This window comes from Moschus berezovskii, chromosome 21 (genome assembly GCF_049115385.1).
Source record: "Moschus berezovskii isolate FMDL1 chromosome 21, NW_MosBer_1.0, whole genome shotgun sequence".
In the NCBI taxonomy this organism is placed as follows: Eukaryota; Metazoa; Chordata; class Mammalia; order Artiodactyla; family Moschidae; genus Moschus; species Moschus berezovskii.
The window spans coordinates 13,420,825-13,559,263 of NC_142480.1; the positions used below are offsets into that span (position 1 = coordinate 13,420,825).

General features: G+C 44.9%; 1 protein-coding gene across 2 annotated transcripts; it reads left to right on the forward strand.

Annotated features, from left to right (window-relative positions):
• The first annotated feature begins 20,571 nt into the window (after positions 1 to 20,571).
• FBLN5 (fibulin 5) lies at positions 20,572 to 117,579 on the forward strand. Of its 2 annotated transcripts, none has more exons than XM_055418396.2 (11): positions 20,572 to 21,023; positions 24,871 to 24,925; positions 27,302 to 27,353; positions 31,521 to 31,775; positions 81,370 to 81,492; positions 85,481 to 85,597; positions 89,610 to 89,729; positions 97,749 to 97,871; positions 98,936 to 99,062; positions 103,079 to 103,274; positions 112,450 to 117,579. In XM_055418396.2, exons 1-11 carry the CDS (start codon positions 21,007 to 21,009, stop codon positions 112,609 to 112,611), a joined length of 1,347 nt encoding a protein of 448 aa, XP_055274371.1. In that variant the 5' UTR covers positions 20,572 to 21,006; the 3' UTR covers positions 112,612 to 117,579. The 2 variants fall into 2 exon arrangements, with proteins under 2 accessions (XP_055274371.1, XP_055274370.1); XM_055418395.2 differs by lacking the exon at positions 20,572 to 21,023 and adding an exon at positions 21,221 to 21,550.
• Positions 117,580 to 138,439: the final 20,860 nt, after the last annotated feature.

The window sequence follows — 138,439 nt, forward strand, 5'->3', positions numbered from 1 at the left end:
ACTTTTCTGAATTAAGTTGTGTCAGAGACGAACCATCTGCTCAAGGAATCTTCTTAGTAATCATATAGTGATGAAGCATATAATTCTGATGTTAGCAGTTGGACATTGCTAATGCTAATTTTATTGCAGTACTTTAACTACAGTAATTTTACTGTTTATTCTTCTAGAAACTTACTAAAATTTGTGGTTGAATTTTACCATCGCTGCCACAGTTTTCCACAACATTCCTAATGGTTTTCAACTGCTTTATTGTAGTAGAAAATTCGTCCAGCCATTGGATTTGATTTTAGTATAATACTGTATTTCATGGTTAATTTTTAGTTTAAACATGGGGGGAAAGGATTGACTTTCTTAAAACCATCCAATTAAATATTAAATATCCCCCTCAAATAAAGCCTTAGTTTATTTTAATCTTTTAATGGACAGTTGAAAGGAGGGAAAAGTCAAAATACTTTTCCAGTCAGTAGATGAGAAACAAAACAACAATGCTTCAGGAACAAGGGAGAAATAATTATTGATAAAGCATTATTATGTATCATACTTAGGGCATATTAATTTTATTTTTAAGGCTAATGAAGTTTTTCATATATCAAAGTATTTAAAACATCTTCTGTTAATAAAAATTAATCTTTAGTTTTGTAAACATCGAGTATAACATTTATATATTCCTATGGAAAAAAAACTTTCATGGAAAAAATAATGGTACTTTTAATGATCTGACATTTGTGATTATTTGCCAGTCTTTACTTTCTAACTTATTAAGGTTTCTCTAGTTAAAACTGATAAGTTGTCTTTTGACTTTTAGGGAAATATCCTGTGGAATATTTACAGTCCAACCTTAATACTGGGTTGTATTTTATGGAACTAAAGTCAGTGCATTTCTGAATTTCTCAGGAGCACTGCAAGGCAGAAAAACTAGTCCAAATAAAAATGATATATGTAAACTGGCAATGTCTTCATCCACAATAAAAAAAAACTTTTTTAGCAAACAGCTGCTGACTTTTTCTTTAGAAGGGGGAGAAATGACTTACACATGTTGTTTATAGCAGCAGTTGATGAACTACTGAAGCTAATATCTTCAAGTGTTCACCGGATGTCTGCTAATAGAATGGTGTTTGAGCTTTGGAAATATTAACTATGAACAGTTTAATAGATGCTCAAGGTTATGTGTGCAAAGAGGATCTGAGAGGTTTTAGCCAGGCCTTTTTTTCCCAGAGGTGATAGTATGCAACAGTGGGCTCTTGGTTTTTCTGCAAAATAATCAGCTATGTACTCAGTTTTTCTTAGATGTGGAACTTGTTTTTTTGGTTCGTTTGGTTTTTTGGCCGCACTTTGTAACATGCAGGATCCTAGTTCCTTGACCAGGGATTGAACCCCTTCCCCTTCTATTGGCAGCTCGGAGTCTTAACCATTAGACCACCAGGGAAGTCCCAGAACTTGTATATTTTTAACTATTCATGTGGTAGGATTGGAAGGAACCTGAGTTTTAAAGTTGAGAGATGGATTGCAGTACAGATTTTGAACCTTTCTGTGTGACCTTTAACAAAATACTTTCACTGTGTAACTGGTTTTTCTTGTCTCTAAAATAATGCCCACCTATTAAACTTAAGGGGCTATAAGGATCAAACGATCTGTTCGTTGATTTCTTGTTGTTCAGTCACCAAGTCATGTCTTGCAGCACACCAGGTTCCTGTGTCCTTCAGTGTCTGTCAGAGTTTACTCAAACTCATGCCCATTGAGTCAGTCAGTCAATAATTGAGTTATCTAACGAACTCATCCCCTGCCTCCCCCTCCTCCTCTTGCCTTCAGTCTTTCCCAACATCAGAGTCTATTCCAATGAGTCGACTCTTGGCATCAGGTGGCCGAAGTAGTGGAGGTTCAGCAATAGCCCTTCCAATGCATACTCTGGGTTGATTTCCTTTAGGATTGACTGGTTTGATCTCTTTGCAGTCCAAGGAACTCTCAAGAGTCTTCTCCAGCACCACAATTTGAAAGCATGAATTCTTTGGAGCTCAGCCATCTTTATGGTCCAACTCTCGCATCTGTACATGAGTACTGAAAAAAACCATACCTTTGACTATACAGATCTTTGTTGGCAAAGTGATGTCTGTGCTTTTCAATACGATGCCTAGGTTTTGTCATAGCTTTTCTTCCAAGGAGCAGGCATCTTAATTTCATGGCTTCAGTTACCATCCACTGTGATTTTGGAGCCCAAGAAAAGAAAATACATCACTGCTTCCACTTTTTCCCTTTCTATTTACCATGAAGTGACAGGACCAGATGCTATGATCTGAGTTTTTTTTTTTTTTTTAATGTTGAGTTTCAAGCCAACTTTTTCAGTCCCCTCTTTCACCCTCATCAAGAGGTTCTTTAGTTCCTCTTCACTCTCTGCCATTAGGGTGGTATCATCTGCATATCTGAAGTTGTTGATATTTCTCCCAGTAATCTTGATTCCAGCTTGTGATTCATCCAGCCCGGCATTTTGCGTGATGCACTGTGCATATAAGTTGAGGGTGGAATATACAGCCTTGTCGTACTCCTTTCCCAGTTGGGAACGAGTCATTCTGTGCCTCGTTCTACCTGTTGCTTCTTGACCTGCGTACAAATTTCTCAGGAGACAGGTAAGGTGGTCTGGTACTCCCATCTCTTTAAAACTTTTCCAGTTTATTGTGACCCATACACTAAAGTCAAAGGCTTTAGTGTAGTCAATGAAGCAGACATAGATGTTTTTCTGGAATTCCCTTGCTTTTTCTCTGATCCGACGGATGTTCACAATTTGATTTCTGGCTCCTCTGCCTCTTTGAAACCCAGCTTGTACACCTGGAAGTTCTCCCTTCATTTACTGCTGAAGCCTAGTTTGAAGGATTTTGAGCATAACCTTGCTAGCATGTGAAATGAGCCCAATTGTATGGTAGTTTGAATATTCTTTGGTATTGCCCTTCTCTGGGATTGGAATGAAAACTGACCTTTTCCAGTCCTATGGCCATTGCTGAGTTTTCCAAATTTGCTGGCATATTGAGTGCAGTACTTTCACAGCATCATCTTTTTAGGATGTGAAATAGCTGAGCTGGAATTCCATCACCTCCACTAGTTTTCGTAGTGATGCTTCCTAAGGCCCACTTGACTTCACACTCTAGGATGTCTGGCTCTAGGTGAGTGACCACGCCATCATGGTTGCTTGGGTCATTAAGACTTTTTGTGTAGTTCTGTGTATTCCTGCCACCTCTTTTTAATCTCTTCTGCTTCTGTTACATCCTTACCATTTGTTTTTTATCCTGCCCATCCTTGCATGAAATGTTCCCTTGGCATCTCCCATTGAAGAGATCTCTAGTCTTTCCCGTTCTATTGTTTTCCTCTATTTCTTTGCATTGTTCATTTAAGAAGGGTTTCTTATTTCCCCTTGCTATTCTTTGGAAGTTGGCATTCAGTTTGGTATCTTTCCCTTTCTTCCTTGCCTTTCAGCTCTCTTCTCTTCTCAGCTATTTGTCAGGCCTCCTTAGACAACCACTTTGCCTTCTTGCATTTCTTTTTCTTTGGAATGGTGAGGTCACCGCCTCCTGTAAAGTTACAAGTCTCTGTCTGTAGTTCTTCAGGCACTCTGTCTACCAGATCTAATCCCTTGAATCTGTTTGTCACCTCTACTGTATAATCATCAGGGATTTGATTTAGATCATACCTGAATGGCCTAGTGGTTTTCCCTACTTTCTTCAATTTAAGTCTGAATTTTGCAATAAGGAGCTCATGATCTGAGCCACAATCAACTCCAGGTCTTGTTTTTGCTGACTCGATAGAACTTCTTCATCTTTGGCTACAAAGAATATAATCAGTCTAATCTCGGTATTGACCGTCTGGTGATGTGAATGTGTAGAGTCGTGTTGTTGGAAGAGGGTGTTTGTTGTGACCAGTGGGTTCTCTTGACAAAACTCTGTTAGACTTTGCCCTGGTTCATTTTATACTCCCAAGGCCGATCTTGCCTGTTACTCCAGGTATCTTGACTTCCCACTTTTGTATTCCAATCCCCTGTGATGAAAAGGACATCTTTTTTTGGTGTTAGTTCTAGAAGGTCTCGTAGGTCTTCATAGAACCGGTCAACTTCAGCTTCTTCAGCATCCGTGGTTGGTGCATAGACTTGGATTACTATGATGTTGAGTGGTTTGCCTTGGAAACAGAGATGCTATGTTTCACAAAATTACAGTACTTTAACAGCTTCATCTTTTAAGATTTTAAATAGCTCAGCAGGAATTCCGTCACCTCCACTAGCTTTGTTCATAGTAATGCTTCCTAAGGCCCACTTGACTTCACAATCCAGGATGTTCATTCATAATATTTGTTAAATGAATAAATGTACCACTAGTGGAAATGCCTACTAAAGTCTGTATTTCTACACAGATGTTAGAAGTTGTGATAATCACTGCCAAAAGGTGGATAAGAATGTCAGGGATGGGGTGTTAACTAAATCCAAGTGTTGTTTCTAGAAGGTAAGGAGAGGTGAAAAGCATGAAGTGCTTGTTGCTCTGGTGGGATACGTTGTAAGAAGACTCTTAGATTTAGGAACTGGCTCAGGAAGTTGTTGGTTTTGACTTAGAGAAGTGATGGTGGAATGGTGGGAACAAAAGCCATGTTAAATAGGTTGAGTATGTGCTGAGCAAGTGATGGTGTTTATAGGCAAATCTTCTGAGAAATCAGGTTAGGAAAGGGGATAATGGGAGAGCAAAGTAGGGTGGAGGGAGTTGTTAGCTGGGAGATTTGAACATCTGTCAGTGCTTTTGGGAAGGACACATAGATAAAAAACAGTTCTTGCCCAAACCCATTCTATTGGAATACCAATTATTACTAACTTGAACCTTGTTTTCCTATCCTTGGGATTTAGGCCATGTGAATATATATCATATATCTGAGAGTTTTATGGCATGTTATTATTATGATTTAATACATCCAGTAAATTATCAGTCCATTATAATTACAACAATATTTGTTTTGGAGATAGAGAAAAATTCAAGAATGTTCATAAATGCATCCCCCTTAAGGCAAATATTTGAACCCTTAGTTGGTTTTCTGCCTTGGCTATTGCTGTGTATCTGCCTTTTAGCCCTTCTTGGGTTGAGAAATTAATACTTTGCACTATAATGATATATTGACTGTGATCATTTTCAGCTGTGACTTTTTTTTTTTTTTTACAAGCGTACTCTCCTTTTCACCTCTGATATTCTTAGACTTCAGTGAACTGTTTTGACCCTCAAGAATTAACTCTCAGTGATTGAAAATACTTGTGAACTTAATGTAACTTAAGAGTTTGGTGAAGTTGTTTTCTAGATATACTTGGACTGTTAAAATGTAAGACACATTATTTTATTTTGTAAATTGTGAGGCATTTTAAATGTTGAAGGACATTATATTGTGAGAAGGTTCCCTCCAGCAATGGTCAATCAGTCTCAAGCCCTCTGAACCCATGGGTAAATGGATATGGATTTAAAGGGCATTCATGTCCCAGAGGAAGGATCATCCCAGGTGTTTCAGGGAAGTATGATTTCATTTAAAGAAAAGAGTTGGGGGACTTCCTAGGTGGTCCACTGGCTAAGACTCCATATTCCCAATGCAGGGGGCCCGGGTTTGATCCCTGGTCAGGGAACTAAGTCCCACGTGCCACAACCAGGAGTTTGTATGCTCCAACTAAAAGAGATCCCATATGCCAAACTAAAGGATCTCACTGGTGCAGCCAGATGCAAAGTAAATATTAAAAAGGAAAGAAAAAAGTTGGAAAGACAGTAACAAATTTGCTCAGGTTTCCTATGCAGCTCCTTCCGTTTAGCTGTATTTAAAGAACCACCATGTCATCTAGGAGTTAACACATTAATCCCTTTATAAAAGGATTTTCGGGCACACTCTGTGAATAAAAAGGGGATAGTGGTGATAAAGTTACAAGTTGCAGACTAATGAGGTAATTTTTTATTTTTGAAAACTCATATGGAATGTATAGTCTTTGAAAAATGTTGGAAGCATTTCAAAGTCATTTCTCTAAGGCATTTGCAGGGCTTCATGCAAATTTACTACTAGAATAGTCTGGATAGAGGCATTCAAACCGTGTTGTTCCCTTTAGGACTGCACTTGCCAACTGTAGCTCCTGTGTTGAAAAATATTGATGATGGTAAACATCAATTCTCCACAGAATTGCTACTTGAAGAAATTAATACTTCCATTTTTAGAAGTCTTTTCCCTTTTGGTGTTTTCCCTTCAGACATTAGTTTCACATGGTGAAAAGTAATTTTACCCCTGCTGTCATCCTTTAATCTGTATCTGTGTATGTGTGAAATATTCTAAACATTTAAGAAGAGGCAACAAGGATATTAGGAGGGACCTTTGGGCAGGGCAGTGTGAAGATGTCAGCAAATCCTCCCTACAAAAACTAAAATGGTCAAAAACAACCATCTGGGGGCTCTGGTAATCGACCAATGGCAGACAAGAAATTGAAAAATATTGATATTTGAAAAACCTCTAGAGCTACAGGTTAAGAACCACTGACACCTGTAGCTTTCCTGCCTGCAGCTTCCCCACTCACCAGACCTCCCAGTGTCTCTAGTACCAATCAGCTATGGAAACCAGTGGCCCAAGGGGGTGAACTCAATGACGGGGTCCGGGGGTGGGGGTGGAGGCTGCAAAAACACATGACTTTGTCACTCACCAGTGGTGAACTGGGAAGGAAACATGGTGAAAACCCAGTGTTGCTGGCCTGAGGTTTCCCTTTACATAGGGCAAAGTGGCCCCCCAGTAGGAATTTAATGGGGAGTCCCTGGAACTGAGGAAGCCATGGAAGGGCCCTGGCTGATGGGAACCAAGAGAGTCTGGTGGGAAGGGAAGCCTTAAGCCATCGTGCGACTGGCCTTTGAGAGTTTCTCTATCCACACGCAGATTCACTGCAATGGACAGAAACAATTCGGGCTCAAGGAGTTTAACGAGCACAGCCTCTACTGACCACTAAGCCATGCGGGAGCACCCTCTGGGAAGCCAGAGTAAAAAAGATGAAAATAGCAGTGCTTTTTCTGGGTGCCGTGCTCTGTGGCATGTGGGATCTTAGTTCCCCAATCAAGGATTGAACCCTTGCCCCCTACATTGGGAGCACAGTCTTAAGCACTGGATCACCAGGGAAGCTCCCCCAAAAGATGAAAATAATATAAAAACAGCAGAGCCATCAGCAGTTGCACTCTCTCCTGAGGGACACAGATTTCTCAGCTTAAATCCAATCCAAGCTTTTAAAAGTCAGAAAAATATCAGAATCATTAGCGCTACAAGTACAATCTAAATTGTCCAGATTTCAGCCAAAAATGAGGAGTGACGCAAAGAAGAAAGTGTGACCCATACACAGGAAAAAAGCAGGAGAAATTGCGTGGGTCTAAGTGTTGAATTTAGCCAACAAAAACTTCAAAGCAGTGATTTGTAAATGCAAAAATTAAAGGAACGTGTGTTTAGAGGATACAGAATAAATACTTGCATACTTATTACCCAGCTTTATCAAATCTTAACATTATGCCATATTTTCTAAAGAATTTAAAGACTTTTCATTAACATTTTGGACGTAGACACAAAAGTAGAGACAGAAGCATAATGAGCCTGTTAACATAATGAACATCACCAGCTTCAGTTCAGTTCAGTTCAGTTCAGTCGCTCAGTCGTGTCTGACTCTTTGCGACCCCATGAATCACAGCACGCCAGGCCTCCCTATCCATCACCAACTCCCGGAGTTCACTCAAACTCATGTCCACAGAGTCGGTGATGCCATCCAGCCATCTCATCCTCTGTTGTCCCCGTCTCCTCCCACCCCCAATCCCTCCCAGCATCAGAGTCTTTTCCAGTGAGTCAACTTGTCGCATGAGGTGGCCAAAGTATTGGAGTTTCAGCTTTAGCATAAGTCCTTCCAATGAACACCCAGGATTGATCTCCTTTAGAATGGACTGGTTGGATCTCCTTGCAGTCCAAGAGACTCTCAAGGGTCTTCTCCAGCACCACAGTTCAAAAGCATCAATTCTTCGGCGATCAGCTTTCTTCACAGTCCAACTCTCACATCCATACATGACCACGGGAAAAACCATAGCCTTGACTAGACGGACCTTTGTTGGCAAAGTAATGTCTCTGCTTTTTAATATACTATCAAGGTTGGTCATAACTTTCCTTCCAAGGAGTAAGCATCTTTTAATTTCATGGCTGCAATCAGCATCTGCAGTGATTTTGGAGCCCAAAAAAATAAAGTCAGACACTGTTTCCACTGTTTTTCCATCTATTTCCCATGAAGTGATGATCCCATGAAGATCACCAGCTTCAATGAATATCAACAGAAGATTGACTTTCAACTCTCATTTCACTTTCTCCCCTTTTTTAGTTCGAAAGCATTTTCACACACCATGTCTTAAAACTGTAATAACTAAAGAGCTAGTCTTGCTCCATTTAGTAGAACAACAGAGATGGTCAAATAATGTATGCCTCTCCTGTTCCAGAATTCTCTGGGAGCGTTGTTAAAATCTGACATCCCATCTGCATCCATAGAGAAGTTTCCACAGTCTCTCCTACTTTTGTTGTTAAAAGTCCATTCTTATGATATATGATAGTTGTATACATTATTTTATTTAGCAATTAAAAGCTGACAGCATAATAATATTCTCTCTAAATTTGTGAAGGGGTGGATTTTACTGGTCTGGTAAATTCAAGAATCTGAGGGTCACTTGTTTTGTGTAGACCATAAATAGGAAGTGAGATAATTTGGACATCATTCTATTATAAAGTTATATTTAAAATATTAAGTTTGCCCCATACCTCAATCCATTATGTGTCGGGAAGCAAACAGGCCAAGAGGAAACGGAGATGACAAATTAGCAGGATGCTATTAGCTATATTTTTCGTGCATTGCTCTGGTGGGGCCCCATGGCAAAGAGTGTGCTTACCTAAAATCTTTTCGTAAAGATCTCATATTTTATACTTGGTTATATGTTAAAACCACAATCAGTTAAAACAATCCATGAGAAAAGTCCAAGTATTTTCACAATTCGCTGAATTTCCTGAGAATTCCAAGTATGTGCAAAAAATCCTGACATCCTCAAAAAGTTGGTTACATTAAAGTACACATGAGACCACACGTATCAGGAGAAGAAATCTTGGAGCAAAAGTTCAGAAACCTGTGTTCCAGTCCCTATTCTGCCTCTAATGATATGAACTTGGGTAAAATTGGATCAATTCATCTCTCTGGGCCTTAGTTTTCACATTTTTAAAATTAGGGCGTTACAGTAAACTAGTTATAAGCTTCAGGACTTGGTCAACTCCTCGAGGCAGTGTTCTTTTGTAACATTCTCAAGACTGGTGGGGGTCAGTATTTGCACTGTTGACCAATCAGTGCCTCATGGGAAAGAGAAAGAGGGAGAGAGAAGGAGAGAAAGAACTAACCTTTTCTGAGGGCCTACTGTGCCTCGGCATCTGCTAGGTGCTTTATGAACACTATCTCCTTTACAATACCGTGATATATTTTTGCTCCCTGACCCTTTTTTTTCACTGCCCTGTGAGGCATGTGGGATCTGAGTTCATGACCAGGGAATCACCCGTGCCCCCTGCTTTGGAAGTATTGGATCTTAACCACTGGACCCATTTTACAGCTGACAACTTGAAGCTCAGCAAGGTTAAAAACTTTAGCTTAGAGTCCTGTATTTGTCCAGCTTCTCCAGAGAAACAGAACCAATACTTTTAAAGGTCATGGTATGTTTAACATAAGCATGACAAGGAGGGCAGAAACCATGAAGGATGAGATGAAGTCATCTAAATACTTAAAAATGCACAACGTGTTTCCAAAAATATAAAGAAGATTAAAAGGCAAAAGACAAACTGAGGAAAATGTTTGCACTACAAATGCCAATGGAGAAATATCTTCACTATGGAATGAAGATGGGAAAATAGAGAAACTGAGCATTAAACTGATGTGCCTAATGGTTTCTAGCAGAGGTTGCTATTGTTGTTCAGTTGTTAAGGCAGGTCTGACTCTTTGTGACCCCATGGACTCCAGCATGCCAGCCTTCCCTGTCTTCCACTATCTCCCAGAATTTGCTCAAATTCATGTCCATTGAATCAATAATGCTATCTAACCATCTCATCCTCTGCCACTCCTTTCTCCGTTTGCCTTCCATCTTTCCTAGCATCAGGGTCTCTTCCAATGAGTTGGCTCCTCACTTCAGGTGGCCAAAGGATTGGAGCTTCAGCTTCAGCATCAGTCCTTCCAATGAGTATTTGGAGTTGATTTAGGATTGACTGGTTTGATCTCGTTGCAGTCCAAGGGACTTTCAAAAGTCTTCTTCAGCACCACAGTTTGAAAACATCAGTTCTTCAGTGCTCAGCCTTCTTTATGGTTCTTCTCTCACATCCATACATGTCTACTGGAAAAACCATAGCTTTACCTAAATGGACCTTTGTTGGCAAAGTGATGTCTTTGCTTTTTAATACTCTGTCTGAAAAAAGTGAAAGTGTTAGTCGCCCAGTCATGTCCGACCCTGCGACTCATGGACTGTAACCTATCAGGCTTCTCTGTCGGAATTTTCCAGGCAAGAGTACTGGAGTGGGTAGCCATTCCTTTCTCCAGGGGATCTTCCTGACCCAGGGATCGAACCTGGGTCTCCTGCATTGTAGGCTCTCTAGGTTTGTCATAGCTCTCCTTTCAAGAAGCAGAGGTTGCTGCTTGTCCTCTAATATCCATTCTCTGCTTTCACAGTAAGAGAACTCCAAATTTTTAGGTAAGTAGCCCTGGTGGCTCAGAGGTTAAAGCGTCTGCCTCCAATGCGGGAGACCCGGGTTCGATCCCTGGGTCAGGAAGATCCCCTGGAGAAGGAAACGGTAACCCACTCCAGTATTCTTGCCTGGAGAATCCCATGGACGGAGAAGCCTGGTAAGCTACAGTCCACGGGTCGCATAGAGTCGGACACGACTGAGCGACGGAACGGAACAGCTTGTGATCTTTCAGAACATCGACTACCTCTCAAGTGTCCCTCCCCCTGACGTGTGACTATCAATTTCTGTCCTGCTTCCTGGATTGTGGGTGTGGTTGTAATGTGTCATATTGGACGAGGTAGAGGAATGTCTAGAGAGTGCCAAGCAATAAGATGAAAGGAACTTGAATCTCTGGTGCCTTAAAGATAGAGCTGCCATACTAGTTAGGCCTAGACTACCAACCTACAGAGCATAATATGAGAACATGTGCCATTTTACCAGCAAACACAATATTGAGCTATTTCTATTCAGAACAAAAGAAACCATAAACCACCACCCTTCAAAGTGAAGTGAAGTGAAAGTTGTTCAGTCATGTCCGACTCTTTGCGACCCCATGGACTATATAGTCCATGGAATTTTCCAGGCCAGAATGCTGAAGTGGGTAGCCGTTTCACCCAAAAAAAAAACCACCACTAGGGTGAAATCATTTTGATTTTTTATTAGTTCATGGGAGCAAACTAATACATGTCTGATAAGACAGAAGATGTGTCCAATAAGTCAGGAGTAGAAACGGACTGCGAGAAATACTCCATAAGGAGTTGAACATTTGGGTCTGCAGAGCAAGAGACAAGTCAGGGAGGTGAGAGATATTTAAGAGTTGTGTGTAAAATGCTGACAGTTGATGAGACTTATGTCCTATAATAGCTATGAGACCAGTGATCCCAGGACAAGAGGGTAGTGCCAAAGAGTAGAGAGGCTGGATCTAACTTTGTGGAACTCTGCCTATCAGGGAGGAGGAGATAAAAGGGGCTATGTCTGGAGAAAGTGTAGTCAGGGTCACATCAGGAAAACGAGGGTAACTTAGAGTCATGGACACAAGAGAAAAGATGGGTCATTGATGGTCAAACACTTCAAAGTGAGACAGGAAAGGGGCACATCCTGTAAAAGAATGACATAGCCCAAGGACATGACATGAACTGTTTAAAGCCAACTAGGGCTTCCCTGGTGGCTCAGAGGTTAAAGCGTCTGCCTCCAATGCGGGAGACCCGGGTTCGATCCCTGGGTCGGGAAGATCCCCTGGAGAAGGAAATGGTAACCCACTCCAGTATTCTTGCTTGGAGAATCCCATGGACGGAGAAGCCTGGTAGGCTACAGTCCACGGGGTCGCAAAGAGTCGGACACGACTGAGCAACAGAACAGAACAGAACAGGTCCAAGATGGCGGGCGAGTTGCCTTTCACTAGAGCGTGAGCCTCAGTATACGCTCACTGTAACCCGTCAGCATGCTCAATGACACACCCACAGGCACTCAGACTGTAGAGGTCAAAAAGGTCACTCCCATGAACTGATAAAATTCCTGGAACTCCCCACCCCATCACCCCAAGCAGCTGGAATACTCATCCCACTCATTAGTTCAGTTCAGTCGCTCAGTCATGTCCGACTCTTTGCGACCCCATGAATCACAGCACGCCAGGCCTCCCTGTCCATCACCAACTCCTGGGGTGGCCACTGCTGAGTTTTCCAAATTTGCTGGCATATTGAGTGCAGCACTTTCACAGCATCATCTTTCAGGTTTTGAAATAGCTCCACTGGAATTCCATCACCTCCACTAGCTTTGTTCGTAGTGATGCTCTCTAAGGCCCACTTGACTTCACATTCCAAGATGTCTGGTTCCAGGTGAGTGATCATGCCATCGTGATTATCTTCGTCGTGAAGATCTTTTTTGTACAGTTCTTCTGTGTATTCTTGCCACCTTTTCTTAATATCTTTGCATGAGATGTTCCCTTGATATCTCTAATTTTCTTGAAAAGATCTCTTGTTTTTCCTATTCTGTTGTTTTCCTCTATTTCTTTGCATTGATCGCTGAGGAAGGCTTTCTTATCTCTCCTTGCCATCTTTGGAACTCTGCATTCAGATGCTTATATCTTTCCTTTTCTCCTTTGCTTTTTGCTTCTCTTCTTTTCACAGCTATTTGTAAGGCCTCCTCAGACAGCCATTTTGCTTTTTTGCATTTCTTTTCCATGGGGATGGTCTTGGTCCCTGTCTCCTGTACAATGTCACGAACCTCCGTCCAGAGTTCATCAGGCACTCTATCTATCAGATCTAGTCCCTTAAATCTATTTCTCACTTCCACTGTATAATCATAAGGGATTATATTTAGGTCATATCTGTGAAGAAAGCTGATTGCCAAAGAATTGATGCTTTTGAACTGTGGTGCTGGAGAAGACTCTTGAGAGTACCTTGGACTGCAGGGAGATCCAACCAGTCCATTCTAAAGGATATCAACCCTGGGTGTTCATTGGAAGGACTGACGCTAAAGCTGAAACTCCAATACTTTGGCCACCTCATGCGACGAGTTGATTCACTGGAAAAGATTCTGATGCTGGGAGGGATTGAGGGTGGGAGGAGACGGGGAGGACAGAGAATGAGATGGCTGGATGGCATCACCGACTCAATGGACATGAGTTTGAGTGAACTCCGGGTGTTGGTGATGGACAGGGAGGCCTGGCGTGCTGTGATTCATGGGGTCACAGAGAGTCGGACACGACTGAGCAACTGAACAGAACTGAACTGAACTGAACAGTCTAGTGGTTTGCCCTACTTTCTTCAATTTCAGTCTGAATTTGGCAATAAGGAGTTCATGATCTGAGCCACAGTCAGCTCCTGGTCTTGTTTTTGCTAACTGTATAGAGCTTCTCCATCTTTGGCTGCAAAGAATATAATCAATCTGATTTCGGTGTTGACCATCTGGTGATGTCCATGTGTAGAGTCTTCTCTTGTGTTGTTGGAAGAGGGTGTTTGCTATGACCAGTGCGTTCTCTTGGCAAAACTCTATTAGCCTTTGCCCTGCTTCATTCCGTGCTCCAAGGCCAAATTTGCCTGTTACTCCAGGTGTTTCTTGACTTCCTACTTTTGCATTCCAGTCCCCTATAATGAAAAGAACATCTTTTTTGGGTGTTAGTTCTAAAAGGTCTTGTAGGTCTTCATAGAACCGTTCAACTTCGGCTTCCTCAGCGTTACTGGTTGGGGCATAGACTTGGATTACTGTAATATTGAATGGTTTGCCTTGGAAATGAACAGAAATCATTCTGTCGTTTTTAAGGTTGCATCCAAGTACTGCATTTCGGACTCTTTTGTTGACCATGATGGCTACTCCATTTCTTCTAAGGGATTCCTGCCCACAGTAGTAGATATAATGGTCATCTGAGTTAAATTCACCCATTCCAGTCCATTTTAATTCACTGATTCCTAGAATGTCTATGTTCACTCTTGCCATCTCCTGTTTGACCACTTCCAATTTGCCTTGATTCATGGACCTAACATTCCAGGTTCCTATGCAATATTGCTCTTTACAGCATCGGACCTTGCTTCTATCACCAGTCACATCCACAACTGGGTATTTGTTTCGCTTTGGCTCCATCCCTTCGTTCTTTCTGGATTTATTTCTCCACTGATCTCCAGTAGCATACTGGGCACCTACCGACCTGGGGAATTCCTCATTCAGTATCCTATCATTTTGCCTTTTGATACTGTTCATGGGGTTCTCAAGGCAAGTATACTGAAGTGGTTTGCCATTCCCTTCTCCAGTGGACCACATTCTGTCAGACCTCTCCTCCATGACCCGTCCGTCTTGGGTGGCCCCACATGGCATGGCTTAGTTTCATTGAGTTAGACGGGCTGTGGTCCATATGGTCAGATCAACTAGTTTTTTGTGATTATGATTTCAGAGTGTCTGCCCTCTAATGCCCCTTCCCAATACCTACTGTCTTATTTGGGTTTCTCTTACCTTGATCGTGGAATATCTCTTCACAGCTGCTCCAGCAAAGTGCAGCCGCTGTACCTTACCTTGGACAAGGGGTATCTCCTCAAGGCCGCCCCTCCTGACCTTGAATGTGGAGTAGCTCCTCTCGGCCCTCCTGTGCCCGCGCAGCCACCGCCTTATTACCCATCCCTATAAAACCTGATCATCCCATCCCCTGGTGCTATCCGTACCCTCTGAGATGCCCCACACTCTGTTTATGGAGTGTGTTTCCTCCCTGAGTAGACCTTCTTTTGCTTTACTGTGGCTCTTTCTTGAACTCTTTCCTTCAAGAAGCCAAGAACCTGCACTTGGTGGCAGTCCCAGGGACTCCGACGTAACCTGGGAAGTGACCATTCTCTCATGGCCCATTCTCTTTCCTGCAACAAAAGAGACAAAGGAATCATTAGAACGGAGTAAAGGTCATTGCTTTGGCTGTGAGATCACTAGGAAACTTAGCACCACTTGGGAGAACTGGTGGGACATGGTGAGATTTCAGAGGGTTAAGTCGGGACTAGCTGGTGAGGAGGTGACTGAGAAGTCTGCTGGAGGGAGGAGGAGAGCGGAAGCCACTGGGGAATCAGGACAGCAACTTTCCACCTCCCCAGGGTAGGAGGACCTGTGAAGTGGAGCTGCTGCCCAATACCATTCTTCAATACTGGCTGTCATTTTAGTTTTCGTGTTGTTTGGGGCCAAGTTTGGACAATATGAGAAGCAAAAGACTATATTGGTGCTAAGAATATAGAAACAGATGGTAATGATAGAAGAGTCCAGGGAGTTCCGGGGTGTTCCTGAGGAGCTAGGGCGAAGGGTAGGAACCAGCCGTATAAGAGCAAAGTCAGGGGAAGCAAGTCTTGGTGAGCTGGAGGCAATGTTGGTTCTAGAGCCATCTGGCTCGATTTTGGCTTGAATCTGGACTCTTTATTGTCTGTGTGGCTCTGATCTCTCTGGGCTTGTTTTTCCTTCTGCAAAAAGAGTTTTCCTATTTGACAGAGTTATTGTTGGGGTCAAAGGAGAGGGTGTGTGGAGAGCCCAGCACAACTGTGGACATTTAATATTGCCCCCTTCCCCATTTTGAATTTGTTCTTAGGAAGACATTGCAATGTAATTATTTTTTGACAGTCAAAAAATAAACAATTTAGTATTAATCATCAACATTTATCATTGAATGTCTAATTTTGTGAATCCTCCGCCACCAATTTGAAGCATTATCTTTAAACAAACATTTTTTTGATGTGGACTATTTTTAAAGTCTATATTGAATTTGTTACAATATATTGTTTCTGTTTTACATTTTGTGGCCATGAAGCATGTGGGATCTTATCTCCCTGACCAGGGATCAAACCTGCACCCCCTGCATTGAAAGGTGAAGTCTTAACCACTGGACTGCCAGGAAAGTCCTAAAGTATTATCTTTAAAAAAAAAAAGTCCATCTGTCCTCCAACCCATGGCCTTGTGAACAAATTGAGCCCCACTGGAGCCAGGAAAGTTCCATTCAGCAGGTGATGACCATTTACATTTATACTACAGTTTGCATGTTGTATGTTGTTCTATAGTTGTGATGTATTTGGTTCTGATGGTGGGAGGTGGGGCCGAGGTTCGGATCTTTATTTTGCAATGAAAAACCAAAAACAAAGAACTCAGGAAAGGAAGTTCTGAGAAACCAACCACGATCACTTGGCGGTTCATGCTCAACAAATCTCATTTTCTTTTTTAAAATCGAATTGCTAAATCAGGAAATGTGATTTTTTTTTTTTAAAGTGCATTTTGATGTTGGCAGGACATCTGACAAAGTCTCTCACCCAGCCTCTGTGGCCAGGTTGCAGAAATGTAAGCTGAGTGAGATGAGTTGGTGACACCCCAAATTAGACAATCAGCAGTGGCCCCAAAATGTTGACAAAATAAGTGGATCTGTGCCAACCTGGACTGAAGGCTTCACTCCAGCACCTGTCCCAGTAAATTTTTTATTGATAATTCTGATAAAGTCACGATGGTCAAGATCAACATATCTGTAGTTGTTAAAGGTGAGAGTGATACTTAATACTGTAGACAGGAGAAGTCATCTTGAAAAAAGATCCTGAACAATGGATGAAAATTTAATAGAGATACTTGCAGAGCCTGTCTTCCTTAAAAAAAATAGCAAATCAAGTCTGGGATGGAGGAGACGGTGTTGAACAGTCTGTGGACTGCAGGTGGTTTCACTGGTGCAAGTTCAGTGCAAACCAAGAGGCGATGCAGCCCAGGAAGGAGACAGACTCAGCTGCTGCAGGGTCGTGTGACATGGGGCAGGGGTTGGTGGGGAGGGTGTTGTTCAGCCTGGGGAAGATGATACCAGTAGGGGCAAGGGGTGGAACTGTTTTCACAACAAGCAAGTTGGTTACATAGAAGAGGGAATAGCCCATGGCTGCAGAGGGGAGAATTATTAACAGAATCCATGGAAGATAGTAACCCACTGCTGTTGCTCAGTCCCTCGACTCTTTGCAACCCTGAACGGCAGCATGCCAGGCTTCCCTGTCCTTCACTGTCTCCTAGTTTGCTCAAACCCATGTCCATTGAGTCGCCATCCAACCATCTTGTCCTCTTTAACCCCCTTTTCTCCCTGCCCTCAGTCTTTCCCAGCATCAGGGTCTTTTCCAGATTTGGATTCAATGCAAGACAGAACTTTCTAGCAATTTGACCTGCTCAGTAGTGAGTGGGGCTCTTTCACCCATGGAAGTGGATAATTCACTAGTTATTAACGATATTTTGGAGAGCAGTATGTATGGGCGGGAATTTAGATACAGTGACCATCACGAGGGTAAAGGGCTTCCCTTGTCACTTAGTCCATAAAGAATCTGCCTGTAGTAAAGGAGACCCAGGTTCGATCCCTGGGTTGGGAAGATCACCTGGAGAAGGAAATGGCAACCCACTCCAGTATTCTTGCTTAGAAAATCCCATGGACAGAGCAGCCTGGTGGGCTGCAGCCCATGGGGTCACAAACAGTAGGGCACAATTGAGTGACTAACACTTTCTTTCATTCCCACAGCCACCCTGAGACATAAATAATATCTCCATTTTACAGATGAGGAAACCGAGATGCTTAGAGATTAAGTGACTTGTCCAAGGTCACCCATCAGATAATCGGCAAAAATCAAGACTCAGACTTTTATTGGAATGCTTATTCTCTCCCCTCTTCCAATCCTACAGTTTTAAGGCGGGAACGATCTCTGGTCCAAGATGGATCTCTGGGCAGTTTTGCCTTCAAGACTCCTTTTGCTCATGTAGAAAGCGGTCATATTGATTTCCTCTCTCTCCTTATCCTTCAGAAGGGTTGACAATATAACTGAGGTAATGAACTAAGTCATTTAAACCTCTTTCTACCCCACCAAAGAGCTCTACACAAATACCATATACTATTAAATTAGCCTCATATTTTAAATAGGTACAAAATATGGTACATGGTACACAATTCAAATTATAGCAAAAGGTGAGCAGGAAAGGACTAATTCTTCTCTTATATCTCCTTCCCAGCTGGCTACACAATTTCCTTCCTAGGAGATAAAAAATGCTAACAGTTCTTCCTATATCCTTCCAGAGTAATCTTTTCTATACATATACAAGCAAGAACTTGTGTATATACATTTTTCTCAAATGGTGACATGCTTTACACACAGTTCTACAATGTATTGATATACTTATTAATATATTAGTTTGATCTATGTGAAATTACTGATATTCTTCCATTTTGATCTACAAAATTTATTGGAAACCTTTTTAGTTTTTAGTCCATAAGGAACTGTTTCAGTCTTTTTCTTTTTTAAAATAAAGTGCAACATACATAAGACTTCACAAATCATTTCTTCTTTTCTTTTTTAAATATTAATGAACTTTACAAATCAAAGATTTCACAAATCTTAAGTGTACCCACTCCGGTGGAGCCAGCATCTAGACGACTAATTAGAATATTACCAGCAAGGAGTAAAGTTCCCTTGTGCCTGCTCCCAGTTACTACCTCATTTTGAATTCCATGTTAAAGTTGTCATCCAGTCTATGCTCTTATATGTCCACTTTTTTTCTATTTTTTCTATTGGTTGCACATTATTTAACCCTACTGATACCTGATTGATTGATGATATGTCTCTTTATACTTTTTGCTATTCCAAGCAATGGGAGCAATGGATAACCTTGTAAATATATTTTAAAAATACTTTACTATGGGAAATGTCCAACACATATAAAGTAAATAGAATAGTATAATGGACACTCAGCTTCAACAACTATCAACACGTTGCCTTTCTTGTCAAATGTATTTTCATGAGGAGGACTCCATTTATCAAACAAAAAACAAAAAGCCCTTTAAAAAGGCTAAAAATGCAGCCTTTGGAGTCTCAGTGGTGTCAATAGCTGTGTTATCTTGGGGAAGTAAACTAACCTCTCTTAACCCCCTCCAGTACATTGGAGATAACAGTTCCTCTGCACAGACTTATAAGGAGAAAAAAGGACCTCATCAGTGCGTTCTCAGCTGGAGGTAGGGCTGTGTTGAGGGGCCCAAGGGAAGATGCAGGTGGGGAAGGAGGGGCTTGGACTACTACCAACCCATTTTCATCTTTTAAAGAATAGACACTGGGACTTCCCTGGTGGTCCAGTGGTTGAGACTCCATGCTGCCAGCGCGGGGGATTCAAATTCTATCCCTGATTGGGAAACTAAGATCCCACATGCCATGTGGTGCAGCCAAAAGAAAGAAAAGAAAAGAATAGGGTCTTTAGTAAAATCTCATTTGATAAAAAAAGAATCTAATGCTTAAAAAGGAACTCCCAGGTGGCACAGTGGGTAAAGAACCCGCCTGCCAATGCAGGAGATGTAAGACGTGCGGTTCGATCCCTGGGTCGTGAAGATCCCCTGGAGGAAGAAATGGCAACCCGCTCCAGTATTCTTGCCTGGGAAATATGGACAGAGGAGCCTGGCCAGTTACCGTCTATGGGGTCGAAAAAGAGGTGGACACAGCTGAGGGCACAGACACACAGACAATGCTTAAAAAACAAAGGAAAGGAAAGAAAAAGAGAGAGTGTGAAGCCACCAATGTAACAAATGTAAAGGACTCAGAGTAGTGCTTTTATTATTATTATTAGCCATCATCCTGCTCTACCCTGACTTTCTCCTCAAGTCACCTGGTTACTTGTTAAGATCACTTTCAAGCCAAGGGACACCTTTTTTCAATTAAAAATGTTTTCCCAGATTTGTTGAGATGTGATGGACAGACAACACTGTGTACCTTTAAGGTGTACAGATCATTGATTTGGTACAGGGACAAATTTTGATTCAATCAAGAACAGGGCCCTGAGAATCCCAGGATGAGGCCAGGCCTGAGCGTGTCCTCTCCGAGGTCTGCATTGCACAAGCTGACGTCTGGAGTTAGTGTCAGCCAGTTTCCATCCTCCTCTCTCCCACTCCCTCAAGCTCCCCACCCCTTCTTCTGGAAAATCGTGGAGTCTCCCGCGGCTTACCCCAAGCCTCTGCTTCCTTGGGTCTGGTTTCCCAATAAATCAAAAGACTCTAGTCCCTGTCGCTGTTTGTCACGAGTTCGAGTGAGTCCTCTCCCAGGGTGGGAGTCTCTTTCCCGGGTGTCCCAACGCCTCGGCGAAGGGCTGATGCTCTGGATCCCCGCCCCCGCCTCGGCCCACGACTGCCCAGCCCCGGGACCTCCTCCCCGGGGGGGACCAAAGGGTCAGCGGGCCCGCCCACCCCCCGCACCCCACCCTCCTGCACTTGCCCGCCAATCGCCTCCGTAGAGATGCTGGGAGCCCGGGCGAGGGCGACTGCTCCGCCGGGAAAGGGCTCTCCTCCCAGCGCTGAGCACTTGGTCCTGGCAGACGCCCCAAGATTGTTGTGAGGAGTCTAGCCAGTTGGTGAGCGCTGTAATCTGAACCAGCTGTGTCCAGACTGAGGCCCCATTTGCATTGTTTAACATACTTAGAAAATGAAGTGTTCATTTTTAACATTCCTCCTCCAATTGGTTTAATGCTGAATTACTGAAGAGGGCTAAGCAAAACCAGGTGCTTTCTCTGTAGGCTCTCCAGTGGCTCGGAGGACCCAGGCTCTCTCCCCTTGTTCCTCTCCACGCCTCGGCTCGGCCCCCCCTGGAATAAAAGTCTCGGCGAGCCCCACAGGCCCAGAGGAGGCCGAAGTTCAGGAACCGCTCCTCCGGGGGTCCCGCGGGCGCTGAGAGCTCTTCCTCTTTTTCCCCCACCAGCTGCTCCTCCTGCCCACGCATCTTGGACATGCCAGGATTCAAAAGGTACGTTCTCTGCTCCGGACTTTTTTTTTTTTTCCTCCAGGGTCTGGAAACGTTACTCAAAACCCGATGGGTGGAAAATGGCTATGGCCGTGATTCAGGCTGTGTCAGGATATTGGAAAAGGCATTAGCTAGTGATGCAATGATATTGTTAATTATAAAAAGCTGCGCCTCTGTAATTTCCATCTTGAAGTCTTCTTTTGGGAGTGGGTATTTTATAAGACAGTTTCAGAAGCCAGCATCCGACAGAGGACGGCAAAAATCTCAGAGCTTGGTTTTCCTCTTTCTTTTTCGAAAGGGCCGCAGATTTGTGTGCCGTTTTTTTAATTTAAAAAATTTTTTTCTTAATTTGAGAGATCAGTTACTATTTCTCTAGCAATTATTTTGCTGCATTGGCTGTTGGACCAGCGAACAAGCTCGCTGCACCTCCCAGGGCTGGATTTGCTCTATGTCTGTGTGGGATTCACAAAGGGCATGCGACCCAGAAGTCTCGAGCCAATGAAAAGTGGGGACTGCAGACAGAAACGCATGTAAGCAAACATTTTGATATTCTTTAAGGAAATTGCAGTTCCAGTCAAGTGATCCTTCAACCTTGAAGAACTTTATCTAGATTACATCTGCAGTTTTTATCCAGGGAACTCTTGAGAACGCAACTGCTTTAGACAGATTGTATGTGTGTGTGTGTGTGCTGAAAACGGAGCTGTAATCCTGTCATCCTGGATGGGGAATCAGAGCTTCTCTGACAGACAGTCCTGAGATTTGAGATTCAGTTGGTCCCTCTTGGCTTTCCTCCCAGTTGAGAATGGAACACAAAATAGGTGGACCCACCTGTTTTAGAAAGTCCTGGGGACCAGTTATGAGCATCAGAGGATCCCCAGGGTTCCTGTAATTAATTTATCTTGGAGTTTTCTGGAGTTTTTCATGACAAACGTAACTGTTTGTGACACTGTCAGAGCAGGGATGCTTGGATGTTATTTCGTTTTTGGAAAACTGTCTCAATTAGTCTGGAGCTTACTTGGCCTCCAGGCCCCAGATGGGGCTTTTCCAGGAGGCTGGGCTTGAGGAGGGATCTCTCAGGGGAGACCTGTCCTGGGACTGCCCTCTGGTCAAAGGGAACAGGGGAGTCAGGGGTAGGGGAGACATGGGGTTAGCATGCCTTTTCCCCTAGGTCTTGAAGTCCACTATGTTCAGTCAGCCTGTTCTGTCTCCAACAAAAACGAGACAGGGTTTTATAACCAACCGAAAGGAAACTTCATGTGAAGAAACAGGAAAACATTGAAATTCATAATATACAGCCTGGAAAATAAATTTGTTATTGTTCTTTCATTCCTTCCAGATATAAATCTGGCCTTTGCAAATATCAAAAAGCCCTGGGATTTGGCTCTGTACTTTATAAGGTCCAGCGTTCTAGAACCTGTCTCATGCAGGCGCTCCGATGAAATGAGAACTTGTGGACTCTTAGGGTCATTATTCTTCAGATCGAGGATTAGATGAAGGGAGTGGGCTTGCCTCTCCTAGCACCATATCAGGGTCCTGTTTCCTCTGAACCTCACCTTAATTCTGGGGCTCTCCAGGTAGCCCAGTGTTACTGGTTCCTGTGAACCTTGTGTCATGGGTTGTATGAGCTTTGTAGTCTTTTGAACTCTCTTTTTCTAAAGGGAGGGATTGTAAAGTGAAGATGTACATTCATAGTAACAGGTCACTATATTCAAGCAGGTCCCAGGTCTACTGCTTTACTGAAGAAGTCTTTGAGGTCACCTCCTCCAGGAAGTCTTCCCTGACCTTCTCTAGCCCCAGCCTGGCTCTTCTGGTGCTCATTGAGTATTTCTACTCATACCCTAACCACAGTGTCTAGACGTTATTGGTTCAGGTGGCCCCTCAACCCGCTCTCCAGAGCAGCGTCTGTGTCATAGTTTTGTAGTTTTTCTGCCTGCAAGTAGTAGTTGTTCAGATAAACCCTCTATTGAACTCAGTAATAATAGCACCAAATAAAGCTCTATATTTGCATAGATTATTTTAAAAACCATTTTAATGATTTTTAAGTGTCCAGTTCAATAGTGTTAAGTACATTCACATTGTTGTGCAATCTCCAGAACTCTTTCCATCTTGCAAAACTGAAATTCTATACCCACAGACAACAACTCCCTAATCCTTCCTCCCTCCAGCCCCTGACGCCCACCATTCTGCTTTCTGTCTGTGATTTTGATTGCTCTTGGTCCCTCATATAAATGGAATCAAACAGTGTTTGTCTTTCTGTGATTGGCTTGTTTCACCTAGCATAAGATCCTTGAGATTCATCCATATTGCAGCACTTGTCAGGATTTCTTTCCTTTTTAAGGCTGATAGTATTCCATTTGTGTATGTAACACATTGTTTATTCATCTGGTGATGGGCACTTGGGTTGCTTCCACCTTTTGGCTATTGTGAATGATGCTGCTGTGAACATGAATGTACAAAAGTCTCTTTGAGATTCTGTTTTCAGTTCTTTTGTGCGTATGCCCAGACGTTGGATTGCTGGACCATATAGTGTTCCATTTTTAATTTTTTGAGGAACCTCTTGACTGCTTTCCATAGTGGGTGCATCAGCATACCTTCCCAGCAACAGCGCACAAGTGCTCTAGTTTCTCCACGGCCTTACTAGCTCCAAGCTTTTCTGGTTATAGCCACCTGATGGATATAAAGGGGATACACAGTTTCTTGGCACCTCCTTCTAAGTGTCCACTGTGTTGCTTTTTCTTGAGGCTGCCTGGGTCCCCACGTCCTGTCCTCCATCTGGGTCTGTGTGAGGTGCACTCTGGGGGCATGTGTGTGCCCTGTGACACCTCCATTATGTGGAACTCATATGCTTCAAGTTTGTACTTTCATCATCTGGGGGCACAACAGCTCCTTCACGCTGTAGTCATTTCAGAGTGAAGATGTTCAAAACTCACGCAAGCCCATTTGGGTCAGGCATGAAGGTCAAGCAGTGGTGAATACATGATTAATACCATAGTGGTGGGTGTTAGATTTGTTCTTTGAAGCAGTAAAACTGTTTATTTTTGAAGTGAAGTGAGAGTCACTCAGTTGTGTCCAACTCTTTGTGACCCCATGGACTATATAGTCCATGGAATTCTCCAGGTCAGAATACTGGAGTGAGTAGCCTTTCCCTTCTCCAGGGGATCTTCCCAACCCAGGGATCGAACCCAGGTCTTCCTCATTGCAGGTGGATTCTTGACCAGCTGAGCCACAAGGGAAGCCCAAGAATACTGGAGTGGGTAGCCTGTTCCTTCTCCAGCAGATCTTCCTGACCCAGGTATCAACCTGGTGTCTCCTGCATTGCAGGCGAATTCTTTACCAACTGAGCTATCAGGGAAGCCCTGTTGTTTTTTTTTTTTTTAATGCCACCTGAAGTCATACACCGTGGCAAACAAACCAAAAAGCCAAGATCCTAGTGTATAGCACAGGGAGCTATATTCATTATCTGGTGAAAAACTATAATTGAAAAGAATATGAAAAAGAACATATATATGTATAATTGAATCACTTTGCTATACAGCAGAAATTAGCACAATGTTGTAAATCAGTCATGTCATTAAAATTTTTTTCAATTATTAAAAAAATGCCACCTAACACATTATGTTGTGTTGATATGTTTATATGAAACCAGTGGAAGGGGCGCAGTTCTCTTCAGGATGGTTGGGACATCTAGCATGTCCCCGGCTATTCTGGAGCACGCTCCTCACCCTCCAAACACAAGCACGAGGTGAAGTCACCATTGTAAACACACAGACAGCACAAGATGCATATATAACCCGAGACCTGGGTGCTGGAAGTGTCTCAGGCATTTACGTCAACTTCTTACTTCCCACAGGATACTCACCGTGACCATTCTGGCTCTCTGTCTTCCAAGTCCTGGGAATGCACAGGTAAGATTTTTATTTTGCTACGTGTCTTGAAGTATGTTAAAAAAAAAAAACAGGCTGAGGGTGTCCAGCCATGCATTTTAGAATCCTAGGATCGTGTCGTTTACCTGAACCGAGCTCTTCATTGTACAGAGGTTAAGGCTGGGGCTCAGAGAAGCTGAGACTTGCCCCAGCTGGTGCAGTTTATAAGTGGCAGGGCTGGGACCTTGGTGTCCTGATTTGCCACCCAAGGCTCTTATAATCAGATCATGCTGCCTCATTTGTGTCCGTTGGGGGGTCTTGAGTTATTGTAAGTGCTAAAACTCAAGCATGTTCTAGTGTTTCTGGGCAGTGGTGTCTCTGTCTTCTGCCCATGTTGCCCGTGTGTGTGTGTGTGTCCTTCCTGGAGGAGGTGGGCAGAGGAAGAGTGACTCAGCTCCCAACCAGTGAAGACCCGGCTCTGGCCCAGACCCCTGGGAAGAGTGTGAAGGGGGATCCTAAGCTCCTGGGGGGGCTGTGTGGAGAAGCCTTCAGCTTCCCTGACTTTACAAAGTGATGTTTGTGTCAGCCCTTGAGAAATGTGGGCAGATCCCTCCTAAGGATCTCAGGGCAGCCTTTCTGCATCTCCAGCTCAGAAATGAGAGAAGCCCCACCTCTGAGCAGGGCTGAGGGGCCACGTAGTCAAGTGGAAATGTACATGCATGCACATGAACATATAGAAGACAGGACAAAGTCACCAACACAGCCCCTCCAACTGTTGGCTACAGCTGTGTACACCAGAGCCCTGAAATGGGACCGACCAAACTCTCACTGAGTAGACGGATGCTCTCCCAAACTTTCAGGGTCTAGGAAGGAGATCTTAGAATTTCAATTCACATTTGTTTTGATCACATCCTTTAAATGTTTTTTCCCTTCATATTAAGAATTTTGAAATAGATTTCATTGGTGGTGGAAAGAATCTTGAGAAAAGTAGCAAAGATTTAATTTTTTGATGTGGGTCATTTTTTTTAAGTCTTTATTGGATTTGTTATAGTATTGTTTCTGTTTTATGTTTCATTTTTTCGGCCACAAGGCATATGGGCACTTGACTCCCTGACCAGGAAATAAACCCACACCGTCTGCCTTGGAAGGCAAAGCCCCAACCACTGGACCACCAGGGAAGTCCCACCAAAGACTTTTAGGCCTTGGGAAGGCCTTGGCCTTCTCCAGTATAGCTCTGTGGTGACAGTTGACATCTAGATCCAGAGAGGGCCGTGTTTATAATATAGTGTTTATTGCATTATAGGCACTTTAGGCACATTAACAATTTAGTCCTTACAACCACTCAGATGTAAGTACTATCATCCCCATTTTACAGATGAGAAAACGGAGGCATAGAAAAGTTATGCAGTGAGTAGGGGCTGGAGTGAGACTTGGAAGCCAGTCAGTAGACTTGAACCCACACCTGCACTTAGCGAATGAGGGTTGAGACTTAACCACATCTCCTGGTTTTCTGAACTTTATGGCACAGCCTCCTGGCTCATTCATTCCATTTCTTTTGCCCCAAGGCCCTAAGACACCTGAACCCGCTCCCAGGGATGCAACTGAATCTGTCATCTCCACATATCAAGGAAGCTCAGGGACGTTTAACTCCCCCCAAACCGTAGGGAAGGCCAGGGAAGAAGCCTTCATAGGCAAAACCACACCTCCTTGACTTATTCCTGTAACATGTCAGCTCTAGAGGGTGATTGTTGAGCCCATGAGATTTTTCTAAATTCATGAAGTTGTAACTCAAGTTGTATGTGAAGCCTGTAACCCTCAGGGGCTGTTGAGACCTGGCTATCTCTGGAAGCATCTTTCTGTAATTGTCTTCCTGAGGTTAAAATGGAAGAATTTCCCCAATTCTGTTCCTCTTAGAAAACTGACCACATCACTGTGTAGATTTATTTTATACACAGACCCTGTAATCAGGTACAAGATTTCAGAGGGGCCAAAGAACTCATGCTGGGCACTGGAAAGGAGTTAAGTAGCCCCCAAAGAAAGAGAGTAGTTGCCCTTAAAGAAATAATATTCTGTCCCAGGAAGGGGTGAGTACAGGGCAAGGCTCGCTGGGCACATCAGATGTGATTAGTATTGCTCTTCATAACTAGAGCAGGAAAAAGCCCCAGTGACCATTCGCTAAAAATGGGCATTTAGACACAATGATGTAGGAGCTTAAAAAGTTATGCTCGGTGTAAAATGATTATAAAAAGAAATACCTAAAAAGGGACAAAAAGGGGCTATAACACAGATGTTGGTATTACAAATGCCTTGTTTCTTTACCCATTTCCTGTACTTTCTGTGATGCAGTTAGAATACTTCTATAGTAAAAAAAAAAAAAGTAAGTAAAATGACCTCTCCTTTTTCTCTTCCTTCCTGCAGCAACAATGTACTAATGGCTTTGACCTGGACCGCTCGTCAGGACAGTGTTTAGGTATGAGGCCCTGAAGGTCCTTCGCTGGGTGGGGGTGCAGTCGCAGCTCCATCGCAGGGCCGTTTCTCTCTCAGCTTTTGTTCTGTATTGTCAAGTCTGTATCCGCCTTGCCCACAGAAATGGGCAAAAACAGTGCCACGGAATGGTTGAAATCAATGATACTCTTCCATTGGTTGCCTTCTTTGTGCCCAGCACTGGGTAAGCCCTGTGCGACAGGGCAAAGATGAAGAATTGATTGCCATCCTCAAGGAGCTCCCCATTTGTGTCAATTTCCCAGGACTGCCTTAACAAATTGCCAGAAACTTAGGGGCTTACACGATACAACTATATGATCTTACAGATGTACAGGTCAAAAGCCTGATGGGGGGTTCTACCGGGCCAACATTGAGGTGTTGGCAGGGCCTTGTTCCTTTCTGGAGACTTGAGGGAAGAATCCATTTTCTTGCTCATGCATGGTGCTGGCAGAATTCAGTTTCTTTTTTCTTTTATTTTGATTGCGATACAATTGACATACGATAGTGTCCAAGTTTGTACAGTGTGTTGACTCGATACACTTATGTATTCCAGTGTGATGACCATCATAGCTTAGAGCCCACACCTCCCTCCTGTCACATAATTACCATTTTTGTGTGTGTGTGTGGTGAGAACATTCAGGATTTATTTTCAGCGTTTTTCAGGTATACAGTATGGTGTTGTTCATAATACTCACAATACTGTGCATTAATTCCTTAGAACTTATCTTCTAACTGGAAGTTTGTACCATTTACATCTCCTCATTTCTCCCACCCCCAAGCCCCTGATGACAACCATTCTAGTCTCTGTTTCTGTAAGTTTGGCTTTTCTGGATTCTACATATAAGTGATATCTTGTTGCATTTGTCTTTCTCTGCCTAAATTCATGTAGCATAATACCCTCAAGGAGAAGGCAATGGCAAGCCACTCCAGTACTATTGCCTAGAAAATCCCATGGATGGAGGAGCCTGGTGGGCTGCAGTCCGTGGGGTCGCTAAGGGTCAGACACGACTGAGCGACTTCACTTTCACTTTTCACTTTCTACTTTCACACATTGGAGAAGGAAATGGCAACCCACTCCAGTGTTCTTGCCTGGAGAATCCCAGGGACGGGGGAGCCTGGTGGGCTTCCGTCTATGGGGCACACAGAGTCGGACACGACTGAAGTGACTTAGCAGCAGCAGCAGCAATACCCTCAAAGTCCATCCATGTTGTTGCAAATGGCAGCTTTCCCTTCTTCCTCATGACTGAATAATATTCATATGATTATTATTAATATTCTATCATTCATATGATGATAATATTAATTGATAATAATAATATCACATCTATCTGTTATGAACTTTATCCACTGATGTGCATTTTGGGTGCTTCCATAATTTGGCTATCCTGAATAAATGCTTCAATCAACATAGCAGTACAGATATTTCTTTAAGATTCTATTTTCATTTCCTTTGGATATATACCCAAAATTGGAATTGCTGGATTGTATGGTATTTCTAGTTCTAATTTTTGGAGGGGCCTCCACACTGTGTTCCATAGTGGCTGCACTGATTTACATTCCACAGAATTCAGTTTCTTGCGGTTGTAGGACTGATGGCCCTGTTTCCTTGCTGGCTGTCAGCTGAAGGCCTTTCTCAGTTTCTAGAGGCCACCTTCTTCCTTGGCTCTTCCTTGGTCTCCCACCTTCTGAGCCAACAAGTTAAGTCCCTCACATGTTTCTAATCACATCTTTTTCTGTTGCCTCATCTCGCCAACCAATTCTTCTGCCTCTTCTTCCACTTTTAAGGATTTGTATGATTTCCCTGGGCCCACCCAGATAATCCCAGATAATCCTCTCATCTCAAGGTCTTCTGATTAGCTTTAAATCCATTCTGTGAGTGCATACATGCTCAGTCACTCAGTTGTGTCTGACTCCTTGGAATTGCAGCTCTGTGGACTGTAGCCCTCCGGGCTCCTCTATCCATGGAATTTTCCAGGCACGAATACTGGAGTGGATTGCCATTTCCTCCTCCAGGGGATCCTTACGACCCGGGGATTGAACCCACATCTTCTGCATCTCCTGCATTAATAGGCAGATTCTTTTACCATTGAGGCACCTGGGAAATCTTTAAATTCACTCCATCCATGCCTGATTCCTCTTTGTCCTGTAACCTAATGTAGTCACCGGTTCCAAGTGAGTGAGTGAAAGTCGCTCAGTTGTGTCTGACTTTTTGTGACCCCATGGACTATACAGTCCATGGAATTCTCTAGACCAGAATACTGGAGTGGGTAGCCTTTCCCTTCTCCAGGGGATCTTCCCAACCCGGAGATCAAACCCAGGTCTCCCGCATTGCGGGCAGATTCTTTACCAGCTGAGCCAGCAGCAGGGAAGCAGATTCCAAGGAGGACAATTTAGGGCTCTTCTCCTAGCACGCCATCTAGTGGGGGTGGTAGACCTAGGCAGAGTGAACTGTACAGAGTGGAATAAAGTCATTGCCAAGATGAGGTGATCTCCCCTACAGAAGTAGGGGAGAGAGTGATGCCTTCTGTCTGAGGTCAGTAAAGAAAGCCTTCACATTTGAGTCAGGTGTTGAAGGATGAATAAGATCCAGAGAAATAGCATCCCAAGTGGTAGGAACAGTATCAGCAAAGACCAGGGAGACAATCAGAGTATAGAATAGTGTGCTGTGGACGAAGCATAGAGTATAGAGAAAGAATACAGCTCCCACCTTGGGAATATATTTACCTTTTAAATTATATTTGATTTAGGCCAAATCATTTGTAATCTCTGAACTTAGGGTTGAAAAGAATGATGGGTGGTGAGGAACAAAACCATGACTTAGAAGCTCCAGGCTCCCACTTTGACTTAAGGTGAAGGGGCGTGAGGATGCGCCAATGGATGCAGAGAAGGATGACAGCTGTCTTCCCTGGACCCTGGTTTTAAGGATAACTTCAGGATTACAGCTAGAAAATGGAGCTCCATGTTTCCCTTTCCTGAGCGGGGAGTTGGCACGAGTCTCTCAGAGGAGGCGGCAGGGGTGAGCTGTCAGGATTCAGGGCCCTCCCCCACCATCCTCCGGTCCCACGGAGAACAGACCCCCCCAAGGTTGGTGAGAAGCCCCAGTGTGTGGGGTCAGGTCAGCTGCTCCTGCTGGCAACACAGTCCAGGCCTCCTCTGTCCGGCCCAGCAAGGCTGATTTTCTCGAGAACCTACCCCCACCCCCAAACCCCACCCCCAACTCTAGACACAACAAACAGAGCACCAGCCTGGCTGGAAACGGGCCCTGTTTGTTGGCACCGTGTGAGCTGACTCTCAAGTAAGTCTCCACTTTCCTAACAAGTAACTCACTCTTGGCCAAGCCTTGTCTTTCTGGACGCAAGGGACTCATTCTCCCTGCCCAGCTGTTATTTGGAGTAGAATTGAGTACAACGATGAGGTCCATCCCAGTGTTTCCTGAGTGTTGTATGGACACACAAGACTACCCGAGATGCTTTTGGGTGATACATCCACAGAAAAACACCCTTTAACAGTTTTATATTTTATTTTTACTCTTACCTTTTATTTTTCATAATTGATAGTGTTTTTTATTTTTTTCATTTGCTGTCATCATATAAGATGAAAAAGATATGCTCATTTGGGTTTACAGTGTGGATTCGTTTAGAGAAAAGTGTTAAGCATTTGGGGCTTCCCTGATGACTCAGTCAGTAAGGAATCTGCCTGCAGTGCAGGAGACGTAGGAGATGTGGGTTCGATCCCTGGGTTGGGAAGATCCCCTGGAGGAGGAAATGGCAACCCACTCTGGTATTCTTGCCTGGGACATCTCATGGATGGAGGAGCCTGGTGGTTTACAGTCCATGGGGTTGCAAAGAGTTGGACAGGACCGAACACATGATGGATTGGTTAATTGGATCAAGCATTGACAATACAGGCTGTGGTAGCTACAGCCCAGACATAGTGAAGGGGGTATTTGATGACTTGTCAATTTGATTCAATTCAGCTAATATTTGGGTAGTACCTGATGGTGATGAACCAGGCCCTGCCCTACGTATTTGGGAGCAGATGCTGGTAAATCATGGTTGGGGTCCTTCCTGGCGCTGTCAGTACAGAGCTCTACTTCAGTTTGCACCATGTGGCTGAGGGACTGCTAACACCTGTCCTTTCTGTGGCCTTGCAGATGTTGATGAGTGCCGGACCATCCCTGAGGCCTGCCGAGGAGACATGATGTGTGTCAACCAAAACGGCGGGTATTTGTGCATCCCCCGAACGAACCCCGTGTACCGAGGGCCCTACTCCAACCCCTACTCCAACCCCTACTCAGGTTCTTACCCAGCAGCTGCACCCCCGCTGTCAGCTCCAAACTACCCCACCATCTCCAGGCCTCTCATATGCCGCTTTGGATACCAGATGGATGAAAGCAACCAGTGTGTGGGTAAGTAGCCCAGCGTCCTAGACTTCCTCTACACTGGCAAAGCCACGTTCCTATCCAGCAGGTCCAGGTAGTCTTTGCTTTATTTTCATCTATGTATTCACTTATCTATCTTATCATCTATGTATTTACTGTCTAGCTACCTATCTTTCAATTGTATCTATCATCTATTTGAAGACCAAGCTCTTCAAATGTTTTTTCTCTGTTCAATAACAAATATATTCAGTCGAACATACTAAGTGAATCCTAGAGAGAGGATCTAAAGATCTAAAAAGGACCAGCTTTCTAAAGCCTTCAGCATCACACACCCTTGAATGGAATGTTTGCTCCTGAAAGAAAAGAAGCCTTGAGGGACAGGCTAATTGTTCTGGAAAGAAAGTGGGTTCCTTGGGTGGGGACCAGTCTTTTGACCAAGTGGAACCTTGCAGATGGGAGCTCATAGTGTGAGTGGATCTCGGGGAAGGAGATGCCATATGCCATGAGGTCCCCAGGCTGTTGGCAAGTGTTGCGATGGTGCCTGGGGGAGTGCTGGAGCTCTGTGGGCCAGTGTGGCTTTCGTGGAGGGTCACCCAGTATCCCCCCTTATTGCTTTAGCTTTGGTTGGACCTAAACTTTGCGACTGTTTCTGGCATTGGAAGGTGAGTCTAGAGTGATGATCACTCCAAAGTTTTTTGATCATATGCTCCATCTGCAAAATCTTTCTGAACCTGGACCCTTATTATGTGCATGTTTATAAATTACATACATATCCTGTTAGTGTCATATGGTTTGAGGAGTGTAAAGCATATGTGAGATGCAGAAAATTTTAAAGAATGTGATCAAAATAAAATATGAATTGAAGTTCTATTATTTCCTTCCTGTGCCCTGAGAGTTTGCGAGACTATCAGGGTACTTAATGAGATTGATGTTGGTCCCATTCCAGGGCTCTGAGGGTAGCATTGCAACCTCTGCTGGGGAGGTTGTGTTGGTGATTTTGTCATGTCTTCTATATGACCATGCAAATGAGTGTGCATTTTCATTTGACTACTTGGAAATAATATGCAAACAAAGTGTCTTTCAGAGCAAAAGGGAAAATTGGATTCACCTTGTCCGAACTTCTCTATTCTTACTGGTCTCAAGAGGTGTGTGTGTGTGTGAGAGAGAGAGAGAGGGACAAGGAGCTGACTGATGGTCACGTTGAATATAGATGAGTGTTCAAGGAAAAAGAATACAGGACCCAATCAAGCCACAGACTGAAGTGCTGGTGGGGAAGATGGTACTGTACTTCCTTATGACCACTAGGACAATAGACCATTGTAACTGAAAGGGACTTTAACAATCTTTAACCACAGCCTCTTCATTCTATAAACACCGGGATATGGACTCCACCAAGAGAGGTAATTACAAAGGTAGAATGGGGGTCCTGCTGACAGCCAGCCTACATTTTCCTCACTCGCCCACGTGACTGCTGTCATTTGGTAGAAGAAGAATGATCTGGAAGAAAAGGCAGAGAAAGAGTGTTGGGGTGTGGGGAGCTGCTCTTCAGGATGTCCCGTGGGGCTGGAGAAGCCGAGTGACCATGTGCACATCTTGAAGTGAGGAAGGGGTTGTCAGGACCCTGAGAGTCACTCCAGGATTTCAGGGGGGCGGGTCTCGGGCGGCCGTGAGGCAGTCCCGCAGACCCCTTCTGGGGAACAGCTGGGAACTCCAGTGTGACCCCTCCACTCACAGCTCTCTTCCCAGGATCCCAGCACTGGAGAAAGAGCATGCGGCTGGGAACCCTATTCATCTCCCGGTCCCTGTGACGTCAGGCACTTTTACGGCCTCCAACCTGTCTCACGGGAGATGCGGAGCCTCATAATGGCCCTTTTGTAAGGAGAATGCAATCCAGGAACCCTAGCGAGGACTGGCATCGGGCCCGTCCACTTCCAAAAAGTTCAGCCTTATGTATTCAGAAGTCCTGGTTCCTCCCCGCCTCCCTTCACCCCACCCCGCCTTTCCTGGTTTACACTGGTTCTTCTGGGCATTGTGAGAGGGGCCGGCAGAGGGAGGAGGCCCCAGGAGGGATGGGAGATACAGGGCCTGGGAACAGACCACAGGGAAGCAAGGCTGGGGGGGGCTGGGGGCTGGCGGGGGGAAGGTGGGAAGGAACTGAAGGAACCCAGAGAGGGATATTGTTGGGAAAAGAGGAGGTGAAGGGGTGAATGTAGGTCTGATTCTGTGCAGGAAGATAGAGTGAGTGGCTTGTGATGTGGAGAATTGGAAAGTATTTCTGAAACTTGGGTATTCTTCTTCTTTTTTTTTTTAATGTATTTATTTATTTGGCCTAGCAGGGTCTTAATTGCAGCAAGCGGGAACTTTAAGCTGCAGCATGCAAACTCTTAGTTGCGACATGTGGCATCTAGTTCCTTGACCAGGAATGGAACTTGGTCCCCCTACATTGGGAGCAGAGTCCTAGCCACTGGACCACCAAGGAATCCCTCTTTTTTTTTTTTTTTAAACTTTTATATTGGATTGTAGTTGATTAACCATGTGTGATAATTTCAGATGTACACCAAAGTGATTCTGTTATACATAGCCATGTATCTGTTCTTTTTCAAACTTGGATGTTGTGGGAGAGGAGGACCGCATCTCCAAGGGGCCTCTCCTCCTTCTCAACACAGAAAATGCTCAACAGCAGTAACAGCAGCAGCAGTAGTAATAATAGCAGCACATGAGGCTGTGTGCTAGGATCCCTACCTGAATGAACATGTTGAATCCTCACCACAGCCCTGTACAGTAGGACTTGTTGGCCCTGAGGCGCGGTGAGGTTAAGAATCTGTCTAAGCTCACACAGCGGAGAAGGCACTGGCACCCCAATCCAGTACTCTCACCTGGAAACTCCCATGGACGGAGGAACCTGGTGGGCTGCAGTCCATGGGGGGAGTCGGACACGACTGAACGACTTCACTTTCACTTTTCACTTGCATGCATTGGAGAAGGAAATGGCAACCCACTCCAGTGTTCTTGCCTGGAGAATCACAGGGACAGGGGAGCCTGGTGGGCTGCCGTCTACGGGGTCGCACAGAGTCGGACACGACTGAAGCAACTTAGCAGCAGCAGCAGCAGCAAGGTCACACAGCAGGTGGAGGCTGACCCAGGGTTTGAACCCATTCAGGCTCTGGATGAGGAAACAGACTGAACAAGGTCAAGTTTCAAGCCTCACAGGAGTCAGTCCTGGAGCCCCGATGAAAAACTAGGGCTTTCTCTTGCTTTTTATTTTTTGGTAAATAAATTTTTGTTCTATAATACTTTGAACCTAGACAAAAGCAAAGAAAACACAGTGAACACTTACCTACTTGTCACCCAGTTTGGTAATTGTCAAGTATAGACCCACTCTTGTTTCTTCTGTACCCTGACCCAGTGAATCAATTTAAAGCAAATATCAGGTATCAAATTGCTCTGTCCTTAAATACTTCAGAATGTATCTATCTCTAAGAGATAAAGCTTCTTTAAAAAAATAATAGCCACAATACCATTGTCAAACCTGTAAAAATTAACAATAATTCCTTTTTATCATTTAATATCCAGATAGAGTTCATATTTCTGTGATTCTTTCATAAATGTCCTTTTTTTTCTTTTTTTTTAGACTCATATCCAAGTAAGGTCTACAAATTGCACTTGATTAAAAAGTCTGTTAACGGCTTCTTAATCTTTTTTGTCTCTTTTGCACTTATTTGTTGAAGAGGCTGAGTTGTCTGTCCTGTAGAATTTCCTACATTTGTGATCTTGCTTGTTGTGTTCTTGGCGTGGTATTTAACATATTTCTTCATCCTATCTGTTTTTCTGTAAACTGGTAATAGTTAGACCTAGAGGCTTGATCCAACTGAATTTTAGATTTTGGGCCAGTTGTTTTCTAGGCAGTATCCTTGCTCTTCTTTCCATGTCCAGGTTTCTGCACATAAACTGTAAGTAAGTCCTGCTTAAAGAAGCAAGTAGACACTTTCACTGAGGTTTGCTCTTTCTGGGTTTTGGATCACTTCCAAGACAGCAATTTCCTTCCTTGTCCTCTGTGTCTGCAGGCTGGGCAGGGCCAGACTCGGAGCCCAGGTCCCCTGAGCCTCTGAGCTCCCTTCTTGACCTCTCTGTTTTCGGTTCTACTTGGGAGATCCCTAGACCCTGCTCCTTCTGGAACAAAGTTTGGCCTCAGGTTTGAGTCCACAAGCCCCTAGATGTAAACCTGGATCACTCAGGACCTTTGCAGGCTGAGTGAAGAGTGACACAAGAATTACCGCCCATGAACCAAGAAAGTTTTGTGTCATCAAGAAAACTGGCATCTTGGCTTGGGGATGTTCAGCACCAGGGCAACCTCTATGAGGGTAGTGGGACCCGTGGCTGGTTAAAGTGTGTCCCTTGGATCCTGGCCCCTTGGGAGAGCTGATGGTCAGCATCTCAGAGACTGGAGAACCAGATGGACTTGGTTAATCGGCAAGGAGGAAGGAACTGGTGCATTTATGAAAGGCAGGATGCTGTGGAGCTAACAGGGTTGACGCCGAGGACTCAGGGAGGGGTGAGCTAAGCTGAGTGGTTGGGGCACCCAGAATGTGAACCCCCACCCAGGAACCTTTCTACCATCACACTGCCTCTGAGAATAGGACTTTTGGCTAAGGTCCCTCATGTTGATGCCACTCTTTTAGGCGTGTCTGTTTCCTTTGTGGCTTAACTTGTCACCTCTCTGGGTGGACATTCTTCATTCTAGCTTTGCTAATCAACTTGGCTCTGTGGCCAAACTAGGGACTCCACCAGTAACTAATGCTCAGGAGACGTTTCGCAATTGAGAAAGCAGCCTTTTACTAGAGCCACACTGCCCCAGGGACTACAGGAATTCCTCTGGTCATTTGTGAAGTTACAAGCAATATCTTTATTCTCCCTTCTGGCCCAGGGTTTTCTCATTGATCAAAGCGCCTGAGCAGGCAGAGAGGAACACATATGGATCCTTTTGGAAGATGAATGGCATTGGCCTGAAGCGTTCTCTTGAGTTATTTTTCCTGAAAGTCAGCCAACATGTAGTCAATCCCTGTTTATAGAGCACCTCTTTGGTGCCAGGCGCTGGCTTAGGCACTGAGGGGGGCAGGGAGTCTGGGCACAGCCATGTGACTGTCTTCAGAGCTTACCATCAAGGAAGGGAGATTAGTCACGGAACAAGCAGCTGAAATACTTGGCAGCTCCTGATAGGTTCCTGAGATTTTTCGAAGGGAAGGCAGAGACAGGAAAAGGCTCTGTTTCCTGGAGTGGAGAGGGCTGGGACTTGGAAGCCAGTCAGGCCTTGATACTCACCTTGGTTTGGCTACTTCCTAGCTATGAGACTGGGGCCTCAGTTTCTTCATCTGTAAAATGGGTACAACAGTGCCTATTTCACAGATAACATGTGAAAATATCTCACCCAGTGTCTGCATAGAGTATCACTCAGTTCAGTTCAGTCGCTCAGTCATGTCCGACTCTCCACGACCCCATGAATCACAGCACGCCAGACCTCCCTGTCCATCACCAACTCCCGGAGTTCACTCAGACTCATGTCCACAGAGTCGGTGATGCCATCCAGCCATCTCATTCTCGGTCGTCCCCTTCTCCTCCTGCCCCCAACCCTTCCCAGCATCAGAGTCTTTTCCAGTGAGTCAACTCGTCGCATGAGGTGGCCAAAGTATTGGATTTCAGCTTTAGCATCAGTCCTTCCAATGAACACCCAGGATCGATCTCCCTTAGAATGGACTGGTTGGATCTCCTTGCGGTACAAGGGACTCTCAAGAGTCTTCTCCAACACCACAGTTCAAAAGCATCAATTCTTCGGCGATCAGCTTTCTTCACAGTCCAACTCTCACATCCATACATGACCACGGGAAAAACCATAGCCTTGACTAGACGGACCTTTGTTGGCAAAGTAATGTCTCTGCTTTTTAATAGAGTATCACTCAGTAAATGTTAATTGAGAAAAGAAAGATTCTCAGGTCTTGAGATGATAACTTATAGAGAGTCATCAAGTCTGAAAATGTATTAAGTGCCTTAATTAAAAAAAAATTGATATCTGGTCTTTTTTTTTCTTTTATAAGGAAGCTTTAATCTTTATAACTTAATTTATTTAATGTCTTAGGCCAGGCTGTGTGTGGCATGCAGGATCTTAGTTCCCTGACTAGGGATTGAATCTGTACTCAGTGGTTAAGGAAGAAGTCTTAACCACTGGATCACCAAGGAAGACCCAAGGTCCTAATTCTTGAAAACCTTTAAAATGACCTAAAATTGAGCTTGGTACTCACTCACCTTGCAGACCTTGCTGGGTTTTGCCCAATTTAGCACTTTATAAGCCTTCAGTTAGATTGTGCTTTGAGATGCTGGTGAACCGTGAATTTATTTAATTGTGAACCAAAAAAACTACCCAGCTGATAAGACAAGGACAGGAGTGCTTGGATGGGGCAGCTCCTGCAGGCTTTACTTCATGTTTTTTTAAATACATCCCAAGTCCTCCGAATGAGACCAGGAGGGCAGCACAGGAAGCTGAGACCACTGGGCTCTTTAGCTGCTGAAGGCATTGGAACCAGACCAGGTAGGCCCAGGGAGGAAGGGACCCAGATGGAAGCAGGACACAGATTTGCTCAGATGTCCCTGTGAACTGGGCCTTAGGAAGCCTGTTCATGTGCAGCCCCCGCACTCAGGTTGTTCGATCTTGCTTCGCATCTTTCCTAGTCGCTGGCTGGGACAGTGAGCATTTTCACCTCTCTGAACCTGTTTTTCCATCTGTAAACTGAGATGACAGTATCAATTATTCAGTTCAGTTCAGTCGCTCAGTCGTGACCGACTCTTTGCGACCCCGTGAATCACAGCATGCCAGGCCTCCCTGTCCATCACCAACTCCCGGAGTTCACTCAAACTCATGTCCATCGAGTCGGTGATGCCATCCAGCCATCTCATTCTCTGTCTTCCCCTTCTCCTGCCCCCAATCCTTCCCAGCATCAAAGTCTTTTCCAGTGAGTCAACTCTTCGCGTGAGGTGGCCAAAGTATTGGAGTTTCAGCTTTAGCATCAGTCCTTCCAGTGAACACCCAGGATTGATCTCCTTTAGAATGGACTGGTTGGATCTCCTTGCAGTACCAGGGACTCTCAAGAGTCTTCCCCAGCACCACAGTTCAAAAGCATCAATTCTTCGGTGATCAGCTTTCTTCACAGTCCAACTCTCACATCCATACATGACCACTGGAAAAACCATAGCCTTGACTAGACGGACCTTGGTTGGCAAAGTAACGTCTCTGCTTTTTAATATACTATCTAGGTTGGTCATAACTTTCCTTCCAAGGAGTAAGCGTCTTTTAATTTCATGGCTGCAATCAGCATCCGAAGTGATTTTGGAGCCCCCAAAAATAAAGTCTGACACTGTTTCCACTGTTTCCCCATCTATTTCCCATGAAGTGATGGGACCAGATGCCATGATCTTAGTTTTCTGAATGTTGAGCTTCAAGCCAACCTTTTCACTCTCCTCTTTCACTTTCATCAAGAGGCTTTTGAGTTCCTCTTCACTTTCTGCCATAAGGGTGGGGTCATCTGCATATCTGAGGTTATTGATATTTCTCCCAGCAATCTTGATTCCAGCTTGTGCTTCTTCCAGCCCAGCGTTCCTCATGATGTACTCTGCATATAAGTTAAATAAGCAGGGTGACAATATACAACCTTGACATACTCCTTTTCCTATTTGGAACCAGTCTGTTGTTCCATGTCCAGTTCTAACTGTTGCTTCCTGACCTGCATACAGGTTTCTCAAGAGGCAGGTCAGGTGGTCTGGTATTCCCATCTGTTTCAGAATGTTCCACAGTTTGTTGTGATCCACACAGTCAAAGGCTTTGGCATAGTCAATGAAGCAGAAATAGATGTTTTTCTGGAACTCTCTTGCTTTCTCCATGATCCAGAGGATGTTGGCAATTTGATCTCTGGTGCCTCTGCCTTTTCTAAAACCTGCTTGAACGTCTGGAAGTTCATGGTTCAAATATTGCTGAAGCCTGGCTTGGAGAATTTTGAGCATGACTTTACTAGCGTGTGAGATGAGTGCAATTGTGCGGTAGTTTGAGCATTCTTTGGCATTACCTTTCTTTGTGATTGGAATGAAGACTGACCTTTTCCAGTCCTGTGGCCATTGCTGAGTTTTCCAAATTTGCTGGCATACTGAGTGCAGCACTTTCACAGCATCATCTTTCAGGATTTGAAATAGCTCCACTGGAATTCCATCACCTCCATTAGCTTTGTTCGTAGTGATGCTCTCTAAGGCCCATTTGACTTCACATTCCAAGATGTCTGGCTCTAGTTCAGTGATCACGCCATTGTGATTATCTTCGTCGTGAAGATCTTTTTTGTACAGTTCTTCTGTGTATTCTTGCCACCTCTTCTTAATATCTTCTGCTTCTGTTAGGGCCACACCATTTCTGTCCTTTATTGAGCCCATCTTTGCATGAAATGTTCCCTTGGTATCTCTAATTTTCTTGAAGAGATCTCTTGTCTTTCCTAATCTTTTGTTTTCCTCTATTTCTTTGCACTGATCGCTGAGGAAGGCTTTCTTATCTCACCTTGCTATTCTTTGGAACTCTGCATTCAGATGCTTATATCTTAGTATAGGATATTTGTGAGATTTCACTGAGATAGTTCACATAACTTGTCTAGCATGGAGGCTGGCTTTCTGTAAGGGTTAATAACAGTTGTTATACTGTTTTGGGTGTGTCAGATCTTATCATTCTGTGATGAATTCTGCTACTCCATATTCCTAGTCTTGTTATTCTGCTATTGTTTATTCTTCCTCTGGAAGTTAGACTTAAGAGCAGGAATAGAGATGCAGATGTAGAGAATGGACATGTGAACAGCAGGGGAGAGAAAGGGTGGGATGAATTGGGAGAGTAGCTTTGACATATATGCCCTACCAGGCATAAAATAGATAGCTGGTTGGGGAGCTGTTGTATAGCACAGAGAGATCAGCTTGGTGCTCTGTGATGACCTAGAGGGGTGTGATGGGGAGAGTGGTGGTGGAAGGCCGGCTCAAGAAGGAAGGGACATGTATATGCAGAGCGGATTCACTTTGTTATGCAGCAGAAACAGCAACAACAAAAAAAGAGTACAGGCCTTTTAGAGCATTGAGAGTTGAATTCTTGCCACTTTCAGTGGCAGGAATTGATATTACTTGTGCTTCCAAGGGGAACTCAGCAGAGAAGGGACTCCAGGAGGGTGTCCAGCACAGCTTTTCTCGCATACGAATGTGCCCCAGCGTCACCTGTGGGGAAGATCTGACTTGGCAGGTCTGCTCTGGGGCCTGAGGCTCCACATTTTGCAGAAGCTCCTGGATGATGTGATGCTGCTGGTCCAGGGAAGCTATCATCCATCTATCTACCCTTAGATAGACCTGCATTTGAAGAAAGGTAAAAACTTTATTTTTAATGTAATTCCCATATTGTTCAAATTTGTTAGAAGAATGTTTTATTTTTGTTGGAAAACAAAAGCAAAAAGCCCCAAAGAAATGTTTTTAAAGCCTAAACTGAAACATCATGCTGTAACGGTAAAGTTAGCACGTCAGTAAGAAATGTTCTCTGATCCCAGATTAGCTATTTATTAGCTGTGTGATATTAAGAAAGGCACTTGGCTTCTCTGATCTAAGGTTTGCTGCTGCTGCTGCTGCTAAGTCACTTCAGTCGTGTCCGATTCTGTGTGACCCCATAGACGGAAGCCCAACCAGGCTCCCCCGTCCCTGGGATTCTCCAGGCAAGAACACTGGAGTGGGTTGCCATTTCCTTCTCCAATGTGTCAAAGTGGAAAGTGAAAAGTGAAAGTGAAGTCGCTCAGTCGTGTCCGACCCTTAGCGACCCCACATATCTGTAAAAAGCAGGGATTAGGGGTCTTACTATGGGATCTGTGGATAGAATTTAGCAGATCTGTTTTCAGCTTTTTTTCCCTACTAACTTCTATGAAATTTAATATTTTCTGCCTTTATATATGGAGAAGGAAATGGCAACCCACTCCAGTGTTCTTGCCTGGAGAATCCCAGGGATGGGGGAGCCTGGTAGGCTGCCGTCTATGGGGTCACACAGAGTTGGACCCGACTGAAGTGACTTAGCAGCAGCAGCCTTTATATAGGCAATAAATCACAGGACACTTAGTGATACCTGTGGCAGTATTGACAAGAGAAACACAGATATTTATACATCACATTAGAGCTGCACCAGTTATTCCAACACACTTTGAAGATCTTGATGTATTTTGAAATAGTCCCACTTGCCATCACTGCAAAATTGTGGGAGATACTAGACCTACTGCCCAACCTTGTCATTTCTAAGATATATTATACATTTGTTTAAAAAATATTTTGGTAACTTTCAGTATTATTGGTTTGTTTCATAACCCTATGAATATAATTTATGCAATTAAAAGCATTACTATGAGAAACGGGTCCGTGGCTTCATTGGTCTGCAAAACATATGCCCTAGAGCAGATGATTTCTTCAGTCCCTGGTCCTTAGGGAAGATGATGGTTGTGTCCAGACAGCCTGGGTTTTCTGTTAACTCGTTCCCACCTGGATTCCCTTGTTACGTGGTCCTTCTCTACTTGTGTGTTTCAACCAGCCACATGCTCAGTGACATCTTCTGCTGGGACCATGCCAGTCCTCCATTTGTGAGGAAGCCCGACCTACCCACAGCTGGAGCTGGCTGCAGGGATTGGCCTAGGCCTGCGGTGAGGTCAGTGTACCGGCTGGCCTTGGGGCTGGACAGGAACTCTCTGGGCCTTTGTGTGTGGGGTAGGCACTTCCCTGCTGCCTAGCATGGCCATTTTCTCAATGAACCACAACTTTTTCTTGGCTCTCACCTTATGTTCCTTGGTCTGGTCATGTTTCTTTTCATCATGTTCCATTCTGGGATTAGCCAGTTGTGTGTGAAGAGCAAGCGGTATTGCAGGAGGATGGAGAAATGTGGACTCTGAGCCACGGCATCTCCAGCCCGGCTATGGATGGTTCTGGCGAAAGCGAGTGTAAGGCCAGGTCTCTAGAGAGCCCTGCTGTGGGGCAGGAGGGCACAAGGTTGCAGTCACCTTCTGGGGCCAGGGCCAAGTGGACCATTGCAGCCTGTTTAGCCACATGTGTTTGAAATTAGTGGGAGGTGCCTGGTATTGTGGTTCTCAAAGAAGTTCAGTGCTTCCCGATATGTAGGAAGATGATTGTACCTCCTCTTTCGTCGTCGAGGCAGGTTGTAGATTTCTTTTCAAAGATCCCTCTGATGAAGTGGGGTGAGCAGACCACTGGACACCCGGGAGCAGAGCTGCTCACAGAGGTTCTCTGCCCACCTCGCAGCTTCTGCCGGAGCTCCCTGTGGCTCTGATCTGCGTGTGTGGGCGGTGTCCACAAGGCATGTGTGCGGCTCCTACACCCAGTGTGATGCAAGAAACAGTGATCTGGGAACTCTTTGTGCTGTTAGGAACGGATTAGATGAAATAAAGAAGTAGCAGTGCCATATGAAAGCAAAGTGTTAGTGTTGAGGAGAATGTATGCATGCGTACAAGGAAACTGATTCAAGCCATAAATGAGGAATCACGTTTAATGCTGCCGACAACAATATCCTCATGTAAATACCGCCTGATAGGCCCGAGTTATATCTGTTATGCCAAGAAAGGGGATCTTTGTGTTCTCAAAGGCCTGGAGGGACTGGGTGACAGGCTGGGGAGTGGTGAAGGGCAGTGTGATGTGTGGGGAAAGCGTGGGCTTTTGATTCAGAGATGCTGGAGTTCAAATGCCACCGCCAGCACAGGTGCCTGGCTCTGAGCTATAAACCCTTTGAGAGACCTCTCTTCCAGATGGGATGGTAGTGCTTACCCTGTGGAGTTGGTTTAAGCAAAGGATGTGCTGTCTACACCCCCCAAACAATTGCTGCTGTCTGTCACTCCCACCACCCTCTCCATAGAGGAGCAGCCCCTCTGTCACATCACATCTAACCAATCCCTGCCCAGCACAGGGACAGACAGGTGGCAGCTGCTCACTGGCGGCTTTTCCCAGGTGGGCAGCTGTCAGGAGGGAAAGGGAGGGGAACCGCCTTTGCATTTATAACCATATGCTGATGCTTCTTTTCAGCTCCACTTTGATCCCTGCTCAGTCAAAGGGGCTGCCTTTGAGTCATTTTCTGGGGTTCTCTTACCTCTGGGGGTGCCAAGGGGCCAGATGGGTATACTCATTCTCTTTCTTCGGCTACCAGCCTCTCTGGACATGTGGACATGCCGACAGAAAGATAGACTCCAGACCACACTGCCCCGGGAGTGACTAGGAAGTGCTGGTGGGCTGGGCTGCCCCATCATCTAGAGACCCCTGAGTCAGATGATCTTCAAGCAGGCTGGGTGGTCTCCTGCTCGAGGGCAGAAAGGCTAGGCTTCCTGACAGCCTCCAAGTATGTGACAGAGGGCAGGCAGGAGTCCACGTGCTTTCACCGGGACACGGATGCTGGGAGTTGAGACAGTGTCGGGGCTTCCTTGGATGCAGCCGCTGCACCAGCATCCACTGTTTACCCTCAGCATCTGGCAGAGTGAATTCTCAACAAACTGCGCTGTACTTAGTCACTCAGTCACGTCTGACCCTTTGCGACCTCATGGACTGTAGCCTGCCAGGCTCTTCTGTCCATGGGGATTCTCCAGGCAGGAACACTGGAGTGGGTTGCCATGCCCTCCTCTCTCAACAAGCTATTGGCAATTAATGAGTGGATGAGTGGCGGGATGAATAGAAGGAAGTGTGGGCACCATTCAACCCGGGTGACTGGGGGGACCTTCACTCACTTCCACCTTTGGTCTCTCATCACCCCCGCAAAGCACGCCGCTTGACTGACTCCACTGTGCTGGATACCAAAGGGGGACCACGATGACCAAGCGTCTCTGTCCCTTGAGTGCCAGCGCCGTGTTCACAGTGTGTGCCTGCACCCAGCTTGCTTCATTGGACCACTGGCACTTGGCAAGCATTGAACTGAATTGAATTTACACTGTAGCTGAGGGGCTGATGGGAAAAGATGCTTGTGAAGAATCATCTGCTCAGACTGACTTACCAAGAGACCTTACCTCCACCATCCCTTCTGCCCTGGGCTATGCTAGGAAAAATCTGTGATAAGCTGTGCTCTCCTTGGAACCAAGGCTTTGTTTCTCTGCCCTGGGAGGGACTGGCTCTCAGGGATCTGCCTCCAGCCAGGGTCAGCTCCTCGCACAACTCCAAGGGACATCGTTCAATTGTGCGGCCCTGCCATTGGCATCCTCTGGAGCCCAACAAGCAGCGGGAGGCTCCTATTTGTCTTGGAAACAGAGGTGCATGCTTGGGGAAGGGTCCCCGGGCCATCTCCTTAGGGGCTGGCAGGGAAAGGACATTCACAGGATTCCTTCCCTCCAGAGGGCCTCAGACATCAGACTGGATGCTAAGGACTGACCTCCCATTCCCCTCGGCTTGTCGGAGCTAGGCCAGAGGGGAGATGGGGACAGCCAGTGCTGGGCCCTGCCCCAAGCAGCCAGCATCGACAGGCTCCAGGGGACGGCGGGCGGGTCGAAGCTGGGAGGCGGTGAGGCGTGGGGGACTTGTCAGTGTGAACTGACTTTCCTTCAAACTAAAATGTTTGCAGAAACCCAGCCAGAGTTGATTTATGAGCCCCACATATTTCACAGGTCTTAACACATCCCCCAGGAATCAATGAGGTCAGACAGAACAGACTTTGCATCCGGAATCAGTATGAAATTGGCATCTTCAACAGTTCCCGTGGGAAGCAGGGGATAATAATTTAAGGGAGATTATATTAATAATGCAAAGGCACAAAAATCCCAGACTCAGCTTCATTCCCATTGGGGAGAAAGACAAATCATCTGTTTTCTGCATCTGAGCTGGGTGAGGGGTGACCACCTCTGCTGGGGCCACTGTGAGCAAAGTGAAGCATGATGGGATGCTGGCGCCATGGCGGACGATGAACTCAGTGCCAACAGCAGTGACCACAGCGTCCTGCACTGTGTCTGGTACATGCTCCATAACTGTGATAAATAGATATTTGTGATTATGTGTTTAACATCTCTATGTCCAGCAGGAACTTTCTGTCCTGTTCACCTTGTATTTTTAGTGCTTGATAAATATTTGCTTAAAACTCAACATTCAAAAAACTAAGATTGTGGCGTCTGGTCCCATCACTTCATGGCAAATAGAAGGGGAAAAAGTAGAAGCAGTGATTGATTTTATTTTCTTAGGCTTCAAAATCACTGTGGAATGGTGACTGCAGTCATGAAATTAAAAGACACTTGCTCCTTGGAAGGAAAGCTGTGACAGACCTAGATAACGTATTAAAAAGTAAAAGCATCACATTACTTACAAAGGTCCGTATAGTCAAAACTATGGTTTTTCTGGTAATCATGTATAGATGTGAGAGTTGGACCATAAAGAAGGCTGAGCACTGAAGAACTGATGCTTTTGAATTGTGGTCCTGGAGAAGACTCTTGAGAGTTTCTTGGACTGCAAGGAGATGAAACCAGTCATTCCTAAAGGAGATCAACCCTGGAAATTCATTGGGAGGACCGATGTTGAAGCCGAAGCTGCAGTACTTGGCCACCTGATGCAAAGAGCCAATTCACTGGAAAAGACCCTGATGCTGGAAAAGATTGAAGACAAAAGGAGAAGAGGGCACCAGAGGAAGAGATGGTTAGATAGCATCACAACTCAATGAACATAAATTTGAGCAAATTCCAGGAGATAGTGAAGGACAGAGGAACCTGGCATGCTGCAGGCCATGGGATCTCAAAGAATCAGACACAACTTAGTGACTGAACAACAGCAACAAAATATTTGTTTAATAAGCAGAATTATCTATAGAGGTATAGAGGTGAATTGTATTTACTAATATGTATAGAGGTGAATTGTATTTGTAGAGTCAAATGAGCCAGAGAAATTGATTACTTCTCAATAAATAATAAATTAACCACATGGGTTAACTTATTATCATTAATGGACTTTATTCATGTATCATTTCCATGCTGGGTGCTGTGCTATGCACAGAAAGGTAAATCAGGCATCATCGCTGCTCTGGAGAGTTCCGTTCTCTTGCCAGGAGTTGGGATAGGTTGGTATGAGGTAGGGAACCCAACAAATACACAGTTACAGCTCAAGGAAATGGGACAGCAGTCAAAGCAGGTATGAGATTCTCTGTTGGCCCTGGCTGGAGTGGTTGCAGAATCCTTCCACAAGGACAGGTGTTACACATCTGTTCATTCATTTGATTAAACAGGTATTCACTGAGTATGTCTCTGTGTTAGATACTGCCAAGTTCTGGGAGGGGATCTAAAGATGAATAAGCCTCAGTCCCTGCCCTCAGGATATCACAGCTGAGCAGATGTGAGTGGGAGTTGGGGAGGGTTGGATACACATAACTCATCAGAGTCTTTCTGTGAGCTTGAGTGTGAGAGGTGGTGAGAGCAGTATGGCCAAGTGCTGTAGGAGCACCCACAAGGAGTAGGGATTCTGCTCTGGCAATGGATTGTTGTTGTGTAGTCACTAAGTCATGTCCAACTCTTCTGTGATCCCATGGAGTGTAGCCCTCCAGGCTCGTCTGTCCTTGGGAGTCTCCAGGCAAGAATACTGGAGTGAGTGCCATTTCCTTCTCCAGGATATCTTCCCGACCAAGGAAGTGAACCCATATTTCCTGCTTGGCAGATGGATTCTTTATTACTGAGCCACTTGGGAAGCCCCTGGCAATGAATATGATGGCCTTTGAGTCAATCTTTGGAGGCTTGAGTAGGATTTTTATGTGGAGATGGGGAAGGGATTTCTGAGTTGAGGGAACAGCCTGGACAAAAACATGGAGGCAAGAAACTTCATGACCTGTTGAAGAAAACTGGTGAGGGCCAGCCTTGGTCATGAGCCCACTGGTCACTTGCCCACTTGTGATACCCAGTGCATGGCTGCTGGGTGGAAATGAGGTGGGGCAGGGGAACAGGCATAGAGTGACAGATGAGGCTAAGAAATTTGGCAGGAACTATCATGTATGTCATGATAATCTCTTGGGCTTTGTTCTACGAACACTGGTTTTTAAGTGGAGGAGTAGTGTCTTGATATCTATTTGAAGAAGATTCTTGGCTTAGGAGCCTAGTGGACTGGAGTCTTGATTTAATCTCATTACTGCACAAGCTCAGGGTAGAAGGCGTCATGGCTCCTGAACCTTCTCCTTCTGGGCTCCATTTCCCTATCAACACAATGGGGCTGGACCACAGTCTCCAAGGCTCCCTCCAGCCCTGACTGCTCGGGATGTGGACATGATTGTGACAACTAAGTGGAGACTAGCTTCTGGAGGCAGGTAGACTTACAGGCAGTATCTTTTCACTGGAGGCAGTGATTTTGCAGTGAGTCTAAACTCTGGGGGTTAATTGCTGGACCACCTCCAATGATATCACCTCCATGCTCCACAGAGTCCTGGTTGGAGCCTTCTTTTTTTTAAATTAATTTATTTATTTTAACTGGAGGCTAATTACTTTACAGTATTGTAGTGGTTTTTGCCATATATTGACATGAATCGGCCATGGGTATACATGTGTCCCCCATCCTGAACCCCCCTCCCACCTTCCTCCCCATCCCATCCCTCAGGGTTGTCCCAGTGCACCAGCTTTGAGTGCCCTGTTTCATGCATTGAACTTGGACTGGTGATCTACTTCACATATGGTAATATACATGTTTCAGTGCTATTCTCTCAAATCATCCCACCCTTGCCTTCTCCCACAGAGTCCAAAAGTCTGTTCTTTATATCTGTGTCTCTTTTGCTATCTCGCATATAGGGTCATCGTTACCATCTTTCTAAATTCCATATACATACGTTAATATATTGTATTGGTATTTTTATTTCTGACTTACTTCACTCTGTATAATAGGCTCCAGTTTCATCCACCTCATTACAACTGATTCAAATGCATTCTTTTTAATAGCTGAGTGATATTCCATTGTGTATATGTACCACAGCTTTCTTATCCATTTGTCTGCTGATGGACATCTAGGTTGCTTCCATGTCCTAGCTGTTGTAAACAGTGCTGTGATGAACATTGGAGTATACTTCAATTGGAGTACAATTTCAATTCTGGTTTCCTCGGTGTGTATGCCCAGCAGCAAGATTGCTAAGTCATATAGCAGTTCTATTTCCAGTTTTTTAAGGAATCTCCACACTGTTCTCCATAGTGGGTGTACTAGTTTGCATTCCCACTGACAGTGTAAGAGGGTTCCCTTTTCTCTGCACCCTCTCCAGCATTTACTGTTTGTAGTCATTTGTATAGCAGCCATTCTGACCGGTGTGAGATTGTACTTCATTGTGGTTTTGATTTGCATTTCTCTGATAATGAGTGATGTTGAGCATCTTTTCATGTGTTTGTTAGCCATCTGTATGTCTTCTTTGAAGAAATGTCTGTTTAGTTCTTTGGCCCATTTTTTGATTGGGTTATTTATTTCTCTGGTATTAAGCTACATGAGCTGCTGGTATATTTTGGAGATTAATTCTTTGTCAGTTGCTTTGTTTGCTATTATTTTCTCCCATTCTGAAGGCTGTCTTTTCACCTTGCTTATAGTTTCCTTCATTGTGCAAAAGCTTTTAAGTTTAATTAGGTCCCATTTGTTTATTTTTGCTTTTATTTCCATTCCTCTGGGAGGTGGGTCATAAAGGATCCTGCTGTGATATATGTCGGGTAGTGTTTTGCGTATGGTTTCCTCTAGGAGTTTTATAGTTTCTGGTCTTATGTTTAGATCTTTAATACATTTTGAGTTTATTTTTGTGTATGGTGTTAGAAAGTGTTCTAGTTTCATTCTTTTACAGGTGGTTGACCAGTTTTCCTAGCACCACTTGTTAAAGAGATAATCTTTTCTCCATTGTATATTCTTGCCTCCTTTGCCAAAGATAAGGTGTCCATAGGTGTGTGGATTTATCTCTGGGCTTTCTATTTTGTTCCATTGATCTCTATTTCTGTCTTTGTGCCAGTACCATACTGTCTTGATGACTGTAGCTTTGTAATATAGTCTGAAGTCAGGCAGGTTGATTCCTCCAGTTCCATTCTTCTTTCTCAAGATTGCTTTGGCTATTTGAGGTTTTTTTGTATTTCCATACAAATTGTGAAATTATTTGTTCTAGTTCTGTGAAAAATACCATTGTTAGCTAGATAGGGATTGCATTGAATCTATAGATTGCTTTGGGTAGTATACTCATTTTCACTGTATTGATTCTTCCAATTCATGAACATGGTATATTTATCCATTTATTTGTGTCATCTTTGATTTCTTTCATCAGTGTTTTATAATTTTCTATATAGAGGTCTTTCGTTTCTTTAGGTAGATTCATTCCTAAGTAGTTTTACTTTTCATCACAATGGTGAATGGAATTGTTTCCTTAATTTCTCTTTCTGTTTTCTCATTATTAGTGTATAGTAATGCAAGGGACCTTGGTTGGCAAAGTAATGTCTCTGCTTTTTAATATACTATCAAGGTTGGTCATAACTTTCCTTCCAAGGAGTAAGCGTCTTTTAATTTCATGGCTGCAGTCACCATCTGCAGTGATTTTGGAGCCCCAAAAAATAAAGTCTGACACTGTTTCCACTGTTTTTCCATCTATTTCCCATGAAGTGATGGGACCAGATGCCATGATCTTTGTTTTCTGAATGTTGAGCTTCAAGCCAACCTTTTCACTCTCCTCTTTCACTTTCATCAAGAGGCTTTTGAGTTCCTCTTCACTTTCTGCCATAAGGGTGGTGTCATCTGCATATCTGAGGTTGGGGGCGGGAGGAGAAGGGGACGACAGAGAATGAGATGGCTGGATGGCATCACTGACTCTGTGGACATGAGTTTGAGTGAACTCCAGGAGTTGGTGATGGACAGGGAGGCCTGGCGTGCTGTGATTCATGGGGTCGTGGAGAGTTGGACACGACTGAGCGACTGAACTGAACTGAACTGAATGCAAGGGATTTCTGTGTGTTGATTTTATATCCTGAAACTTTACTACATTCATTGATTAGCTCTAGTAATTTTCTGGTGGTGTCTTTAGGGTATTCTATGTAGAAGATCATGTCATCTGCAAACAGTGAGAGTTTTACTTCTTCTTTTCCAGTCTGGATTCCTTTTATTTCTTTATCTTCTCTGATTGCTTTGGCTAAAACTTCCAAAACTATGCTGAATAGTAGTGGTGAGAATGGGCACTCTTGTCTTGTTCCTGACTTTACAGGAAATGCTTTCAATTTTTACCATTGAGGATAATGTTTGCTATGGGTTTATCATGTATGGCTTTTATTATGTTGATGTATATTCCTTCTATGCCTACTTTCTAGAGGGTTTTTGTCATAAATGGATGCTGAATTTTGTCAAAAGCTTTCTCTGCATCTATTGAGATAATCATATGGTTTTTATCTTTCAATTTGTTAATGTGGTGTATCACATTGATTGATTTGTGGATATTGAAGAATCCTTGCATCCCTGGGATAAAGCCCACTTGATCATGATGTATGATCCTTTTAATATTTTGTTGCATTCTGTATGCTAGAATTTTGTTGAGGATTTTTGCATCTATGCTTATCAGTGATATTGTGGAGCCTTCTTTTAAGCTTGAGGCAGAAATGAGTCCTTTTTGAGTACCTCCAGGAAAGGGTCATCAGTGGATGGTGATGAAACTGGCTTTGACTGTGGTGATAGCACATGGCCTGGTTCTGTAAGAAATCTGGCATTGCCTTTATAACACCTGGGGAGAGTCTGCAAGCAGCTGGAGCAAAACAGATTACTTACAGAGCCAAGACTCTTCTGAGATTGACCAAAGGGCTAAGAATGTAAGAGTTCTACAATCACGCCTTTCAGGGAAATCCCCCCCTTCTCAGCTCTTCTAAACAGACCCTTTTAAAGGATCATCTCAATCTCATTCAGCTGCAGAGAGCAGGAGTTGGCCAGGGACCAGGTGGTGCTGGCCTGTGGTCTGATGGCCACTCACTGTGGGAAGCTCGATCCTGTGGTTACATCCTTAAGTGACTCCCTTCATTGTAATAATTCCCACTTGAACACTGCCTCTCCATTTTCCAAGTGCTTTCACATCCAATAACTCACTGAATTCTCAAACAGACCAGTAGGCAGGCTCAGAATCATTTCCCCATTTCAGAAGGATGACTTTGAAGGGCTGTGTGACTGTCACAGCATCTCACAGTTTGTCCATGGGAGAAGCCAACCAGAGTGTAGACCTGCTGATTTTCAGACCCAGCTCCTCCCGTAAGATGTGTGCTGACTTGGCCTCCTTTGTCTTCTCAAACAGAGCAGGCTCATTCCTACCTCAGGGCCTTTACACTTGCAGTTCCTTCTGTTTGGAACACTTCCTGGCTCATTCCCCTTTTTCAGGCTTCAGCTCAGTAGATGTCTTCTTAATGAGCCCATTCCTCTCCACCCTGTGCGAAGTTACCTGCTGTCATTCTCTGTCACAACTCTTATCAGTATCTGCTCTGAACTTGCTGTTGTGTTGTTCAGTCTTTCAGTCGTGTCCAATTCTTTGTGACCCTGTGGATTGCAGCATGCCAGGCTTCCCTGTCCTTCACCATTTCCTGCATTTTGCTCAAACTCATGTCCACTGACTTGGTGATGCCATCCAACCATTTCATCCTCTGTCCTCCTGTTCTCCTCCTGTCTTCAGTCTTTCCCAGCATCAGGGTCTTTTCCAGTGAGTCAGCTCTTCACATCAGGTAGCCAAATTATTGGAGCTTCAGCTTCAGCATCAGTCCTTCCTGTGAATATTCAGGGTTGATTTCCTTTATTCCCTTTAGGATCTCTGTGCAGTCCAAGGGACTCTTAAGAGTCTTCTCCAGCACTGCAGTTCAAAAACATCAATTCTTCAGTGCTCAGCCTTTTTTATTGTCCAGCTCTCACATCCATACATGATTACTGGAAAAACCAAAGCTTTGATTATACATACCTTTGTAGGCAAAGTAATATCTCTGCTTTTTAATACGCTGTCTAGGTTTGTCATAGCTTTTGTTCCAAGGAGCAAGTGTCTTTTAATTTCATGGCTGCAATCACTGTCCTCATGATTTTGGAGCCCAAGAAAACAAAGTTTCTCACTGTTTCCACTGTTTTTCCATCTACTTGCCATGAAGTGACAAGACTGGATACCATGATCTTCATTTTTTGAATGTTGAGTTTTAAGCCAGCTTTTTCACTCTCCTCTTTCACCTTCATCAAGAGGCTCTTTAATTATTCTTCACTTTCTGCCATAAGGGTGGTGTCTTCTGCATATCTGAGGTTATTGATATTTCTCTTGGCAATCTTGATTCCAGCTTGTGGTTCATCCATCTTGGCATTTCGCATGATGTGCTCTGCTTCTCAGTTAAATAAGCAGGGTGACAACATGCAGCCTTGTCATACTCCTTTCCCAATTAGAAACCAGTTGTTCCATGTCCAGTTCTAACTGTTGCTTCTTGAACTGCATACAGATTACTCAGAAGGCAGGTAAGGTAGTCTGGTATTCCAATCATTTTAAGAATTTTCCATACTTTGTTGTGATCCACACAATCAAAGGCTTTAGCATAGTCAATGAAGCATAAGTAGATGTTTTTCTGAAATTCTCTTGCTTTTTCCTTGATCCAGTGGATGGTGGCAATTTGACCTCTGATTTCTCTACACTTCCTAAATGCAGCTTGTACATCTGGAAGTTCTTGGTTCACATTCTGTTGAAGCCCGGCTTGGAGAATTTTGAGCATTACTTTGCTAGCATGTTAAATGAGTGCAGTTGTGCATTAGTTTGAATATTCTTTGGCATTGCCCTTCTTTGGGATTGGAATGAAAACTTACCTTTCCCAGTCCTGTGGCCACTGCTGGGTTTTCCAAATTTGCTGACATATTAAGTGAAGCACTTTAACAACATCCCCTTTTAGGATTTGAAATAGCTCAGCTGGAATTCCATCACCTCTGCTAGCTTTGTTTGTAGTGATGGTTCCTAAGGCCCACTTGACTTCACACTCCAGGATGTCTGGTTCTATGTGAGTGATCATAGCATTGTGGTTATCTGGGTCATTAAGATCTTTTTTGTATAGTTCTTCTATGTATTCTTGCCACCTCTTCTTAATATCTTCTGCTTCTGTTAGGTCCATGCTGTTTGTCCTGAAATGGAGCAGGTTTAAAATCATCTGGAGGACTGCAAGCACAGTATCAAAATATATTGCATCCCCACAGTGAGTTTAGTTAACATTCATCACCACACACAATTAAAAAAATTTTTTTTTCTTATGATAAGGACTTTAGAGATGCACACTCAACAACTTTCAAACATGCAATACAGTATTATTAACTCTAGTCACCATGAGTTATATTACATCCCTATGACTTACTTGTTTTATAACTGGGTATTTGTACCATTTGAGTCCCTTCACCCATTTTGTCCGCCCTCACAATGCTGTGTCTGGCAACAACCTGTCTATTCTTGTATACAGCAGCTTTTTCCCCTTGATTCCATGTGTAAGTGAGATATAAGGAATTTGTCTTTCTCTGACTTACTTCATTTAGCATAATGCCTTCATGGTCCTTCCATGTTGTAGCAAGCAGCAAGATTTCCCTTTTTATGGCTGATTTCCTTATCCATTCATCCACTGATGGACATATGAGTTGTTTCCATATCTTGGCAGTACTTGTTTTTTTATTGTCTGTTCAATCTCTTATCTTGTTTTTGCTGTATCCTTGTTTATACCTGGTCCATCGTTGGTGCCTGACAAGTATTTGTCAAATGAGTGTTGACTGAAGACTCAGATGAACTCTTTTATTTTATTGTCATTCCACACCTAAGAAGGAAGGTCCAACATTGACAGAAATGGAATTTTTGGTCTGGTCTCTTCTCCCTGTTACATTTTTCTTTCACTTTTTCACTCTTAAGCTTTTTCTGAGGGTTATTATTACTATTATTGAATTATAGATGATACACAAAAATATGTTTTATGTGTACCACAGAGTGATTCACCATTTGAAAGGTTATATTCCATTTGTAGCCATTACAAAATTTTGGCTGTATTCCCTGTGCTGTGCATTCTATCCTTATAGCTTATTTTATGCACAACAGTTTGTACCTCTTGGTCCCCTGTCTCTGCCTTGCCCCTCCCCACTTCCTCTCCCCACTGGTAACCACTATTTCATTATTTATATCTGTGAGTCTGCTTCTTTTTTTGTTGAATTCACTAGTTTGTTGTTCTAAGGGTTATTATTAAATTGGTGCATAGTTTTGATGGACAATTTTCATGAAATTCCAGATGAATGAATGAGGCTATCTGGGTTGAAGGAGGGCTGTCCAAAGTCCAACCAGGATATCCAGCCAAGTGTGGTTCACTGAGTCTGCCACATCTCTGTGCTGTATTTAAACTTTGATATTCACCTCACCTCACCTGACAATATGTGGGGAAGAGCGCACACATCCTCACTCTTCCCACTTGGGACAAATTACTGGCAAGCCAGCTGTGATTGTGATGGATTGGGGGCATGCAGGCTGTGACCATGACTCAGGGTTTTCCTCTGTGATGAGCAGATTGAAATTATAGGAAGAAACCTTCATCTTGGGTTTGTCAGCATTTTGTTCAAACAAACTACGACCCAGCCGAGATATCACAGCTCTAAACCTCTTGGGAACTTTCTGGGTGAGTGAATTAGAATTTTAGGACTGGCTTGCATGGGACACTTCTAATTCCCAGAGTGGTACTTTCAGAACCTCAAGTGTCTGAGGCCTCTCCTACCCTGTAGTTTCAAGAGAAAAAAGTTGAGATTTTGCCAGACTGGAATTGGGTTTTAAAGGTAAAATTTGATTTTCCTGGTCAAAGCGGAGTTGAAGATGAGGCTGAGGTGTTTATGGAGTGCTGGGAGCTGGGGCTGGGGCCAATATGGCCCATGCTTCATCATCCAGTTGTGGGCAGGACTCCTTCAAGGACCCAAGGGAAATGGAGAGAGAGTGGGTGTGTGTACGTGTGTGCATACATGTGCCCGCACAAGAAGGGCTGGGTTTGCAAACCCCATGGCTGCTCTGGAATGCATATTACAGGGGCAACTACCTCTGCCCAAGAGAGTCAAGAAGTCTACCCAGAGAAGGGACAGGCATAGTTTAGATGGGAACCTGGAGACCAGGGGTGAGACGTAATTTGCCTGAAGTCACCTTACCTGTCATTTGCAGAGGTGGGATAGAGCCTAAACTTGCTGGATTCCTGATTCCAGAAAACCGTGTGGTGCTGTCGAAAGAGACTGGATTTGAAGCTGAGTGACCTTGAACAAGTCCCTTCTTGTCTGTGGGTCTCACAGAGGACAGTGATCTGTAGGGTTGGTTTAGGCACTCACTCATTGTGGGGATAAGAGATGAACATCATACAATCTCAGATGGACAGACTAGGGAGCTCTAGTTCTGGCGCCGGTGTTAACTTGTATATTCTTAGCAGTTTGGGCAAGCTAGTGTTTGTCAGGATAAGGTGAGTCAGGGCATAAACATAACTGTCTTTCTAAAGCAGACTCATTGCATTGGCCATAGTTGCTTTCACTAGAGTCTGGTTTCATGGGAATTCTGCCCCAGCACAGCTGTATGGACAGGCTGAGCTGAATCTTCTTTGTGAGTCATACAGCTCTGTTCTTTCCTGTTCAAGCTCCATAAAGAGTTATAAATGGGGGACTTCCCTGAAGGTCCAGTAGTCAAGGCTCTGCACTGCCAATGCAGGGGGCATGGGTTCGATCCCCAGTCAGGGAACTAATATCCCACAAGCAGAAGAGCAGGAAGAAAAATAGCAACAACAAAAACCAAATAAGCAGTTAAAAAAATCCAATTTGGAAGAGTGTTGAAAATGGAATAAATTTGACTGTTAGCATGATCTTCCTCTGAAGATGAAAAAAAAAAGAGAAAATTAAAAAGGTGGCAGGAAACCCTGGTACTTCAGAAGTAAACAAGTCACAAAAGAGTTAATAAAATAGAAAGCGATTATAAGACAGCAGGGGATAGTGTGACTTGGCTTTTAGCTCTCATGAGGAGGGCAGGCTTGCCAGGATCGCATTCCAGGGCAGCCTACTGACCTTGAGGAAGAGTGTGTGGGGTTCGAGTCAAGTCCAGTGAGCCACATGCACACTAAGAACCCTGAGACCAGGCGGAGGAGGGGGGAGGGCGAGCCGTCACGTCCCTCTGGGAGTTTGGGGACAGTCTCCAGGCAGGGAGGTGTTCGGGGCCAGGAGGAAGCACACAGAAAATCTGAGGGCACTCAGGCTGCTGTAACAAGTACCACAGACTAGAGGGCTAGGATACATTTGTTTTCTCAGAGTTTTGAAGGCTGGAAGTCCAAGGTCAAAGTTCCAGCGGAGCCAGATTCCTCTGAGCGCCTGAAGGGAGGGCTCTGTTCTAAACTTCTCTCCTTGGCTTGCAAAAAGTCATCTTCACATCATCTTCCTTCTGTGTGCGTCTCCGTGTCTAAATTTCCCCGTCTTATGAGGACTCCAGTCACATTGGACTAAGATCCACCCTAATGACCTCATTTTAATTAATCCTTTCTTTAAAAACCCTGTCTTCAAATACAGTCACATTCTGAGGTCCCAGGGCTTAGAACTTCAACAAACGAATTTTAAGAGACACAATTTGACTTCAACATATGAATTTTGGGGGGAGCACAGTTCAGCCTGAAACACAGGTCACAGTCCTTTTCCTTCCAGGGTTTGTGGGGGGGACCCTTGTGACATCAAAGGCCACTGAGAAAGCTGGGTTTTGGTCTTATCCTTAATGACCCAGCTGTTAGGTGATTTCCCCCAGGAAGCCTTCTTAGATCTTTACCGCTCTGTCCCAAGCCCATTGGATTCCCTCCCCGCCGCCCCTTGAGGTCCTCAGACACTTAGCTGGTACCTCTGTTGATCCACTTATCATCATCTCCCTTAGACTTCTTTAGAAACGTGTCTGTGCTCCTGTTTTACTGAAGCCTCATGTCTTAGGCATCTTTGTATCTCTCTCATAGCCCACCGCCTCCTGTCTTGCATATGGAGCAGGTTTGGTAATATTTGTTGGCTTGTTGATGGTCTGGCTGTCCAAGGAAGTTGGGTAATAAGTGCTGGATAAACAGGAAGATGCAGCTATTAATAAAACAGCCACAGCAACATGCCTTTCCTCAGAGTCTTTGCACTCATGGACAAAGTCAAGCTCCTGGGTTTATCAAAAAAAGAAGCTCCTTCCACCCTTCTATCCTTGTTTGACCACAAGGGGTCAACAGAGAAGTCTGCCATCTGGGTTCTCAGCATTCTTAAGCCCCCAGAGTTCAAAGAGAATGACTCCTCTGGCCGGTCTTGAAGAAGCGCTTCAGTCATGGCTTGAATAATGGCATTCATTTGGCCCGGGTCTGTGGATGCGCCTCCCTCCACCCCCAGTCCTGTGACCTTCTGTCCCCTTGTTTCTTGGCTGAGCGTCTGGGTCTGCTGTTGAGAGCAGAGGCAGTTTCGGGAGAGTGAGGGTCCTTCCCACAGACCCAGAGTCACATAGCCCAGAAAGCCTGACTGTGCAGAAACAGCTGGGTTTTGGCAGGCTGATTCTGAAAAACAACGCTGATAATTTAAAATCACTATTTCAGAATGGTGTATGGAGGATGAGGAATGTCCTATGAGATAAGGGAGGTCACCCGTCTTGTTAAGAGAAGACGCCTTGGAGGACTTGCTCTGAAACACGTTCCCTCCCCTCCTTCCTCTACTTTCTTCTAGTAAAGCTTCCTACCTGGTTCCCGGAGGGTAGGTGTACCTGGATATCGGTTCCTTCAGCTCCTGGGATGGTTGCCAGGGCCTTGGGATGCTTGAGTCCTTGGACCAGTTGCCTTGGTTCTCTCCATTGTGCCTTATACACTTCTAGAATTTTCTATGTATTCCCCCAAATGGAAAAGGTTGGTGAGGACTGCTTTAGACTGATGTGTTCTGCAGAGACGTCTAGGATCACTGAGCAGGTTTCTCAGTATTTACCTTTTAAAATGAAATACATTCACTTAATTACTTCTGGTGCTCTGACTTTGGACAAAGTGAAAGCCAACATTAGGACTCTGTGGTTCATTAGGGCAATTTGATTACATTCAGTGTATTAGTATACAAAAAGGTCTTAATGACCCGGATAACCACAATGGTGTGGTCACTCACCTAGAGCCAGACATCCTGGAGTGTGAAGTCAAATGGGTCTTAGGAAGCATTACTATGAACAAATTAGTGGAGATGATGGAGTTCCAGATGAGCTATTTAAAATCCTAAAAGATGATGCTGTTAAAGTGCTGCATTCAATATGTCAGTAAATTTGGAAAACTCAGCAGTGGCCACAGGACTAGAAAAGGTCAGTTTTCATTCCAGTTCCAATGATGGGCAATGCCAAAGAAAGTTCAAACTATTGTACAATTGTGCTTATTTCACATGCTATTAATAACAAGGTTATGCTCAGAATCCTTTGAGCTAGGCTTCAGCGGTACATGAATGGAGAACTTCCAGTTATACAAACTGAATTTTGAAGTGGTAGAGGAACCAGCGGAGAAGGCAGTGGCAAGCCACTCTAGTACTCTTGCCTAGAAAATCTCATGGATGGAGGAGCCTGGTAGGCTGCAGTCTGTAGGGTCGCTAAGGGTCGGACACGACTGAGCGAGTTCACTTTCACTTTTCACTTTCACACATTGGAGAAGGAAATGGCAACCCACTCCAGTGTTCTTGCCTGGAGAATCCCAGGGACAGGGGAGCCTAGTGGGCTTCCGTCTATGGGGTCATACAGAGTCGGACACGACTGAAGTGACTTAGCAGCAGCAGCAGCAGCAGAGGAACCAGAGATCAAATTGCCAACATTTGTTGGATCATGGAGAAAACAAGGGAGTTCCAGAAAGAACATCTACTACTTCCTTGACTATGCTAAAGTCTTTGACTGTGTGGATCACAACAAACTGTGGAAAATTCTTAAAATGATGGGAATACCAGACTGCCTTACCTGTCTTCTGAGAAACATGTATGCAGGTCAAGAAGCAATAATTAAAACTGGAAATGGAACAATGGACTGGTTCAAAATTGGGAAAAGGAGTATGACAGGACTGTATATTGTCACCCTACTTATTTAACTTCTATGCAGAGTACATCATGTGAAATGCTGGGTTGGATGAAGCACAAGCTGGAATCAAGATTTCTGGAAGAAATATCAACAATCTCAGACATACAGATGGTACTACCCCAATGGCAGAACGTGAAGAGTAACTAAAGAGGCTCTTGATGAGCGTGAAAGAGGAGAGTGAAAAAGTTGGCTTAAACTCAGTATTAAAAAACCAAGATCATAGCATCTGGTCCCATCAATAGAAGGGGAAAAAGTAGAAGCAGTCACAGATATTATTTTCTTGGGCTCCAAAATCACTGTGAACAGTGACTGCAGCCATGAAATTAAAAGACGCTTGCTCCTTGGAAGGAAAGCTATGGTAAACCTAGACAGTGTATTAGAAAGCAGAGAAATCACTTTGCCAACAAAGGTCTTTATAACCAAGGCTATGGTTTTTCATAACTAAGAAGTCCACGAGCAGAATTAGCCCCAGAGATGGCTAGATCTAAGGGCTCATGTGGTATCATATGGACTTAGTTTTTCACTCTCCTAGCCATGAAATTAAAAGACGCTTGCTCCTTGGAAGGAAAGTTATGACCAACCTAGATAGCATATTAAAAAGCAGAGACATTACTTTGCCAACCAAGATCTGTCTAGTCAAGGCAATGGTTTTTCCCGTGGTCATGTATGGATGTGAGAGTTGGACTGTGAAGAAAGCTGATCGCCGAAGAATCGATGCTTTTGAACTGTGGTGTTGGATAAGACTCTTGAGAGTCCCTTATACTGCAAGGAGATCCAACCAGTCCATTCTAAAGGAGATCAATCCTGGGTGTTCATTGGAGGGACTGATACTAAAGCTGAAACTGCAATACTTTGGCCACCTCATGCGATGAGTTGACTCACTGGAAAAGACTCTGATGCTGGGAAAGGTTGGGGGCGGGAGGAGAAGGGGACGATGGAGAATGAGATGGCTGGATGGCATCACCGACTCTGTGGACATGAGTTTGAGTGAACTCCGGGAGTTGGTGATGGACAGGGAGGCCTGGCGTGCTGTGATTCATGGGGTCGCGGAGAGTCGGACACGACTGAGCGACTGAACTGAACTGAACTGAGTCTCCTGTCTCCAATACAAAGACTTCATTCTCGCGGCAGGCTCTCTCAAGAGGTAGCCCCTAGCAGCTACAGGCTTTTCTCTTACTGGGTTAGCAACATGAGAGATTGCTTCCATCTTTAGAACTCTGGTAAAAGATGTAGTAGGATTTTATTAGCTAGTTTGGGTCACATGCCCAGGCCTGAGCCTATTACTGTGACCAGCAACAATTTGGGCTGTGATTTACTGAGCCTCCATCACCAGCCCAGTGCTGGAGCCAGTAAAGGTGAGGAAAGATGGTTTCTCAAAGGAAAGTTAGAATCCTGTTACCTTGTGAAAGGAGTTTGGATGTTGAGTGGGGAAGAGCTGTACCTGGGATCTCATGTCTCCACTACAAAGGCTTCTTGATTTTCAGGGCAGATTCAGTCTTCCGCATGGAAACAGAGGAAACAGAAGGACCATAGTTTGTTCTGAGTCAACAGTGACAGATAAAGGAGAATGTGCTCCCCAGCTAATTCAGTGTCCATTGTACATGCACCTTCTGTGACATGGAGGGATGGTCGCCAGTAAAGAAAGAAGTAAGGGGCCTGGAACTGTCCAGATGCTACCCATATGTCCTCATGTAGCCGGGTATCCACACTGCCCCTCGAAGACAATTAACGCTCTTAGTCATTAAAAATTGCCAGGGAGATAATATTACGAATCCTCTTTATAGAAATACCAGGCTGTTATTTTCTGAGCAAGGAGAAATGCCTGTTGTCTTGCTCAAATCATTTGTGATGCTCTTTCTTATTCTGCGCTTAAGAAAAACAAAAAGTATAAAACAGGTATGGCAGGTTAGTACTGAGTATAACCATTATCATCACCAAAGCACATCAAGGAACCTATGTGTCTCTGATTCCACTTTTATTTTAATGGTGGTGATATGTTAATTCTGGACTTCTTAGGTGTCACTAGTGGTAAGGAATCCACCTGCCAATGCAGGAGACCCAAAAGACATGGGTTTGATCCCTGGTTCGGGAAGATCCCCTGGAGAAGGGCATGGCAACCCACGCCAGTGTTCTTGCCTGGAGAATCCCATGGACAGAGGAGCCTGGTGAGCTACAGTCCATAGGGTCACAAAGAGTTGGACTTGGCTGAAGAGACTTAGCACTCACTAGCACTGATACGTTAATTGTTCATGTACGTTAATTGCCTCTACTCACATGGACAGAGTTTTTGATCCTTCTTTATCTCTTGGCCCCTTATCATAGTAAATCTTGGAAATGGCCTTTGTTTTCTTTAGTATAAAGTAAGGATAATTCCTATCTCATGTTTTTCTGTGAGGATTAAAAGAATGTATACAAAGTATGTGATGTTAGAATAAGTAAGAAGTGTAGCTCTATATAGCTGTATATTCCCTAAGACTTGTTTCATTAGAGTAATTAATTTCTGTCCTAAAGAAAAGCCCCTTACTCACTTACAGAGTAAGGATAGCTTTTAAAAGCTTTTGAACTGGAATGATGGTCCGGGATACACCACTGCCCCATGACTGAGAAAGAAAATCAGAAGCAATTGAATACTGCTTTTCTGGAAAACGACCTGAGTTATGCTCAGGGCAGAGTACTGAGATGTCAGAAGTAGATTAGAATATTCCCTCCAAGTATTTAATGGAGAAGCATCTATAGGAAGACCTTAGAGCCAGGGCCAGGATAGCTGGGCCTGACCCCAGATCTCACTGGCTGTGTGACCTTGAATATGTGTCTTAAGACACATATCCAAGAAGGTATGGAAATTTCAATTTTACAAAGCAATGCTTTATTGTTTGCTAAGATAGTTATACCAGTTTACATACTAATTAGCAGTGATTAAGATTTTCTATTGATCTTCAATCTCACCAGCACTTGGTATGATATACTTCCTAATGTTTTACCACTCTAGTAGTTGTAAAATGGTATGTTTTGTGTTCTAAATTGCATTTCTTAAGTTGCCAATGAGGTTAATCATATTTTAATATATTTATTGGCCGTTTGTATTTCTTCTTTTGTGTAATTGTCTGATCGTATATTTTGCCTGTCTTCCTACTGGATTTTCTTTCCTTTTTGTACTTGTGATTTGTATGAATCTATATATCTAGATACTTATCCTTTTTTAATTGTATGAGTTGCAATTGACTTCTCCCAATTTATGGCTTATCTTTTCAGTATCTTCATGGAGTTTTTTGAAGAACAGACATTCCCAATTTTAATGTAGTCAAATGATTTTGTGGAGGCTTGCCTGAAAAATCTTTCCCAACCCTAAGATCATGAATATGTTTTCTTATATTGTCTTTCGAAAGTTTTAAAACTTTGTTTTTTACGTATAAATCTTAAATCCATGTGGAATCTTTTAGTGTATATGGTGAAAAGTATAGATCCAGTTTCACTTTTCTCCACATAGACAATCACTAACTACCCCAACACCTGTTGTTGGGTCCCCTCCCCTCCCCCTTGCTCTGTAATGCCCCCCAACTTACCTGTCAAATATCTGCCCTTGTGTTGTTTCTGTGTTCTCCCCACTCTTCTGTTGTCAGTTTTTGCACCAGTACCTCTCAGGGTTAATTATTATAGCTCCTAATAAGTCTTACTATCTAATAAGGCAGGCTCCTTTTTCAGGAGTGTCTTGGATAGTTTTTAGGTCAAGTGTCTTAAAAAAAACTTTTTGAGATTTCGGTTGTAATTCGGTGAGTTTCTAGATGCATTTGAAGAGAACTGACATCTTCATTTTACTGTATCTCTTTATCTGTATACATTACATCTCTTCCCTTTTTGCACATCTTTGTCTAGATTGATTTCTTGGAAGTGTTCATATGTGTGTGTATATGTAATACATATTTTTGTTATATTTATGATATCTTAAAAATTCAGTGTTTATTTTGTTGCTAGTGTATGCTAAGTCACTTCAGTCATGTCTGACTCTGTGTGACCGCATAGACAGCCTCCGCCGTCCCTGGGATTCTCCAGGCAAGAACACTGGAGTGGGTTGCCATTTCCTTCTCCAAGTGTATAGAAACAGTTTATTTTAAAATATTGATCTTATATCTAGATAGCTTGTGAAATTCTCATATTCTTTCCAATACTTTGTAGAATCTTTTGGGTGATTTTTGACAAATGCACTATCTATGAAAAATGAGAATTTTGTTTCTTCTCTGATTTTTAATACCTTTATTTTTTATGTCTTACAGTACTGGCTGGTACCTTTAGAATATTGGACATAGGTGTTGACAGTAGAATTCTTGTGCCTTTCTGAAGAATGTTTTCTTTTCTTTTAAATAATGGTTATTGAATTTTATAAAATGCTTTTTCTACAAATATGAGATAATTATATGCTTTTGAAATCTGCTTTTGTGGGGAATCACAATGACAGATTTTCTTATTAAACCACCTTTCATTCATTCTTAGTATAACCAACTTTTTCATGATACAGTATAATTTGTTTCAAATAAACTGCTGAATTTGTTTGGCTCATATTTTGTTTAGAATTTTTTCATCACATCACTGTCTATATATTAAAATGACTTGTATTTCTTTTTAAAAATTACTCTTGTTGGGTTTGATGTCTTGATAACATGACATTTTCTCTTTTCTATTCTCTGGATGGCTAGACTGATTCATGGAAAGTTTATTGGAATTTTTCTATAAGATCATTGAGGTCTGATTTTATATGTGTGTGTGAAGACTTTTAGTTACTGATATAATTTCTTTAACAGTTATGGGACTTTTGGACTTTTTATTCTTTCTTAAGTCAGTTTTGCAAAGTTATGTTTTTCTAAGAATTTGTCTAAGTTTTCAAATGAATTTGCATGAGCTTTTGCATAGCATTCTTTCTATTTTCTTTTAAATCTCTGCTGAATCTGTTGCTATTCTGTAGTTCTGTTGCTATTTTTCATTCCCAGGATTTTAGTGCTCTTTTAAAAATATGCTAAAGTCATATCTATTTTATTAGTCATTTTCGAAGAACCAGTTTTTGGCTACGTGGATTTTTTTTTACTTTCTGCTTTTTATTTCATTATTTTTCTGCTCTTATCCTTAGTATCTTCTTTCTAATTTTTTAAAAAAATTTATTTATCCCCTTTTTAATTTCTTTTGCTGGATACTTAGCTAATTAATTTTAAACCTTTCTTCTTTCCTAATATTTAAGACTATATTTTTCTCTGTGTTGTACAAATTTGGATATGTAGTATTTTCATTGCCATTAAGTTCTAGGGATTTTCTGATTTATTGTGACGACTTCTTGTGGTCTATGATTTATTTAGTGATGAGTTTTTAAATTTTACGTATTTGTGGCGGTTATCTTTTTTGTTATTGATTTCTACTTAATTGCACTGTCATCAGGGAATATGATTTGTGTGATACTGTGAGGTTTGCTTGGACCATAATTTATTCACTTTGTATCCACAGTGCCTAGCATCATGCCAAGAATGTGGAAGTTGTTTGGTAAATGTTTTCTGATCTAATGAATGACAGATGAATGAATGTCTAGTGACCAGGCATTAGAGGAATTAGCTCTTTCTACTCAGCCAAGTTGTCCAATCCTGCCAGCTCCATCTTATTCCAAAATACCCTTGCAGACGCGCACTAGGAATACAATGGCCGCCAAAACTGTCCCGTCTCCTGCTCACTCCCTTCCTCTTTTGCCTGGGAAATAGACACCAAGTGGGTGCGTGAGAGGTTGCTTGCAAAATGGATAGTGTGAGACCATCAGACCCAGCCTTCAGTGTAATAGGATTGGATAATTGCTCTACACTTATTTATGGAGAAAAACATTTCTTCTCTAATGGTAATAGTCTCTAAAATATGTATGAGTTGGCATTTCTTCCAAAGGAAACTCATATTTCACTGAATCCCTGAAAGTAGTTAGGCATGATACACCCATTTTAAAAAACAGAAACACTGACTTAAACCTAGGGAGTGTGAAGCTGGAATATAAAGGAGAAACTAATTAATTAAAAGCTTCTCTGTCTTTTCCTAAGGCCCTGAGAAGGGCCTTCTGAAGATGCCTATTCAACAGGTCTTAAAAGAGTTCCAGAGGGAAATATGAGACCATTCTTCTTTCAGAGTGTATCTCAGGGAAGAAGGCAATGTTTATACAGTAAAACAGCACTCATATATTGTAACAACACTTGCATCATATTATGATAATGTTCATATACTGTCACAATGGTCATACCTGATAACAATGTTTATAATATTGTAATAGACACTTGACATGGGGCAAGCCAGAAAGTAGAAGTTAGCTTAGTTGTGCTCCCCAAGAGTATCAGGTAAGAAGCCTTTCCCCATTTAGGTCTCTCTCTTATCTTATGCCTTCTCCCAACCTCTTAATAGTCTATTCTACAAGATCATGTCCCTATTTTGTAAACAGAGGCAAACTGTGAGCCTCTGGCCATATTTATGTCTTTTCCTCTTGTGTCCTCTAGAGGGCCTCCTTAGCCCTGCATAGGTAAGAGGTGTAAAGGGAGTGATGGGGAGGAGGGAACTCCTCTGGAGCAGAGAGGATTCAGATGTATCAAACTTTCCAGATGAAGGAGACCCCAGATCTCCTTTTTCAGAGGAGGAAACAGGCTGGGAAAGACTTGTCTGGGGCCACCATTGAGCTAGTGGAAGGTTCTGGACTAGGATCTGGCTTTCAGTCCCTTGTTTTTTCTCTTCTTTTAGAAGGTGAGCTCCCCTCCTCCTGTCCCTTTCTTCCCCTTCTTCCTCCTACTTTTTGACATGAAGCTGGAATAGTCAGCCTTGGCTGAGGGCCATTTCTGTGTTGGGCACTGATTTACAGGCTTTACTTATATGGGATCCTCACAAAACGCCAGGAGTTGTGTGTCGTCACCAACTCCTTTTACAAATGAGGAAAACCAAGGCTTTTAGGGGCTAAAACACACCAGCAAAAAATAAGAAAAGACTTGCTTAAAATCACATGCCACAGGATTTGAAACAGGTCAGACTCCAAAGCCCATATTCCCACCGACCTCTGTTGTCCTTTGAACCTAGCGCACAGAAGTGTGAGCTGCCCCATGCCCTACTGCAGATCTCTGTTCCTGTTCCACTCCCATCCCCACTATGCCTTCACCATTCTCCCCCTCCATCCTTGTTCTCCTGATTCTCTGCTTCCATCCAAGGATATGCAAGTCTTGATTCCTTTGTGGAAAACGGAGCTGTGAAGGAGATATGGGCTGATAGGCTGCTTGTCAGATGCACAGGATGCTACTGTCTGCCTCTTCTCTGGGATTTTATTTCAGATCACAGGTCAATTATGTCTCCCAGTAGGAACAATTGATAAAATTTAGAGTCGAAGTCAATGAATATGTTTTGATTTACAGATACTAACTTTATTGGGGGTAAAAACACATAACATGAAATTTACCATCTTGACCATTTTTAAGAGTAGAGTTGAATACTGTTAAGGACATTCACATTGTTGTGAAATAGATCTCCAGAACTTTGTCATCTTGCAAATCTAGAACTCTGTACCCATTGAAGAGTCACTCCCTTTTTACCCTTCCCCTCAACTCCTGGTAAGCACCATTCTACCTTATGTTTTCTATGAGTTTGGTTCCTTTTAGATACTTCATATAAGTAGAATCATTAGTATTTGTCTTTTTGTGACTGACTTATTTCACTTAATATAATGTCTCGCTGGGTTCTTTCATGCTGTTGCATGTCAGAAATTCCTTTCTTTTAAATGCCAAATAATATTCCACTGTATGTATAGACCACATTTTGTTTATTCATTCATCCATTGACGGATAATAGGGTTGCTTCCATCTCTTGGCTATTGTGATTAATGCTGTAACAATCCACCCATGCTGACTACCCATAATATGTCCTGACCCACCCGTACTGACTACCAGAGTACCTTTAGGAGAGAACCCAAACCAGAGAAATGTGGGATCATGAAAGTCTAATGAAGAAAGTCTCGAAAGAAGAAAGGAAAGGATAACTGTGCCAAATGCTGAAGGGAAGGAGTGAAGGATAAAGACTAAATCTTTGGATTTGATCTTGTGAAAATCATTCTTGACCTTGTGGAAATCATTTGTGAAAGAGAAAGGCTATAGTAAAATCAAAAAGTCTGATTGTATCAGGTTAGAGAGAGTGGGAGGTGGGAAGGCAGAGCAGTGACTGTAGACAATTACTTCCAGGAAGATTGTGGCAGAGGGACCCAGAGAAATTCGGTGGTCATGTGTTTTTATTAGTATTTGGATCATGTGTTTTTATTAGCATTTCCTTCACTACCACTGCTGCTGCTAAGTCACTTCAGTCGTGTCCAACTCTGTGTGACCCCATAGATGGCAGCCCACCGGGTTCCCCATCCCTGGGACCACTACTATTAATCAAAACAAATTTATTACGAACTCAATTGAGCATACTCTTAACCCAACCATTTAGAATCAGTAACTACATTTTAGCGGGTTCATCTTATTGTGTTATTTAAAAAATACATATGTCAAAATTTTCTGATTGAAGCTAACTCAGAGAGCTCATCAAAACATGAAGCTTAATGCTAATTGTTGCAGAACTGCAAAAGGCTAGGACTTTTGTGGTGTTAACTGAGAACTAATACAAGTTCCCACATGCAGGAAAGGATGACTGTGGCTTTTTTTTTTAATCCTTCCTCTCACTCCTCCTTTGCCCTCCTTATCTCTTCATTTTTTACTTTTTTTTCCCCTTTCCTGTTCTTTCTGCTCATCTTCTCTCCCCCCTTCTCCAGTGCCCTTAGCTTGGTATACAGTAATTTTACAAACAGGCTCCTATCTTCCCTTCCGTCCCCTGCACTCACCCATATATGTTTGCTTACGTTAACTGCTCTTGGCTGTCTAAATGTTCTGTGCCTCTTATGTCTCAGTGCCTTTGCACATGCCATTCTTTTGGCTGACTCCTACTCATTTGTATTGAGAAACAAGTTAAGTTACAATAACAAAGAGACTTTCAACACACTGGTTTATATAGGAGAGAATTAAAATTCTCTCTCAAAACAGTCCAGAGGCATGCAGTTCAGGGCTAGGAGGCTGGCTAGACCAAGCTCAATGTGTGACTTTCACCTCTGGATCCAAAATAGCTGCTCCGGCTCTTGCCATCACGCCTGCATCCCAGCCAGTGGGAGGAGAGAGGTGACAAGGGAACCACGCATTTGTTCTTTTACAGCATGACCCAGAAGTTGTTACACATTATTTTTACTTATATCCCTTTGGCCAGAGTTTCATCACATAGCCACATATCACTGTGAAGGAAAATGAAAAATGCAGTCTTTAGTTGGGAGAATGGGTATTGGAGGACTGTGTCTGATTGGGGTAGCCTCTGCTGCATCATCTGTCTAGATTCACCCCAATGTCCTATTCCAGGAATCCATCCCCTATTCCAAGACATCTCTTCCTTCCGGAAGTGCCCACGTTCTTTTTTCCAGCACGGCACTTACCATACTGAATTGGGATTATCTGGTCTCTTATCCATTGCCTGCTAGACTGTAAACAGACATGGCCCACGTGTCATTTATCTCTGACTCCCTAGTACCTACAGCAGTGTTGGCTCACGGTGAATGTCTGTTGCATAAATGAATCCCGAATAACTGTATTACAGGCCCTGGGTCTTTGGTGCTGTGCTTTTGATGGTTGGAGGGAGGGCTAGACTGGTCAGCAGGTCACCTACTTGATTGCCCTCAAATATTGCTCCTTCACCTCCCTGCCTTCCGAAGAAGAGAAATCTAGACATTTGCTAGTAACCCAAGAAGGGGGATGGAATAGAGCAGCCTTTACTCCATCAGCTAGGTAAACACACAATCCTGGGAAGTATTTAATCAGTTCAAATATTTATACAATCCAAGGTTTACCAAGTCCAAAGGGTTGTGTGGAGCAGGTGTGGCTATTGCAGTCCGTTGCCGTTTGGGGTGGGGCTCTCCTTTCCAGACTCTCAGGACATGCAACCCCTCAGTCAGCAGACAGTATCCCTCAGACTCTCTCTCTTTCTGGCATCCTCTCCCCTAACCTCAGAGTCCCTCTGTGCCTTTGACCTCTTCCTCCCATCCTATGGGGTTTCACCTCCTCTTGAGTTGTAGCCTCAACAGTTATTCTCTGATGTACTGGGGTCATTGGCTAGAGATGAGGAACAGGGAGCTTTGGACCAAAGCAGAGTAGGGGATGGGGAGCAGGAGAGGAGACCAGCAGAGGGGGTGATCTCAGGATGAAAGAAAAGTGAAAGTGTTAGTCCCTCAGTCATGGCCAACTCTTATGTTACCCCCTGGACTGTAGCCTGCCAGGCTCCTCTGTCCACAGAATTCCTCAAGCAAAATTACTAGAGTGGGTTATCATGCCCTCCTCTAGGGGATCTTCTTGACCTAGGGATTGAACCCAGGTCTCCTGCATTGCAGGCAGATTCTTTACCATCTGAATCACCAGGGAAGTCTCAGGATGGAATATCTATATCCTTAATCACCTACTGGCCTGCTGCTTGTAACTTATGTCGAAAGAGCCATCTGCCTCTCCCCTCCTTTGTCTTAGGGTTCCAGGAATGGGTGTATATGGAGGAAGTCGTCCCCTATGCCACTGTCCAGGGTCAAAGCCTGCCCTCACCTCCCAGATGTAGGCACTCACTGCTCTGTGTTCCCATAGCCTTCCTCAGAGCCTCCTCATTTCTGCTCACCAGCTGTCTTCCCCTCAAGCCCGCAAGTCCTCTGAGGCCCCATTTCAGAGACAGGGAAGCACAGGCAGGCCAATGGCTTACACACGGGCAGGCTGGATAGTTAGTGATGGTGTCAGAGGTGGTGGCAGAGTCTCTGATCCCCTGTGTGGGGAGGCATATGCAGATTCCTTTCTTGTGCTCTGGGAGGGATTGGCAGGGAGTGTTTGATCCTGACAACAGGATGATTGATTTCTTGGGGTGAATTTGCACACCTGGGTACTCTCACAGCCGGCACCAGACTGAGGGTGCAAAGTGGATTGGGTTTCCTGGTTGTGCTCTATGAGTTCCTGTTGGTGCCCATTTTCAGGCCAGGAAAAGGTGTATTTTTTCTCTCCTCTGATGTCCCTCCCTCCTGTGAATGTTGAGAATAAACTTTTTGCTTGTCTAGGTTGTCTGGCTCTTTAGGAGGAAAGAGAAAATATAACTCACTCCATCAAACCAAGCACATGGCATGTCAAAGCCTTCGGAGGTTGGTTGTTCAGTCACTAAGTCATGTCCGACTCTGCAACTCCATGAACTGCAGCATTCCAGACTTCCCTGTCCTTCACTATCTCCTAGAGCTTGCTCAAACTCATGTCCATCGAGTCAGTGATGCCATCCAACCATCTCATCCTCTGTCATCACCTTTTCCTCCTGCCTTCAGTCTTTCCCAGCAACAGGGTCTTTTCCAATGAGTCAGCTCTTTGCATCAGGTGACCAAAATATTGGAGTTTTAGCATCATTCCTTCCAATTAGTGTTCAGGTCTCATTTTCTTTAGGATTGACTGGTTTGATCTTCTTGAAGTCCAAGGGACTCTCAAGAGTCTTCTCTAGCACCACAATTTGAAAGTAGACACTTTCAAATCAGCCCTTGGCGAACACTGGACAGGGGTGAGGACACATCTCGGGCGGGGGCCTGAGGTCTGCTGGGCAAGCACAGTCCCCAGGTGTCCTCTATCTGCTTAGGACACAAATGTGAATAAGACCCACTTTTTGTTTTCAAGTAACTCACAGTTTAGTGGAAGGAGATGGAACCCTGCACAGCTAATTATGTAATACTGTGTAAGATGCTGTAAAACCTGATGTATTTAATTAGCACATCTGGGGATAAAAGTAGGCTAGATATGCTCTAGCACATCACATCACATCGTGTGCTTTGCCAAGATGTAAAAAGAAAGCTGTGAGTTTTCTAAGGAGGGGATATACAGTGTTGAGTAGTAGGGGCCACACATTCTGTGTCTTGGATGGATTTGGAGGTTGCGTTTTGCTTGCCTGCAGGGGTAGAGGCTGGAGGCCAGCAGACTAGTATGGAGTTTTTCCAGTCATTCAGAGAAAAGACAGTGAGGCCTTGGGATTTTCCGGTGTAAGGGATGGTAAGAAAGAATTTGCAAGATTTCCAGAAGGAGAACTGTGTGTGAGTCGTGGGTGGGGGAAAGGATTTAAGAAGTCTGAGCTTTTTAGCCTGGGGTTCTGCAAAACAGAGAGGAGGGTGTGGGGATCAGGGACAAGGAGATCCCAGCCCGGGCACGTGGATGACGTGGAGCTGAGGGTGTTGGGGAGGAATAGCTCAGAGGGAACGGGGAGATGGAGCCTATGGGAGATGCAGTGAAGATGACACAATTTAAGAGCTAAAGTATTTATAGACTGTGTTCCTGAACAAGGGAAGGTCTACACTGAAGGAAAAACCCTGTCTTTTCTCCTAATTGGAATCTTTTGCACTTTTTGTCATCACTTTGGGGGCAGTATTTCTAAGAACTTAGTTAAGATTCAGGGAACTGAGTTAACTCTTAGGAAATCAAAACACCACCGGCAAATTGAAAGGAGGAAAACCTTTTGTAGGTATACAGTGCTCAGAACCACTCCAGGTGGCTGTGAGTAATAGCTGTTGTTTGTACCCCCAGGAAAGCATTTTTAGACTGTGGTTTTGACTGTATTGAGAACTTCTTGAATAAGGCTCTAAAAATCACAATACTGTTATAACTAACAGGTTTGATATTAGAGACGAATCTGGCTAGGGATTGCCAGCTTGATTTTTGAACACTTAATTCCCTCCCAGACTCTTTTGAACAGCTTCTTAAACTCTGAGCAGGTTGCGTGGATACAGAACCAAACACCACTCTCAATAATCCAGCACCTTGCCTCGTGGAGTGAGGTGAGGTCCTGGAGCCAGCAGCATTGGCATCACCTGGGAGCTTATTAGAAATGCAGAGCCGACCAAACTGGAGCCTGCATTTCAACAAGATCCTCACTGATTCATGCGCACGTTAAAGTTTAAGAAGTTTTAGTCTGGCACGGCAAGCTCCAGATATGGTTTTACATTGGAATCATTTAGGTCACTTTAAAAAGTTTTTCAAGCCTCCACCCCAGACCTTCTGTGTTAGCCTGGTAATTCTCTTGGGCAGCTAGGTTTGCGAACCATTGACTTGTATAGTTGCAAAAATCCTTCTCTGTTGATAGACAAATGGCAAGAATTTTGGCAAATGGAAATCTAGTTTGAGCTCCACGTTTGTTTGCTTTATAATCACAATAATGGCTAAAGTCTTGTGCCTTTTTGAAAAATACCACTGTCTACATTGTCAAGAAGCAGCCTTGTCCCCTTACTCTCAGGACAATTTTTTTTTAAGTCTAGTAAAATAAATTTATTCACATTATTTTGTGTAATGTGCTCCCAAGTATGAAATATTTTTCATTGCTGTAAGTTTATAATTTTTTTAAATCTTCAGGTAGTTAATGATTTGGGGAATACCTAGATTCTTAGAGAACGTAAATCTGAAGAATGCTAATGATAATGTTAGCATAAAGAGTCTTACTGTATATTTCTACAAAATACTTTAAAGTCATTATTAATAAATACATTAAGTAATTAACTCTGCAGTGAAGAGACCTCTCAGGACTACTGGTGCATGATACTCAAGAAGGAACATATGTGTCCCTCCCTCCCTCCTACCCCCACACCTGAACCTGCAGTGATCATTCACACATTGTCAAAACTTGAATGAGCTTAGCCAATTCATTGCCCAGTTTGAGAGCAGCTCAAGTCAGCTGATGTTTACCAAGCACTTTGGATGAAAAAAATTAGCCAAGAACCAAACAATGTGATCCCCATTAGTTGCATAGTTTGTTTCTGTAGAAGGTCAGAGCTAGAAGGGCCTTTTAGAACTCTCCTCCAAGCTCTTGCTTTATGGATAGAAAAATAGAATCCACGGAGAAGTTGGAAGCTGCAGCCCAGCTGGTTTCATCCGAGAGGATTTTATGTTGTTTGGAAAATGGACCACATATTCGTTGCCTAATTAGAGGCATGAAACGATCAGGCTTTGTGTTCTAAGCTTAACATCAAGCATTGGGAAAAGTGCTGTAAACACAGAAAGAGCTGGCTTCTGACGACTGCCCCGGACCCATAAGACACATGGAATGCAGATGTCCTGGGAATTCAACAAGAGAGTTCTCAAACGCTGAGATCTTTAATTAAGCAGGTGTTTGGGAAGTCGGTCCTGTGTAGCTTCCAGCCTTGGCTGAGCTCGTCCCGCTGAAAAATGGCCCCGATCCAGCCCAGCAGCAGGCCTGAAGCTGGCTTCAATTGGAGGCTTTGGAATGTGCCATTTTTATTTTCTTCTTTCTTATCAAGTCCCATTAGCTTGAGCAAGGAAGGAACAAAAACGGGCTGGGAAAACATGTTGTTTCACTGGGTAAAAATTTACTACCAAGGAAATGATTTGGCCGTGTCCAAAAAAGGACTCATGGAGGCCTTTGGAAAGGTGTAGTCTTCCAAAGGCTTTGGACACTTTCTCCCAATGTCACCCAGTGAGAATGTTTCCCTTTGGCTGATGGCCATTCTCACACAAGAACCGAGATGCTCAGCCGAGGGTGTGTACACAGGCTCACAAAGTCAGCCCTGCCTTAATCACAGTCTTGGAGAAGAGAAAACACAGGACGAGGGAAGAATCATGGTGTTAAGGTATTTGGCTGTGGACTTCAGTAAGACACACTCACCCTTAGGCTTTCGGACATCCTCAGTTACAGAATCATGGATGGTTGGCGACTGTGGTTGATTGAACCGTCAGCTAACTGTGTCTCACAGCCCACTGAGTGCTGTCATCATCGCGTCTTCTGAATCCCAGGACAAAGCCTGCAGCCAGCAGAAGCCAAGCTTCCCCCATCTTTCACAACTCTTAGAAACAGCCGCTCACTAAGGAAGGAAACTAAAACTTCCCAAGTACCTTCTGTGCGCCAGGTAGCGGCAATGGCACCTGCAAACACAATTATTTGTGAACTCTCCTAGCAGCTGAGGAGGCAGACTGTTGCAGCTCTGTTTTGCAGAGCATCTGAGCATCCCTCAGATTAATCAACGTCGGTAATATTCAGTTCTTAAGCGCAAGAACTGGATTCACACCCAGCTCTGCCTGCCCTCAATGTTCTTTTTTTTTTTTTTAACCCAGTAGCCCTTTCTAGGGAGGTCTCAGACCTTTGGTCTTTTTTTCCTCTTAAGCTTTGGTACAGGCAGCATGACTTAGGAAGTCTTTTCCCTGTGGGCATGGGGAATCATTAGTTTTTGTTTTGGTTTGCTTTGTTTTACAGTTTTTAAGGGACATTTATTTCAATGAGAATTTGTGTTGTGAGAACAGTTTAACTATTTTCCCTTGAACTTTTAGGAATAAATGCTGAAATGTCAATACGTGTAGGTATATAATATGGACATTCAAATATAATAAATACCTGGCTTATGTATGCATATTATTTGTATTCAAACATGTTTATGCATGGGCTTCCCTGGTGGCTCAGACAGTAAAGAATCTGCCTGCAATATAGGAGACACAGGTTTGATCCCTGGGTCGGGAAGATCCCCTGGAGGAGGAACATGGCAACCCACTCCAGTATTCTTGCCTGGAGAACCCCATGGACAGAGAAGCCTGGTGGGACTACAGTCCATGGAGTCACAAAGAGTCGGACACAACTGAGCATCTAAGCACACACACGTTTATGCATATTAATGAAGTATGTTGTCCGTTTTGCCTGCCTGTAGAGATTTTTATATAATAAACTGTGAGTTAACCCTAAGATTATACTTGGACCCATTAGTTTTATAGGCAATGGGAAAGTGGGTTGTATGCTGAGAACTGACTCACTCCCAGGGAAGGACGTATAAAGCATAAAGCAACAGCATGATAGTCAGGATGCCCTATGAGAACTCCATCTGACAAGGGGTGGGGGACCTGTCTATTGCTACTTGCTTCTATCACAGACTCCGGCTCCAAGGGCTAAAGCTTCCGGCAGCTTTGTAGACTGTGGCCTTTTCCCATGCTGTCCCTTGAGTCAGCCTGGAAGATTCTAATTTTATATTTTTTATTGAAGTATAGTTGATTTACAATGTTGTGCCAATCTCTGCTGTACAGCCAAGTGACTCAGCTGTGTACATATAGACATTCTTTATTAATGTTCCTTTCTGTTATGGTTTATCACGGGATATTGAGCCTAGTTTCCTGTGCTGCAGAGTAGAACCTTGTTGTTCATCCATTCTATATATAATAGTTTACATCTGCTAACCCCAACCCCCCACTCCATCCTTCCCCCGTTTCCCATACCCCTTGGCAACCACCAGTCTGTTCCCTATGTCCTTGATTTTCTTTCTGTTTCACAGATAAGATCATTTGCGTCTTTCTTTAGATTCCACTCGTAAGTGATATCATATGGTATTTGTCTTTCTCTTTTTGAACTTTCAGTTCAGTTCAGTTCAGTCGCTCAGTCGTGTCCATTGCTTAGTATTAAATATGAGAATCTCTGGGTCCATCCATGTTGCTGCAAATGGCATTATTTCATTCTTCTTATGGCCAGGCAGTATTCCCTTGTATATATGTATCACATCTTCTTCATCCATTCATCTATCAGTGGACATTTACCTTGTTTCCATGTCTTGGCTGCTGTGAATAGTGCTGCTATGAACTAGGGGTGCAGGATCTTTTCAAATTATAGTTTTGTCCAGGTATACGCTCAGGAGTGAGATTGCTCGATTATATGGTAATCCTATTTTTAGTTTTCTGAGGAACTTCGCACTGTTTTCCATAATGGCTTCACCAACTTAAAAGTCCCACCAGCAGTGTAGGTGGGCCCCTTTTTCTCCACACCCTCTCCAGCCTTTATTTGTAGGCTTTTTAATGATGGCCATTCTGATTGGTATGAGGTGGTACCTCATTGCAGTTTTACTTTTCATTTCTCTAATAATTGTGATGTTGAGCATCTCTTCATGTGCCTAATGGCCACTTGTATGTTCTGTTCAGAGAAATGTTTATTAAGGTCTCAGCCTGGAAGATTCTGTTCCTTTTGTTGTCCTGGTTTGTTGGGCAGATGTATTCTGATGTCTTGAGGCCAGTTTCTCCATCTGGTGCCCCTGTGAGGTCTTGCTGCCTTAGTGCCCCTAGCTGGGGACATGGGACACAGCTATGGATACGCCCTTCCTGAATGAGTATGTCTGACACGTGGGCCGCTGTACCAAGGCCGGGAGCTCACTTCTGCCTCCTGGAAGCAGGTCAAGGAGGGAGGTTGACTGCTGTGAGAGCTTTTCTAAGTGAGCAGTTATTGTTTGAGATTGCTGTACTTTTAAAATCATTTTTATATGCATTTATTTTGGGGCTTCCTAGGTGTTACTAGTGGTAAAGAAACTGTCTGCAAATGCAGGAGGCGTAAGTGACATGGGTTCAGATCCTGGGTCGGGAAGATGCCCTGGAGGACATCATGCAACCAACTCCAGTGTCCTTGCGTTTAGAACCCCATGGACAGAGGAGCCTGGCAGGGGGACTATGGACCATAGCGTCGCAAAGAGTCAGACATGATTGAAGTGACTTAACACGCATGCACGTGTATTTATTTATTTCATTATTTATTGGGTGCCAGGTCTTAGTTGCAACATGCAGGATCTTCGGTCTTTGCTGAGGCATAAGATTTTCTTTTTAGTTGCCGCGTGTGAGATCTTTTAGTCGTGGCATGTGGATTCTTAGCTGCAGCATGCAGGATCTAGTTTCCTGGCAAGGGATCGAACCAGAGCCCCCTATATTGGGAGTGCAGAGTCTTAGCCACTGGACCACCAGGGAAGTCCCGAGAATGTTGTAATTGAAGGCCACCCTGGGGAGGTCTGCAGGAAAGGGCGACAGCTCAGAGCTGCACCGGGCCACAGGGCTGTGCTGCTCAACACAGAGAATGATTTCTTCCTGGGCAGGTGCAGTGCTGGACTGTGATCTGGTTCTGGAGGTGTCAGGGAGCTCTGTCCTCCAGTTACCGGGGTGCTGTTCACCTGGGCAGCGGGTAGATGTCGTCCCAGAGGAGGAGAGATGAGCCACAGCTGCTGTGCTGGAGTCCTCGAAGGGCCCAGGCAGCTGCCCAGGACTACAGCCCCTGGAGAGACACTGTGGTAGTCACATGGTTGGAGGGACTGTGCTCCCCACTGGCTCTCTCAGCAGCCTGGAGATTTGGGAGGACACACACACACACACACACAAAAGTCACAGTAGAACAGAAAGAATTAATGCATGAGTGAGGGCATGAGTGATTGGATGAACCCAGCATCCTCTTCTCTTAAGGGACATTTCCTAAACATTACACAGAAAGGGAAAGGATTAACCAGCACGATTTGCACCTGAGGATAATGGCGCTTACTTAGGTTGCCCTAACTTGTACTTTTCCACTGGTGCAGAAAAGGCCCCTTTGCCAAAGAATGTCCTTGGGAGTGGTTCGACGTATTTTTTTCCCTTCTGTTATTTAAGTCAAAGGTATTTAATGTAAGCAATTCAGCTGTGAGCTGGGATGTGTGATGAGTCTTTTCACCTCATGCGGAACCCAAGGCGTGAACGTTCTGAGTTTCAGCCCCTCAGGTGTGCAAGCTGATGGGGGTTTTCGGTGGGGGTGGTTGTTTTTAAAGTCCACACACTTGTCAGCAAGTTGGCTGAAAAAACTTGTCTGGGGACTCAAAGGCCTTAATGTGTGTTGCCCATGTGTTCATTCATTCATTCATTAAACATTTACTATGGACCCGAGCTGGGGACTTGCCAGGTGGCTTAAGTGGTAAAGAACCCGCCTGCCAATGCAGGAGACGCAAGCAGGAGACATGGGTTTCATCCTGTGGGAAGATCCCCTAGAGGAGGAAGATCCCCTGGACGGAAGATCCCTTGAAGGGAAGATCCCTTGGAGGAGGAAATGGCAACCCACTCCAGTATTCTTGCCTGGAAAACCAACAGACAAGAGGAGCCTGGTGGGCTACAGTCCATGGGGTCACAAAGAATCAGACACGATTTAACACATGCATGGACCCAAGTTAAACCAGGTATATTTTGAGGGTATAAAGATGGGACATATTTCCCCCAGAGACTCCCAGACTTACTGAGTTCTCAGAACATATTTAGATTGACCATCCGTTCAACGTCAATCAATTGGCAATGAATTCAACCCATTCAGGTCATCTGGTCAGTCAATTCAAGTAGTTTTTTGAACGTCCATCAACAGATGCAGTATAACTGAGTTAATTCTTTAACTGAGTAAAAATGGTGGATTAAAAAAATAATAAACCTTAGAGATTTTGTTTCTGGATGGTTTGAATAGTTTGCAGGTGTCTACAATTGAGGCCTCCCACGCTCTTCTGAGCCCAGTCTGGACCTTTCCCAGTTTGGTGGCTCTCTGTCAGCTACTGGGGGCACATCATCTCCATGCAAGTTACACAAGCACAGAGCCCTGGGAACTTGCTGTCACCAGGGCTCTCTGACTACTCTGCTGCTCCTTCACCCTCCATTCCCCTCGAAGCAGGATAAAGAGCACACATTCCTAAGGCAGAGTTGTTCCCAGGGTACAATTGTCATCCATCACTTCCCGCCGGAAAAATGTAAATATGTGCTGGCCGATAGTGGCGTTATTTATTATCCTAGGCTTCGATACGGATTTGAGCAGGAGCGGCTGCCGGCCAAGCATTATTTGCCGGTTCCCCTGGGAGGCTCTGCTGGGTGGTCAGAGCTGGGGCTGGAGGCGATGCCCAGGGCAAAGGCAGGAACTCTTGCAGCTGAGAACGGCCCTGGGTCTTTGCCATCAAGGCTGTACATCATTGGGGTGCAGCAGAGGTGGCTGCCACCCTGGAAGTAGGTTCTTGGAGGTTGTCCATGTTGAGGGAAAGGCTGGAGCCTTTTTTTCCATGTGATGTCCAGACTTTTGGTCACTTTGGGGGTGGGGTGGGAACTGACCAGCGTCCTTGGTGTTGACTGATGAGGCACACGGTGGTAGATTGTGGTGGGTGGTGTCCTTGGACCCAGGAGACCATCACTTACCTGGCTGAATGTTTGTTTCACTGAATCAGTTGTGCTTGCTTCCTGAGTGCACCCTGTGCTACCTCTGGAGCTAACACTTTGGAATCCTCGGGGCCCCCCAGTGCTGCACCCCCTACCCTGTCTGCCATCTACAATGTCAAGAGGCAGACAGTTTTCCAGGTGGAGCAGGAAAAGGCAGCAAAAGCTCAACCCTCTCTCCTCTGCTTGACCTGCCAGGGCCAGGCAGCCTGAGCCCTGTCATTCCTCCGCAGAGGGGGCTGGGAGGCAGGGAGGCCTGGACTCCGCTCTGGCCTCGATGCTATAGCATGTTCAGCACCATTTTCCCATCTGTAAAATGGGAATCACGAGCCCACTGCGTGCGGCGACTGTGAGAGGAAAATGAGGAATCAGGCACGCTGCTCCGTCTCAGTGAAGTGCAGCTTTTAATGCTGCTGGGTTGGCCAAAATGTTTGTTTGGGTTTTTTGGAAGCTCTTGTGGCAAAACCCTGACAAACTTTTTGTCAACTTGATGTTTCTGATGGTGGGATGGTCCATTCTGGAGGGGTAGGGTGTAGATGAGCAAACCCTGATGAGAGGGCAGAAGGCAGGAGCCCCGCTAAGGACGCAGGCAGTAAGGGTGGGCGTGAAGAGGAGAGGCAGGGCCAGGCCAGATGAATTAAGGGCGCTGGGTGAATCCCTGTGGTGCTTTGTCAAAGTGAGGGCGTGGTATCAGGACTCCCTAAGGTGCAGCGTGGGGAGAAAATAAGGTAGGATTCGTTTCAGCTGAAGCAGTTTTGAGTACTGTGTACAGTGCATGAGAAACGTGGCCATAATACAGCTTGGTCTCTGCGCTTTGACGGTCCCAGTGAAGGAGAAGGGACTGACTTGGACACAAGTACCTGCCCAGCAGCAGACAGATGGGCATGTGTAACAACAGCGTGGGGAAAGCCAATCTGAAGGCAGCAGAAGGTGAGCTCCAGAGCTCTGGAGTGGAGGAGGGAAGGCTGAAGGGCTCCGAGAAGCTTCCTGAAGAAGCAGGGGCCCTAAATTAAAAGATTTGCATGTGTGGATGCAGTCAAGTGACTTGCAAGCTTCCACTAGCGAGGGATGTTTCTCTTCCTTCCATTAGTGTTCTCAGAGGTCTTCATCATGGCTCTGTGCACCCAGAAGGTACACAACAGACCTGTTTCTATGTGAATGGATAAGCCTAATACAAAATACATTTCTAAAGCATGTAATGGTTGTTATCCAGGTGAACTTGCTTTCAGAGAATGTTGGACAGGATGACAGAACAGTGCTTAAGGATGTGTGTTTTCTTTTTGGCCATTTCCCTTGTAGATTTCCAGGGAGCAGATTAGCTCTGCCCGCTCCAGAAAAGCCAAGGTCTCCTAGTGGTACCTGTTAGGGAGGTGATGTAACCCAGGGACATAATCAACTGTCTCCCAGCCAGACAAGCAAGCAGTTAGCACCTCTGGTGCCTCCAGGGCTCTAAACAGATGTAGGTGACATTCTCTGGAATATGTCTGTGTTACAGATGTGGATGAGTGTGCAACGGATTCTCACCAGTGTAACCCTACCCAGATTTGCATCAACACCGAAGGAGGCTACACCTGTTCCTGCACAGATGGCTACTGGCTGCTCGAAGGCCAGTGCTTAGGTAATACAGAAACTCTTGAAAGTGAATGATTGCCTGGGGGTATTGTGAATTGTGGGCATGGCTGGGTGGCCTAACGGCAATGGGCTTTTCTTTGAGATTGGGGGTGGCAGAAGACTGTTGAGCTTACATGGAGCACCACCCTTTAAAATCACTTGTCACCATCACCACATCATGGCATGTCATCACCAGAGATTTTTTTCCCCCACTTTCTTATTTTTGGGCTTCTCTGATTGCTCAGTTGGTAAAGAATCTGCCTGCAATGCAGGAGACCTGGGTTTGATCCCTGGGTTGGGAAGATCCCCTAGAAAAGGGAAAGGCTACCCACTCCAGTATTCTGACCTGGAGAATTCTATGGACTGTATAGTCCATGGGGTCGCAAAGAGTTGGACATGACTGAGCCACTTTCACTTTCTCTTATTTTTATTATGACAATGATGGTGGTTTACTCACTAAGTTGTATCTCTTGCAACCCCAAAGTGGACTGTGGCCTTCTAGGTTCCTCTGTTCATGGGATTTCCCAGGCAAGAATATTGAAGTGGGTTTCCATTTCCTTCTCTAGGGGATCTTCCCAACCCACAGATCGAATCTGCATCTCCTGCATTGCAGGTAGATTCTTTACCACTGAACCACCAAAACATGTTTTTGTCCAGTCCCAAATGCAGACAAGCTTGCGGCAGCCTGGCTGCCTGCTATTGAAAAGTTGGGATCGATCCATCATGGCTGCAGCCGCTTACCCTGCTTTTCAGGCCCTGAGCCTTGCGGTCTTCCTCCCTTTCGCTACCCTGTTTATATAGAGTAATAAAGACTCTGCCAGGATAGGAAGGTACTTTTCAGGCCTCCGTCACTGCCTCTCCACCATCAGAATTTTTTAATGTAATTTTTAAAGGTTCATATTTGGTCTTACCTAGACCGTCTTTCTCCCTTTGGAAATTTATTACTTAGGCAGGAAGTGATAGAGGTGAGGGTTATTCTGTCCCTAATTAGAAATCCTACCGAAAGAAGGGAATGCTTGCTTTGTCACAGAAATTTCCCAGGTCTCAAATGTGAATCAGGGGATTCAGATCTAACATCATGTCCTTCCAATACCCACCATATCCCCCACCCCACGCCCACCCCTCTAGCTCTGGTCTTTTTAAAGAAGTCAGTCAGCACCTATTGAGAATTTTGTCCCTTGCAGTTGGCACCGGCTATATGATCCCTCTGTTTATTTTTACTGGAGGGCTATTTTCCTTTCTTCCCCTCTAGTCTTTGGTTTAGCCAAGTGAATGCATTCATAGCAATCTCTAGTTGTCATTTCAATTTCTCTTTCTAGGGTGTGATTTCTTTGCTGTTTCTTGGAAAAGCCCTTCTAGTTTAAAGTCTCAAGACACTGTTCTGTTGCCTGAAAGTCAGTCCTGGAGGTGCTAAGAAATAAATCCAAACATAAATAAATAAATAAATCATGGAAACAGACAAAAAGATTCTTTTTTTTTCCCATTTTCTCTTGATTGAGACTGAGTTGAGGCCTCCTCTAGAGCCCTGCCCAAAGGGGCCTGACAAGCCAGCCTGGACCTCACTTGGTTCTCCTTTCCAGGCACTGAAGAGCTGGCTGCACATGGGCATATGTGAATATGATGATTGCTTTGCATTTAACCAACCTCAGCTATTATGGAAAATCTGAGGCCACTAATGTGAACATAAGCAGATCAGTGTGAGTTATTTGTATGGGAACTCAATATGTAGCATTTCAGAGCTGGAAGGGATGTTATATATTATGTCATCTACCTTTTAGAGTTGGAAACTGAGACTCATAGAGCAAGAACATTTTGGACAGAGTGAGTTGGGTCTAAAATCTGTGTCCTGTTTTTCAGTCCAGTTTTTTCCACCACAAGGGGATGCTAGAGAAGACCAGGTGACCGGGACATGCAGGCCAGATTGCAGAGACCTTGGGGCCAGGAAACCCCTCCCCGTCTGAGTGGGGACAGTAACTGGGACATACCTCCCCCAGGAGGGTTTTTCTTATTCACAGAGCATGAAGCTTTAGGAAGGATGCTCCTGGAGGCCTAACCGGTGCTGCATGCACAGTCTGCTTGCAATTGACATCCAAAGTGAGGACCTTTCTCCAATATGGCTAAACTTGTTGTGTCTTCTGGCCAAACTCTTCTTTTGCTTTCAAGGTGCAAGTTCCATAGCCATCCACCACCCTTTCTGCATGACTTTGGAGGCATTGCCTTTGCAGAAAAAAAAGGGCCAGGGGATTGCCTTTCCTCCAAGCCACCCCTAAGGCAGAAGATGCCCTCTTCTCCCCCTGCTGCCTCTCTGGGCTTGGGGACGCACACGACTGCACCCACATAAGAGTCAGGACCAGCAACTGCACAAGTCAATGTGCTTTCCACGTGGGAGCTGCATGCCACTCAGTGGGCAGTGGGGTGAGCCGGGTTAAAAGTAGCTGACGCTCAGAAATAAAACAGAATGACAAGGGCAGGGCACAGCTTCTGAGGGGGGCTGAACAATGAGTGATGTGGAGGTGGGGTCCCTTCTGGCAGTCCCTTCAGTCTTGTCCGACTCTTTGCGACCCCGTGGACTGCAGCTCACCAGGCTTTCCTGTCCTTCACTCTCTCCTGGAGTTTGCTAACACTTATGTCCATTGAGTTGGTGATGCCATCCAACTTTCATCCTCTGTCGCCCCCTTCTCTTCCTGCTCTCAATCTTTCCCAGCATCAGAGTCTTTTCCGATGAGTCAGCTCTTCTCATCCGCTTCAAAGTGCTGGAACTTCAGCATCAGTCCTTCCACTGAAGGACTACTGCTTTCTGGCAGCAGGTGGTAGAAGTCAGGCACAGAGAAAAGTTCTAAGCTGGTCTTCAAAACCCTGAATGGACCCTGGTTCCAAAGGAACTGGGATACCAGAGGGGGAACGTTTAGGAGGTGTTGAGGATGAAATAGGGACCCATTATAGCTATAAATCAGGGGAGAGCTGAGTCCCCACCTGGAGGCTTCATTCAAAACATCCTGTCTTGCAGGAGTGATTTCTCCAGCCCATCAGCCTAGGGTGTTGGGAAGTGCTTTCTCATAACCTCAGACTCCCCATTGACTGGTACAAGTCAGCCTGGCTCTGCTAAAAGGAACCATTCACCCACATAGCTGCTTGCTCAAGAAAGGCTGGTTGTAGTTTGAAAAAGGTGTCTTTATCCAGAGTTTTATGGCTGCTGTGCTACAAGGAGGAGATTCTAGGTAAACTCCGGCATCCTTGTGCTCCTGGGTTCACAGGTCTCCAGACTCCAGTGCCCCCCAGCTTGGCCTAGCCTGTACTCAGTCTTGTTCCTAACAGCCAGACATATGTCAGGTCTTAGTTGCATCATGCGGGGTCTTTCGTTGAAGCAGGCAGGCCTTCTGGTTGTGGCGAGTGGTGGCTTCTCTAGCTGTGGTGTGTGCATTGAATTGCCCCATGACGTTTGGGATCTTCGTTCCCTGATCAGGGGTTGAACTCATGTCCCTTGCATTAGCAGGTACATTCTTAACCACTGAATCACCAGGGAAGTCCCCATATTCATTATTAGTGGAGCTGGCATAGAGCCTACAGGAACCAGGCTATGGAATCCTCTTACACTTTAACTTGTCCCTTCCCAGGGCAGTGACATGTTTCTGTAGAATCTTAGAGTGACTGTCAGGGTTGGATCCGTCTTACTGTTAAGTCTTAGATTTGGATGAAATCCTAGAGGTCACTTTGACCAACGTTCCTCTCTAAGCAAAAAATTTTTTTCTGCAACTTTCAAGATAGGTTCAGGTGTTCACAAGAATGAGACAGGTCAGGGAGGATGGTGGGGAGACTGAGCCTGGAATCCAGAGGGTTGTCACCCTCCCTGAGGCTTAGTCGGTGCTGTCTTTGCGTTGGCTCCCCTTCGCTTCCCTTTGTGATCATGTTCCAGAAGAGATGGGCAGTAATGACGCTGGGGGTGGCATCGGTGATGGAGAAGAAATATCTTACCTTGCTTGCAATTCTCTTTCCAGACATTGATGAATGTCGTTATGGCTACTGCCAGCAGCTGTGCGCGAATGTTCCCGGATCTTATTCCTGTACATGCAACCCTGGTTTTACCCTCAACGAGGATGGAAGGTCTTGCCAAGGTATGTGATGTGAATGATAACTTGAACACAGTGTGAAACCCTAGATGCTGTCTTCTTCAGAGTCTGACAGCTTATGTCGGTGGGAAATGCTGTTGTTAAAGTGTATTTCCGCTCACTGCCTACTCATGCCATTGCTTACAGAAACCTGAGATCCTAACTGAGCTTATGTGAAACATGTCAGGATGTGCTCTGTGCATTTACTGAGATTAGAACCACATCATCCACCAGCTGGGAGCTTACGATTTCATGGATTTCCTTCTCTCTGTGTATCCGCTGTCCACAAGTAGCCTTGCCAACATTTTTGATCAGTCAGAAGCTTTCTCACATTTCCTCTTAGCCTGACTAAGTTCAATTCCCAAGGCCCAAAGAGGGATAAAGAGAGAGGGCTCCTGATTCCTGATGAATTGCGAGATATTAACAAACACTTTATGCATGGGTTTCACAGGCAACTTTTAAAAAATAATAATTGTATTTATTTATTTTACTTTTGGCTGTGCAGGGTCTTCATTGCTGCACGGCCTTTCTCTAGTTGCAGCAAGCAGGAGCTACTCTCTAGTTATGGTGCAGGGGCTTCTCATCGTGGTGGCTTCTCTTATTGCGGAGGGCGTGCTCTAGGGCTTGGGGGTTTTCGTAGTTGTGGCACACGGGCCGAGTTGCTTAGTGCCATGAGGGATCTTCCTGGATCAGGGATGGAACCCTTGTCTCCTGCATTGGCAGGCAGATTCTTTACCCCGGAGCCACCAGGGGAAGCCCCACAGGCAACTTCGATGCCTGTCATTATAGCTTTCCCTTGTCCATGCTCGGAGGGCCTGTTATTTAGCCAGGAGTCCAGTGGTGGTGGTGGTAACTTCCCTTACAGCCCGACATTCCCCGAGCTAACAGAATGAAACAAAGGCATTTTCTGACTTTCACATGATCGCGTCACATACTGATAAACAAGAAAAACAAGTTCCAGGCTTCTGGCAGTTTCAAGCTGAAGGTATCTTCTGCTCAGGAAGTGAATAGGGGACTTAAGACCCAAGGAATTAGTGCAAGTCCTGCCTGGCCCCTGGCTCCCCACCCCCAGCCCGCAGCCTGGGGCCTCCAGTCCCTGGCAGCTGCCCCATCCAGGGTGGAGACAGCGCCAGAGACTCAGAATGAGGTCTTTGTTTGGAGCCCGCCACCAGCTTTTGCAGGATCCATTTCCTTGTCACAGCACTCGAGGTCTGGCTGGCAGGCTTCTGGCCAGCTAGTTGGAGGATATTATGTCTCCATTAGTTTAATCGTATCTAAATCATTGAGTAAACAGGAAGGCATCAGCGTTAAAGAGCTGGATCCTGGATTCTTTGTCAGTCTCTCTTCCAAAGCTGGCTCTGCTGATTGTTCCAAGTCTCGACTGTGTTCCTCTCGCCAGGAGAGGTCATTTTCTTCTGAGAGCAGAGGCTGGCCTGGGAGGTTGAGGGTGCTGATTGGGCAGGGGAGCAGGCGCCTGGCTCCTTTGCTTCTGTGATAAGTGGCTTAGCGCAGATGCAGGCTTCTTCGTGCCAGGGCTGGAGGTTCGAGATGTCAGCCCTCCTAAGGCACAGCCATGCACAAAGAAACCCAAAGGCCCTTGTGTCCCGTGTCTCCTCTGACAAGGAGCAGTTAACATACCTGGCAGTTCTGGGTCCAGCAGTGTGATAAAGCAGCAGAAGCAGAACCCAGGCCTGGACGCAGGTACTCGGCCACTGGGATATTGCATCAGCAGGGCCCATGGCGACACAGGATGTGACAAACTCCAGCGAGCTTTTGTATTCCTAACACCTCAAGCAAGGTAGAGGGCTTTGCCCTCATCAAAGGATTGTCACATTTGTTCATTTCACTGAGCCCCAACAATAGCCTTGTGAGGTAGGCAGGGCAGATGAGGAAATCAGGAGTCAAAGAGGTTAAGCAACTTGGCCAGAGTCACGCCGCTAGGAGGTGGCAGAAAGGAGAGTAAAGTCCAAGAGTCCAGTCATCCTGTCCAGCAGGTTGCAAGTCTGCTCCCACAGGATTCAGAAGGACCCTTGGGTATGTGTGGAGGGCAGGGCTGGCCAGAGAGGGCCACCAGGGCCCTGGGGGCAGAAGTGCAAGTAGCTGGAAGCTTAAGAGGGCAGGTCTTGAGCTTGCTCTCCTTGCACAGCCAGCCTCTGGCTGGAAGCCGAGGACTCAAGCCCTCTTTGTCCTTGGTGCCGTCCTGCCTGGATAGCCTGGCATCACGATATTTTCCTGGCCTCCTGGGTGGACAGACTCTAGACTCCCTTTGCACCGGAGGAGACTGGCGTCTCCCTGGACTCTCCCTGCATGGCCATCTATTTTTTTTTGCCCCTCTAAAAGTTTCAAAGATGCCAGGAAGTAGAAGCTGTGTGGATATGGGCTTGCCCTCTTCTGTAAGAAAAACTTCTCGAGCTACTTCCCATTTAATTCTGAAAGCATTCAAATCTCTATTAAGAGTCTGAAGAGGTTTACCTGGACTTTGAAAGGGATAGAAATTTTCTCAGCTGGCACTTTGGTCATTGTCATATGGAGTATCGGGGAGAGGAGCTTAAAATGGGTCAGCCAGTGCCATTGTACCAAATGGCTCCCTCCTTGCCTCCCCTTCTCTGAGCTGCGCAGAATGGATCCTGTATATTGTGGAAAGACCCCTGATTCGTGTCCCATTTTCAACTGTGCCCTTGCTAGTTTGGGGACTTGGGCACATTTCTCAACTTCAAAACCAAGATAAACATCTTTGTTGATGTATAATTAACATAAGATGAACTGCACTGTTAAAGGCACATGATTTCATGCACTTTGATATACATATATCCCCATGAAACCATCACCAGCTCAAGACAGTGAATATCCCGTGCGTGTGTGCTAAGTCGCTTCAGTTGTGTCTGACTTTTTTGCAACCCTATGGACTGTAGCCTGTCAGGCCTCTCTGTCCATGGGCTTCTCCAGGGAAAAATACTGGAGTGGGTTGCCATGCCCTCCTCCAGGGGATCTTCCAGATCCTGGGATCAAACCCTCATCTCTTATGTCTCCTGCATTGGCAGGTGAGTTCTTTACCGTTAGTGCCACCTGGGAAGCCCAATGACTATCCCATCACTCCTTAAAGTTTCCTTGTGCCCTTTTGTGGTTCTCTCCTTAACCTACTGAACGTGTAACATGGGGTGATGGTCCTGAGCCCAGGCTGTAAGGATTTGGTGAGTACGAGATCCTTCTGTAATAATCAGTGGCATTATTTATGTCCATCTATCCTAGTCGGCTCAGGCTGCCATGATAAAATATTATACCATGGACCGTGGTGGCTTAGACAACATAAATTTGCTTTCTCCCAGTTGTGGAGGCTGAAAGTCCAAAGTGAAGTTACCAGCATGATTGGGTGCTTGGGTGCTTCTTGGCTTGCCCTCACACAGCAGAAAGAGCAAGAGTTCCAGGGCTTCTTTTCATAAGGGCCCCACCTTTATGAGTTCATTTAACCTTAGTTACCTCCCAAAGGCCCCGTCTCCAAATATCATCACATGTGGGGATGAGGGTTTCAACATATCAATTTTGGAGGGGACACAGTTCAGTCCACAGCGATAGTGAAGAGTTATTTTTTGTAAATTATCATGCTTATTTACCTCTTTGTCTGAAACGTCAAAGTCAGTGAGGGTGAGGTAAGAGCTAATTGGGGATGGGAAGGAGCAGATGTCGCCTAGAAATTCCTGTTGGCGAGCCTTGGAGAGTGGACTTCCTTGGAGGTGTAAACGTGTACATGTCAACACACGTATGTGATATGTGTGCACGCCATTTCCACCCCCTCCTAACTTGCAGCCCCCGAGGGGATGTATAGATGGAGCCCATGGTTCTTCAGTGAACACTCTGGGGTCTGAGCTGTCCATCTGACAGGTCTTAGATGGAGATCCTTGGTGTCTGTGGATCTGGTCTGCTGGTGGTAGTGGATTTTGTTGCTGGTGCATTCTTCTGCTGAGTTAATACAAACGTTCTCTTGTGGGAATGGTCAGTGATATGCTTTTGTTTTTCACAGACGTGAATGAGTGTGCAACTGAGAATCCGTGTGTACAAACCTGCGTCAACACCTATGGCTCTTTCATCTGCCGCTGCGACCCAGGATATGAACTTGAGGATGATGGTGTTCATTGCAGTGGTAATGAGCTTGGCTTTGGAGACTTCCACTTGTCCTAGGGACACTGGGACAGGGGTTTCTTCCCAGGTGTTTCCTCTTGTTTCCCAGGCAGATTTCCAGTTTGGGACGTTTTCCAGTGCAGCGGGGTTACAACCACACAAAATAGAGATGAGTCACTTCCCAAAGGTGCCATGCAACTGCACGTCCCTTGTTATTTGACCCTTAATGCAAAAATCACTGGAGCTAACTTTTAGGATCTGACATGGGGTTGAAGAGGAAGAGGAATTGCCTAATTTTGCACGCTGGTTTCAGTTATCTGTCTTCACCCAGCACTGAGTCAAGTCATGGGAATAGGGCAGACAGTACTAATAGAATAGTAGCAGGAATAAAGGCAAGTCTCACAGGGTAGGGTTGGGAGGGGGAGTGTTGAATGAATGAGATTATGTGTGTAAACTATTAAAATCTCTATCAGTTCAGTTCAGTCGCTCAGTCGTGTCCGACTCTTTGCGACCCCATGAATCACAGCACGCCAGGCCTCCCTGTCCATCACCAATTCCCGGAGTTCACTCAAACTCATGTCCATCGAGTTGGTGATGCCATCCAGCCATCTCATTCTCTGTCGTCCCCTTCTCCTCCCGCCCCCAATCCTTCCCAGCATCAGACTCTTTTCCAGTGAGTCAACTCGTCGCATGAGGTGGCCAAAGTATTGGAGTTTCAGCTTTAGCATCAGTCCTTCCAATGATCAGTGCCTAACTTCAGACCTGGCACACCATGAACATGCAGTAACTAGTTTTCAAATCAACGAATGATTGGATGTTGAATGAATAAAATCTTAATTTATTGTGAGAATACAGATGGCTCAGTTGACCTTTTGTAAATTCTTTCCAAGCCCAGGAAGCCATGACTCTTTGCTCATGCTAGCTTGTGGACTCTATTATAATTATCTTAGAAACTTGTAAACTCCAGGGAAACTCCTTGAGAATAGGAGTAGCTTCTTATTCCTGTCTTTTTCCTGTAGCATTCAGCAGAGGGCCATGTATAGTTCATTATTTGCTTCATTTTTCCTTCTCTTCTTTCTTTTCCTGTTTTTTTTGTAAATGTTGACTTAAACTCCATTTTATTCAGTTTTAGCATCATTAGCAATTATGAAGGAGCACAGTCCAAATTAATGATCCTTCACTGTATTTTTCAAAACAAGTGGGCCATATCCTAGAGTGTGAAAATCTTTTCGTCCTCCAGAATAGAAAGTTTCCTAATCCTGGATTTCATTGTAACAGGAACTGACCCAGGCCGTGAATGGAACTTGTGTGATAGCTTCAGGTAGGACTAGAGTGTTTTGGGGACAGAATTCTCTGAAACAAATGAGCTCTTCTCCCCAGGGCCAGGAAAGACACAGCCACAAGTAGGCAGTTACAGAGCCTTAGGCTGATTAAGTGTCAGTCCCAGAAATAGCTGTAAGAAACCCTCAGGCATAAAGAGCTACTTTCTTCCTAGATTTCAATCCCCGTCTCTCCCCACCTCTTGTGGCACTCCTTTGGGGAATCTGGGCTAAGGAACTAAGAGGTGAAAAGTTTAGCATTACGGGATGGGGTCATTCATTTTTGGAGAATTTTCTGCACATCCACAGATGTGGCCGCCAGCAGAGAAGGTATGAGAAAGTGACTGTGGAGTCAGACGGGGCCAATTTCAAATTCTAGCTCTCCTGTTCAGTACTTTCCCTGGCCAAGTCACTTCCTGAGCCTCAGTTTCCTCATTTGTTAAAAAACCAACCAACCAACAAACACCTTCACGGGCAGTCATAAAGATGAAATGAGCTGGGGTACCTAAATGTCATTTGTGTTCATTTAACTTTCTCTAAGCCTAAGTGTAAGAAACTTTTGGTTTTTCAAGAAGCCATCCTTGGTGTTTTAACAAAGATTTTCAGTTGACTCACTTTAACCAAAATGGTCATCTTTCCCCCATATTCGTGATGATGCACACTTTCTGAAATCTTCGGGTAACCCCTATCCACTGTGGGCCTGGGCTTCCCTGATGGCTCAGCAGGTAAAGAATCGGCCTGCAATGCACGAGACGAGACACAGGAGACGCAGGTTTGATCCCTGGCTCAGGAAGATCCCCTGGAGGAGGAAAATGACAACCCACTCAAATATTCTTACCTGAAAAGTCCCATGGTCAGGACAAATCTCCGCTCTGTTGAGGAGCCTGGCGGGCTACAGTCCGTGGGTCGCAGAGAGTCAGGCAGGATTTGCGGGGATGTTTGCTGGGAGCTTGCTGTCTGGTCCTTCCTGCTTATTCCCTTTCTGTGCTGCTTGTTTCCCGGCCGGGAACGGTAACCTTCACTGTGTTGTTCCAGCTGCTGTGGCCCTTCCGTGCAGCCCCATGTCCCTTAGAGATTTGCTAAGTGAGCTGACCCAGGAAACCGTGACGGATTCTCCTGTGGATGCTTGAAACTGTGCTCCCTGCCAGTAACTGGCCTGTATTTCCTTTTTATTCCTGCTTCAATCTTTAATAGTAATTTTTACTGGAGTCTAGTTGCTTTACAGTGTTGTGTTCATTTCTGCCATACGGCAAAGTGAGTCAGCTCTCTGTGTACACATATCCCCTCCTTTTTGGATTTCCTTTCCATTTAGGTCACCACAGAGCGCTGAGTAGCGTTCCCTGTGCTATACAGTCTGTTCTCGTAAGTTATTTATTTTACACATATGTGTACATGTTAATCCCAGTCTCCCAATTCTTCCCATCCCTGTCTTCCTCCCGTGGCATCCATACATTTGTTCTCCGTCTGTGTCTCCCTTTCTGCTCTCCAAATAAGATCATTCATACCATTTTTCTAGATTCCACGAATATGCATTCATACGTGATATTTCTTTCTGACTTACTTCACTTACTTATTTGTTGCTGTTGTTCAGTTCCTCAGGAGTGTCTGACCCTGCAAACCCATGGACTGCAGCACTCCAGGCTTCCCGGTCCTTCACTGTCTCCCAGAGTCTGCTCAAACTCATGTCCATTGAGTCAGTAACCTCTGTGAGCCTCAATCTCCCCTCTGTTGAGTATGGTTAGTAATAGCACCTCTTTCTAGGGCTGAGGTGAGGATTGAATGCCATCTACCCATCTCGTTCTCTGTCGTCCCCCTTCCAGCCCTCAATCTTTCCCAGCATCAGGGTTTTTTCCAAAGAGTTGGCTTTTCACATCACATCATCACATCAGGTGGCCAAAGTACTGGAGCTTCAGCTTCAGCATCAGTCCTTCCAATGAATATTCAGGACTGATTTCCTTTAGGATGGACTGGTTTGACCTTCTTGCAGTCCAAGGGACTCTCAAGCATCTTCTCCAGCACCACAGTTCAAAAGCATCAATTCTTTGGTGGTCAGCCTTCTTTACAGTCTAACTCTCACATCCATATGACTATTGGAAAAACCATAGCTTTGACTAGATGGAACTTTGTCAGCAAACTAATGTCTCTGCTTTTTAATGTGCAGTCTAGGTTTATCATGGAGAAGGCAATGGCTCCCCACTCCAGTACTCTTGCCTGGAAAATCCCATGGGTGCAGGAGCCTAGTAGGCTGCAGTCCATGGGGTCACAAAGAGTCGGACACGACTGAAGCGACTTAGCAGCCTCAGTAGCAGCAGCTAGGTTTATCATAACTTTTTTTCTCTCAGTTCCCAGTTCAGTTCAGTAGCTCAGTCGTGTCTGACTCTTTTCGACCCCATGAATCACAGCACGCCAGGCCTCCCTGTCCATCACCAACTCCCGGAGTTCACTCAAACTCACCTCCATCGAGTCGGTGATGCCATCCAGCCATCTCATTCTCCGTCGTCCCCTTCTCCTTCCGCCCCCAATCCCTCCCAGCATCAGAGTCTTTTCCAGTGAGTCAGCTCTTCGCATGAGGTGGCCAAAGTATTGGAGTTTCAGCTTCAGCATCAATTGCTTTCAATGAACACCCAGGATTGATCTCCTTTTAAACAATGGACTGGTTGGATCTCCTTGCAGTCCAAGGGACTCTCAAGAGTCTTCTCCAACACCACAGTTCAAAAGCATAAAGTTCTTCGGCGATCAGCTTTCTTCACAGTCCAACTCTCACATCCATACGTGACCACTGGAAAAACCATAGCCTTGACTAGACGGACCTTGGTTGGCAAAGTAATGTCTCTGCTTTTTAATATACTATCTAGGTTGGTCATAACTTTCCTTCCAAGGAGTAAGCGTCTTTTAATTTCCGGCTGCAATCAGCATCTGCAGTGATTTTGGAGCCCCCAAAAATAAAGTCTGACACTGTTTCCACTGTTTCCCCATCTATTTCCCATGAAATGATGGGACCAGATGCTATAATCTTAGTTTTCTGAATATTGAGCTTCAAGCCAACCTTTTCACTCTCCTCTTTCACTTTCATCAAGAGACTTTTGAGTTCCTCTTCACTTTCTGCCATAAGGGTGGTGTCATCTGCGTATCTGAGGTTATTGATATTTCTCCCAGCAATCTTGATTCCAGCTTGTGCTTCATTTCCCGCCCAGCATTCCTCATGATGTACTCTGCATATAAGTTAAATAAGCAGGGTGACAACCTTGACGTACTCCTTTTCCTATTTGGAACCAGTCCGTTGTTCCATGTCCAGTTCTAACTGTTGCTTCCTGACCTGCATACAGGTTTCTCAAGAGGCAGGTCAGGTGGTCTGGTATTCCCATCTCTTTCAGAATTTTCCACAGTTTGTTGTGATCCACACTGTCAAAGGCTTTGGCATAGTCAATGAAGCAGAAATAGATGGTTTTTCTGGAACTCTCTTGCTTTCTCCATGATCCAGCGGATGTTGGCAATTTGATCTCTGGTTCCTCTGCCTTTTCAAAAACCAGCTTGAACATCTGGAAGTTCATGGTTCACATATTGCTGAAGCCTGGCTTGGAGAATTTTGAGCATGACTTTAGCGTGTGAGATGAGTGCAGTTGTGCGGTAGTTTGAGCATTCTTTGGCATTGCGTTTCTTTGAGATTGAAATGAAGATTGACCTTTTCCAGTCCTGTGGCCACTGCTGAGTTTTCCAAATTTGCTGGCATATTGAGTGCAGCACTTTCACAGCATCATCTTTCAGGATTTGAAATAGCTCCACTGGAATTCCATCACCTCCACTAGCTTTGTTCGTAGTGATGCTTTCTAAGGCCCACTTGACTTCACATTCCAAGATGTCTGGCTCTAGTTCAGTGATCACACTATCGTGAATATCTTGGTGGTGAAGATCTTTCTTGTACAGTTCTTCTGTGTATTCTTGCCACCTCTTCTTAATATCTTCTGCTTCTGTTAGGTCCATACCATTTCTGTCCTTTATCGAGCCCATCTTTGCATGAAATGTTCCCTTGGTATCTCTAATTTTCTTGAAGAGATCTCTAGTCTTTCCTATTCTGTTGTTTTCCTCTATTTCTTTGCATTGATCACCATTTCTGCTTATGGAGGATGGAGCCACAATCCTTTGTAAAGTCTGGGGATTGTAACTCTAAGATAAGCAGAGGGGTCTTTTAGGTGGAGGTGGTTGCTATCTCTCCATCTGCAGTGGGCCGAGCCCCAGGCAGGGAACTTCCCAAGCCCAGGACTCCCAAGATCCACCAATTTGGAGTCCAATTCAGGCAGGATTTACTCAGAGAGACATTGTGGCATTGTGTTGATGAGTATAGAATCCAGAGTCTGGCTGGCAAGGTTCAAATCCCAGTTTTACTGCTTACTCATTATCTGTAAATTTAGTCAATGTCCCTAACCTTGGGACTTCCCTGGTGGTCCAGTGATTAAGACTCTGTGCTTCCAGTGCAGGGGGCAGATTTGATCCCTTGTTGGGGAATCCCAACATGCTGCATGGCGTGGCCAAAAAGTTAAAAAAAAAAAAAAAAGTTACTTAATCTCTGTGAGCCTCAATCTTCCCAAGTATGGTTAGTAATAGCATCCCTTTCTAGGGCTGAGGTGAGGATTGAATAAAATGAGAAATGTAGCCCAGGGCTTGGTACACAGCGAGCTCTCAGGAAACGACAGGTTTTACCACTGCCTTCTACTGAAGGTATGAATGGAATCTACACGCTTAACAGAAATAAACAGGACACTCTGTTAGGACGGCTGGGGCCAAGACCAGACTCTACGAGGCTCCCCAGGGAGCGGGAGTGGGCGGGACAGAGCAGATCTGACTCACTGAGCGTGCTTTAACTTTTCAAAGCAGCATCTCAGTCCTGCTGGCTCGTTACCCATCGCCTGGAGGCCCCTGGGAGAGAAGGAAAGGAGTTTTTCCTTCTCGAATGTGAGAGACAGCAGGCATGTAACACAGGAATTACCGCATAGTGGAGGGGCAGCCTCCCATGCGCTGACACCCTCTCTGGGTGATTCCAGAGAGCAATCCGAGGACATGTCACATGGGGAAGCCAGTGAAAGCAAGTTTTCGGGAACACAACAAATGAAAGAAAAACATGTTTTCTTTGGCGGGCTTATCGCGTGAGGCTCAAATGGGGGTTCTCTTGCCAAACGCTGTGTGTGATGAAGAGTTGGCTTTTCTGGAGCGCCTGCCTTTGTATCCCTGGCCACAGTCTACAAGTTCAATGGCTCCCTCTTCAGGTCGCCACCTCTGTGGCTGGAGAGTGGCTCAGCACCAGGTCCCACATCCCAGGGACCACCCGAGGCAGGTGGGCCACCTCATGCCACACAGAGTTTTCCCTTTCAAGGAAGTTTTTTATAATATTTATTTATTTATTTGGCTGTGCCGGGGCTTAGCTGCAGCACACAGACTCTTCCGTCTTCATTGCAGCATGTGAAGTCTTTAGTTGCAACATGTGAGATCTAGTTCCTGGACCAGGGATGGAACCTGGGCCTCCTGCATTGGGAGGACAGAGTTTTAGCCACTGAACCACCAGGGAAGTCCCTCAGGGAGGTTTTTGGACACAATGAAGTTTTAATAAAATTCGCATCCCCTGGCCTTCTGGAGATGTCCCTTTTAGTTATGATTTTAGGAATAATATTGTTTCTCAACTTTGGGTGATTAGAGGGGAGTTAGCACTGGTAACTGGGGCTTCCCAGGTGGTGCTAGTAGTAAAGAACCTGTCTGCCAATGCAGGAGACATAAGAGACATGGGTTTGATCTCTGGGTCAGAAAAATCCCCTGGAGGAGGGCATGGCAACCCACTCCGGTATTCTTGCCTAGAGAATCCCATGGACAGAGGAGCCTGGCGTGCTGCAGACCATGGGGTTGCAAAGAGTCAGACACGACTTAGTGACTAAATAACAACAAGGCACTGGTAGAGTTGCCCTTTCAGAAAACTAGGTCCAGTGAATGTTTTTTAGGTCTGGGGAAGAGATCTGAACCCAGAAAACTCCAGCAGACAAACAAATCTCACCTCCAGACGTAGAGGGTAGGTTCACCTACAGGGCAAAATGAGATAGGGATGAGTAGATGATGTAGCTGAGCCGGAGGCAAACGGTGTTGGAAGCTTGATGGAGACAGAGCTCAGCTCCATGAAGGAGAGAATTCTCTACCAATTAGAGTTGTCCAATCATCAGTGGGCGTCCTTGGTAGGTAGTGAGCTCCCCATCACCAGGAGTGTTCAAAAATGAATTGGAAACTTCTTGGCAGAGAAGCCATCCTATGTGTCAGGAGAGTGTGGTTACTGTTGTTCAGTTGCTAAGTCATGTCTGACTTTTTGTGACCCCATGGACTGCAGCACGCCAGACTTTTCCCTGTCCTTTCCCACCTCTCTTCGTCATGCTCAGACTCATGTCCACTGAGTCAGTGATGCCATCCAACCATTTCATCCTCTTCTGCCTTCAATCTTTCCCAGCATCAGGGTCTTTTCCAATGAATTGGCTCTTTGCATCAGATGGCCAAAGTATTGGAGCCTCAGCTATAGCATTAGTCCTTCCAATGAATATTCAGGGTTGATTTCCTTTAGGATTGACTGATTTGATCTCCTTGCTGACCAAGGAGAGTGTACAGGCTGGGGTAAATAAAGCTAGAATAGCACTAAGTTCCCATGCCCAGGTAGTTTATGATTATAAATGGCGTGCGTAACTTGTCTCCCCCAGATATGGACGAATGCAGCTTCTCTGAGTTCCTCTGCCAACACGAGTGTGTGAACCAGCCGGGGACGTACTTCTGCTCCTGCCCAGCCGGCTACATCCTGCTGGATGACAACCGGAGCTGCCAGGGTGAGGCTGCTAGAGGGATCCAGTTGGGGGAGGTGTGAGATGGGCCTGGCTCAGGGGGCCACCTGGATGTCTTTGCCTGGGGGAGTTGGCAGGGGTGAGGGTGTGAATGGGTGCTGGTGACTCCCAGTGCGGCAAGCTCTGGGCAGGATGCCTGGGCTGGTACCTTCTTGCCCTGCAACCCCATCCTCTGGCTTCAGAAAGGACAAGGTCACTCTCGTTGCTGGAATGCCCTCTGTAGATATACACAGCTGTCCTGCCTCCCCAGGCAGGTCTGTGGCCCCTCTGAGGAAGGCTCCAGACCTCTGATGTCCGGGTCGTGGTCCATGAGCCGGTTTTCTCATGGTCCCTAGAGAGCAGCCTGATCAGCCTTTCTCTACCAACTTCCTAGAGAATGGACACAGGCAGGGGGACAGCTGAATCCTCTGACTGCTGCGTGCCTCAAAGTGTCGTGACCCCCGAATGTGAAGGGGGTGCGATCTCCCCAAGATTGGCTGCTCAAGATGCTTTCCAACCCATGCTCACCTACTGGGGCAGATGGAGGAGGCTGGTAGCTGGGCAACAGATTCATTTTCAACTCCTTGGACCTGCCTTATCCCAACACCAAGAAAGAATTCTCCACACAACAGTGCCAAGCAGTAGAAATATATTGTGAGCTATAAATGTGAGCCGCATATGTAATTTAAAATGTCCTAGTAGTCACATTAAAACAATAGAAAGAAACAGGTAAAATTAATTTTGGAGCATGTTTTATTTAGAGCTGTATATCTAAAATATTACCATTCTACTATGTACTCAATATAAAAATTATCGATGTTTTACATTCTTTGGCTTTACAAAGTTGTTGGACTCTGATCTGTATTTTCCACTTACAGCACATCTAGGTTTAGACTAGTCACATTTCAAGTGCTCAGTGGTCACGTGTGGCCGGTGGCTGCCGTTCTGGATAGTGTAGCTCTATAGAAAGACGCAGGCAGCCTCCAGCCCCACTCCCACCCATCTGGCCCCGGGACCGTCACCTCGGAAGTGCTGCCTGGCTTCAGCCTCTTGTCTCTCATGCATTTCAGACATCAATGAGTGCGAGCACAGAAACCACACGTGCATCCTGCAGCAGACCTGCTACAATTTGCAAGGGGGCTTCAAGTGCATTGACCCCATCCGCTGTGAGGAGCCTTATCTGCGGATCAGTGATAAGTAAGTCATGGCTTGCCCTGGGAAGGTGGGCATGTGGATGAGGAGCCCTGTTTCAGAAATCTGCCGGTGTGGTGTCAAGGAGAGAGTACCTGCCAGGGTCATGGGAGTTGTGGTCTACTGTGTCCTACACAGCAAGGGAAGCCTGGCATGCTGCAGTCCATGGGGTCGCAAAGAGTCAGACACCACTGAGCGACTGAACTGAACACAACACATGCGTGCCCCTCCTCCCCTGCCACACTGTTCTCTACCGTTCCCCTGCTCATGCCAGAGCTATATGAAGATTCTCTAGAAGGCTAATCAAGACGAGAGGTGGGGTACATGAATCTCCTTTTCCCTTTAATGACTTTGTTCTGGATGTTGTTGCTGTTTTGGTGGATATACAGGGTCTTTAGAGCTGGGCTTCTCAAAGATCACATGCATAGAAACCACCCAGGGATCTTGTTAGTGGCCCAATTCTGATTCTGTGGGCCTGATCTGGTGTGAGACTCAGCCTTGCAGACAAGCCCCCAGGTGAAATGGATGCTTCCAGTCTTCCTGGACCTTGTTGGGAGTAGTGAGGGGCTGGACAGGTCGCTAGAGAGTTCTCATCAACCGAGGGTACCTAGCTTGCTCTAATCAAGTTTTTGATGTCACAATAGTGATTGAATGGAATCACCAGATGGCAAATATTTAGTTGAGGTGAAAACCGAAGTGAAGACAACCTCTACGGAGTAAGTACACTAGAATAGTGGTTTTCTGCCCCCGTGTACTAGGAATTCCTTTCTTACTGTCCAGTTCCTATTTAACTGTCTCCATTCCACTGCAGCCTGTGTGCATTGCAATGGGCGCACGCACGCACGCACACACACACACACACACACACACACACACACACACACCCGATGTCTTCTGCCCTCCTCCCTTCCAGTCAGCTGTTTACTACCCTCACAGCTCCCAGCCCTCCCAACTGGGATACACGGATGAAATGGACACGTCCATTGTGCATGCCCTCTAAGGACACAGCTCCTAAGAGGATTCATGCCTTACCAGTGTGCTTCCCGCTCTAATCAAAAGCTGGCAGAAGAGGACAAAGCAGGAACAGACAGGTCCTAAAGGAGTCTTCGCTGGCTGCTAAGAGCTGTGCTTCTAAGTAGCCCTGTGGAACAGCGTTCTTTGATTTCTGGTTCCAGGGCCCTTTGTGGCAGAGCAGAACTCCGTCCTCACTGACTCCCATTCCTGGTTGTCCCTGGGTTTCTCCATGTCTCAGTTGTCTGTGGTGGGGACCCGCCCTGAGCTGGTGTTACTGGCGGGGCCCTGATGAGCCGCTGAGAGCCCTGGGAGTCTCCTGCACCCTGCCTCCAGGCCCCATTCCAGTTTCACTCCAGCCGCCCTTATCCAGCTCATTTCCTTGTTCAGGTGTCCTGTATTCCTGCCAACCTGAGCATGACCTGCTCTCAGCTTCACCCACACCCCGGAATGTCCCGCCTCCCAGCTTCTCTACACACATTTTCTGCACACGGAAGGCTTTCGTGCCATTGCCACAGGGACAGACCTGCCCCATCTTCCAGATCTGGGTGCCAATGCCACCTCCCAGCTGTTTGCGATCCTCTTCAGCTGGGAGCCATCTCTGCCTCCTCCAAATCTCTTTTAGAAAGTGATTGTTTCCAAAGTGTGACATGTGACATTTTAATGTGGCTATTCTGGCACCCGGAACATCTTGACTTGGCTGTTTTGATGGAGCCTTAAAAAAACAAAACTTTAAAAATTCCTTTTTAAAAAGTAATTTTATTTATTTAGTTAGTTTTGGCTGTGCTGGGTCTTCATTGCTTCTCGGGCTCTTCTTTAGTTGCAGTGAGCAGGGGCTACTCTTTATTTGCCGTACGAGGGTTTCTCATTGAGGTGGCTTCTCTTGTTGCAGAGCACAGGCTCTAGGCACATGGGCTTCAGTAGTTTCAGAGTGAAGGCTCCGCAATCGTGGCTCCCAGGCACAGGCTCAATAGTTGTGGCACACGGGCTTAGCTGCTTTTTGGCGTATGGGATCTTCCCACAGCAGGGGTAGAGCCCATACCTCCTGCATGTAGATCCAGCCTCTCCTGCAGGCAGACTCTTTACCACTGAGCCACCAGGGAAGCCCCTAAAATTTCTTTTTATACACTCACTTATTAAGTGTTGGTTGAACTCCTGGTCTGTGCCCAGTGCCAGGTGCTGTGGTGTTTGTTCTTATGCTGGTGGAGGAAAAAGACAATGAACAAATGGTCACATAATGAATCCATGATCCTCGATGGTAGTAGGGGCTGTGAACAGGAAGAACGGAAATTTACAAAGTGGAAGAGCAGGCTGGACTTGGTCTAGTCTGGGGAGTCTAAAAGCCCCTCTGAGCAAATGACCCTTGAGCTGGAATGGAAAGGTAGAGTCGTTGTCAACAGAGTAGAAGAGCAGAGGGAACAGCGTGTTTATGAGACAAGAGTGACCTTGATGTCTTCAGGGACGGGAAGAAGCTGCAGCCTCATCAACGACATGGACAGTGAGCTGTCAGGAAGTTAGAGAAGCTAACAGAGGCCGGACCCCATGAGGTTTTAGAGGTTAGAGTATGTGTTTAGTTTTTATCCAAGTTGCAATGGGTGCCACTGTAGAACCTTTGAAGCAGGATACAGACATAATCTGATTTATGTTTGACGAAGGGCACTCTGCCTGCGGTGTAATAGGTTGGAGTGGGAGAGCCTTCCGTTCCATCAAGGAGGCTGTCACAAGGTCCAGGAGAGACAGTGAGCAGTGCACTGAGAGTGGAGATGGAGTAGTTGGATTTGGACTACATTTTAGAAGCAGAGCGGATAGATTCTGAAGATGGATTGGAAGTCAGGGGAGAGTGACAGAAACGGCAAAACTTACTCCAGGTCTGGCCACCAAGGCATAGATCAACAGAAATCTTCATCCTGTTATGCACTTGGACCCCTAGGGGGAATCTCAGGAATGAGGGAGAGATGGGGGGTGATTCAGAATAAATCCAGGGGTGTCTGTAAAACGCATACCTTGGTAATGAGTCAACTTTGTACTATGTTATACTGTGTTAACGGAGAAGGCAATGGCAAGCCACTCCAGTACTCTTGCCTAGAAAATCCCATGGATGGAGCAGCTTGGTGGGCTGCAGTCTGTGGGGTCGCTAAGGGTCAGACACGACTGAGCAACTTCACTTTCACTTTTCACTTTCATGCATTGGAGAAGGAAATGGCAACCCACTCCAGTGTTCTTGCCTGGAGAATCCCAGGGACAGGGGAGCCTGGTGGGCTTCTGTCTATGGGGTCACACAGAGTCGGACACGACTGAAGTGACTTAGCAGCAGCAGCAGCATACTGTGTTAAATATATACATAGTTAGACTATGCTATTATTAGTGTTTCAAATGAGATGCTTTGAATCAGACATATTTGTGTCTATGATTTATTTCTCCTATTAAAGAGTGAATTTAAGATCATTAAATTTATCATTGCAATAAATGTCCTAACATCTGAAAGTCCTGTCCTAATGTATCTTGTACATAGTGAGTTCTGATGCTTGTTTAGAGAAAGAAAAAACCCAATTCTATTCCACACAGACTGGGGCAAGTACAATAGAAAATGTAAAAAAGACCACTCAAGACCTATCAATCTATGGTAATTTCTCACTTTTAAAGCTTCTCAATGAGTATGGATGGTTGGGAAGTGAAGGGCTATGCAGCACACTTTTGCCAACTAAATATGTGACAAACATGAAGTACATTACAGGATGTCCCAGTATTAAGAAAACCAGGCAAATCAGGTTTATGCTTTAGCAGCAGGACTATCTGATTGGCTAGAACAGGCCATTCTCTAGGAAACAGAGGGCTCACCTACATGCTGCAGAGTTTTTTAGACCGGAGACAGAAGGAGAGGGCCTCCACAGTCACAGCATTTGGATGGTAGAAATGGGGTGTCCTCCTTTTCCGTGTTTCAAACAGAGGTAGGTACAACCAGCATCTGGAAAGGATCTGTCGCTTTCTCACATGATCTCCCTTCCCGACAGCCGCTGTATGTGTCCTGCGGAGAATCCTGGCTGCAGAGACCAGCCCTTCACCATCTTGTACCGGGATATGGACGTGGTATCAGGACGCTCTGTTCCGGCTGACATCTTCCAAATGCAAGCAACGACCCGCTACCCTGGGGCTTATTACATTTTCCAGATCAAGTCTGGGAATGAGGGCAGAGAATTCTATATGCGGGTAAGAGGGGGTGCTGAGAGGTGGTCACCATCTTACATGAGGTGTTCTGTTGTCTAGCCTGGAGTGTGCTCCTAGAAACAGGCCAGAGTGCCGTTTGGAGGGGTGGGTGTAGAGGCAGGAGGGGAAGGTGGATGGGGGTCAGGACTCCACTGTCCTGGTTCCTCTCACTTTCTGAGTGGCCTTGAGAAAGTTGCTCCTCCTCTGAGAGCCTCAGGATCCCTATCTGTGCAATGAGAAATTAGGCCAAGATGCAATGCTAGGTCTCTTTCTTCCTGCAATTCTTTTTTTTTTTAAACCATTTAAAAAAAATTGAACTATAGACAGTTTACAATGTTGTTAGTTTCAGGTGTTCAGCAAAGTGATTCAGTTGTATTTACAGATATAGACATATCTGTATCTATGTCTATTTATGTATATTCTTTCAAGTCCCTGGGCTTCCCAGGTGACTCAGTGGTAAAGAATCTGTCTACTAATGCAGAAGCTGTAGGAGACACAGGTTCGATCCCTGGGACAGGAAGATCTCCTAGAGGAGGAAACCCACTCCAGTATTCTTGTCTGGAAAATTCCATGGACAGAGGACCCTGGCAGGCTACAGTCCATGGGGTCACAAAAGAGTCCAACATGACTGAAGCAACTGAGCATACACTCACACACGCATCAAGTTCCTACTGTTTGCTTCTAGAAACTGACTACAGCAATGAACAAAACGGTCCTGAATCCCTGCTTTCATGGCACTTACATAGAGGTGAATTTAAAGGCATTCCTCAAAGAAGTGGGCTCTATCTGTGTTGTCCAACACAGTAGCCATATGGTTCTTTAAATTTAAACTAATGAAAATGAAGTAAAATAAATAAAATAAAAAATTAGTTTCTTTAGTTGCACTGACCACATTTCAGGGGCTCAGTGGCAACATGTGGCTGCTGTATTAGCTTGGATATAGAACATTTCTATCACTGTAGAAAGTTTGGTTGGCTAGCATTGATTTAGCCATATCAGGATAAATTGATGTGGATTTATCAGGAACAAATTTTAGAGCACACATCCTAAATGTATTTGCTTATTTGTAAATTACACACATGTGATACTGTACCATTTCTATTATTGAGCTTCATTTCCCTCAACCTCTGGAGTGATCACATGTCTTTGGAGCCCACTGTCTTACAGCTGTGTTTTTCACATTTCAGTGTGAATTTGGATGCTTGTTGAAAAAGTGAATTCTAGAACTTCCTCTCTAGCGAATTTATTTCAGAAGATGGTGGCTAAGACCTAGTGTATCGGTTTCTGATGGCTGCTGTAACAAACTGTCACCATTTTGGTGGCTTAGGATAACAGGAATTTATTCTGGAAGCCAGAAGTCTGAAATCATTGTCAGTGTGCTAGAATCTAGCCACTGCTCTGGACTTTCCAGGTGGTGCTAGTGGTAAAGAATCTATCTGCCAATGCAGGAGATGTTAGAGATGTGGGTTCCATCCATGGGTCGGGAAGATCCCCTGAAGGAGGGCATGGCAACCCACTCCAGTATTCTTGCCTAGAGAATCCCATGGATAGAGCAGCCTGGCAGGCTATAGTCCATGGGGTCAAAGAGTCAGATACAACTGAAGTGACTTAGCAAACCCACACATGAGCTGAAATCAAGATGTCAGCAGGGCTGCGCTCCCTTCTGAGGCTACAGAGGAGAATCCATTCCTTGTCTCTTCCAGCTTCTGGTGCTGCCAGTCTTTCTTGATTTGTGACCACACCACTCCAATCTCTGCATCTGTTATCACAGTCCCTCCTCCTCTTCTGTGTGTAATAAATCTCCCCCTGTCTCTTAGAATGTCACTTGTGATTGTATTTAGGGCCTACCCAGATAATCCAGGGATAATCACCCTGTGTTGAGATCCTTAACTTAATCCCATCTGTAAAGATCCTGTTTCCATATATGGTAATATTTATAGGGTCCAGAGATTAGGACTTGATACCCTTGGGGGCCATGATTCACCTTGGGAATCTGCATTTCTAATGAACACAGTATGTGGTCCTCCAGGGTCAGTGTGGGGCACTCAGAAGTTCACAGCTTCGGCCTGTGGGCTGGTGAAAGAACCGAGTGTCTGAGCTCTCTCCCCGCCCTCTCCCAAGCCCTTGTCTTCCCAAAGTCTTTGCCTCTGGGGCTGGGACCATCTGAAAACAGAGAGGTTTCAAAAAGCAGGATTAGAACAGATTAGAAAAGGCCTCAGGAGCTAGTATCATGTCTGTTTCCTCACTAATATGTTTTTGGCAAGACTCTAACGGGGCCAGGTCACATGTGATAATGCACCTGTGGACCCATCATCTGTAGAACAGTGTAGTGGGATCACGGGCTTTGTAAAAAGACGGAATGAGTTGAGGGTAAAGGGAAAGCTTCTCAAGATGAAAAAGGGGATGGAGCTGTGTCTCTGTCAGTCCTTCCTGCGTTCCCATCAGCCATGGCCATCCAGCGGAACCCACCTCTGCCCACCTCTGTGGTCTTGCTGCCCCCTTGAGCATAAGCCCAGCCTGCCCGCATCTCCAATCTGGCCCCTATCATCTGTACAGACACAGCAGGCCCTCAATCATAGGGTACAAACATGCCCTTCCCCGGGGATTTAAAACACCATCACCTATATCAGCTGCTTTAGGTTTTCCCCCCAGCAGAATAGAAGCTCTGTAGAAAGTGGCCTTGTCTTGGCCAGGTCACCACCTACTAAAATCCCCTTGATCCAAATGTTCCCCGTGTAGGGTGACATTTTAAGAGCCGCCCTGTGATGGCGGGGGAGGAAGATGGTCTTCTGCAGGCGAGTGACCAGGAAGGGGGCCCCTTCCTGCGAGCTTCCTCTAGTGCCTGGATTGTTACGGCAACGAGGGGACCCTTGAAACTCACAAAACTTTGAACTGTATGTGGTTTGCTCTCTCTCTCTGAAGAACATTGAGCAGGGCCCTAATTCGTTAGCATTTATTCGACTGAGGATGCCATGACACAGAGGGGATGAGGGCACACAGACCTGCCCTGGGAATGACTGAAGGAAATTAGGGATGGGAAGCTGGATCCTGGCTGGAAAGGTCCTAAAGGCTGCTCTTGGGAAGAGAAGACAGGCCTGGTGTAGGGGCCCTGTGAAGCCAGGCAGCCTCCCTGCAGGAGGAGGTAGGGTTTCCCTCCACACACTGTGCAAAGCAGCAGTGCCCCCCTCAGGAAGGGCCCGGCAGCTGTGGGCTGTGGAGCCAGGCTGACCCACCTCATCTCCTTCTACAGCTCACCAACCCTGTGGCCTTGGACACACATGCTCACCTCTCTGAGCCTCAGTTTCCTCATCTGTGCGTGCTAAGTCACTTCAGTCGTGTCCGACTCTCTGCGACCCCCTGGACTGTAGCCCACCAGGCTCCTCTGACCATGGGACTCTCCAGGCAAGAATGCTGGAGCGGGGTGCCGTTTCCTTCTCCAGGGGATCTTCCCAACCCAGGGATCGAACACACATCTCTTATGTCTCCTACACTGGCAGGCAGGTCCTGTACCCCTAGTGCCACCTGGGAAGCCATCCTTATCTGAATAGAGGGGATAATGATAGTGTCTACTCTGGGACTGGATGAGATCATCTACTGAGCACAGTGCCTGGAGCACAGAGCAGCTGTTTTTTATCGAACAAGCAGGATGAAACTTTGAATAACTTTCTTTTTCTCCTCTGGCTATCTTGAACCTGCACACACCTGGGTGAGCTCTCAGGCGGAGCCCATCGGATTCACAGATGCTCTCAGTTACTATGGAATTGTCTTTCCCCCATATCAGAAGTCCCAGCTGCTTTAGGTAGAAGCCAACCCCCAAGTCTCTCAGTGTAAAGTCCCTGCCTCCCCCTGGCCTCCCCGCCAGCTTGGCCTCTTTGCTGCCTTCCTCTTCCCCTTTCCTCCCTGATGGTGCTGACCTGGCTCCTCCTCTGGGGTTTTGAGGGTACAGATGGTGGAAGGGAAGCGGTGAGGGGCGCCAGGGACTTACTCCCTTGTTGCCATTTCAGGCAGGACCTGGTGCTCTCTTCTGGGACCCAAATGCCCTCGCTTTCACGGGATGCTTTGTCAGTTCTTTGGAGACTTCCCTGAGGACTTTGCACTGACCATTCCCAGGTGTGGGCGAGGGCCTCTGGTTGGCTGCTTGCCACCGCAAACCACTCTCTCAGAAAGTTTGCACGTGTGGGTGTTGCCTCGCCCTGGCTGGAAGACCTTGACCTGGGCCTTCAGGACACCAATCACCAGCTCCCCCACAGCCCCCAGTCCCCCGCGCGGTGTGCAGCATCCCTGGGCTCTCTTCTCCGGGAGAGTCCGGTGCACTCTCTGCATCCTTAAGTTCAGAGGACCCACACTGAAAGCCCCTCTTGCTTGATTTGGGGGCGGGTAAGTGTGTCTGATACACTTATACAGGCTGGAGGTGACAGAGTGAGAGAAAGAGATCTGGCGCTGGGCCACGGCCTTCAAGTCCTGTGTGACAGCAGCAGGAGAAGCAACACGGAGAGCAGCGGCAGCTGATCCTGTGCGGTGCGGGACAGAGGCCAAGTATTTTCCATGTGTCACTGCTCTCATCTTCATCCCAGCCCCGATCTCTAGGGCAGGGGTCCCCAACCTCTGGGATCTACTGCCTGATGATCTAAGGTGGAGCTGATGTAATAACAGTAGAAATAAATTGCACAATAAATGCAATGCACTTCAATCATCCTGAAACCATCCCCCGCCTTCCGGTCTTCCACAAAACTGGTCCCTGGTGCCCGGAAGGTTGGGGACCGCTGCTAGAGCGCTTGCCCTCCCTGACTTTACAGATGAGAGCCCTGAGACACCGGGCGGTGAAGGAACTTGCCCCAAATCTCACAGCCTAGGAAATCCCGGTGCAGGATTAGAACCCAGTGTGCCACCAGTATCTGTACATGCTCTCACATTTCTCTTTAGAGTGCGGAGTGCTTGGCTAGCTTTTGCTTGGCTAGCTTTGGGGTCTCAGCCAAAACTGAGATAACAAAGTCTCCTTTAACGTCTAATCACAATAGAAAGTGTCCAATAAGCACTGATTATGATTGTATTGGTAGAGTCGTTTCTGCGGCTGCTGCTACTGTTCTTAGGAGGTTGTGGGCTGTTGGGCCCTGGCGAGGTTGGAGATGTTGGAGATGCCCAGGGGACTGCAGCATCTTGTCGGGGGTGGGTGTTGATGGCTGTTCAGGCTCTGCCACCCTGAGTGTCACTGATGGTGTTACAGTCTCCTGGGAAGAGCTTCATTTCACACAGCAGGCAAGCTGCACACATACATACCCACAAATGTACACACACATGCACACATGCCTGTACATACACATGTGCACACACTCACACAGTTGCTCAAGTGCACAGGTACTTACACACATCATGCAAATACTCACATGCACACACACAGGTACACACACAACACACACACACACACACACCCATCCCTTTCATGAGCCCCCGTTGGCACTCTGTCTCCCACTGAGACCCGGACAGACAACTAGTTACTGGCTTTGGCCAGGTGACTTAGGGACAGTTAGGACGGGAAGAAGGAGCACGGTCACAGGGTACAAACCGTGCCAAAGAGCATGGAGATCAGGTGACAGGACCGGGGGAAGCTGACTTGCTGTGGCCTGGCTGCCTGCCCCGTGTCAGACAATGCCATCTCGCTGGTTGACTCAGGACAAACCTGAGCCTGTTGTGGGGGCAGGCCCAAGCAGACAGACAGGTGGGCTATTTGCAAGCTCCTCCCCTGCAGGCCCCTTCCCCGGCATCGCGACTCATTCTACCTTCTGCCACTGACGTTAATTCGGCTCCACTACATATGCGGCTCTGAGAGTTCAGGAATACATGGCTTCTGCCCTGAGGAATCCACACTCTGAGGGGAGGGAAAAGCAACCAGGAAAAACATTCACAATTCAAAGGAGTGATTCGCAAGTAGACTAAGTGCCTGGGATGGTCTGGAAATGGAGCGATACTGAGAACTTATCTGAGTTTAGTGGCGAGGAGCTTGATTTTTGAAGTCAGATGCTCTAGTACCAGGTGCTAATGTACTTAGCCTACTACTTTGCAGGGTTATAAAGATTAAAAAGGAGATGTATGCAAAAGAAAGGGGACGTGTCAGTCACTCAGTCATGTCCGACTCTTTGCGATCCCATGGACTGTAGCTCACCAGGCTCCTCTGTCCAGGGGATTCTCCAGGCAAGAATACTGAAGTGGGTAGCCCTTCCCCTCTCCAAGGAATCTTCCTGACCCAGAGATCGAACCTGAATCTCCCACATTGCAGGCAGAGTCTTTACCATCTGAGCCACCAGGGAAGCCCAAGTCGTAGCCAAATGCGGAGTATCAGCCATGACCCCGTCACCATCATCATTTTGTACCAAGTGACCACCAAGCCCACTAATGACCAGAGCCTCTCAGGGGGGCCTATTTCATTAATGCCCTGGGTCTGCCCTAAAAGCCTAGTGAGGAATGGACATATCTGTCCTCAGCAAACTTGGCAGGCACTTGAGTCCTCCGTGTGCTTGTGGGCAGGCCTTTCTCAGGCTGCTGCAGATCTGACCCTGCTAGGGATCAGGCTGGTTGACCTCTAAGACTACTTCCAAATAGAAGAGGCAGTGATGCTCTCATACTCTGGAGACATTTATAAGGACAGCCGAAAGGAACAACTGGGAAGTTTCCAGTTGTTCCACTCCCTGTCCCTGGCTCTGCAACTCTCCTGCCCACAGCTTGCCCAAGCCTGCCCACAGCTCAGGGTCCTCAACCCCTGGCCTTTGTTTGTGCAAACAGTGAAAGCTGGTGAGCTATTTAGATCTGTAAATGCCCTGGGCATTTCCCTGTATGGCTGTACCCTCTGAAGTCCTAGCCCAGGGCTCCAAGGTTTTGCAAGAGTTGACAAGGAAGTCGGAGCGATCCTCTGTGTGAGAGGGTGCCAATTGCGTGGATGCTGACGGGAACAGAGGGAGCTGATGCCAAGAGGAAGTTGTGTGGTGTCAGGCTGCTGATAGCCCAGAGGACAGGGGAGGTCCCACTACCTGATGGCACCTGTCTGCCTGCCCTGCCCTTGTCATACCTGTGGCAGCTCTTGGGGATGTCCAGAACTTTATGGGGAGCTCTCCCTTCATGGAGACAGATAAAATGTCTGGGGTGGCTTTAAATAGCCAAGTTTCTTGATTTTGCAGAGCTTGTTGCTTTGTTTCTGGATATAGCACTGGGCTCTGCAGCTTGTAGGAAGGGATTGTCCAGCATGTCCTGTTCCCTTGTGCTCTTTCCTTTCCATGGACCTACTCTCTGGCCATTGCACTGGCCCTCTGAGTATTTGTTCTTCAGGGCAGTGCTAGGGAGAAATAAAACACATATCAGTCTTTTCTAATAATTGTTGTGCAGTGAAAAAGGCCTGGAGTTTGTGGTCAAAAGCATTGGAATGGAACCCCATGTTCCTGCCCATAAGTGCTCTAGTGACCCTAAGCAGTGACTTAACTTATAGAGACTCAGTTCACAAGGAACAACAAAACAAGGGGATAATGAGACATATCTTAAGTATGACAGCTAGGGTCCCCAGACTGGGTCCTGTGCTTTTAGATGAGCACCCCTTAATTGTTGATGTGCCCATGAATCACCTGCAGATTGTATTAAGCTACAGATTCTGGCTTAGTATGCCTTAGGTGTGTGCTGAGGTCTTGCATTACTCATAAGTGCCTTGGTGATGCTGATACTGCTAGTCTAAGGACCACACTTTGAGTAGCCAGGCCTTTCGGAGCTTTTACAGGGATTAAATAAGAATATGTACATAAAAGTGGCCAGAAGAGTGCTTCACATATCGCAGAAACTCAATTATGTGAGTCTTCTCTCCTCATCACCTTACAATCTTTAGGAAAAGATTCAGTGGAGGAAAAAAGCTCACGTGAAGTAATCAGGACCACAGAGATAGATTCACAGAGTGATGAAGCTGCAGGGCAGGGGGTGTGGTGTGTCCAGCCAGAAGCTCCAGGAGAGGCTGCACTCGGAACCACCTGGAGGCTGGTAAACAAGTCACACTTCCCCAGGCATCATCAAAACATCCACTGCGGCAGAAAATCTTGGAATGGGTCCCTGGAATTGTTAGTTTAAAAAGTGTCCCAGGTTCTATGGAGCTGTTTACTTGACAACTACTGATCTGGTACAAACTCTCCTTTTAGAGAGGAGGCCCAGAGAGGTGAAGTGAGAGCCTGGTGTCACATCGTTCAGGCAACTGTTTGTTCTTTCATTCAAGACACAGTCACTGAACATTTACCATGTGCCAGGCATCATTCTGGGTTCTGGAGGGCTCAGGGCTGGAAAACCCACCCCCAGTCCTTGCTCTTACAGAGTTCATAGTCTAGTGTGGACCTCGACATCAGACACGGACCTGGTAAATAGCGCGGATGATGACATGTGATAATGAACAGTTTTCGTCCTTGGTAAAGTAGGGGGTGCACTGGCAGAGGGTCACAGGGACCTGAATTAAATTGGGAAAAGCAGAGAAGCTCCTCTGAGGAGGTGATATTTCAGTGATACCTGAAGGAGCAGCAGGGAGAAGCCAGGGGAACATGAGCGAAGTCAGGGAGGAGGGCATCAAGGGATGCCAGTCTGCTGGCAGTGGGCAAGGGGGAGCACCCCCACTGGGGCTATAGAGGCTGGCTGCGACCAAACCACTTGACCTTCGGCTTTGGTGACTGTCCCAGAGGCCATGTCACCTGAAGGACAGCTTTCCTCACCCTCTCTACCATTGTTTGTTTTCTTTTTTCTAAAAATTTTATTATTGGAGTATAATTGCTTTACAGGGTGTTAGTCTCTGCTGTACAACATGAATCAGCTTTGTGTATACATATATCCCCTCCCTCTCGAGCCTCCCTCCCACCACCCTCGTCCCGCCCTTATAGGTCATCACAGAGCACCAAGCTGAGCTCCCTGCGCTATACAGTAGCCTCTCACCATCTGTTTTACATGTGATTCTGTATATATGTCAATACCTCTCCCGATTGGTCCCCAAGCTCCCTTCCCGGCTGTGTCCATACATCTGTTCTCTGCGTCTGCGCCTCCATTCCTGCTTCTGCAGACAGGCTCATCTGTACCATTTGCTGCTGTTTGACAGCTTTCAGAGTCAAGTTTACCCTTGGCTCCTTCAGCCGGTCAGAGCTTCTCTAACCAGTATACCCGGTTCCGTCCACAGCAAACGGGCCCCATCAGTGCCACCCTGGTGATGACTCGCCCCATCAAAGGGCCCCGGGACATACAACTGGACTTGGAAATGATCACGGTCAACACCGTCATCAACTTCAGAGGCAGCTCTGTGATCCGACTGCGGATATATGTGTCCCAGTACCCGTTCTGAGCGCCGGGCCGCAGCCTCTGACACTGCCTCCAACTGCACCAAGGGACAGAGAAGCGGAGAAACCAGGGAGAGCACGGGAGTGAGACAGACGTGAGGCCTTTCCGGCTGAATGTCTCCCGAGGAGTCAGTATGAGTCCCGACCACGCCTCCATTACTATAGACCCATCACTTTGAAGGACATACTTTCCCAGTTTCTACGACGCAGTTATCAAAAAGCATTATCATTGGCACACTGACCTGAGATCGACGGTGATTTTTCAAGGCCTTCAGTTTATTTCCATAGTTTTCAAAGAAAATAGATTAGGTTTGCGGGGTCTGAGTCCACGTTGCAAAACTGTGAACCACTTCCTGTCACCTCCTCCAGGCCTTCTCTCTATCTCTCGCTGATTGCTTCTTTGCCAAGGGCCCCCCAAAGCTCCCGGGGACGCTAGGTGTAGCTAGCTTGCTTCTTGCATGTACAGAAGGCTATAGAAAGAAACCACAAAATGATCTAAAGGTTTTTAAAGAGTCTATTTCAAAGCCATGTCTGGTATTTTCAGCCATAAGAGTTTTAGTTGTCCTTAAATTTGTATAACTGTTTAATCCTTTCTTGTTCATTTTGATGATGATTATTATTTTTAATCCACAGTAGAATGCCTTCAAAAGGTCATAAGGCACATGTTATATTCTGTCTTCCCAAACCCAGTCTCCTCTTCATTTTAGTCCAGTGTTTTCTTTGAAGACCCCTTCATCATGCTTTCTTTTGAATTTTTACCCAACTGGGTTGGAAGGCAGAGGTCTCCAAACTGATTAAATATTTGAAGAGATCTTGTGTTTGGTTCATTTTGGCATGGGAGATGATTCAGCCTTTGGGGTTGGTTCTAGTTCTCTTTAGTTTATTGGGTACTGGCTTGAAGAGCTCTCCAGAGAGCATGATCATCATTAAAAACATAATGAGAGTGAGGGAGAGGAGAGCATCAACCCCAAATCCTAGTCCATTTCATTAGAAGACAATGATCAAACCCTCTGTGATGTGGATTATTTCCAGGTACTTTTCCAGAACAGGAAAGTATTCAAGTTGCTTTAAATCGGTGGCCCTCACCCCTGATGGCGTAGTAGGATAACCAGTGGAGTTTTCAAGATAGAAACTTGACTTCCTGGGCCTTACCCCCTGAGATTCTGATTTACTTGTCCTTAGGTAGGGCCTAAGAATTTTAAAAACTTCACGAGTAGGTGGAGTTGAGAGTGCGTTGTATAAAGAGAGGGAGACAATGGGACCAAGCATCTTTTCAGTTACTTGTACAGTTCATTGTCCTTTTCCTAGTCAGTGGCCTGGATTCCTTTCAGTCTTGGAAGCCCAGGCAGGATTGAAGGAGGTCACAGATGGGAGGACGGACAGGGACAGCTGCCTTTGTGTCCCATCCCAGAGGTCAAACCTGTTACTGAGTCCAAGCTCATACTGCTGGCCTCACTACAGGTCAATAAATTGAGAGAACAATTGTTGGGGCAAAGAATGACGACTTTGTTCTAAAGTCTGCAGACCGAGACTCTTGACGCATATCCCAAAAACCATCTTGCCTGAGTTAGACCTCAGGCTTGCTTTATACTAAAAGGAGAGGAGGCAAAGTCAAACATTTCCTGGTTCTGGTCAGCCACTGGAGGGGATTTGTTAATTTCTTCCTCCCTAAAAGGAACCCTTTCCGAACCATTTCCCACTGTGGTTCAAGTGATGTTAACAGTTAACACCAGCAACAAATCAACAACTGAACGGCCCAGTTTCACAGCTCAGATAAAAAGAGCAATTTCCTACAGACTTGCCAGGTTGCAGGCCCAGCTCCACAGAGCAGGGAGAAGAGGTGGCCCTGGGCCTGGGGCTCCCCTCACATGTTGGAGTCCTAGGTGTCAGGAATGGGTGTGGAGTTAGAATGCTAAAGGCTTATGTGAGCACTGCGCCAAGCCGCTCCAAATGACTGATTCAGGCTCATAACACCACGAGGGTAAGGTTTCCTTTAACTTCTGAAAAAGTAGGAGGGGCAGCCTTGTCTTGGTGATTTGAGGACCCTTGGGTTTCAGAGGGGCCATCTTTGGAACCAGACCTGAGTCTCCAGGGCTTGCATTCTATTTGTTCTTGTCAACACGTGGCTTCCTGTTTCTAAGAAAAAAGGCACATAAAAGCAGTCTCAAAGGGCTTCTTGGCCTTCAGATTGCTCTTTCCAAACATATCCTGATGAGTTCAGTTTTTAAATGAATCAGAAGCATGTGGGATCAATTTACCTTAAAATACACTGGGGCCTAAAAATTAAGGGAAAGATGCCTTGGGGCAAAGCATGTATGTACTGTAGGGCCAAACCCCAAACATTTGGGAAACAGTTTCAGAGGCTCCCAGAACCCAAAAAGCTGCTGGTTTCGGCCACCCTTTGAGAATAGTTGGGTGTTACTGTTTTCACAAGACCAGGAATAAGTCTGCTCTTTGAATCTCAGCACTGTGCCCCCCTCTGCTCGAGTTTGCAGGGGCTGGCTGTTCCCTTGGACCCTGAGGTATGAGGCCATTCCATACCTGTTCCCCCCACCCTCCACCCCATCAGCTCTACCCCATCTCTGAGCTGGGCCGGTAGCTTGTCACATGAACCCTGCTCTGTTCAGCTCCGTCAGAGGAATGAAGGGGTTTAAAGGTGGTGGAAGAAATGCCAGATTAAGAATTGGGACACCTGCAAAAGTTCTTGTGTTACCACCTAATCTTCTGGGTTCAATATGGATGAAAACTTCCATTCAGCTGCCTTTAATTCTAAAGTTCTGCGATTCCTTGAAATGTACTTTGGGGATGACAGCCAGCGTTTCCATTAAACTGCAGTTTTAGAGTTTTACAGTGGTTTGCCAATCATAACACTTTCTAATTGGCATGGAATCCACCTACCTGTTGCCTCTCAGGCCTGAGTAACGTACTTAGAAATTTTCTTAGGTAACTGTCTTGGCACTTGGGGTGTTATTTTCCCAGATGGTGAAAATTTTTCAGCTGGTCTGATTACTTCATTTATTTGGTGGTTTCAATGTATTTTTGTGACTGATTGTTTACTGTAATATGTACAAACTCTTCGTCTGGGTAACCCAAAAGGGTGACCTGAGGGTCCCCCAGAGAGAGATGACATGACCCAAGAGCAACTATTCTCTTTTCCGCTCTCAACACATGAAATCTTGTTTGTAAAAATTTTCATTGTAAGAGGAGAACACAGTTTGGTTAAGCATCCACCCAGTCCACTTGGGTTGGGCCAGTTTCTGGATTCAGAGAGATGAATAAGATAGATAGAGGTCTCGATAAGAAATTTATGAATATCTAAGGATTGATGCAGCCTCTGAGACAAAACTAACTGAAATACATTGTGGTAGATGCAGTTTAGCAGTGTGAACAAAATGATTTGGATTCAGTTCAGTCGCTCAGTCGTGTCTGACTCCTTGCGACCCCATGAATCACAGCACGCCAGGCCTCCCTGTCCATCACCAACTCCCGGAGTTCACTCAAACTCATGTCCATCAAGTCGGTGATGCCATCCAGCCATCTCATTCTCTGTCTTCCCCTTCTCCTCCTGCTCCCAATCCCTCCCAGCATCAGAGTCTTTTAAGACATACCTATTTCATATAATAGAAATTCTTATGAACATCCTCAGGCACGTGTTTAAAATTTAGACTAAGATGCCTCTGCTTAGGAGTTACTAAATACACTGAAAGGAAACACAAAATCAATGTTAGCTGAAATTTTTCTCTCTCTAGGATACTGTGGGTATGTACTTTGAAATGCAATGTTTTCATCTCTAGGGGGAAAAAAGCAGACTTTTAATAAAGCTCTTCATTGTTTTGAAATTGGCCAATACCCATCACCTATCTCAGATATACAGATTGTTCCTTCTTGTTGATGTTTTTGTTCTCAAATTTCTTAGTGCCTTTACTTAACAGATGACTGATAGCTTCATTAGAATCCCTGACATAAATAACTAAAAAGTTTTGTAAAATAATAATAACCAAGAAGCTTCAGGACAAAAAGGAGTGCAATGAGGCAAGATTTATTACTTTGGTAGCGTTTTTTTTTTTTTTTTTTGGCCCTGGGTGGGGGAATGACAGCATCTAGTTAGAATCTTTGATTTGCTAATGATTCCTGGTGAGGAACCTTCACCAGTATCCATCAGCGAAATCAACCGTTAGGGTGAGAAAATAGGTGTCAACACAGGAATGATCTATTATTTTGTTGTTGGTGTCTTCTCAAAGAGGGAAAGACATGTTGACAGGTGGTGACTAGCAACCCTTTTTTTTTTTCAGGAATTTGAAATATTCTTGAGCAATAATGTAAGGTGAATGTAGGAGTAAATTGTGCATAGATGCAAATATTAAGATCTTTATGATATCTATCAAGATTTAAGTTGGTAATTTATTAATCTGATTTAAGACTACCAGAGAGTCACTGGATTGCTGAATGCCATTTTAAAGTAACTTTTGTTTGGGGAGGGTTGTTTTGGTTTCAACCGAGTCTTTTTTCTAAATCTTGCTCTCCTACTTTCTACTGAGAATTCATGTGATGTTGCAGAACTGGCTCCTATCACAAGATAGCTACTATACTTTCAAACACGTGCCTTGAGTTCTGAGCTTTAATGTACAAACCATTTATAACTTACCCTATTTTTGATTGCTCCTTTCTTTAAGTTTATTTTTAATTGGAGGATAATTGCGTTTTAATGTTGTGTTGGTTTCTGCTGTACAATGCAAATCAGTCACAACTGTATGTATATCCCCACCCCTGTGAGCCTCCCTCCTGCCCCAGCCCCATCCCACCCCTCTAGGTTGTCACAGAGCACCGCACCAGGTTGAACTCACTGTGTTAAAGAGGAGCACAGATTGCTCTTACAGTCTTCTTTCTCTGCTCTTAAAATTTTTTTACCAAGAAAGTACCCATCATTTAAACCAAGCTGTGGTATTTGCAAATAAATTAGCTCTTTACAGTGATCCTGTAGCCTTACATTTTTCTGGTGTCTTACTTTGTTTCGTTTCCTTCTAGTTCCACATTGAAAGAGACCCCACAGAAGTGTCCACCCCAAGCTTGGCATTTCCACAAAGCCTCCTCCCAGTCTTTCTGAAAAGCAGAGCTGTTGGCCAGTAACACTGCAGCAAAGGCACTATTGAAATCATAATTGGCATTTTTCAGTAAAACCACAGTTAGTCCAGAGGATCCTTTCAGCTCAGAATCTAGCCAGAGTTGGGGAGAGCTAGCCCATCTTGCTTCCTGCTTTTTTTCCTGTTGGAACTTTGGAATGTATAACAATCTCAGAGCCCTCAGTACCACTTTTAAAGACTCATGGCATCATTTTCCATTGTAAAAAGTCAGGACTTTTCTCAAGTAAGTGGTGAAGAGCTTGCAGGTGTGCTGCAAGAAATTTCTGACCATAAGGCACATGGAAAAGGAGCGGTTTGCTCCTCTGGAGCAGCTGGAGAGATGGGGCAGGCTCTGGAAGGGAAGGAAGTTCTTTCTTCCAGCTAATCCCGAGCCAGCACGCTGCTAATACTCAGCTAATAAATACTCTGCTCGTCATACTCACCCGCTCCAGCTGCAAGCTTCCATCTTGGGAGACTGCCTCAAGGCTGCTCTAGTTTTTAACTTTCACCAGATTTCACTCAGCTCCACTCCACTCCTTTGTTGATTCCTCAACAACCTGCTGAAGGCTGGGAGATGGGAAGAAGAGGGCAAGAATGGAGACATGGATGGGGCTTCTCTTGTTCCTCCTCCCAGATAACTCCGTTTCCTCGTTTTAGTTCTGAGTAAGGTTGTGGGCTTGGGGTCGGGAGAATCCTTCAGCCCCCTCCTCTTTCTCCTCTCATTTCTTCTCTTTATTTCTTCCCTCTGTTCTTTCTTTTTCCACACTGTCCCCTAACTTCCACCCCCTGATCTCCATCCCAAAGTTGGAAGTTGGTGGTAGGGTCCTGTCCAATGAAAGCAGAGCTGGCTCCGAGTGCAAAGTATAAAATGACGGATGGAGTTTGACATCTTCTCTCTCCACCTCCCTTCCTCTTCTCTCCCAAGCACACAGAACCTCTCGCCAGTCTCTGGAACATCCTTTCCTGAGCAAAGCCATGAGTTCCCTTTCCTCGTTTTTCTCCTGTCTTCCCTGCTCAAAATAGAATCTTTATCCAGCGATTTGATTCTGGGTCTTCCCTGTGGATGTTCTTCATGAGGAGTCATTCTCAGGATCTTTTCTGACTTCCAGTTTCTCCCTTCCAGGCTTGACTTCCTTCATTCCAACAACACCCCTTGGTCAGGAGCCAGGCTACCCCTACTCATTCGCAGAAATGCACTTTAAAAAATCTTTCCAGCACTCTTTGTCCCTAGTTCATCTTGTCATGGTGCCTATATTCTTCAAGTAGTCAGGAGCAAAGGCTGGGAAAAACTGGAGTCTGTTTAAACACGGGACAATGCACTGTCTCTAAAGACCAGAGTTTCTTTGCGCATAGCAAATAACTCAACATGCTTTGTAAAATGTAGGCTAGCACTTTTCATAGATTCACAATTTATAGAATTATTCATCCAAACTATTCTCATAAAGAACATACTGCGGTTTTATGGACACTAACCTTGACTCAGATCCACCTATATCTTAGCAACCTTTTCCCATACACCGCCTTTTCACAGTGGAGTTGAAACTTAGCTGTGACTTAAAGGAGGACCCCCTTCATGGATCACAGCCTTGTCATGGTGAAGGGGCTTGTGTAACTCAACGAAGCTATGAGCCATGCTATGCAGGGCCACCCAAGATGGATGGGTCATAGTGAAGAGTTCTGACAAATCATGGTCCACTGGAAGAGGGAATGGCAACACAATGAAAAGGCAAAAAGATATGAAGCTGAAAGATGAGCCACCCAGAATGGAAGGTGTCCAGTACGTTACTGAGTATGAGCAGGGGGCAATTACTAATAGCTCCAGAAAGAATGAAGCATCTAGGTCAAAGTGGAAACAACTCTCAGCTGTGAATGTGTCTGGTGGTAAAAGTAAACTCCAGTGCCGTAAAAAACAGTATTGCATAACAACCAAGAACGCTGGGTCCATGAATCAAGGTAAATTCGATATGGTAAATCCAGGAGATGGCAAGAGTGAACACTGACATCTTAGGAATAAGTAAACTAAAATGGAAGGGAATGGGTGAATTTAATTCAGATGACCATAATATCTACTACTGTGGGCAAGAATCCCTTGGAAGAAATGGGGTAGCCCTCATAGCCAACAAAAGAGTCTGAAAAGCAGTACTTGGTGCAACCTCAAAAATGACAAAATGAACTCTGCTTGCTTCCAAGCAAACCATTCAGCATCACAGTAATCCAAGTCTACACCCAAGCCATTGATGCCAAAGAAGACTGGTTCTATGAAAACCTACAGGACTTCGCTAATGGCTCAGATGGTGAAGAATCTGCCTGCAATGCGAGAGACCCAGGTTCGACCCCTGGGTCGGGAAGATTCCCTGGAGAAGGGAATGGGTACTCATTCCAGTATTCTTGCCTGGAGAATTCTGTGGACAGAGGAGCCTGATGAGCTACAGTCCATGGGGTCACAAAGAGTCAGACACGACTGGGTGACTAACGCACACACACATACACACAGACACACAAAGACCCACAACACCTCCTAGAACTAACACTGACAAAAGATGTCCTTTTCACCATAGAGGATTGCAATGCAAAAATAGGAAGTCAAGAGATACCCAGAATAATAAGCAAGTTTGTCCTTGGCATACAAAATGGAGAGTTTTATTGAGAAAACATGCTGGAGCAAATACCCTTTCCCAACAATCCAAGAGACCACTCTACACATGGACATCACGAGATGGTCAATACCAAAATCATACTGATTATGTTCTTTGCAACTGAAGATGGAGAAACTCTATACAGTCAGCAAAAACAAGAGCAGGAGCTTACTGCGGCTCAGATCATGAACTCCTTATTGCAAAATTCAGGCTTAAGTTGAAAGTAGGGGAAACCACTACACTATTCAGGTATGACCTAAATCAAATCCCTTATGGTTATACAGTGGAAGTGACAAATAGATTCAAGGGATTAGATCTGATAGAGTGCTGGAAGAACTATAGATGGAAGTTTGTAACATTGTACAGGAGGCAGTGACCAAAACCATCCCAAAGAAAAGGAAATGCAAGAAGGAAAAATGGTTGTCTGAAGAGGCTTTAGAAATAACAGTGAAGAAGAGAAGCAAAAAGCAAGGGAGAAAGGGAAAGATATACCCAACTGAATGCAGAGTTCCGGAGAATGGCAAGGAGAGATAAGGTGGCCTTGTTAAATGAACAGTGCAAAGCAATAGAGGAAAATAGAATGGGAAAGACTAGAGATCTCTTCAAGAAAACTGGAGATATCAAGGGAACATTTCATGCAAGGATGCGCACAATCAAGGACAGAAACGTCAAGGACCTAACAGAAGCAGAAGAGAATAAGGTGGCAGGAATACATAGAAGAACTATGCAAAAAGGATCTTAATGACCCGGATAACCACGATAGTTTGGTCACTCACCTAGAGCCAGACTTTAGGAAGCATTACTATGAACAAAGCTAGTGGGGGTGACAGAATTCCATCTGAGCTATTTCAAATCCTAAAAGATGATGCTATGAAAGTGCTGCACTCAATGTGTGGGCAAATTTGGAAAACTCCGCAGTGGCCACAGAACTGGAAAAGGTCAGTTTTTCATTCCAATCCCAAAGAAGGGCAATGCCAAAGAATGTTCAAACCGCCATCCAATTGCACTCATTTTACATGCTAGCAAGGTTATGCTCAAAATCCTTCAAGCTAGGCTTCAGCAGCACATACAAACTGAGTTTAGAAAAGGCAGAGGAACCAGAGATCAAATTGCCAACATTCATTGTATCATAGAGAAAGCAAGGGAAGTTCCAGAGAAGCATCTGCTTCATTGACTATGCTAAAGCCTTTGACTGTGTGCATCACAACAAATTGTGGAAAATTCTTAAGAGGTGGGAATACCAGATTATTTTACCTATCTCCTGAGAAACCTGTGTGCAGGTCAAGAAGCAACAGTTAGAACTAGTCTGGGCATGGAACAATAGACTGGTTCAAAATTGGTAAAGAAGTACGTCAAGGCTAAATGTTTTCACCTGCTTATTTAACTTCTATACCAAGTACATCATGTGAAATGCTGGACTGGATGAATCACAGCTAGAGTTAAGATTTCCAGGAAAAATACCAACAACCTCAGACGTGCAGATAATACCACTCTAATGGCAGAAAGTGAAGAGGAACTAAAGAGCCTCTTGATTAGGGTGAATGAAGAGTGAAAAACTTGGCTTGAAATTCAAGTTAAGAAAATACTAAGATCACGGCATCTGGTCCCATTCCTTCATGGTAGATAGAAGAGGGAAAAGTGGAAGCAGTGACAGATTTTCTTTTCTTAGTTTCCAAAATCACTGTGGATGGTGACTGCAGCCATGAAATTAAAAGACACTTACTCCTTGCAAGGAAAGCTCTGACAAACCTTGACAACAAATTAAAAAGCAGAGAGATCACTTTGTTGACAAAGGTCTGTATAATCAAAGTTATAGTTTTTCCAGTAATCATGTATGGATGTGAGAGTTGGACCCTAAAGAAGACTGAGCACTGAAGAATTGATGTTTACAAATTGTGGTGCTGGAGAAGACTCTTGAGAATCCCGTGGACTACAAGGAGATCAAACCAGTCAGTCCTAAAGGAAATCAACCCTGACTATTCATTGGAAGGACTGATGCTGAAGTTGAAGCTTCAATACTTTGGCCATCTCATGCAAAGATCTGACTCATTCAAAAAGACTTTGATGCTAGGAAAGATTGAAGGCGAAAGGAGAAGGGAGCCGCAGAGGATGAGATGGTTAGATAGCATCACTGACTCAATCAACATGAATTTGAGCAAACTCCAGGAGACTGTGGAGGACAGAAGAGTCTGGCATTTTGTGGTTTATGGGGTCGCAAAGAGTCAGCCCGTGACTCAGTGACTGAACAACATGAAGGATGGTCAAGGTCATAAAGGATGACCAAGAAATCCTCAAGCATTGGAAGGAAAGGACACTGAAAAGACCAATGTGGCTGGGGCAGAGGATTCAGGGGTGTCAGTATGGCAGACAGCAATGAAATTTTTTACATCATTGATGGCCTTGCTCATCAAGATAAGTTTGGGCTTTATGTAGAGGCCAGAATTTCACAGAACACCAGTCCATAGAGATGCCAACACTGCTCCAAGACTGACGAGATCACTTGCTTAATAGATTTGGGAATCTGAATCCCTTTTAGAAAGATTCACAATTGACACTTGAAAATTAAAGCCTCTGAGAAGTCCTACAGTGAAAAGGACAACTGTTTAATTATTGAATAAAAGTGAATGAAACTTATTTCCAAGGGAATTGTGTTTTTTCCCCAGAACATCAACATCTGTAGGGATAATATTCCTTAGAGTTTGGGGATTGCTGCCATCTGCTAGGGGAAGCTATGGTAGGGTTGTTAGTTTATTTTGTTTTGCTTTTTAATTAGGGAAGGGACATGGTCTTATTTTGAGGAAGATTACTTTGAAAGTGGTCTATGGAGATGAGAGAAATGGGCATCAAGAAAAATACTGAGTTGTTTACATAAGAGATCATTATCTCTAAAGTGATCTTTCTAGAGAGAAGGCTGTTTAGTCCATTGTTTAAAACTCTTTACTGACCTCCCTCTTCCCATTGAATAAGTTCAAACTCTTAAATGTAATTGACAAAGCTTTCCAATGATCTGGTTCCTGCCCACTTGTTCCTATCACTTTCCTCTCCTTTGTAACAAATTCTCAAACAATGCCCTCACCCCTCTAGCCAAACTGAAAGGCTTAAATGTTCCCTCCAGCTGTTCTTGCTAGAGCTCTTCTCATTGGCAGCGCTTCTCTTTGTCCACTTGCAGGATGCTTATTCATCTCTCAGTTTTCCCCTAAGAGGTCAGCTCCTCTCTGAGCTTTCCAGACCCGTCCCTGAAACACTAGGACTGCATTGCTCACTCCAACACCTACTCCGCTGTAAGATGAAATGTTCATCCTGTGTTATCTGTGTTTCTGTCGTTTTTGATTCCCACATGAAGTTCTAAAATGCAAACTCCTTCGAGACACCATATGCATGTCGCTCGTCACTATAGACATAAGGGCTAGCAAAGTGTCTGTCTGGCCCAAAGTAGGAGTCAGGGTCATTCAGGTGAATATGATGATGGGAATTGACAAGAGAAATTGGAGAGGAGGGGAAAGAGTATAGAGAACTCTAGTAAAGTGAAGTGAAGTGAAAGTCGCTCAGCTGTGTCCATCTCTTTGCAACCCCATGGGACTATACCATCCATGGAATTCTCCAAACCAGAATACTGTCATGGATAGCCTTTCCCTTACTCCAGAAGATCTTCCCAACCCAGGGATCGAACCCAGGTCTCCCACATTGCAGGCAGATTCTTTACCAGCTGAGCCACACGGGAAGCCTTGTTCTCTGTAGCAGATGGAATCGATAGGTCTTGGTGACTTACTGGGTGTGGAGGCTTATGGAACTAAGGCACACCCTGACCCAAGTCAAGGAATACCTCAGGAGGAGGAGTTTGGAGAATGGGGGAAGATGAGCTCCACTTTAAACTTGCTTCTTTATTTTTATTTCTCTGTGGCATATAATTTACATACAGGGAAGTGCCTATATCTTAATTCCACAGTTAGATACCTTTGGACAGGTAGAATCTGCTGAATTTGAGGTGACTATGACACATCCAGGTGGAGGTCTTCTGAAGATGGTCAGAAGTGTGTGTTGGACAAGAGAGTTTCATACTAGGGATTGAGTTCTGGGGGTCCTTTGAGATGTGGTCTTGGGGATGCAGATGAAGTGGCTCATTGGAGATGAGAAACTCTGGAGAACACAACCCCCCCTCCTTTCTTGGCTTTGGCTAGTGGCATGTGGCGGAGAAGGCAATGGCAAGCCACTCCAGTACTCTTGCCTAGAAAATCCCATGGATGGAGGAGCCTGGTAGGCTGCAGTCCGTGGGGTCGCTAAGGGTCAGACACGACTGAGCGACTTTACTTCCACTTTTCACTATCACACATTGGAGAAGGAAATGGCAACCCACTCCAGTGTTCTTGCCTGGAGAATCCCAGGGAAGGGGGAGCCTGGTGGGCTTCCGTCTATGGGGTCACACAGAGTCGGACACGACTGAAGTGACTTAGCAGCAGCAGCAGCAGTGGCATGTGGAATCTTAGTTCCCCGACTAGGGGTCGAAACTGCACTCCCTGCAGTGAAAGTGCAGTCAACCACCTGACCAGCAAAATCCCCCAAGGATCCATTTTTTGACTTAAATGACCAAACACACTCATGCAAACAGCCAACCACTCACTGCAAGTCTGTCAGTTACTTCCTGAGTGAGTGACAGGCCTCCTATTCCAAGTAATTATGGTCAGCACATACTACACCTGAGGAAAAAATCCTAAGATAAAACAAAGATGACTCATAGCCCATATCAAAACTGAAAATTATACTAACCATGCCATCTATTAGCTTCTGAAAGAGCAGAGTCATTTTCTCATTAACCCATTAGGCAAGTAAATATTCTTGATTGGAGATTAGCATTCATTTCCTCCTAAAGTATACTGTATTTAATTAAATGTGTAAGAAAAAGTGTATTGGCCTTAGGCGTTATGGTGATACGGTAGGCATATCTAGTCTGGAAGTCTAGACACCTTTGGTTCCTTTCTCAGCTCTCTCTGGAAAAAGAACTTTTCTAGGTCTCTTGACCTAAGGCAAGACACTTGGCCTCTCTGAATCTCAGATTTTTCTTGTAACCTGAAAAAAGGTTAACTCTGAACTCAGTATTCACTTAACTCAACATAGTTTCTACTCTGTTCTTGACTTTGACCCGCTAGCCACCACTCTCAATTTGAAAGCATGCCTATATTCTTTATGCTAGAGGATGAAAAAGGGAGATATGCACCCCTCAGGTTCTTTATAGGAATTTTTTTTTTTTTTGGCTCAGACAACTGGGTGTAATAGCATCCATATGGGGAGGCAGAGGGAACACTGGGATTGGAGTTGAATGGACCTGGATTTGGGTCCTATTCTGCCACATACTAGTTTGTAACCTGGAATAAGTTGCCTAGGTTCTTTGAGTCTTAGTTTCCTCATCTATGAAATGGAGATAATGATACCTCCTTGTTTTGAGAAACAAGATGACGTGTGTGGAAATTCTTGCTGATTTTCTTCTCTATTGTCCTAGCAGAAAAGCAATTGCCCCTTGACTTTCTTCACCTCAGATATTCCAAATATCCAAGTCATTTACCCAAGTGATAACTCTGTTTATAAACAGTTCCTGGAACTTGAAGGACCGAAGTGCCCTCACTTCCCTCAGCATACACTCAGCAGTTTCCTTCTCATTCCATTGCATTTCATTTCACTCCATGACTTGAAATCAGGTCCATTTCATCTTCACTTTCTACAAGTGGGAATGTGGTTTCTAGCAACATTTTCATTCTCCAAATACACCATGGATGTCCTAGGGAGCTCATTTTAATTGAAATTTATTAATAATGCCTCTACATAGACCATGACAGTCAAAAGGATCTAGAAATCATGCCATGACATCAGTGAGGGATCCAAGGCTAGAATAGGGGATTTACTTGCTTCAGGTAACCTGGTGGTATATTGGCATAGAGGTCTCCTGATTCTGAGTCTAGTAGTTCTCTTTCCCCTAAATCACAGAATCTTTGCCATCCTGAACTATTTCAACTGTGTCTCAAGTGATCTGAAAGCTATTTGCTTAATCCACAAGGGTTCTACTTGCCCTTCTGTGCTGAAGGACATTCACTAATTTAGACCATTGTCATACTCTTGCCTGGAAAATCCCATGGACGGAGGAGCCTGTTAGGCTACAGTCCATGGGGTTGCTGGAAGTCGGACACGACTGAGTGACTTCACTTTCACTTTTCACTTTCATGCATTGGAGAAGGAAATGGCAACCTACTTCAGTGTTCTTGCCTGGAGAATCCCAGGGGCGGGGGAGCCTGGTGGGCTGGGGTCTATGGGGTCGCACAGAGTCAGACACGACTGAAGTGACTTAGCAGCAGCAGCGGTGGCATGTCCTTTCATGAATTCAGTGAGGTATTCAGTAAGGTAAACTCTGGCACAGTGAGGGACAGCAAAAACCACAAAGAGATCAGAAGTATGCGGAAACTCAAACTAGAGTTGAAATAGAATATACATCATCAGAGAAGAAAAGATGTCAGGGGCCTTGGGTGGAAAAGGGACTTTGGCCTCTTTAGTCCACAGAACACTGATACAGAGAGAGAAGCAACTAGTGTTCCCACGTGTCACGCTGGTCTTCGAAACTGATCAAGGTTATGAGCACATCGCCATGGGATGGACAGCCCTGGGTGACTGTGGAGACAATTTTTGGTGACATTACATAAGGAAGGGGATAGGTTACCCACTCCATGAGGAATGGGATAGGCTGCCCACACGCCTCCCCTTCCCTTCCTCTCTTTCTTCTCTAAACTTCTCTCGAACATTTTAAATATACCAGGTCTTGCCTTAGATTCTTAACCCTGCTTTCTTTCTCCTTGGTCTCTCTTTAAAAACTCATCCGTCTTTCTTATTCATCTCCCCACCTTTTTCCTTTTGTTCTTCTCTTTACCTCTCTGTCTTCCCCTGCTCCAGACCTTTTTCTTTTATGATAACCCAGAGGGTTTCCCTGGTAGCTCAGCTGGTAAAGAATCCACCTGTAATGCACGAGACCCTGGTTTAATTCCTATGTTGGGAAGATCCGCTGGAGAAGGGATAGGCTACCCACTCCAGTATTCTTGGGCTTCCCTGGTGGCTCAGGTGGTAAAGAATCTGCCTGCAATGCAGAAGACTTGAGTTCGATCTCTGGGTTGGGAAGGTCCCTGGAGGAGTGCATAGCAACCCACTCCAGGATTGTTGCCTGGAGAAACCTCATGGACAGAGAAGCCTTATAGTCCATGGGGTCACAAAGAGTTGAACATGACTGAATGACTAAAGCACAGAAGTTAGCTATGGTCTCCTGGCCCATGAGATCTAGGTAATATTGATTGAACTCCTCATTTCATGTTCTGTAAAATTCCAAAATCTTTCTAGATTTCTGAATGTTCTTGTGGGAGGTGGTCACCTCCAACTTCAAGCTCTGAACTTTTTTCTGAATTAATTCGCTTGGCGCATAGGCCATTTGACCACCAACATGGGCCCCTCACCCTCAGTCCCTTGCCAGTTGATTCTGACATGAAACTGCCTTGCACTTGATTTTCACACACAAAAAAAGATGAAACAACATGGTAGTGGACTGAATAGTGTCCCCCCAAATTCGTGTCTGCCCAGAATATCTGGGTTGACCTTATTTGGAAATAGGGTCTTGGCACATATAGTCGATCAAGTTGAGATCATACTACTCCAGGAGCCTCCAGAAGCTGGGTGAGGGCAAGGAAGGCTACTTCCCTAGAGCCTCACAGGGCTCACGGTCCTGCTGACAGCTTGATTTGGGGATTCTAGCCTCCAGAATGGGAGAGAACAAATTTCTGTTGTTTTAAGCCACCCAGTTTGTGGTGACTGGTTAGGTAGTCAACTTTACTGAGGATTTGAGAACAGAGGGTAATTTACATTTCAGTTCTCCATTTCTGCTGTTTCACAAGCTCCTCTGCCATCCCCCATCCCCACCCCACCCGCCCTGCATTCTTTCTCTTCTGTTCAACTTGCTCCTTGTCCCTCCTTTCCAAAACGTCCATGAATTCCAAATTCATCTTGCTCTAAGATATAGAACCCCTACTCTCAAGCTCAGTTCCCAGCCCACCATTCAGGCCAAAAACCCTCCAAATGCTCAGCTGCACAAAGCACTTTGTAGGGACTACTGACCCCTCTTAGAAGAAAGAGGTGGACTTTGAAAATGATTTCTGTGTCCCTTTAAGAAGACATGTTTCTTCTTTACTTCCTGTCCTTCAGCCTGTTAGACCCAGTGGTTAAACCTGTCGGCCTTAACCCTCACCCCACCCTTTAGTATGCTCAGAGTATGGACTGTGAAAGTTGAGAGGGATTGTTACATCTGTCATCAGTGGATGCTGCCCTTGGCACTTTGTGCTAAGTTGCTCAGTCATGTCCGACTCTTTGCGACCCCATGGACTATAGCCCTCCAGGCTCCTCTTCCATGGGGATTCTCCAGGCCAGAATACTGGAGTGGGTTGCCATACCTTCCTCCAGGGGATCTTCCCAACCCAGGAATTGAACCCAGATCTCCTGCATTGCAGGTGCATTCTTTACTGTCTGAGCCACCAGGGAAGCCCTGGGCACGGAAATGCTAAAAGAATTTAAGCCCACCCTGCAGAATAACCTGGAAGACCGAGCTTGGCTTTTCTTCTTTAAAAGCTTTGTTCAACTTGTTCAATCTCTCCCATATCTTCTAATAATAATCTCTTGCATTCTATTTCCTCCTCCTCTCTCTCTGTATTTCCTCTTCTCCCATGTTTCTATAGGAATAGTGCTTTTACATGTTCTGTCACCCTCATTATTCTATTTTTTTTTCAATGCTTGTAAATTTCTAAGACCCGTGGGGTGGTTGTTCTCTTCATTTTTTATAGGATAGAAGGAAATCAAGCCTAGAAGTAAAGTAAATTGCCTAAGATCATCTGTGTTTAAGTGACAGAACTTGCCCAAAACCACAGACCAGTGCCCTTCCTGCCAATGTCATGGCCTTTTTTCAAGTGGTTGTGAACTGGAGCCTCAGCCTGGAAAAATCCACCTAATTTAGACTGTGTATGTGTTAGTCGCTAAGTCGTGTCCGACTCTTTGCAACTCCATGGACTGAAGCCTGCCAGGCTCTTCTGTCCATGGAATTCTCCAGGCAAGAATACTGAAGTGGGTTGCCATGCCCTTTTTCAGGGGATCTTCCTGACCCAGGGAACGAACCTAAGTCTCCTGCATTGCAGGCAGATTCTTTACCATTTGAGCCACTAGGGAAGCCCTAGCCATCTTCTTGTTGGAATGAGAGCTCTGGATACGTCAGTTTGATTCCTTTTAGACACTGTTCTGTGTTTTTAAGACCAGATTTCTAGCCTGATTTTAAATTAAGCTCATTAATTGGTTTGAAGAACTCTTTATTTTGACTTGAGCTTCAGAGAAATAATCTTACTAGGTTACACGAATATTTCGAAACTCAGTCCTTACTTTTTTTTTAATTCAATAAAAGTTTGCACAAACAAAGCATCCCACAGGAGAAACTTGTGCCAGGTCCCAGATGTTTAACACGTTTGCTTCAGATATTGGAGTTCATGGCCTCTTGTGCTTGTTAAACCAAAAAATGTAAGACTATGGAAAGGATTTTTAATATCTAGGAGTGCTGCAAGGTCAGGCTGGATTCTGGGCAATGGCAACAATTCAACAACCATTTTAAACACAGATTGTGTGTGTGTGTGATTTTTAAAAGAAATCCAATTAGACACTTCAATAAGGGAGAGAATGAACTCTTTAGGCTTGGTTCGATTCCAGTTCATTTTGGTTGATCTATGCAAAAATGCTTTAAAAAAAAGTTCGTTTTCTAATCGTGACATTGACTCTCTAATTTGTAATCACTGACTCCGTTATTTCCACATTCTGTCATTTCCACAGTACTCTCTTGGTCAATTAGTCACTATGGTTACCCTCGATGCAGGGAGAGGACATGGATCCCAACCTTGATGAGAGGAATTTCAAAGAATTACAAACATGATTTAAGCTATGACATCAGCCAATACATTTCCTGAAGTTTATGACTGTTCAAATTGGGTTTTCTGTTATTAATAGCAGAAAACATTCTTATTTCTAGAATCAGTGTCATCTCAGCTGTGTGTGTGTGTGGCGGACGGGGGGTGCTTCCCACGTGATGCTCGTGGTAAAGAGCGCACCTGCCAATGAAGGAGGTGTAAGAGATGGGGGTTCAATTCCTGGGTAGGGAAGATCCCCTGGAGGAGGGCATAGCAACCCAGTGTAGTATTCTTGACTGGAGAATCCTATGGATAGAGGAGCCTGGTGGGCTATGGTCCATAGAATTGCAAAGAGTTGGACTTGACTGAAGCAACTTGGCATGCATGTCTGCTCAGCTGTGGACAGGAGGATGTCTTATATTAGTCACTCTCAATCACGATACAAATTGTAAAATGTTTACTAGTAATTTTATACCTAGGTTTAAAAAAATTTTTTTTGCAAGTCAGAGAATAATCAAGCTTACCACTGTAATAGTGTAAGAGGTCCATATAGTTAAAGTTAAAGTTTTTCCAGTAGTCATGTACAGATGTGAGAGTTGGGCCATAAAGAAGGCTGAGCATTGAAGAACTGATGCTTTTGAATTGTGCTGCTGGAGAAGACTCTTGAGAGTCCCTTGGATAGCAAGGAGATCAAACTAGTCAATCCTAAAGGAAATCAACCCTGAATATTCATTGGAAGGACTGATGCTGAAGCTTCAATACTTTGGCCACCTGATGTGAAGAGCCAACTCATTGGAAAAGACCCTGATGCTGGGAAAGATTGAAGGCAGGAGGAGAAGGGGACGACACAGGATGAGATGGTTGGATGGCATCACTGACTGAATGGACATGAGTTTGAGCAAACTCTGGGAGATAGTGAAGGACCAGGAAGCCTGGCATACTGCAGTTCATGAGGCCTCAAAGAGTCGGACACGACAGCGACAGAACAACAACAACAGCAGGCTTCTCGGAAAGGATGATAAGAGAATGGAATCAGAGCAAGAAAATGGTTCATGGGAACATTGCTCCAGGTTGAGCTCTATTGGCCTGGATGCCTGTTTTAGGAAGATTTGGAAGAGATTTGGAGTTTGTGTACCAAAAGTTCAAATTTATTTCCTTCTTGCATATGCAACAGCTAAGCTAGTGAGAGTAAAGACTTGGGATCACATTTCATACTCTCTTGTTAATTCCGATGGTCTTTTGTGGGCAAAGAGGAAATCAAGAAATTCTTCTTGATCATCTGCATTGTTCTGCCCCACAGTGAACTGTAATAAAACAAATCACTTTTAAGTGTTCACTGTGTTCTTAGCATTCTGCTAGGTGTTGCAGACATAATGATGATAAGATGTGGTTCTCTAGAAACCTAGAAAATTAATAGAGGGCAATAGAAGGCAATTGGAGAGCATCATCTGGCTACTTAAAATTAAGTGCTAAACCAGGTGCATAAACTAGTCTTAGAAAGAAATAGTGAGTGAAGACGAGCCAAGCATTTTCTGGACTTCAGGGTGCTTCCCTACCCAGAAGGCGCAGTCCCAGGTCACTGATCCCCCTCCCTGGCCACCTCTCACTGGACCAGGGTGAACATTTGACCCGGGGCGCTGAACACGAGACCAGCCAACAACCTGTGCCTTGTGTGGAAACTGACTGGAAAATACAAGCTGAGCCCATCAGATTCCTCTCCCAGGAATCCAGAAAAGAAGCAGAAGTTACTTGTCTGAGGTGGTAGACCCTGAGCTCAAAGACCTAGGAGATTTGCCATCAAGGAAATCATTATGGAACTGTATGCAGACTATAACTCTGAGGGGCTGGAGACTCAGAGAAGTGGAAAGGATGTGTGGGTATGAGAGACAAGCAGTCTCCTTGAGGTGAGGGGCTAAGCGTAGTTGGGCTGCCTCAGGTCTCGTCCTTTCTGAGTTCCACTTGTTCAGACCCTAAGTTCCTCCAGGTTCCCATTGTTTCCTTGCCAGCATAGAGCTGGGACTAGGATTCCATTCTCTTTCACTTGAACTAATCTGGGTGGGTTTCTGTTACTTGTAACCATCAAGAGCTTTGTCTAGAACAAGTCAAAAATTTACAGATGAGATGGCAATATCCCTGGGCCTTGAGGAATGACTTAGGTTTATGTATTAATAAAAACAACTCCTATGTTTGGGTTTCACAGTTTATTAATCAAGCCTGTGATTTCATAAAACAAGCCTGGCTTTTGGCGTCACACACAACCTTGGTTTAAACTCCTGGCTCCTTGATCACTTTTTTGTAATCTTGGAAAGGTTACTTATCTGTGAAGCTAAGATATCTCCTCTGCAGGGTTTTTGCAAGAATTAAAATAAGTGTATGGATATGAACCATTAACACTGTGACTATTTTATGGTTGTCAAAGAAGAATGGCAACTGTTAGCATTCCAAACATATCTGGATGGGAGAAAGGTAGTAATTTTCAACCTTGTTTCCAGTAACATAAAGTGGTTTTGATTGAGGCAGTTTGTATTTCTCAACATTTAAAAAATATATATATTTTCTTGTCCGTGCCACATAACATGTGGGACCTTAGTTCCCCAGCCAGGTATCGAACCCACACTCCCTGCATTGAAAGTGTGGAGACTTAACCACTGGACTGTCAGGGAAGTCCCTCAACATTTTTAAAGGGAGGGTGTGTGCCTGTGTGCACACACACATTTTTTTTTCCTTTGGCGAGGGCATTGTTTATCTCCCGTGGCCCTCTTTCCTATTGAAGTTGTAGTCACTCTGTTCTTGGACTAGTTATTGTTATTAATCAGACAGGCAGTATGAGATGAACAGGGGTGATGAGTTGCTTCCACTGCCAAGCAAGTTCATGTTTTGCAGGAAACGCCAAGTTGTTTCCTGAGGGGATGTTTTTCAGGAATGGAAGGGCATGCTTCACTGGCCTTCACAGACCCCATCCCGTCCCCTGAGTGATGTCGCCTCGTGGGGTGATAGGCGAGCTGTTTAAAAGCCAGTTGTGGAGCTGTTTCCCAGCTGTCCTGGAAGTGTGTTTGCATTGTTGTTATTGTTGTTTCCTCTGCTGGTAAATGAAACCCACACCAAGTCGGAAATGGATTGCAGACCTCCCACATTTCTTCAAAAAATATCCCAACACTTTCAGTCCCTTCATAAACTAGCAGGGTAGGGGAGGCTAGTGAAAGGCAGGGAGTGGAGGGGAAAGAGAGAATGTCTGAATAAAAATGGGATTGGAAAGTGTTTTGAGACCCCCACCCTGCCATGCTTCTAATTCATATAAAGACCAATGCATATTTCAAATTAACAAATGAAGATGCAGTTGTCATAAAAATATGTCTTTGCATTTTTAGTTCCTCCGCCAACCACATTTATTCATGAATTCTCCTTATGGACTTGGAGCAGATTTAAAAGAGAGGGGAAGAACGTCTTGGCATCCTAAGCTGTCTGGGGATTTTTGCTGGGCGTATGAGTTTTCCTAAAACTCTGGTGAAAGCACAAATTACAAGTGATCGGATTTCAGTTTATTTCAAATAATGATTTTGAGTTGCATTTGTAAACAACCATTAATATTCAGAAGTAGCCTTCAGAAGAGCTTAAAAATTCTCCTCCGCAGTGACATGTTTAGATTTTACATCTAACCGAAAGGACAGGAAAAAAAAAAAAAATCAAACAGGGTTTTACTAAAGATGGGAAGCTGAATCCCCTGACTTACTATTTGTTCAAGGTGACCTCTAGTGATTTGGGAGGGGAGTCCTGGGCACACTGGTCTGGAACTCTGGGGCCACAATGGGGTGAGAGCACCTTCTCCACCCCAACACAGAAAATCATGATTGGAGAGTATGTCAGGTAATTATTGCTGTGTGACAAATAGTCCCCAAATGCCATGATGTAAAATGACAATCTGCTGGTCAGTTCTGATTAGTCCCTCTCATCTGGACTTGTCTAAGATGATCTATGTCCCTCATCCTTCTTGGACCAGCTGGCTGGCCCAGGCAAAATTTTCTCATGGGAATGGCAAAACACAAGTAGGCAAATAGTAACATGAAATCTCCTCAGATCTAGCCTCAGAACTTGAACACTGTTACTTCCTTTTCATTCTGTTGGCCACAGTAAGCACATGGCTAAACCCAAAATCAAGAGGTGGGGGAGTATATTCCACTTGATGAGTGGAAGGAACTTCAAAGTCATGACAAAGGGTAGGATTCAATGAGGGCTCAAGCCAGTCCTATAATCTACCAAGGAGAAGAAGGCCTGTGACTGTATACTTCGTAATGGAATCACACAGCTTATCTGTGGTATTGATGATAGTAATTATAAGTTGGGCTTCCCTGGTGGCTCAGAGGTTAAAGCATCTGCCTCCAATGCGGGAGACCCGGGTTCGATCCCTGGGTCGGGAAGATCCCCTGGAGAAGGAAACGGTAACCCACTCCAGTATTCTTGCCTGGAGAATCCCATGGACGGAGAAGCCTGGTAGGCTACAGTCCACGGGGTCGCAAAGAGTCGGACACGACTGAGCGACGGAATGGAATGGAATGGAATTATAAGTTGATACTATTCATCAATCAATATTCCTCCTAACTCTTCTAATTTTAGTTCCACATCCCTCCCCAGACAATCTTCTGATTTTCATTTAGCTTCTTGTAAGGCTATTTCTGCAGGGTGTAGTTTTCACCTTTAGATACAAATGTCTGGGACCTACAATAATTATATTATTTTATTTTAATAGATGGCCCTATTAATATTATAAGGCCCTGTTGTCTAGTTCAACCTCTAGTGAACCTGACCAAATCTTCTAATTAAACAGAGTTTAACTTAGTAAGCTGCAGGGGAAGAGAAACAAGTTTCTGAGCTAGAAAAGCTGAAAGTCAGTTTCCATACTATGATAAATTCACACTGGGAAACCAGTGGGCAACTAACCCACTTTTGGGGAGACCTCTACCGTGGTATAATTTTTTACCCAGATTTCTGTAGTTCCTATATATAAACCCCAGCACACTGCCTTTAATAATGGAAGGGAAGAAAGTACAATTCACATAATCTTCCTGTTGGGCAGCCAAGCTCATGCGTGGTGAACCAGGGGGCTTCAATTAAGGCACAGAACCACTAGATATTAGTGATATATAAATAAGATCTCATAGATTTGTGGGAGAAGCAGGAGAAGTAAAGGTCTGTCGTGTGGGATTGAAGGATCAGTGAAAAGTCATTAATCAGCCCCCATGAACCCCCAGTGCAGGTGGACCTGAAGGGCCAGAACTTACAATGAATCCAGGAAGCCAGGTGCATGTAACTGCAGGAGTAGTATCCAGAAGGAGTGCCATGAGATAGTCTGTGGACTTCTGTGAGCTCTGCTGGTCTTCAGCCAAGGCCTGGAGGAGGGCCTGGGACTCTGGTGGTCAGTAGGGCTGGCAGTTAGGGGGAGAAGCTTAGACCTGCCAGCATCTCTGTGTTTATCTGCCCCTGTCTATTATCACGAGGATCTTCAGAGAGTAAGAGCTGTTTTGCTTCGAGTTTGCAAACTCTACCTCACTTCTTTTTGGTCAATCTAGCAGAGAACAATAGACAGAAAGAGATTTTGGGAAAAGTAGCTTTGGCTTAAACAAACTGACACAGTTTAAACCATTGAGAAGAGAGTTTGGAAGAATTCAGTCATTAACTTGGGGTGTGAATCATTTCTTCCATTCCATACAGAATTCATAGGAAGTAGGGATTTAAATGTTTGTTTTAGTCAGTGAGTCTGGGGGCCTTTGTTCTGGAATCCTGGGGCAATGTCACATGACGTGCTCCAAGCGTCTCTCATGCTCTTTGGACCAGCATCTCAGCTTGGTCAGGCAAGTTGATCTTGTGGTTGGTAGGAAGCCAAATTTATTTTTCCTGGGTCCTCTCTTTTTTTTTCCTTTCCTCCTTTATAATCATTCTCTGATTCTACCAGTGGAATTGCCTCCCATCTTAGGAGCTGAATATTTTTCATTTTGGCCTCCATGAAACTATCAGCCTTTTGGTGCTATGAATTTTCATTAACTAGTGTGTTTGGAGAAGGGAAGGGTTGTGGGCTAGGGCCCTGCGAAAAGAGGCCCTCATCATGATTACATCTCTTGGAGGAGCATCTATGATTTTCCCACCATTACCTTAGCTTTAAGTGAGTACCAGTTACCAAGGAAAGAAGATAATGGGCAAAGGAGAGACAAAAAGCAAACAAAAACTCATCCCACCACAAACAGCCCGTAGTTTATTCAACTCTACGTCCTATAGATTAACACACAGTCTCCTTGGTAAAATATTCAAGAGCCTTCAGAGCCTATCTTTGTATTCCTATCTTCCATCACTCTTTAGTACGTACTCTGAGTAGCACTGAACTTCCTGAGCCTCACTAGGAAACCCTTCAAAGTGCATGAGAGAGACTGACAAGGGCTGATAGAAATGATGAATATGATGTAATGGTGGTGCCATGCTCCCTTTCAGGTCAAGATGTCAGCATTTGGATCAGGTGATCATCGGAGAGAAAAAAAAAAAGATCTGTGTATCCATAAGGAGTTTTCATTATCCATTTGGGACAATACTTTCTTTGATCAATTTTCATGTTTCCTACACAAGGCCTTTTGGTGGCTCAGATAGTAAAGAATCTGCCTGCAATGCAGGAAAACTGGGTTCAATCCCTGGGTTGGGAAGATCCTCTGGAGAAGGGAATGGCTACCCACTCTAGTATTCTTGCCTGGAGAATTTCATGAACAGAGGAGCCTGTCAGAATACAGTCTGTGGAGTTGCAAAGAGTCGGACACGACTGATCGACTAACACTTTCACTTTCAATCAAGGCCTAGAGTAGAATAAGATGTTTTGTAGTGTTTTGAGTAATCTACATATTGTCATGTATGGCAATGTTAATCAGGGTAGGTAAAGCCAGCTGGAGAAAAAAATGCCTTAACATTAGTTCCGTTCCGTTCCGTTCAGTCGCTCAGTCGTGTCCAACTCTTTGCGACCCCGTGGACTGTAGCCTACCAGGCTTCTCCGTCCATGGGATTCTCCAGGCAAGAATACTGGAGTGGGTTACCATTTCCTTCTCCAGGGGATCTTCCCAACCCAGGGATCGAACCCGGGTCTCCCGTGTTGGAGGCAGATGCCTTAACCTCTGAGCCACCAGGGAAGCCCAATATTAGTAGTTTACACAAAAAAGTTTGTTTTTCATTCATATCACAATCCAATCAAGATCAGCGGGGAGATGGGTGGAGCTTTGTTCCATGGAGTCAATCAGAAACCAGGACCTCTTCCATCTGGTTGCATTATTAGCTTTAGTGATGGTTCTTGCTATTCAGTTGCTCAGTCGTGTCTGACTCTTTGTGGACATGGACTGCAGCATGCCAGGCTTCCCTGTCCTTCACTATCTCCTGGAGTTTGCTCAAACTCATGTCCATTGAATCAGTGATGCCATGGTTAGTAACGGTTTAACAGGGTCCAGGGTGGTCAAGGGATGGAAAGGAGAGAGACTCCCATTTTTTAATTGTGTAGGTCCAGAAGTGAAACTCCAAATGCCATTGATGAGGACTGGTCATATGACTTTACCTAGATGCAAGGGGAATGGACAATGAAGTTTAGCTCTGAGGCCACAAGAAGGAATTAAGGTTTGATGACCATCTGTAACTCTGTTGAAATGCCACTTTCTCCCTGAAGCAAACACTTAGGGTTGTACTTGATATACTTCAAGCACTCAAGAAAGTTTGTTGAACAAGTGAATAAATGAAAGAATGAATATGTATAGGCTTCTGCTGTTTTGTTTTTCTAAGGCAGAACATGAGAAGGAAATAATTTGGAGGGAAGCAGAAATCTATATGCCACCCCCACTGTGTTCCTATGACCATTTATATTTGTGAAATTATTTCACAAGTACTCTAGGAATTCACATTCTTTTAAAGATTTGTTTTTCATTCATTCCATGAACATTTGAGTGGTGCTACATGAGGAGCTATGGGTATGCTCAAGAGGGAGGTGGGTTATAATTCCTGTTTATTGGTAACTCACATAGAATGACTTTGATAGGATAAAAGGGGGAAAGGCAATAATCACAGTTATTGAGTAGATGCCATGATACAGATATGAATGGATTATGAAGG

Bases quoted from the DNA above. Each gene is read 5' to 3' on its own strand.
- FBLN5 (XM_055418395.2), top strand. From the start codon at position 21,495: ATGCGACCCAGAAGTCTCGAGCCAATGAAAAGTGGGGACTGCAGACAG. The intron at 24,926-27,301 runs GTAAGATTTTTA...TCCTTCCTGCAG, and splicing joins CAAGTCCTGGGAATGCACAG to CAACAATGTACTAATGGCTT. The intron at 99,063-103,078 runs GTAAGTCATGGC...CCTTCCCGACAG, and splicing joins TATCTGCGGATCAGTGATAA to CCGCTGTATGTGTCCTGCGG.